This window comes from Acinonyx jubatus, chromosome D1 (genome assembly GCF_027475565.1).
Source record: "Acinonyx jubatus isolate Ajub_Pintada_27869175 chromosome D1, VMU_Ajub_asm_v1.0, whole genome shotgun sequence".
Lineage (NCBI taxonomy): Eukaryota > Metazoa > Chordata > Mammalia > Carnivora > Felidae > Acinonyx > Acinonyx jubatus.
In genome coordinates this window covers 14,559,746-14,703,924 of record NC_069390.1, presented here as the reverse complement: position 1 = coordinate 14,703,924, position 144,179 = coordinate 14,559,746, and the positions used below count along the sequence as shown (strand labels likewise).

The 144,179-nt window shown below is 39.1% G+C and overlaps 9 protein-coding genes, 1 non-coding gene and 1 pseudogene across 13 annotated transcripts; 9 read left to right on the top strand and 2 right to left on the bottom strand.

Moving 5' to 3' along the window:
* The window catches only part of LOC106986218 (solute carrier family 25 member 43-like), a 6,756-nt pseudogene extending 1,870 nt beyond the window's left edge, over nt 1-4,886 (bottom strand).
* A 3,639-nt stretch (nt 4,887-8,525) lies between these two features.
* Nucleotides 8,526-13,779, top strand: LOC106986247 (olfactory receptor 4C11-like). The gene is made up of 3 exons (XM_053202528.1): nt 8,526-9,496; nt 12,689-12,703; nt 13,692-13,779. The coding sequence occupies exons 1-3, from the start codon at nt 8,604-8,606 to the stop codon at nt 13,777-13,779; spliced, it is 996 nt and encodes a 331-aa protein (XP_053058503.1). The 5' UTR covers nt 8,526-8,603.
* Nucleotides 13,780-16,500: 2,721 nt separating this feature from the next.
* On the top strand, nt 16,501-24,260 carry LOC128310987 (olfactory receptor 4C11-like). Of its 2 annotated transcripts, XM_053202613.1 has the most exons (2): nt 16,501-16,514; nt 23,360-24,260. In XM_053202613.1, exons 1-2 carry the CDS (start codon nt 16,501-16,503, stop codon nt 24,258-24,260), a joined length of 915 nt encoding a protein of 304 aa, XP_053058588.1. The 2 variants fall into 2 exon arrangements, with proteins under 2 accessions (XP_053058588.1, XP_014939898.2); XM_015084412.2 differs by lacking the exon at nt 16,501-16,514 and having other exon boundaries at nt 23,352-24,260.
* A 16,976-nt stretch (nt 24,261-41,236) lies between these two features.
* Nucleotides 41,237-42,148, top strand: LOC128311672 (olfactory receptor 4C11-like). Its single transcript, XM_053202612.1, has one exon. It carries the CDS (start codon nt 41,237-41,239, stop codon nt 42,146-42,148), a length of 912 nt encoding a protein of 303 aa, XP_053058587.1.
* Nucleotides 42,149-52,547: 10,399 nt separating this feature from the next.
* On the top strand, nt 52,548-53,534 carry LOC128311671 (olfactory receptor 4C11-like). Its single transcript, XM_053202611.1, has one exon. The coding sequence runs from the start codon at nt 52,626-52,628 to the stop codon at nt 53,532-53,534; it is 909 nt and encodes a 302-aa protein (XP_053058586.1). The 5' UTR covers nt 52,548-52,625.
* Nucleotides 53,535-69,800: 16,266 nt separating this feature from the next.
* LOC128311670 (olfactory receptor 4C11-like) lies at nt 69,801-77,826 on the top strand. Of its 2 annotated transcripts, XM_053202609.1 has the most exons (2): nt 69,801-70,684; nt 77,679-77,826. In XM_053202609.1, the coding sequence occupies exons 1-2, from the start codon at nt 69,804-69,806 to the stop codon at nt 77,704-77,706; spliced, it is 909 nt and encodes a 302-aa protein (XP_053058584.1). In that variant the 5' UTR covers nt 69,801-69,803; the 3' UTR covers nt 77,707-77,826. The 2 variants fall into 2 exon arrangements, with proteins under 2 accessions (XP_053058584.1, XP_053058585.1); XM_053202610.1 differs by lacking the exon at nt 77,679-77,826 and having other exon boundaries at nt 69,801-70,700.
* Nucleotides 77,827-77,852: 26 nt separating this feature from the next.
* On the bottom strand, nt 77,853-78,794 carry LOC106986216 (olfactory receptor 4C6-like). The gene has a single exon (XM_015084388.3). The coding sequence runs from the start codon at nt 78,792-78,794 to the stop codon at nt 77,853-77,855; it is 942 nt and encodes a 313-aa protein (XP_014939874.3).
* Nucleotides 78,795-103,327: 24,533 nt separating this feature from the next.
* On the top strand, nt 103,328-104,260 carry LOC106986239 (olfactory receptor 4C11-like). The gene has a single exon (XM_053202608.1). It carries the CDS (start codon nt 103,352-103,354, stop codon nt 104,258-104,260), a length of 909 nt encoding a protein of 302 aa, XP_053058583.1. The 5' UTR covers nt 103,328-103,351.
* Nucleotides 104,261-127,226: 22,966 nt separating this feature from the next.
* LOC106986230 (olfactory receptor 4C16-like) lies at nt 127,227-130,867 on the top strand. Of its 2 annotated transcripts, XM_027073266.2 has the most exons (2): nt 127,227-128,125; nt 130,846-130,867. In XM_027073266.2, the coding sequence occupies exons 1-2, from the start codon at nt 127,227-127,229 to the stop codon at nt 130,865-130,867; spliced, it is 921 nt and encodes a 306-aa protein (XP_026929067.2). The 2 variants fall into 2 exon arrangements, with proteins under 2 accessions (XP_026929067.2, XP_014939889.2); XM_015084403.3 differs by lacking the exon at nt 130,846-130,867 and having other exon boundaries at nt 127,227-128,159.
* Nucleotides 130,480-130,620, top strand: LOC113603535 (small nucleolar RNA SNORA18). The gene has a single exon (XR_003425130.2). It is a non-coding gene; the product is annotated as a small nucleolar RNA SNORA18 (small nucleolar RNA).
* A 12,187-nt stretch (nt 130,868-143,054) lies between the features above and the next one.
* LOC106986215 (olfactory receptor 4P4-like) lies at nt 143,055-143,981 on the top strand. Its single transcript, XM_015084387.2, has one exon. The coding sequence runs from the start codon at nt 143,055-143,057 to the stop codon at nt 143,979-143,981; it is 927 nt and encodes a 308-aa protein (XP_014939873.1).
* The last annotated feature ends 198 nt before the right edge of the window (nt 143,982-144,179 follow it).

Genomic DNA, 144,179 nt, shown 5'->3' with positions numbered 1-144,179 from the left:
TGTAGAATCCTTTGAATGTAATAGAAACAGTATGGAGGTTCCTCAAAAATTTAACAATAGAACTACCCTATGAGCCAGCAATTGCACTACTAGGGATTTATCCAAGGGATACAGGTGTGTTTCGAATGGACACATGCACCCCCATGTTTATAGCAGCACTATCAACAACAGCCAAAGTATGGAAAGAGCCCAAGTGTCCATCGATGGATGAATGGATAAAGAGGATGTGGTATATATATCAACACACACACACACACACACACACACACTCTGGAGTATTACTTGGCAATCAAAAAAATGAAATCTTGCCATTTGCATTAATGTGGATGGAACTATAGCATTCTGCTGAGGTAAATTAGTCAGTCAGAGAAGACAAATATCTTATGACTTCACTCATAAGTGGAATTTAAGAAACAATGCAAATGAACAAAGGAAAAAGAAAAAAAACCCAGACTCTAAAATAAAGAGAATAAAATGCTGGTTGCCGAAGGGAGGTGGGCAGCTGGGTGAAATAGTAAAGGAGATCAAGAGGAGAGAAGATACTCCAGAGGTAGCCAGTCTGTGACACTTGTGATGAGCACTGAGTAATGTGTAGAATTGCTCAATAACAAAAGTGCATTCATTAAGTATAACTTGAGTTGATTGAAAAATAAAAAAAAATTTTAAAAATGTCTTCATTTCCATATTCTTTCTCTTCTCTCTTTACCTACTGAGTCAACTGACTTCAAAATATTTAGAAATTGTAGAAATTTTAATGAGTAGTTTTCATTGTAATTTTATATTTTATGAGTCTCATTAAGATTTATTGTATTATATCTAAGAGTGACTTTTTCTAGAATAAGAAAGAGGGAGAAGTTTAGAAACTTGCTTAAAGTGACAGAGACACAAATAGTGAAGCTAGAATTCAATTATATCACATGTGGTTCAAACTCTACATGGGTTCCGAGTTTTGCGTGGTGTTAGAAAACATTTGGCTTAAAGAGCAGAGCATTTGGGAACTTTCAGTGATCTCTACCTGCTTACTTTTTCCTTAGGGCAGAGACAGGTGTGGAGCACTTGGTAACTGAAGTGAGACATGTCCCTTAGGACAGACTGGAGGGGGAGAAGGGCTCTGAGGACAGAATCTGCCCACTGACAGTCTTGTTCATGAAACCTTGGCACCATGGTTTGCTGTGATTGGGATTAATTGTGCTTATCCTTTGAGGTGGGAAGGGCAGAGTCTTTGTCCCTCCAAAGGCTCAGCATTTGTGAACGTCTATGAAATCTCTATAAATACCTGATGGAGGAGGAAGAAATGTTAACTCATGTGCTCTTCCAGGGGTTTTTTTGGGGGTTGCAGAGCTGCTTTTAGAGATGTTTCTATCATAGAATAATGGGGATGTTTCCTTTTTATTCTCGAAAGTTCTAAGAATAGAAGTGAGAAATTTTCTGCTGATATTACAGCTCTAACTCAGTCCTTTTAATGAAGACTGGCTGTCTGTGGAGTATCTCCTCTCCCCACAGACCCTGCACTGGAAAGCTGAGTAAATCTATTGGATGTACAGTTTACATGTTGCACACTTACTGCACATGATTCATCTTCAAAGTAAATCCGAATTGCAAGAGCAAATCTAGGAGCTCTCTATTGGATCTCATCTCCTTTACGAGCAATAAGGTAAGTTTTCAAACCCAAGTAAACTATGTTCTTTTCCTTGCCTCCCATGCAGGACTGGGTTTTAGGGCAGTTGCCATGATTTAGTTCTGTCTCCTGAGAAGCTTGAAGCTCCGGGAACATATTTGTCTTAGTGATGAGAGGATCTGAATGTGTCAGGGCTCCCAGCTTTCACTGGCCTCTGCTTGAGGCAGCACTGTCTCCGGAAAAATTCTTATCGAAAGGGTGGGGGGAATATTTGAGGGGGCAGAAGTATAGTGTCCTCTACATATGGGTTTCTTTTTCTTTTAATGGATTAAATAAGCAGCTGATCCTCAATTTTCTTTTATTCAGTTTAAATGGTTATTGATTTCACAAGAGAAAGAGAGAGGAGAGATAGAGAAAGAGAATGAGTGAGGGAGGGAGAGAGAGAGAGAATCCCAGGCAGGCTGTCAGCCCAGAACCCAATGTGGGCCTTGTCCCATGAACCGTGAGATCATGGCCTGAGCTGAAATGAAGAGTCTGACACATAACTGACTGAGTCACTCAGGGGCCCCTATACAGGTGAATTTCTTTTTTTGTTGTTTAAATTTTTTAAAATGTTTAATCTATTTTTGAGAGAGTGTGACAGAGTGTGAGCAGGGGAAGGGCAGAGAGAGAGGGAGACACAGAATCTGAAGCAGGCTCCAGGCTCTGAGCTGTCAGCACAGAGTCCGACGCGGGGCTTGAACTCACAAACTGCGAGATCATGACCTGAGCCAAAGTCCATGCTTAACCAACTGAGCCACCCAGGAGCCACCAGGTGGGTTTCTTATTTACAAGGTTTAAGATCAGGAAAAGGACCAGGTTGTACACTGACCATATGCAGTCTGTATGCATTGTTACAGTCGATACCACGATTCTATGATGCACTGAATGTTCTGCCAGTCGTGATACTAAAGTGGTCTGTCCAGACCCACTGTCACCCCTGCTCACAGCTAAGAATTATATTCTCTTTCTGCTGTTGGGGTAAGGGGTATATATGGAGTGGAGGAATGAGAAGCAAACTCTCTCGTGAAATCCGGGACAAGTACTCTTTATCCCTAACAAGATTCTTTGCTCAAACTTACACTGTGGGCTTAAATGATAAATGTGAACATATAAATATAAATAAACAGAAACATAAATATAAATATAAATTCTGCTCTCTTTTTTAATCCCTCTACAATTTGCATCCATTTGAGAGTCAGGGTACGTACTGGGCATAGCAGTGATTTTCTTCTCTACTGATTCACGGTTTCTGGCTTTATGCCGGCTCCACCCAAATGAATGGAATCTGATGCTTTGCAGGGCAGTTGTGGGTGAGGTGTGGAGTGTTCGAGAGGGAGAGATTACCATGGAGCACAAAGGTTTGAGTTCTGGTACTGGTTGCTTTTTGACTGCTCTCTGCTAAGCTGCTTCCCAGCCTAGTCGGACATGCACAAAATAGAACAATGTGAATTTGCCTAATGAGATATAAATTCCAATGAACAAAGATTTTAAAGAGAGAAGGAAAGAGGGGTATAATCAAGGGTTGCATGATTCAAAACACACACACACAGACACACACACACACACACACACACACACACACATTTTAACAGTTGAAGGCCATTAGCAAGAAAGTCGTTTGGGAAAACCTGGAAGGCTGTGCCGAGGAGATGGACAGGGTACTCTGGATCCAGGAAGAAATGGAAGGTGGAAGTCGTATCAGCGGAAGTCACGTAACCACTAAGAAGTACTTAAAATTTAGGAAATGAGACAGTCGGGACATATTCATGAGGGACAGCAAGTGTCAGGCATGGCTGGAACACACACGAGCAGAGAAGCCCTGGGAGGAAAGGTGGTAAGCCAGACTATGGCACAGCGTTTGAGGACTTTGAAAGTCATGGTGAGTATTTCAGCCTTTGCACTTGAAAACCACAGTAACCCTTTAATCTTAAGATTCATCATGTTTTAGAATGTCCACTTTTCCTTTTGAAGTTGTAGCTACGAGGTAAAAGAAGGGAGAGGATAGAGAGCAAGGAGAAGAGGGAACTTCTGAAATTGTGTCCTTTCTTTCTGTATAGAAACAGAGGGTCCACTTAAAGAACTGTAGGATTGGCCATTTGTAATACTTCTGTTTATGAGTAACCAGCCTGATTTTGTACTATGTTTGAGCTAATAATGCTCACAGTGAAAACTCACATAGTTATCTCCCGCGGTGTGTTATTTTCTCCAACAAAATGGTGTGAGACATTTTATTTAGATTTTAATGAGTATTAGACACTGTGTGAAAGGAATATTTATGTCCCATGTTTTGAGAATCTAAACTGATCCTGTTTTTAGATCAGTGAAAATACTCTGCATGATATTACGATGATGGATGTCTGTTACTAATATGTACCGAAACCATAGAATGTACCACACCCAAGAGTGACCCTTGGGGTAAACTTTGGACTCTGGGTGATGAGGATGTGTCACAGTAGGCTCATCAGTTCTGGGAAATGTACCGTTCCGGCGGGCGATGTTGGTAATGGCAGGGGTGATATTTGGGTGGGGGCTAGGGACCTTATGGGGAATCTCTGTACCTGTGTCTTGGTGTTCCTGTGAATGTAGCACTGCTCTAAAACAGTTAAGTCTTAGCAACTCGAACAAACTAAAAAGCAGCAACGACCAAAAGATCTTATCAAAGCTGAGAGGAGGTGTGTGATTTTGCTGCCTCCTCCCCGCCCCCCACAGAGACAGCTGAGAGGGAGCCATCTGCTCCTCCTCTGAGAGGGGAAGGGACAGGTCTGGAGTCACCATTGTATCATACTCGGGATGCCTGCTGGGTCAATCTTTGTTCTGTTGGGGCCACAGTGGATCCACCTGTATGTTCTCCATTGAGTTTCTAATGCAGGGGATTCAAAGATGGATGTCTTCAGTGCAATCCTGACATCTTGAAGGGAGAAGGCACCTCATTCCAGATAAGCCCAAATCCAACTGGACTATGTTTAGAAAACTAGATAACTAAATTTTGATAAACAGCTGAATGATTCTGTTGTTCTTCTGTGCTGAATAAATCTTAATAAAATCAGCTCTCATATCTTGTATATCTCCAAATCTTATACTTGACTGCAAAAATATGTTCAGATTTCATAACGTGGCTTCCATGGCCTTTGGTAGAGATGAAACCTTCTTTTCCAAGTTTTTCTACTATGACACTAGAATCTGTGTAAACCAGCAGTTTCATATTGACCTTCTCTATTTGTCCCATTATCCCCATTAAAACTTTGGTTCGTTTCTTTCATGTCAAATGCTCTCACCCCTCTGATTTTTGTATCTTTGGATCACAAACTCTTTACAACCAAGGGTGTGTTTTATTTCTACTCTCATTTCATCATGAGTCACATTTAGGGAAGCTGTTTGCACTTTGTATTTGTTTTTTAGTATTTATTAAGGATATTTGGAGTTGCCATTCCCAGCTTCTGATCACCATGAGCAAATTAGCAGAAACCACAGTGCCGAGGTGATTTCAGTCATTCGAGGAAGGAAATTGTCATAGGCGCTGGCTGTAAAATTCTCTTTTGTCTGGCAAGAGAGTGGGACACAGGATGAAAAATGAGAGATGGCTAATGTCTGGGAAAGACAAGAGCCCTGAATAAGTGTCCTTGCCCTGTTTTTATTAGGATCAGAAGGTGATGGATGTGCACAAAGAGAGAACGAATTTGTCAACATTAACTTGTGGTTGTGAGGGAAAGGGGGTCCTGAAGGTATTTGGGGTTAGGGATTTGGGTTAATACAAAACAAAAGCTGGGTGCAGGGCAATTGGGAGGAAGGTTGTTTACAGTGGATATGAGGCAGAAACTTTGTTTACCTTAGCTAGCCTAGGGGATGAGGCAGGTAGGGGAAATAACCTCAGAGTTAACAAGGCACCTTTTCTTTTGTTAACCCTCTCTGCTCTGGGCTGCTTTGCCTGCAGGGCAGCAGTCCACAGTCCAATTCACCAATTTACCTAACTGGGCCCTATCCTCCTGCAAAAGCAGCTTTTCTGATGTAGTACTAAATTGGGAATGGTTTCAACCTGAACATCTATTCTTGTTTATTTCATATACCTATGTGTTGGGCACCTTTGCGCCTGTTCCTATTTTAGGGCTTTGCCAATCCCTCTCTATTCTGGGGGTTCTGCACCGGTGTCTATTTTGGGGTGCCTTTACACCTCCCTATTCCTTCTTGGCGCCTTTTTGCCTCCTTATACTCGGGGTGCCTTTGCAACCCCCTATTCTTGGGGTGTCAATCTGGCTAACTCCAACTCGGGTGTGACTCTTTTATGACTGTAATTCTCTATGCCTTGTTAACCCATTGGTGTAAGCCCAGAGGATTCCTAAGCTTATCCTCCACAGGCAATTAGTGTGAAAACAGTTGTGCAGCTCTATTAGGGGTAAATGAACAGGTAGATTAATATCTTGATAATATTAATAATCGTAATACAACATTGATGCTAATAACCTTAATGAAAGGACCATTCCAAAAGCATGTACTGCCTATCTGCATCTCTTATGCATTGTACATACTTAATTATTTAGCTTTCATAGAAACTCTAAAAAGTAGATTATTTTACTCTTCACATTTACAGGTGAAGAAAATGAAGCCCAGAGATATAGCGGGACTTGTGAAATATGGCACCATACTGTGCAGGAGTTGGGGTATGAATCCAGGCGGTTCAGCTTCAGCTTTGATGCTCTGTCACTGTGCTAACCTACCTCTCTGCTCTGCTTTAGGATGTTTGCATCTCAGGGAACCTGATTCAGAATCTGACTTTCTTCAGTTAAAGCTGTAGTTCATCCCTTAACGTAATCTGGAGTTTTTCATTGATCCGTCTGTCTCTTAGGAATTTTTACACTTCTCTCTGCAGATGGTTTCTATTCTTCTAATACCAATCACATAGTCCCTTACATAATGAATGATTACGTCTACATGTATCTTAAAACTTAAAAGTCATTAAGAAGAAGTGAGTATTTTATGTTATGTTAAAGTAGCTTTCCCCAGCTAGTAAAAAGTGGAGCTGGGATTTGAACCCAAGACATCTGACTGGAGTCACTGTGTTCTTGACCAAGAAATGTAGTTATTTTCTTGATGAATAGCCATCCCAGATAAAATATCAACATTGCAAAATATGAACTGAACAAACATAAAAAAATTCTCGTAAGAGCAATACTTTCATTAAAAAATGTAGTAAACATGTAAAAAAACGTAGTAAAAATGTAACATGTGGCTGGTGATAAAAATGTGTATGTATATAACAAAATGCATTTTTTTTACTAACTAAATAAGAGAATAAGATCATGTCATAAAATAACCTTTTTTGTTTGTTTGCATCTTCTGTAAAATAATGAACCTTGAAATATTGACCATATGTGTATGGTGAGCTCTTCTGAAAAATCATGAACCTTGAAATATTGACCATATGTGTATATAGTAAAAAGATGTGGAGATAAACACAAATGTAAATATACTTAGAGAATATTTCTTAAAATACATATAAGAAAACCAATAGTTATTTCCGAAGAGTAGGATTATAGATACAATAATTTGGAGACAGCTTTTAAATTTTCTTTCATTCTTCTGTGTACTTGGGATAATTAATGACAATCATGCATTATTTCATAATAAAATATAGTTAATAAATGTACACAAAATATTGAAAAACGTTTTAATAATTGTCAACAGCAATGATAATCCCTAGCATTTGGGACAGCGGCGTCATACTTGGGAAACTAAGTTGTTATCTGTGTGAGTCAAAATTGGAAGCGATATAAATATCTCAAAAGACAAATGATCAAAGAGATGCCACTTAAAAAGCTTTATACAATGTCACATAATTAAATTAACAGGTAAACTAATGATAAGTATAATAACATGGGAAGAAGGGTTATAATAATCCCAAGTCAAAATCAGGGCACAAAATGATATTATATGATGATTTCAGTGACAAACTCAACATGTTATGAACAAATACTTGAAATAGAACAATCATAACATAGTATGTTGGAATTATGGGATACTTTTCAGATGAAATTTTTAGAAGCATGCGGGTGACTTCAGGGTAAAATGAACATCTCTGAGTAACATCTCTGATGCCTATTGAGATTATAGGCATCATTAGGAATTTTATAGCATGTTGAATTCATAGCCAGAGATGCTCAATATTCTGAGCTTAGTCCCACAGTACAGTCAAGAGGGTAAACAGTTTCCTCAATTATTCCAACCACAAAGTTGTCCTGACATTTGTTTTCAATGACATCAGAGAAGCTGACATTGAACATGAGAGGTGTAAGTAAAAGATTGTCAAAACAGACTTTTGTAAACCATATTACATCCAAGATACAGATGGGATCAGAGATGAAGGGGTCAGGGACCTAAATGAGTGAACTGAACAGAGAATATTTTCTTCCAGAGGGATTCTCCAATGATATGAGTGCTTAATCATAGTGGAATAGAATTTTTTTTTTATTTCAAAGCACATAGATAACACCTATATGTGTATCTGTGTGCATATACAATCTTTTAATTCTTAAGGAAACTCAGGATCAGGTAAGGCAACTATTTGCACTCCCTTTTTCACATGAAAGCTAAATTATGAGACAGTTAAGTCACTTGCCCAAGGACAGTTCAAGTTCTGCAGTTTTCAGTCTTGGTGGGAATCAGAATTTTTTAAGGACATTTAATTTTACCTCCCCAGATGCAAAGGCTATGTTGATCCAAGGCAGTTAGCTTCTGAATCGACAGATAGATCTGGGAGAGGCTTGGGCATCTGCAGATTTACCAAGAGTCATAGAGGATTGAAGGCAGTCAGAGGTAACATAACATGGAGCAAAAGCAAGGCATTCAGAGTTCAGCCCACTGATCTTCCAAAGCTGTCACTTCTTTTCTTCTCTTTGCAGATTCAGCCCTTGTCCTCAACTGCACCTTACTTTCAGCCAGTAGTATTGCGATGAATAGCAGTGTGACTGAATTCATTCTCCTTGGGCTGACACAGGATCCAGTAAAGCAGAAGGCAGTATTCGGGGTCTTCTTGATCTTTTACCTTGCGACACTGTCGGGGAACTTTCTCATTGTAGTGACTATCAAAACAAGCAGGACCCTTGGGACTCCCATGTACTTCTTCCTATTCTATCTGTCTTTTGCTGACACCTGCTTCTCTACAACCACAGCCCCCAGATTGATTGTGGATGCCCTTTCTCACAAGAAGACCATTTCCTACAATGAGTGCATGATTCAGGTCTTTACATTCCATTTCTTTGGGTGCATGGAAATCTTGGTGCTCATCCTCATGGCTTTAGATCGCTATGTAGCCATTTGTAAGCCCTTGCGATACACAACCATCATGAACCGGCACGTCTGCAGCATTTTGGTGATTCTAGTCTGGGTGGCATCTTGTATCCACTCTTTGGCACAAATTTTCCTGACTTTGAGATTGCCTTTCTGTGGCCCCAACGTGATTGACCATTATTTCTGTGACTTGCAGCCCTTGTTGAAACTTGCCTGCATGGACACTTATGTGACAAATTTGCTACTTGTTTCTAACAGTGGAACCATATGCACGGTGAGTTTCATAATCCTGCTTACCTCCTATGTTGTCATCTTGTACTCTCTGCGTAACCACAGTGCTGAAGGAAGGCGAAAAGCCCTTTCCACTTGCACCTCCCACTTTATTGTGGTTGTCTTATTTTTTGGTCCATGCATATTCATATACACACGCCCCCCAGCTACATTTCCAATTGACAAAATGGTGGCTGTGTTTTATACAATTGGGACGCCCCTGCTCAACCCTCTGATCTATACTCTGAGGAATATGGAAGTGAAAAAAGCCATGAAGAAATTATGGTGTAGCAAAGAATGACTTCTTTGGATATAGGATATTCAGGGATTCTAAAGTATTTTTCCTTGACAGCTTGGTTTACCTTCATGGACAGGCAAGATGAATTATTCTCATTGTTGGAAAAATCCATTGGGAAATTTTAATTTCACTAATATTTTATATATTTAATTGAATTATTATGAATAAGTACGAATAAATACACATCCCTTATTCAGAGAGGATGGCATTAAAATAGGATTACTTAACACCCATAACCATTGTGAACATCCTGGGCTGGCTCTCAGTTGAATTCTTTTGACAGGTGGCCATATTTACATGATGATTTCTCTTCTTGTACAATTTGTCTTCAGAAAAAAATATACTGACTATTGACAGAATGATTGTGTGTGTGTGTATGTGTGTGCACACACCAATTCTTTACAGATTTCATTCTAGTCCTTAAGAACTTGGATATAGAGCTAATCCCTATGGAACCAGAACTTAGAAATGAATGTTGTGGTCTGACAACCTGGGAGTTGGAGAAGATGTTCTGAGAAGATTCTGCGGTGGAATGTGTGCCTGAGGCTGACTCACTGGGACATGGATGGACCCTCAAACTCCACAAAAAGCTGGAAATCTCAGTGAAAACCTGGACTGTCACTGGAAAACACTCTCAGTGTTCAGTGAATGGTGGGAGAAGGAGAGTTTTACATTTGGCAGTGATGGGCGGTATCATCCAGGAACTGCTTTTGGCAGGGTCCTTCGCTTTCATGGTCACAGATCAAGGGTAGCGCAATGAGGGGGTCACAATGAGGGGATTTGGCAGCAGGAATATGCAGAAGGTTAAGGGGTAGAAGGGCTGCTAGAAAGCAATGTACAGTGTACAGAAAGCAAAGGTGAAAGGAAAGTAGTAACTGTATCCAGGTGGGATAGAAGAAGCTTTGCTTTTTTATATTAACAATCACTTTTTGGATATCTGAACGTTTGCAGGGAAACAAATGCACTTTCTGGGTATCTCTATAAAATTGACGTAGATTGGCTTTGACGTCCTTGGCTGTTACATTTATTTGCATATCGGGAAAACACTTTATTTATTTATTTATTTATTTATTTATTTAGGGTTCCCAATGGTGTCTGAAAATTCAAATTTCACATTCCTCGGGAGAAGCCAGGATTGAAGGTCAACATTAGTGCTTTTCAATTCTGGTCTTCTGGTTTTGTAGGAGAATGTTTGAATACATAGTTTGATTTTTGAAGTTAACGAATTGAGATGTGTAATGAACACCCTACCACCATAACCACCACTGCCTCCGCCACCACCACATCATAATCTCATAATTAAGTACCATCATGTGATGCTGTTTCAGTATCTGAACTTATAATTCCCACCAAATTGGCACCAAGAAGAATTAATTTAAGTGATATAGGCTAATGAGAAAAGAATCCAATGACCTACATAAGTATGTGCAATACCAACTGAAGACCAACTGTTATCATGTCCCATCAAAGATGCCCAAGACTCCTACATAGAAAGAGGTGGCAGAATAAATAGTTAAGTCTCAATGAAAACATTCGTCAGAGCTCTCAGTGCCATAGTTACAAGAGGCAATTATGTTTTATGTTCTAAGTGAAGACTCAAGATATTCCTCATTTTGTGTCTTGCAGTTTCATTTCTGAAGCATTTGAATCTGGTCACGTGAAGGTTATATTTAGAACAATAGCAGAAATTTTCTTGTCATGCTTAGTTCATTTAGATGCCAGATTCTCTTAGATGTTAAATAAAGTCTCAGTTGGCAGGGGTGGGAGAACTTGCAGGGAACTGAAAGATCTTACTTGACCTGGTACCTTAACAAACTGCCTCACTGTCTCTTCTTCTGGTAAATGGTGAAAGCTGTTTATTTGCCTTCCTTCTGGGGGCTTTTTGTAGGCTCTCTAATTTTAGCGTCCTTAATGTGGAAAGATTTCTATTTCTTGTCATCACTGATGACCCCTTCTTAGCCCTTAGAAACCCAGTGGTTAACTTCCAAATTCTGTACTCTTCCCAGTGAACTCTTTTGGGCTGGTCCCTAAAAGATCACTTTCTGGCTTCTCTGTGGCAGTTTGTGGGAAATATCCAGGCGTCTCTGCTCCCAAAGTGTTCTATCAAAGAAGAAACATTTCTAACATAGACTGATGTCAACCAGTCACCCTCATCTGATACCAACCAGTCTCTCTTCCTTCCTTGACTTTACTTACCTCAGTCTGCTCAGTGCACCCATATGGAAGGTCCCATGCTAGGTTCTCAGATTAGGGCTCCATCACACACGCACATGCACACACACACACACACACACACCCCTGGGGTGAGGGACAGACATACCTCTACAGTGAATTCTCTAAAGCTGTTGTCACAAATTACTCAGCCACTTTATAACCCGACCATGTTTATATCCTTTATCTAGTTGTAGCATACTTCTGTTGATCATTTCCTTGGTTTGGAAGTAGGCATAAGATGATTTAGGCACAAGTTCACATCCATTGTGTCTATTCAACATTTCAGTTTTAACACCTTGCTACATAAGAAAGATTACATTGTAAACAATTTGTATGACCACTGGACCTGAAGAGAATTTATTTTCATTTGGAAAGTGATGGTAGACAGCACTGGAGGGGCAAAGATGGTGGAGCAGCAGGGTAGTTTTTTTTCTTTTCTCTCTCTCTTCCCTGAAATACAGTTAGGTCATCACCAAACCATCTTGCACAACTAGAAAACAGATTTGAGGATTAACACAACAATCTGCAACATGAGGCACAGAACTCAGCAGGTCCATGGTGCAGAGAGGTGAACTGGGTGAGAGAGAAGCTGTGGATAGTGTGGAGCTGTTTTTGCTTGTGGACAGAGGACAGAGACAGGGCGAGAGTACAGGAAATGCACTCCCCCTAAAAGCAACTGATGAGGAAGAGATAGCGTAGAAAACCCACAAGGACTGAACAAGAAAGAGAGATAGAAAACTTAGAAAGTTTACATTTACAAACTGGGGTTTTATCAAGAAAGGATGCTGAATTTGGTCAAATGGTTTCTCCATATCTATTGACAGGTTCACGTGGTTCTTCTCCTTTCTCTTACTAATGTGATGTATCACATTGATTAATTTGTGGAAATTGAGTCATCCTTGCATCCCAGGTAGAAATCCCACTTGATGGTGGTGAATAGTTCTTTTAGTGTATTGTTGGATCAGGGTGGGTAGGATCTTGTTGAGAGGTTTTGCATCCATGTTCATCAGGGAAATTGGCTGTAGTTCTCCTTTTTAGTGGGGTGTTTGTCTGGTTTTGGAATCAAGGTAAATGCTGGCCTCATAGAATGCGTTTGGAACTTTTCCATCCATTTCTACTTTTTGGAAGAGCGTCAAAAGAATAGGCGTTAACTCTACTTTCAGTGTTTGGTAGAATTCCCCTGGAAAGCCATCCAGCCCTAGACTCTGGTTTTGGGGAGTTTTTTGATTACAGATTCAGTTTCTTTACTGGTTATGGGGCTGTTCACATTTTCTATTTCCTCCTATTTCAGCTTTTGTAGTTTATATGTCTCTAGGAATTTGTCCATTTCTTCCAGATTGCCCAATTTATTGGCATATAATTGCTCATAATACTATATTAATATTGTTTGTATTTCTGCAGTGTTGGTTGTGATCTCTCCTCTTTCATTCTCGATTTGATTTATTCGGGTCCTTCCTTTTCTTCTGGATCAAACTTGTTAGACGTTTATCAATTTTGTTAATTCTTTCAAAGAGCCAACTCCTGGTTTCATTGATCTCTTCTACTTTTTTCTTTTCAATTTTAATACAATTGATTTCCACTCTAATATTTATTATTTGCTGTCTAATGCTGATTTGGGGTTTTATTTGCTGTTCTTTTTCCGACTCTTTTAAGTAGAATGCTCGGTTGTGCATCTGAGATCTTTCTTCCTTCTTTAGGAAGGCATGCATTGCTACATACTTCCCTCTTATGACTGCCTTGGTTGTGCCCAGATTTTGTGCTGTGGTGTTATCATTTTCTTTGGCGCATATACTTTTTATGTACCTCTTTAACTTCTTGGTTAACCTATTCATTCTCTAGTAGGATGCTCTTTAGCATCCAAGTATTTGTTGACTTTCCAATTTTTTTCTTGTGGTTGATTTCGAGTTTCACAGTGTTATGGTCTGAAAATATACAAGGTATGATCTCAATCTTTTTGTACTTATTCAGGGCTGATCTGTGTCCCAGTACGCGATATTTTCTGGAGGATGTTCCACGTGCACTGGAAAAGAATATGTATTGTGCTGCCTTAGAATAGATTGTTCTGAATATATCTGTTAAATACATCCAGTCCAGTATGTCATTAAAAGCCTTTGTTTCTTTGTTGATGTTCCACTCAGATGATCTGTCCATTGTTGTCATTTGGGTGTTGAAGTCCCCTACTATTTTCGTATTATTGTGAATGAGTTCCTTTATATTTGTGATTAATCGATTTATAAATTTATGGTATCAAACCTTGGGGACAGAAATGTTTACAATTGTTAAATCTCCTTGGCAGATAGAAACCTTAATTTTGATCTGATACCCTTCTTCATCTCTTGTTACACTCTTTATTTTAAAATCTGGATTTTCTGATATAAGACTGGCTACTCCAGCTTTCCTTTGGCAACCATTAGCATGATAGATGGTTCTCTATCTTCTTACTTTCAATCTGAAGGTGTCTTAAGTCTAAAATGAGTCTCTTCTAAACAGCATATAGATGGATCTTGTTTTTTTATCCATTCTGTTACCCTATGTCTTTGATTGCAGCATTTAGTCCATTGACATTTAGAGTGAGTACTGATAGATATGAACTTATTGCCATTGTGTTGTCTGTGGAGTTGGAGTTTCTGGTGGTATTGTCTGGTCCTTTCTAGTCTTTGTTGATTTTGATCTTTTTTGTTTTGTTTCGTCTTTTTTCCTCTCAGAGAGTTCCCCTTAAAATTTCTTGCAGGCCTTGTTTAGTGTTCACCAACCCATCAGTTTTGTTTGGGAAACTTTTTATCTCTCCTATTTTCAATGACAACCTTGCTGGGTAACGAATTCTTGGCTGCATTCTGATTCAACACGTTGAACATATCTTGCCAATCTTTTCTTGCCGGCCAAGTTTCTGCAGATAGGTCTGCTGTGAACCTGCTCTGTTATCCCTTGTAGGTTAAGGACTTTTTTTTTCTTTTCCCTTGCTGCTTTCATGATTCTTTCCTTGCCTGAGTATTTTGTGAACTTGACTATGATTTGCCTTTTTCATGCTTGGTTTTTGTTGAATCTAATGGGAGTTTTCTGGGCTTCGTGGATTTTGAGGTCTACTTTTCCACTATTATTTGCTCCCATGACCCTTCTACCCCTTTTCCCTCTCTTCATCTTCTGGGACCCCTATGATTAGGATATTATTCCTTTTTAATGAGTCACTGAGTTCTCTCATTCTTATATTCTGCTCCTTTGCCTTAGTTTTCCTCTTTTTTTCTTCTTCACTATTCTCTATAATTTGTCCTCTGTATCATGAATTTGCTGCTCTGCTTCATCCATCCTTGCCACCATAGCACCCTTCGAGATTGAATGTCAGTAATAGCATTTTTAATTTCACCTTACTGGAGTTTACTTCCTTTTTGCCACAGAAAGGAATTCTTCGTGTTGTTCTTTTTTATTTTACCCTGGGTATTATTCTTACTATCGTGATTGTAAATTTGTGTTCTGTCATCTTGCTTGTAACAGTGTTGATTAAGTCCCTGGTTGCCATTTCTTCCTTTTCTTTCTTTTGGGGTGAATTCCTTCATTTAATCATTTTGAAGGAAGAAAAAGAATTAACAAAATAAAGTAAATAAATAAAAATTAAAAAATTAAAATCAACACAAAAAAATCAAATGTAGGATGTTGGTCACAGGTGTGTTCTGGATGTTTGTTGAAAGAAGTTTGATAGAATAGAGAAAAAAAGGAAATAAAAGAAGTGAAAAAAAGGCAAACAGTTGAAAATTTAAAATAATGAATACAATAACAAAATAAAAAGAAATGAGGAAAGTGAAATAGATTTAAAAGTTTACAAAAACGTGAAAAATACGGTAGAAAAAACTGAAGAAAAATCTTTTCATAAAAATGGGAATAAGTATCAATTTTTTCTCTTTCTCTCTTCACGAACAAGAAAAGAAACTAACATTAAATATAGAGAACATACAGATGGGTGCTGGGTGGGTTGTGTGTGAGTGGATGGGCAAAGGACCTTGAGGAAGACACTTGTTAGGATGAACACTGGGTGTCAGATGTAGGGCATGAATCACTGGATTCTACTCCTGAAATTATTAGTGAGCTATATGCTCACTACCTTGGATGTAAATTAGAAAATATAATGTGGTATGTACAATGGAGTCATAGCATTAAAATGAATGGAATCTTACCATTTTCAACAACATGGATGGACTTAGAGTGTCCATAAGCTAAATAACTCAGACAGAGGATGTCAAATAGCACATAATTTCACTCATATGTGGAATTTAAGAAATAAGGCAAATGAACGAAGAAAGGAAAAAGAAAACAAAACACCCAGACTCTAAAATACCGAACAGAAAATGCTGATTGCTGAAGGGAGGTGGGTGGCTGTGTGAAATAGTAAAGGAGATCAAGGGAGAGAAGATACTCCACAGGTAGCCAGTCTGTGACACTTGTGATGAGCACTGAGTAATGTGTAGAATTGCTCAATAACAAAAGTGCATTTCATTGTTAAGGATAACTTGAATTGATTTAAAAATAAAAACTACTTGAAAACATCTTCATTTCCATATATTTTCCCTTCTCTCTTTACCTGACAACTTACTGACTTCAAAATATTTAGAAAGTGTAGAAATTTTAATGAGTAGTTTTCATTGTAATTTTATAATTTATGAGTATTTTTAAGATTTATATTATATCTAAGAGTGACATTTTCTAAAATAAGAAACAGGGAGAAGTTTAGAAACATGTTTAAAGTGACAGAGACACAAATAGTGAAGCTAGAATTCAATCATATCACATGTGGTTAAACTTGTACATAGGCTCCGAGTTTTGTGTGGTGTTACAAAGATTTGGCTTAAAGAGCAGAGCATTTGGGAACTTTCAGGAATCTACACCTGCTTGCTTTTTCTGTAGGGCAGGGACAGGAGTGGAGCACTTGGTAACTGAAATGAGAGGTGTCCCTTAGGACAGACTGGAGGGGGAGAAGGGCTCTGAGGACAGAATCTGCCCATTTATGGCATTGTTCAGGAATGCTTGGCACTGAGGTTTGCTGTCGTCAAGGATTGTTTGAGATTATCCCTTGCGGTGGGTGGAAGGCTAGAATCCTTGTCCCCCCAAAGGCTCAGCATTTGTGAACATCTATGAAATCTCTATAAATATAAGATGGAGGATGAAGAAATGTTTAATTCGCGTGCTCTTCCAGGGAGTTGTTTTGGGGTTACAGAGTTGCTTTAAGGGACTTTTCTATCATCAAATATTGGGGATATTTCCTTTTTATTCTCATAAGTTTTAAGAATAGAAGTGAGAAATATTCTGCTGATATTACAGCTCTAACTCAGGCCTTTTAATAAAGACTGGCTGTCTGTGGAGTATCTCCTCTTCCCACAGACCCTGCACTGGAAAGCTGAGTAAATCTATTGGATGTACGATTCACATGTTGTACACTTACTGCACATGATTCATCTTCAAAGTAAATCCGAATTGAGAGAGCAAATCTAGGAGCTGTCTATTGGATCTCATCTCCTTTATGAGCAATAAGGTAAGTTTTCAAACCCAAGTAAACTATGTTCTTTTCCTTGCCTCCCATGCAGGGCTGGGTTTTAGGGCAGTTGCCATGATTTAATTCTGTCTCCTGAGAAGCTTGAAGCTCCGGGAACATATTTGTCTTAGTGATGAGAGGATCTGAATGTGTCAGGGCTCCCAGCTTTCACTGGCCTCTGCTTGAGGCAGCGCAGTCTCAGGAAAATTCTTATCGAAAGGGTGGGGGGTATATTTGAGGGGGCATAAGTATAGTGTCCTCTACATATGGGTTCTTTTTCTTTTAATGGATTAAATAAGCAGCTGACCCTCAATTTATTTCATTGAATTTTTTTTAACTTATTTTGAGAGTGAGAGAGAGAGGAGAGAGAGAGAAATGAATAATGAGTGACTGAGAGGCAGGAAGAGAGAGACAGAGAGAGAGAGAGAGAAAGAGAGAATCCCAGGCAGGCTGTCAGCGCAGAACCCTATGTGGGGCTTGATCCCACGAACCATGAGATCATGACCTGAGCTGAAATGAAGAGTCTGACACATAACTGACTGACCCACCGAAGCACCCCTATTCATGTGGATTTCTTATTTACAAGGCTTAAGTTCTGGAAAAGGAACAGGTTGTATACTGACCATATGCAGTCTCTATGCATTAATACTGTTGATACCTTGATCTGTGCTTTACTGATTATTCTGCCAGTAATGATACTAAAGTTGGCTGTCCATACCTCCTGAAAAACCTGCTTACAGCTAAGAATTATATTCTCTTTCTGCTGTTGGGGTAAGGGGTATATATGGAGTGGAGGAATGAGAAGCAAACTCTCCCGTGAAATCCGAGAAAAGTACTCTTTATCCCTGACAAGATTCTTTGCTCAACCTTACACTGTGGGCTTAAATGATAAATGTGAACATATAAATATAAATAAACAGAAACATAAATATAAATATAAATTCTGCTCTCTTTTTTAATCCCTCTACAATTTGCATCCATTTGAGAGTCAGGGTACGTACTGGGCATAGCAGTGATTTTCTTCTCTACTGATTCACGGTTTCTGGCTTTATGCCGGCTCCACCCAAATGAATGGAATCTGATGCTTTGCAGGGCAGTGGTGGGTGAGGTGTGGAGTGTTCGAGAGGGAGAGATTACCATGGAGCACAAAGGTTTGAGTTCTGGTACTGGTTGCTTTTTGACTGCTCTCTGCTAAGCTGCTTCCCAGCCTAGTCGGACATGCACAAAATAGAACAATGTGAATTTGCCTAATGAGATATAAATTCCAATGAACAAAGATTTTAAAGAGAGAAGGAAAGAGGGGTATAATCAAGGGTTGCATGATTCAACACACACACACACACACACACAGACACACACACACACACATACACACACACACATTTTAACAGTTGAAGGCCATTAGCAAGAAAGTCGTTTGGGAAAACCTGGAAGGCTGTGCCGAGGAGATGGACAGGGTACTCTGGATCCAGGAAGAAATGGAAGGTGGAAGTTGTATCAGAGGAAGGTCACGTAACCACTAAGAAGTACTTAAAATTTAGGAAATGAGATGGTCGGGACATATTCATGAGGGACAGCAAGTGTCAGGCATGGCTGGAACACACACAAGCAGAAGCCCTGGGAGGAATGGTGGTAAGCAAGACTATGGCACAGCATTTGAGGACTTTGAAAGTCATGGTGAGTATTTCAGCCTTTGCACTTGAAAACCATAGTAACCCTTTTATCATAAGTTATGATTTATCATATTTTTAGAACTCCCACTTTTCCTTTTGAAGTTGTAGCTAGGAGGTAAAAAGAGGGAGAGGATAGAGTGAGGAGAAGATGGAATTTCTGAAATTGTGTCCTTTCTTTCTGTATAGAAACATAGAGGGTCCACTTAAAGAATTGTAGGATTGACCATTTGTAATACTTCTGTTTATGAGTAACCAGCCTGATTTTGTACTATGAGCTAATAATGCTCACAGTGAAAACTCACATCATTATCTTCCACTATGTATTATTTTCTCCACAAAATGGTGTGAGACATTTATTTAGAATTTAATGAGTATTAGACACTGTGTGATAGGAATATTTATGTCCCATGTTTTGAGACTCTAAACTGATCCTATTTTAGGTCAGTGAAAATACTCTGTATGATATTATGATGATGGATGTATGTTACTAATATTCACTGAAACCATCATGTACCACACCAAAGAGTGACCCTTGGGGTAAACTTTGGACTCTGGGTGATGAGGATGTGTCACGGTAGGCTCATCAGTTCTGGGAAATGTACCGTTCTGGCGGCCAATGTTGGTAATGACACGGGTGATATTTGGGTGGTGGCTAGGGACCATATGGGGAATCTCTGTACTTGTGTCTTGGTGTTGCTGTGAATGTAGCACTGCTCTAAAAAAATTAAGTCTTAGCAACTCGAACAAACTAAAAAGCAACAACGACCAAAAAATCTTATTAAAGTTGAGAGGAGGGGTGTGATTTTGCTGCCTTCTCCCCGCCCCGCACAGAGACAGCTGAGAGGGAGCCATCTGCTCCTCCTCTGAGAGGGGAAGGGACAGGTCTGGAGTCACCATTGAATCATACTTGGGATGCCTGCTGGGCCAGTCTTCATTCTGTTGGGGCCACAGTGGATCCACCTGTATGCTGCCCATTGAGTTTCTAATGCAGGGGATTCAAAGATGGATGTCTTCAGGGCAACCCTGACATCTTGAAGGGAGAAGGCACCTTATTCCAGATAAGCCCAAATCCAACTGGACTATGTTTAGAAAACTAGATGACTTAATTTTGATAAACAGCTGAATGATTTTGTTCTTCTGTGCTGAATAAATCTTAATAAAATCAGCTCTCATATCTTGTATATCTCCAAATCTCATACTTGACTGCAAAAATATGTTCAGATTTCATAACGTGGCTTCCATGGCCTTTGGCAGAGAGGAAACCTTGCTTTTCCAAGTTTTCTACTATGATACTAGAATCAGTCTAAACCAGGAGTTTCATATTGACCTTCTCTATTTGTCCCATCATAATTAAACTTTGGTTGGTTTCTTTCATGTCAAATGCTCTCACCCCTCTGATTTTTGTATCTTTGGATCACAAACTCTTTACAACCAAGGTTATATTTTATTTCTAGTCTCATGTCATCATGGTTCACATATAGGGAAGCTGTTTGCATTTTGTATTTGTTTTTTAGTATGTATTAACGATATTTGGAGTTGCCATTACCAGCTTCTGATCACCATGAGCAAATTAGTGCCAAGATGATTTCAGTCACTTGGGGGAAGGAAATTAGTGTGCAAAAGCGTTGTGCAGATGTAGTATGGGTAAATTAACAGGTAGATTAATATCTTGGTAATATTAATAATCATAGTGGAATGTTGATACTAGTAATCATAATGAAAGAACCATTCCAATCACACTTACTAAATACCTGCATCTCTTCTGCGTCGTACATACTGAATTATTTAGCCTTCATAGAAACACTAAAAAGTAGATTATTTTACTCTTCACTTTTATAGGTGAAGAAAATAAAACACAGAGATATGTATGGACTTTGCAATATGCAACGATACTGGGCAGTGTTGGGGTATGAATCCAGTGGTTCCACTTCAGCCTCGATGCTCTCACTGTGCTAACTTACGTCTCTAGTGTGCTTTAGGATGTTTGCATCTCAGAGAACCTGGTTCAGATCCTGACTTTCTTCAGTTAAAGCTATAGTTCATCCCTTAACAGAATCCTCAGTTTTTCACTGACCCATCTGTCCTTTAGTAATTTTAACTCTTCTCTCTGCAGATGGTTTCTATACTTGTAATACCAACCACATAGACCATTACATAATTAATGATATCATCTACGTGTATTTTAAAATTCAAAAATCATTAAGAAAAAGTGAGTATTTTGCCCATTTTTGCCATAAGTCCAGGTAATTGTGATTTGATATTTAAAATCAAAGATGATTATGGAAGTATGAGAGAAGGGAATAGCAGTACCATTATAAAATGTTTTGCAAAAAGACTAAATTAGAATGGGAAAATGGACAGCTTGTAATATAAGAAAAGGAAAAAAAGTCATAGAAAAAGAGAAAAAGTAAAATCATAATAGGGAAAGTAGCAGAGGCGGGACTTACATAGCTCTCGCTTATTATAAGCTGGATCTTTTTCTCATTTTATCTGCAGTGTAACCATGTTATGTGTAAAGTAGTTTTCCCCAGCTAGTAAAGAGTGGAGCTGGGATTGGAACCCAAGACATCTGACTGCAGCAACTGTGCTCTTGACCAAGAAATGTAGTTATTTTCTTGATGAATAGCCATCCCAGATAAAATACCAAGGTTGCAAATTATGAACTGAACAAAGATAAAAATTTCTCATTAGAGCAATATTTTCATTAAAAATGTAGTAAGATGTAAAATGTGGTTGGTGATAAAGATGCGTATGTATGTATAAAACAAAATATGATTTTTTCTACTAACCAAATGAGGGAATAAGATCATGTCATAAAATAACCTTTTTGTTTGTTTGCATGTTCATCAGCTTTTCTGCAAAATCATGAACTTTGAAATATTGACCATATGTGTATATAGCAAAAGGATATAGGCATACACACATATGTTAATATACTTAGGGTATGTTTCTTAAAAGACATTCTAAAAGAAACCAAAAGTAGTTATTTCTGGAGAGTAGGATTATATATTCAATTGCTTGGAGACAGCTTTAAATTTTCTTTCATATTTCTGTGTACTTTGAATAATTAATGAAAAACATGAATTATTTCATCAGAAAATATAGTTAATAAATGTAAACAAAATATTGAAAAATATTTTTAGTAATTATCCACAGCAATGATAATCTCTAGTATTTGGGACGGCAACACCATGCTTGGGAAATTACTCTAAGTTGCTATTTATGTGAGTCAAAATTGGAAGCAATATAACTATCTCAAAGAAAAACGGTCAGAGAGATTCCATAGAAGAAATGTTATACAAAGTCACATAATTAAATTAACAGTTAAACTAATGATAAGTTTGATAACATGGGAGGAAGGGTTATAATAATCCCAAGTCAAAATCAGGACACAAAATGATATTATATGATGATTTCAATGACAAACTCAATATGTTATGAACAAATACTTGAAATAGAACAATCATAACATAGTATGTTGGAATTATGGGATACTTTTCAGATGAAATTTTTAGAAGCATGCGGGTGACTTCAGGGTAAAATGAACATCTCTGAGTAACATCTCTGATGCCTATTTAGATTATAGGCATCATTAGGAATTTTATAGCATATTGAATTCATAGGCAGAGATGCTCAATATTCTAGTTTAGTCCCACAGTACAGTCAAGAGGGTAAACAGTTTTCCTCAACTATTCCAACCTCATAGTTTTCTTGACATTGGTTATATAATGACATCAGGGAAGCTGACGTTGAACACGAAGGCATTAAGTAAAAGATTGTCAAAATAGAGTTTTATAAAGCATATTATATCCAAGAAACTGATGGGTTCAGAGATGAAGGGGTAGGAGACCCAAAAACAAGTGAACCGAACTGAGAGTATTTTCTTCCAGAGGGATTCTCCAACAATATGAGTGCTTAATCTTAGTGGAATAGTCTCTTTTAGATTTCAAAGCACATAGATAAAACGTATAACACATGAGATATATGTGTGTATCTGTGTGCATAAACAATCTTTTAATTCTTAAGGAAACCCAGGGACAGGTAAGGCAAATACTTTCACTCCATTTTTCAAATGAAAGCTAAATTTTAACACAGTTAAGTTACTTGCTGAAGGAGAATTGAAGTTCTGCAGTTTTCAATCTTGCTAGGAATCAGAATTTTTAAAGGACATTTCATTTTACCTCCCCAAATGGAAAGGCTTTGATCCAAGGTAGTTCATTTCTGAATCAACAGATAGCTCTGGGAGAGGCTTGGGCATCTGCGGATTTACCAAGAGTCAAAGAGGATTGAAGGCAGTCAGAGGTAACATAACATGGAGCAAAGCAAGGCATTCAGAGTTCAGCCCACCGATCTTCCCAAGCTGTCACTTCTTTTCTTCTCTTTGCAGATTCAGCCCTTATCCTCAACTGCACCTTACTTTCAGCCAGTAGTACTGCGATGAATAGGAGTGTGACTGAATTCATTCTCCTTGGGTTGACACGGGATGCAGGAAAGCAGAAGGCAGTATTCGGGGTCTTCTTGATCTTTTACCTTGCAACACTGTTGGGGAACTTTCTCATTGTAGTGACTATCAAAACAAGCAGGACCCTTGGGACTCCCATGTACTTCTTCCTATTCTATCTGTCTTTTGCTGACACCTGCTTCTCTACAACCACAGCCCCCAGATTGATTGTGGATGCCCTTGCTCAGAACAGGACCATTTCCTACAATGAGTGCATGATTCAGGTCTTTACATTCCATTTCTTTGGGTGCATGGAAATCTTGGTGCTCATCCTCATGGCTTTTGATCGCTATGTAGCTATTTGTAAGCCCTTGCGATACACAACCATCATGAGCCGGCACGTCTGTAGGGTTTTGGTGATTCTAGCCTGGGTGGGATCATGTATCCACTCTTCGGCACAAATTTTCCTGGCTTTGAGATTGCCTTTCTGTGGCCCCAACGTGATTGACAACTATTTCTGTGACTTGCAGCCCTTGTTGAAACTTGCCTGCATGGACACTTACGTGACAAATTTGCTACTTGTTTCTAACAGTGGGGCCATATGCACGGTGAGTTTCATAATCCTGCTTACCTCCTATGTTGTCATCTTGTACTCTCTGCGTAACCACAGTGCTGAAGGAAGGCGAAAAGCCCTTTCCACCTGCACCTCCCACTTTATTGTGGTTGTCTTATTTTTTGGTCCATGCATATTCATATACACACGCCCACCCACCACATTTCCAATAGACAAGATGGTGGCTGTGTTTTATACAATTGGGACGCCCCTGCTCAACCCTCTGATCTATACTCTGAGGAATATGGAAGTGAAAAAAGCCATGAAGAAATTATGGTGTAGCAAAGTATGACTTCTTTGGATACAGGATATTCAGGGTTTCTAATGTATTTTTCCTTAACAGCCTGGTCTTCCTTCATGGACAGGCAAAATGAATTATTCTCATTGTTGGAAAAATCCATTAGAAAATTTTAATTTCACTAAAATTTATATATTTAATTGAATTATTATGAATAAGTACGAATAATACACATCCCTTTTTCAGAGAGGATGGCATTAGAATAAGATTATTTAAATTCTGTAACCATTATGAACAAGCTGGCTGCTTCTCAGTTGCATTCTTTTGACAGCTGGCCATATTCACATGATAATTTCTCTTCCTGTACAATCTGTCTTCAGAAAAAAATATACTGACTATTGGCAGAGTGTGTGTGTGTGTGTGTGTGTGTGTGTGTGTATGTGTTTGCACACACCAATTCTTTACAGATTTTATTTTAGTCCTTAAAAACTTGGACATAGAGCTAATCCGTATAGAATCAGAACATAGAAAGGAAGGTTGTGGTCTTGACAACCTGGGAGTTGGAGAAGATGTTCTGAGAAAATTCTGTGGTGGAATCCTTGCCTGAGGCTGACTCACTGGGACATGGATGGACCCTCAAACTCCATGAAGAGCTGGAAACCTCAGTGAAAACCTGGACTGTCTCTGGAAAACACTGTCAATGTTCAGTGAATGGTGGGAGAAGGAGAGTTTTACACTTGGCAGTGATGGGCGGTATCAGCCAGGAACTGCTTTTTGGCAGGGTCCTTCTCTTTCATCATCACAGATCAGGGTCAGTGAGGGGCTTTGGCAGCAGGAATATGCAGAAGGTTAAGGGGTAGAAGGGTGCTAGAAAACAATGTACAGTGTAGAGAAAGCAAAGGTGAAAGGAAAGTGGTAACTGTATCCAGGTGGGATAGAAGAAACTTTGCCTTTTTTATTGGAGAATCACTCATTGTGTATCTGAACATTTGCAAGGAGAAGAATGGAGTTCCTGGGTATCTCTATAAAATTGACCTAGATTAGCTTGACTTCCTTATCTCTTGCATTTATTTGCATATTGAGAAAACACATTTATTTATTTATTTATTTATTTCATTTAGGGTTCCCAATGGTGTCTGAACATTCAAATTTCATATTCCTCGGGAGAACCCAGGATTGAAGGCCCACATTAGTGCTCTTCAATTTTGGGCTTCTGGTTTTGTAGGAGAATATTTAAATACATAGTTTGATTTTTGAAGTTAACATAATTGATATGTGTAATAAACACCCTACCACCATAACCACCACCACGTCCACCACCACCACATCATAATCTCATAATTAAGTACCATCATGTGATGCTGTTTCAGTGTCTGAACTTATAATTCCCACCAAATTGGCACCAAGAAGAATTACTTTAAGTGATATAGGCTAATGGGAAAAGAATCCAATGACCTTCCCAAGTATGAGATCATTTCTACCAACTGAAGACCAAATGTTATCATGTCCCATCTAAGATGCCCAAGACTCCTACATAGAAAGAGGTGGCAGAATAAATAGTTAAGTCCCAAGGAAGACATTTGTCAGAGCTCTAAGTGCCATATTTACAAGAGGCAATTATGTTTTATGTTCTAAGTGAAGACTCAAGATATTCCTAATTTTGTGTCTTGCAGTTTCATTTCTAAAGCATTTGAATCTGGTCATGTGAAGGTTATATTTAGAATACTTGATTCTTAAGTGACCAAGACATAATAAAATAAACGTTTAATTCTTATCACTTGTTGATTCTTAAAATTTAATATAGTGGGAGAAAGAAAATATTCATTAGTGTTCAGAAAGCTGTGGGAATTTTCTTTTCATGCTTAGGTTATTTAGATCCCAGCTTCCCTTAGATGTTAGGTAAAGTTAGTTCATAGGGGTGGAAGAAGTGGTCAGGGGACCAAAAAGTCTTATGTGACCTGGTACCTTAACAAACTCACTCACTGTGTCTGCTTCTGGCAAATAGTGAAAGATTTTTCTTTGCCTTCCTTTTGGGGGATTTTTGTAGGCTCTCTAATTATAGTATCCTGGGTGTGGGAAGAAGATTTCTGTTTCTTATGATGACTGATGACCCCTTGTTAGCCCCCAGAAAGCCAGTGGTTTCCTTCCAAATTTTGTACCCTTCCTAGTGAACTCTTTTGAGCTAGTCCCTAGAAGTTCTACTTATAGCTTCTCTGTGGGAGTGTGTGGGGAAACATCCAGGCATATCTGCTCCCAAAGAGTTATATTTATATGGAAAACTTCTAACATAGGCTAATGTCAACCAGTCACCCTCACCTGATACCAACCAGTCTGTCTTCCTTCCTTGACTTTTCTTATCTCATTCTGCTGTGAGTACCCATATGGCGTGCCCCATTCTAGGTTCTCCGAGTAGTGCTCCAGCACGCAAACACACACACGCACACACACACACACACAGACACATGTGAAGTCTGGGGTGAGGGACAGACATATCTCTACAGTGATTTACTTAAAGCTTTTTTTCACAAGTCTCTTGGCCACTTTATAACCTGACCACGTCTATATCCTTTTTCTAGTAGGATACTTTCTTTCATCTTTTTCTTTGGTTTGGAAATAGGCATAAGATGATTTAGAACATAGTTCACATCCATTGTGTCTAGACAACATTTCAGTTTTAACACCTTGCTACATAAGAAAGGTTACATTATAATTTGTATGAACACTGGGCCTCAACAGAATTTATTTTCATTTAGAAAGTGATGGTAGACAGCACTGGAGGGGCCAAGATGGAGGACCAGCAGGGATTTTTTTTTTCTTTCTCGTCCCTGAAATGCAGCTGGATCAACACTAAACCACCTTGCACACCTAGAGAAGAGATTTGAGAATTAACACAGTAATCTGCAGCTTGAGGCGCAGAACTCATCAGGTACATGAGTGCAGAGAGGTGAACTGGGGGAAAGAGAAGCTGTGGATACTAGGAGCTGTTTTGCTTGAGGAAAGAGACACGGTGAGAGTATAGGAAATGCACTCCCTCTAAAAGCAGCTGGTGAAGAAGAAAAAGAGCAGAAACACCCACAAGAAAGGGAGAAAGAGAACTTATAAAAGGGAGGGTTTAATTAAGTCTCCATAAACAGGGGTGGGCAGAATTAAAACTCCACAGCTCAATACCCAGCAAAGCTCTGTTTGGAGGGGTGAATTCCCCAGCAGCAGTGAGGTCCGAGGGGGTCCTAGGGCCACACCAGGAGAGGCAGTTTCCTTCCGGGATAACATTTGGTAGACACTGTGTGGCCTCCCCACAGGCATAGGTCCCAGCGGACACTGGATAACAGCCATGTTCACTGGGGTTGCGGTGAGGATGTTAAGAGTGCAGCCTGGTGCCACATCTGTGTTGTGATTTACCATAATTCATAATCCCTGAATCACTGCTGCTACACGATTACATGAACTTTTTCTAGCACAGGCTGGAACCAGGCTTCACTCTCTGGGCATCTGCAATATCACAGTCATGTGAACCTTCCTGGGGGCAGGGAGGCACCGGCCATTGCTCTTGAGACCCTCCCCCAGAGCATCTCAGTGGGTCATAGCTGCAAGGCCCTCAGAAGTGAGGGGTTGGATACACAGTCCCATCTGAGATAAAATGTGGGGGGAAGGTGCTGCCTGGTGGACTGATGTCTTGGTCACAGGCAGTGTAGTTGCGGGGAGTGGACAGAAGCCTGAGACAAAGGAGGAGTGCATGATTGCTGGTGGGGGAGTTCACAGAGTTCTGATACTAGAGACTGGGTAGCTTGGTGTTTCCATTTTCAGCCCTCCTGAGCATGTGAATACACACCCATGCTTGCCACAACCTTCAACTCTAGTACACTAAACAGCGCCATCTTGTGGAGGATCGAGCCATTACACCAAGGTCCTTCCAAGTGGGCCAATGGTGCTCTAGAGGAATGCCACAAGTGTCTGCCTGCTTAGTTTACAACCATAAAGTGCTTGATAGTTTGACTCCTGGGGGAAACTGGATTTCTTTCAACCATATTTCATTCTGTTCACTGGTCCGTCTATTCAATTTTTCTTTTTCTTCTCTTTTCTCATTCTTGAAAAGACAAAGAGAAAAACATATTTATTTTCCATTTTTATAAAAAGATTTCTCTTTACGGCTTCTACTTTACTTTTTACTTTATTGTAAATTTTTAAATCTTATTTCACTTTCATCATTTCATTTTATTCTACCTTATTGTATTTGTTATTTTAAATTTTCAAATGTTTTTCTTTTTGTCCCCTTTTATTCACTTGTTTTAATTCCTTTGTTCTCTATTCTATCAAGCTTCTTTCAACAACCAGACCAAAACACACCTACAATCCAGCATTCTTTACTTGATATTTTTTGTGTTGTTTTAAATTTTTGAATTTTTACTTATTTTATTTTACTTTATTAATTCTTTTTCATCCTACAAAATGATGAAATGAAGGAATTCAGCCGAAAAGAAAGAAGAGGAAGAAGTGACAACCAGAGACTTAATCAATTTAGTTATAAGCAAGATGTCAGAAACAGAATTTAGAATCCCAATATTAAGAATACTACTCAGCTTAAAACATACACACACACAAACAAACACACAAACACACACACAATCGCTTTCTGTGGCAATAAAAGAAGTAAACTCTTGCCAGAGTGAAATTTAAAAAGTTATAACTGACATTCAATCTCAAATGGTGCCATAGTGGCAAGGATGGATGAAGCAGAGCAGCAAGTCAATGATGTAGAGGACAAAATTATGGAGAACAATAAAGTTGAGAAAAACAGGAAAACTAAGGCAAAAGAGCATGATATAAGAATGAGAGAACTCAGTGACTCATTAAAAGGGAATAATATCCAAATCATAGGGGTCCCAGAAGATGAAGAGAGAGAAAAAGGCGTAGAAGGGTCATGTGAGCAAATAAGAGTGGAAAAGTAGACCTCAAGATCCAGAAAGCCCAGAAAACTGCCATTAGGGTCAACAAAAACCAAGCATCAAAAAGGCATATCATGTACAAATTCACAAAACACTCAGGCAAGGAAAGAGTCATGAAAGCAGCAAAGGAAAAAAAAAAACCCTTAATCTACAAAGGAAGACAGATCATGTTCACAGCACACCTATCCGCAGAAACTTGGCTGGCCAGAAAGAAGTGGCAATATATGTTCACGTGTTGGATCAGAAAAGTATGCATCAAGAATTCGTTATCCAGCAAGGTTGTCATTGAAAATAGAAGGAGAGATAAAAAGTTTCCCAAACAAACCTGATGAAGCTGGTGAACACTAACCCAGCCCTGCAAGAAATTTTAAGGGGAACTCCCTGGGAGGAAAAAAGATGAAACAAACAAAAAAGATCAAAAGCAACAAAGACTAGAAAGGACCAGAGAATACCACCTGAAACTCCAACTCCACAGACATTTTGAATAGCCCCAGTAAAGAAATTGAATCCGTAATCATAAATCTCCCCAAAACCCGAGTCCAGGGCTGGATGGCTTTCCCAGGGAATTCTACCAAACACTGAAACAAGAATTAACACCTATTTTTTGAAGCTGTTCGAAAATAGAAAAGGAAGGAAAAGTTCCAAACACATTCTATGAGGCCAGCATTACCTTGATTCCAAAACCAGACAAACACCCCACTGAAAACAACTACAGACCAATTTCCCTGTTGCACATGGACGTAAAAGCTCTCAACAAGACCCTAGGCAACACTAAAAAATTATTCACCATGATCAAGTGGTTTATAGCTGGGATGCAAGACTGACTCAATTTCCATAAACCAATCAATGTCATACATCTTGCTTAGAAAAGAGGGGGGAAGAACCACATGAACCTGTCAATAGATGTGGACAAAGCATTTGACAAAATTCAGCATCCTTTCTTGATAAAACGCCTCAAAGAGTAGTGATAAAAGGATTATACCTCAAGATCATAAAAGCTATATATGAGAGATCCACCACTAATATCATCCTTGGTGGGGAAAAAACTGAGAGCTTTCCCACAAGGTCACGAAAACGACTGGGATGTCCACTCTCTCCACTGTTATTCAACATAGTATTGAAAGTCCTAGCCTCAGTATTCACACAACACAACGGAATAAAATGCATCCAATTGGCAAATAGGAAGTCAAACTTTCACTCTTTGCAGATGACATGATACACTATATGGAAAACCCAAAGGTTCCGCCAAAAAGCTGCCAGAACTGATCCGTGAATTCAGCAATGTTGCAGGATATAAATTCAATGCACAAAATCGGATGCATTTCTATATACCAATAATGAAGCAACAGAAAGATACATCGAGGAATCGATCCCATTGGCAATTGCACCAAGAACCATAAGACACCTAGGAATAAACCTAAACAAAGAGGTGAGAAATGTATACACTGAAAACAATAGGAAGCTACTGAAAGAAATGGAAGAAGACACACAACAAGATGGAAAAATATTCCCTGGTCATGGATTAGAAGAACAAATATTGCTAAAATGTCAATACTACCCAAGGAAATCTATGTATGTAATGCAATCCCTATGAAAATAAGACCAGCATGCTTCACAGAGCTAGAACAAACAATCCTAAAGTTTGGGTTGAACCAGAAAATACCCTGAAGAGCCAAAGAAATCCTAAAAAAGAAAACCAAAGCTAGAGCATCACATTCTGGACTTCAAGGTGGATTCCAAGGCTGTAATCATCAGGACAGTATGGTACTGCCACAAAAGCAGACACTTAGATCAAGGGAACAGAATATAGAGCCCAGAAATGGACCCACAAACATATGGGCAACTAATCTTTCACAAGGCAGGAAAGAAAATCGAATGGAATAGACACTCTTCAGCAAATGGTATTGGGAAAACTGGACAGCGACATGCCGAAGAATGAACCTAGAACACTTTTTTACACCAGACACACAAATAAACTCAAAATGGATGAAAGACCTAAGTGTAAGGCAGGAAGCTCTCAAAATCCTGGAGGAGAAAACAGGCAAAAACCTCTTTGACCTCGGCTGCAGTAACTTCTTGCTCAACATGTCTCTGGATGCAAGGGAAGAAAGCAAAAATGAACTAATGGGACCTCATCAAGATAAAAAGCTTTTGTGTGGCGAAAGAAACAATCAGCAAAAACAAAAGGCAAATGATGGAATGGGAGAAGATGTGTTCAAATTACATATCAGATAAAGGGTTCGTATCCAAAGCCTATAAAGAATTTGTGAAACTCAACACCTGAGAAAGAAATAATCCAGTGAGGAAATGGACAGAAGACGTGAACAGACACTTTTCAAAAGAAGACATCCAGATGGCTGACAGACACATGGAAACATGCTCAACTCACTCATCACCAGGGAAATACAAATCTAAGCCACAGGGAGATACCACCTCACAGCTGTCAGAATGGCACACATTAGCAACTCAGGCAACCATAGATGTTGGCGAGGATGCGGAAGAAGGGGAACACTTTTGCACTCCTGGTGGCAATGCAAGCTGGTGCAGCCACTCTGGAAGACAGTATGGAGGTTCCTCAAAAAATTAACAATACAATTACCCTATGAGCCAGCAATTGCACAACTACATATTTATCCAAAGGATACAGGTATGCTGTTTTGAAGGGACACGTGCACTCCATTGTTTATAGCAGCACTATTGACAAAAGCCAAAGTATGGAAAGAGACCAAACGTCCATTGACAGATGAATGGATAAAGAGGATGTGGTATACACACACACACACACACACACACACACACACACACTGGAGAATTACTCGGCAATCAAAAAGAATGAAATCTTGCCATTTGCATCAATGTGGATGGAACTAGAGTATTCTGCTGAGGGAAATTAGTCAGTCAGAGAAGACAAATATCATATGACTTCACTCATATGTGGAATTTAAGATACAAAACAGATGACCATAGGGCAAAGGAAGCAAAAATAGTGTAAAAAAAAGGGAAGGGGACAATGCATGAAACTCTTAAATGTAAAGAACAAACTGATGGGTGCTGGAGGGGTTGTGAGTGGGTGGGTGGATAAATGGGCAACAGGCATTGAGGAAGACACTTGTTGGGATAAGCCCTGGATGTCAGATGTAGGGGATGAGTCACTGGATTCTACTCCTGAAATCATTAGTGAACTATATGCTCACTAACTTGCATGTAAATTAAAAAAAATGATGTGGTACATACATGCAGTAACACTTAGCCTTATTATGAATGAAATCTGGCCATTTGCAACAACGCGGATGGACTTAGAGTGCCCATAAGCTAAATAAATCAGACAGAGGAAGTCAAATAGTGTATGATTTCACTCATATATGGATTTAAGAAATAAGGCAAATGAGCAAAGAAAGAAGGAAGAGAAAAAACACCCAGACTCTAAAATACAGAGAATAATATGCTGGTTGCCGAAGGGAGGTGGGCGGCTGGGTGAAATAGTAAAGGAGATCAAGAGGAGAGAAGATACTCCAGAGGTAGCCAGTCTGTGACACTTGTGATGAACGCTGAGTAATGTGTAGAATTGCTCAATAACAAAAGTGCCTTTCATTGTTAAGTATAACTTGAGTTGATTTAAAAATAAAAACTACTTAAAAACATCTTAATTTCCATATTTTTTCTCTTCTCTTTACCTGCCGACTTACTGACTTCAAAATATATAGAAATTGTAGGAATTTTAATGAGTCGTTTCATTGTAATTTTATATTTTATGAGTATCATTAAGATTTATAATATTATATCTGAGAGTTACATTTTCTAGAATAAGAAAGAGGGAGAAGTTTAGAAACTTGCTTAAAGTGACAGATATATAAATAGTGAAGCTAGGGGCGCCTGGGTGGCGCAGTCTGTTAAGCGTCCGACTTCAGCCAGGTCACGATCTCGCGGTCCATGGGTTCAAGCCCCGCGTCAGGCTCTGGGCTGATGGCTCGAAGCCTGGAGCCTGTTTCCGATTCTGTGTCTCCCTTTCTCTCTGCCCCTCCCCCGTTCATGCTCTGTCTCTCTCTGTCCCAAAAATAAATAAACGTTGAAAAAACAATTAAAAAAAACGTTTAAAAAAAATAGTGAAGCTAGAATTCAATTTCATCACGTGTGGTTCAACCTGTACATGGGCTCCGAGTTTTGTGTGGGGTTAGAAAAGATTTGGCTTAAAGAGCAGAGCATTTGGGAACTTTCAGTGATCTATACCTGCTTGCTCTTTCCGTAGGGCAGGGACAGGAGTGGAGCACTTGGTAACTGAAATGAGAGGTGTCCCTTAGGACAGACTGGTAGGGGAGAAGGGCTCTGAGGACAGAATCTGCCCATTGATGGCCTTGTTCAGGAATCCTTGGCACTGAGGTTGCTGTGGTCAGGGATTGACTGAGTTTATCCCTTGGGGTTGGGTGGGAAGGGCAGAGTCCTTGTCCCTCCAAAGGCTCAGCATTTGTGAACGTGTATGAAATCTCTATAAATATCTGATGGAGGAGGAAGAAATGTTAACTCATGTGTTCTTCCAGGGTTTTTTTTTTTTTTTTTTGGGTTACAGAGCTGCTTTTAGAGATGTTCCTATGATAGAATAGTGGGGATGTTTCATTTTAATTCTTGAAAGTTCTAAGAATAGAAGTGAAAAATTTTCTGCTGGTATTACAGCTCTAACTCAGGCCTTCTAGGAAAGACTGGCGATCTGTGGAGTATCTCCTCTCCCCACAGACCCTGCACTGGAAAGCTGAGTAAATCTATTGGATGTACGGTTCACATGTTGCACACTTACTGCACATGATTCATCTTCAAAGTAAATCCGAATTGCAAGAGCAAATCTAGGAGCTCTCTATTGGATCTCATCTCCTTTACAAGAAATAAGGTAAGTTTTCAAACCCAAGTAAACTATGTTCTTTTCCTTGCCTCCCATTCAGGACTGGGTTTTAGGGAATTTGCCATGGTTTAGTTCTGTATCCTGAGAAGCTTGAAGCTCCGGGAACATATTTGTCTTAGTGATGAGAGGATCTGAATGTGTCAGGGCTCCCAGCTTTCACTGGCCTCTGCTTGAGGCAGCACAGTCTCAGGAAAAATTCTTATCGAAAGGGTGGGGGGTATATTTGAGGGGGCAGAGGTATAGTGTCCTCTACATATGGGTTTCTTTTCTTTTAATGGATTAAATAAGCAGCTGATCCTCAATTTTTTTAATTTAGTTTAAATGGTTATTTATTTATTTCGAGAGAGACAGAGAGAGGAGAGATAGAGAAAGAGAGAATGGGTGAGTGAGAGAGTGAGAGAGAGAGAGAATCCAAAGCAGGCTGTCAGCCCAGAACCCAATGTGGGCCTTGTCCCATGAACCGGGAGATCATGGCCTGAGCTGAAATGAAGAGTCTGACACATAACTGACTGAGTCACCCAGGTGCCCCTATCCAGGTGAATTTTTTGTTTGTTTAAATTTTTAAAAAATGTTTTATCTATTTTTGAGAGAGTGTGACAGAGTGCGAGCAGGAGAGGGGCAGAGAGAGAGGGAGACACAGAATCTGAAGCAGGCTCCATGCTCTGAGCTGACAGCACAGAGCCCGACGTGGGGCTCAAACTCATGAACCGTGAAAACATGACCTGAGCCAAAGTCGATGCTTAACCGACTGAGCCACCCAGGCACCGCCAGGTGGATTTCTTATTTACAAGGTTTACGTTCAGGAAAAGGATCAGGTTGTATACTGACCATATGCAGTCTGTATGGATTGATACAGTCGTTACCACGATTCTATGATACACTGACTGTTCCGACAGTCATGATATTAAAGTTGGCTATCCAGACCCCATTTAAAACCTGCTTACAGCTAAGAATTATATTCTTTTTCTGCTGTTGGGGTAGGGGTATATATGGAGCGGAGGAATGAGAAGCAAACTCTCTAGTGAAATCCTAGACAAGTACTCTTTATCCCTAACAGTATCCTTTGCTCAACCTTACACTGTGGGCTTAAATGATAAATATAAACATAAAACATATATAAATATAAATCTAACCATAAATATCGATACAAATTCTGCTCTCTTTTTAATCCCTTTTCAATTTGCATCCATTTGAGAGTCAGGATACATACTGGACATGGCAGTGCTTTTCTTCTTTCCTGGTTCATGGTTTCTGGCTTTATGCCAGCTCCACCCAAATGAATGGAGTCTAATGGTGGTGGGTGTGGTGTGGAGTGTTCAAGAGGGAGAGATGACCATGGAGCACAAAGGCTTGAGTTCTGGTACTGAGAGAGCTGACTGCTCTCCGCTAAGCTGCTTCCCAGCCTAGTCTGCAGTGCACCATTAGATCAATGTGAACTTGCTAATGAGATATGAATTCTAATGAGCAGCAATTTTAAAGAGAAAAGGAAAGAAAACTATAATCAAGGGTTGCATGATTCAAAACACACATACGCACACACACATTTTAGCAGTGGAAGGTAAGTAACAAGAAAGTTGTTTGGGAAAACCTAGAAGGCTGTGCTGAGGAGATGGACAGGGTACTCTGGACACAGGAAGTAAATGCGGAAGGTGGAAGTTTATCAGACGAAGGTCATTTAGCCACTAAGAAATACTAAAAATGTAGGGAATGAAATGGTCGGGACATATTCATCAGGGACAGCAAGTGTCAGGCATGGCTGGAACACACAAGAGTAGAAGCCTTGGGAGGAAAGGTGGTAAGCAAGATTATGGCACAGCATTTGAGGACTTTGAAAGTCATGGTGGGTATTTCAACCTTTGCACTTGAAAACCACAGTAACCCTTTAATCATAAGTTAAGATTCATCATATTTTTAGAATGCCCACTTTTCCTTTTGAAGTTGTAGCGAGGAGGTAAAAAGAGGGAGAGGATGGAGAGCGAGGAGAATATGGAATTTCTGAAATTGGGTCCTTTCTTTCTGTTTAGAAACATAGAGGGTCCACTTAAAGAACTGTAGGATTGACCATTTGTAATACTGACATTCATGAGATACCAGTCCGATTTTGTACTATGTATCAGCTAATAATGCTCACGGTGAAAACTCACGTAGTTATCTCCCTTGACATGTTATTTTTCTTCAACAAAATGGTGTGAGACATTTTATTTAGAATTTGATGAGTATTAGACACTGTGTGAAAGGAATATTTATGTCCCATGTTTTGAGAATCTAAACTGATCCTGTTTTAGATCAGTGAAAATACTCTGCATGATATTACGATGATGGATGTCTGTTACTAATATGTACCGAAACCATAGAATGTACCACACCCAAGAGTCAACCTTGAGGTAAACGTTGGACTCTGGGTGATGAGGATGTGTCACGGTAGGCTCATCAGTTCTGGGAAATGTGCCGTTCTGGCGGCCGATGTTGGTAATGGCAGGGGTGATATTTGGGTGGGGGCTAGGGACCTTATGGGGAATCTCTGTACCTGTGTCTTGGTGTTGCTGTGAATGTAGCACTGCTCTAAAAAAATTAAGTCTTAGCAACGCGAACAAACTAAAAAGCAACAACGACCAAAAGATCTTATTAAAGCTGAGAGGAGGCATGTGATTTTGCTGCCTCCTCCCCACCCCCCACAGAGAGAGCTGAGAGGGAGCCCATCTGCTCCTCCTCTGAGAGGGGAAGGGACAGGTCTGGAGTCACCATTGAATCATACTCGGGATGCCTGCTGGGCCAGTCTTCATTCTGTTGGGGCCACAGTGGATCCACCTGTATGCTGCCCATTGAGTTTCTAATGCAGGGGATTCAAAGATGGATGTCTTCAGGGCAACCCTGACATCTTGAAGGGAGAAGGCACCTCATTCCAGATAAGCCCAAATCCAACTGGACTATGTTTAGAAAACTAGATAACTAAATTTTGATAAACAGCTGAATGATTCTGTTCTTCTGTGCTGAATAAATCTTAATAAAATCAGCTCTCATATCTTGTATATCTCCAAATCTAATACTTGACTGCAAAAATATGTTCAGATTTCATAACGTGGCTTCCATGATCTTTGGCAGAGACGAAACCTTGCTTTACCAAGTTTTTCTACTATGACACTAGAATCAGTCTAAACCAGAGGTTTCATATTGATCTTCTCTATTTGTCCCATGATCCCCATTAAAACTTTGGTTGGTTTCTTTCATGTCAAATGCTCTCACCCCTTTGATTTTCATGTCTTTGGACCACAAACTCTTTACAACCAAGGGCCTATTTTATTTCTACTTTCATGACATCATGGATCATATTTAGGGAGGCTGTTTGCACTTTGTATTTGGTTTTTAGTATTTATTAGCGATATTTGGAGATGCCATTCCCAGCTTCTGATCACCATGAGCAAATTAGCAGAAACCACAGTGCCGAGGTGATTTCAGTCATTCGAGGAAGGAAATTGTCATAGGCGCTGGCTGTAAAATTCTCTTTTGTCTGGCAAGAGAGTGGGACACAGGATGAAAAATGAGAGATGGCTAATGTCTGGGAAAGACAAGAGCCCTGAATAAGTGTCCTTGCCCTGTTTTTATTAGGATCAGAAGGTGATGGATGTGCACAAAGAGAGAATGAATTTGTCAACATTAACTTGTGGTTGTGAGGGAAAGGGGGTCCTGAAGGTATTTGGGGTTAGGGATTTGGGTTAATACAAAACAAAAGCTGGGTGCAGGGCAATTGGGAGGAAGGTTGTTTACAGTGGATATGAGGCAGAAACTTTGTTTACCTTAGCTAGCCTAGGGGATGAGGCAGGTAGGGGAAATAACCTCAGAGTTAACAAGGCACCTTTTCTTTTGTTAACCCTCTCTGCTCTGGGCTGCTTTGCCTGCAGGGCAGCAGTCCACAGTCCAATTCACCAATTTACCTAACTGGGCCCTATCCTCCTGCAAAAGCAGCTTTTCTGATGTAGTACTAAATTGGGAATGGTTTCAACCTGAACATCTATTCTTGTTTATTTCATATACCTATGTGTTGGGCACCTTTGCGCCTGTTCCTATTTTAGGGCTTTGCCAATCCCTCTCTATTCTGGGGGTTCTGCACCGGTGTCTATTTTGGGGTGCCTTTACACCTCCCTATTCCTTCTTGGCGCCTTTTTGCCTCCTTATACTCGGGGTGCCTTTGCAACCCCCTATTCTTGGGGTGTCAATCTGGCTAACTCCAACTCGGGTGTGACTCTTTTATGACTGTAATTCTCTATGCCTTGTTAACCCATTGGTGTAAGCCCAGAGGATTCCTAAGCTTATCCTCCACAGGCAATTAGTGTGAAAACAGTTGTGCAGCTCTATTAGGGGTAAATGAACAGGTAGATTAATATCTTGATAATATTAATAATCGTAATACAACATTGATGCTAATAACCTTAATGAAAGGACCATTCCAAAAGCATGTACTGCCTATCTGCATCTCTTATGCATTGTACATACTTAATTATTTAGCTTTCATAGAAACTCTAAAAAGTAGATTATTTTACTCTTCACATTTACAGGTGAAGAAAATGAAGCCCAGAGATATAGCGGGACTTGTGAAATATGGCACCATACTGTGCAGGAGTTGGGGTATGAATCCAGGCGGTTCAGCTTCAGCTTTGATGCTCTGTCACTGTGCTAACCTACCTCTCTGCTCTGCTTTAGGATGTTTGCATCTCAGGGAACCTGATTCAGAATCTGACTTTCTTCAGTTAAAGCTGTAGTTCATCCCTTAACGTAATCTGGAGTTTTTCATTGATCCGTCTGTCTCTTAGGAATTTTTATACTTCTCTCTGCAGATGGTTTCTATTCTTCTAATACCAACCACATAGTCCCTTACATAATGAATGATTTCATCTACATGTATCTTAAACTCAAAAATCATTAAGAAGAAGTATTTTGCCCATTCTTGACAATAAATGCAGGTAATTGTGATTCCATATTTAAAATAAAAGATTATTATGGATTTATGAGAGAAGGGAACAGGTAGTACAATTGTACTAATTTGGATGTAAATTTTAAAAAATAAAAAATAAAATCAAAAAATAAAAATAAATAAAATGTTTTGAAGAAACACTAAATTAGAATGGGGAAATGGACAGCTAGTAATATAAGAAAGGAAAAAAAAGTCATAGAAAAAGGAAAAAGTAAAATCATAATAGGGGAAATATCAGAGGCTGGGACTTACAGACTTCTCGCTTTTTATGAGCTGGATCTTTTTCTCATTTCATCTGCAGCGTAACCATGTTATGTGTAAAGTAGCTTTTCCCAGATAGTAAAGAGTGGAGCTGGGATTTGAACCCAAGACATCTGACTGGAGCCACTGTGTTCTTGACCAAGAAATGTAGTTATTTTCTTGATGAATAGCCATCCCAGATAAAATATCAACATTGCAAAATATGAACTGAACAAACATAAAAAAATTCTCGTAAGAGCAATATTTTCATTAAAAAATGTAGTAAACATGTAAAAAAAGTAGTAAAAATGTAACATGTGGCTGGTGATAAAAATGTGTATGTATATAACAAAATGCAATTTTTTTCTACTAACCAAATGAGACAATAAGATTATGTCATAAAATAACCTTTTTTGTTTGTTTGCATCTTCTGCAAAATCATGAACCTTGAAAAATTGACCATATGTGTATATAGTAAAAAGATGTGGAGATAAACACAAATATAAATATACTTAGAGAATGTTTCTTAAAGGACATATAAGAAAACCAATAGTTATTTCCGAAGAGTAGGATTATAGATACAATAATTTGGAGACAGCTTTTAAATTTTCTTTCATTCTTCTGTGTACTTGGAATAATTAATGATAATCGTGAATTATTTCATCAAAAATATAGTTAATAAATGTACACAAAATACTGAAAAACGTTTTTAATAATTGTCAACAGCAATGATAATCTCTAGCATTTGGGACAGTGGCGTCATACTTGGGAAATTAAATTGTTATCTATGTGAGTCAAAATTGGAAGCGATATAAATATCTCAAAAGACAAATGATCAAAGAGATGCCACTTAAAAAGCTTTATACAATGTCACATAATTAAATTAACAGGTAAACTAATGATAAGTATAATAACATGGGAAGAAGGGTTATAATAATCCCAAGTCAAAATCAGGACACAAAATGATATTATATGATGATTTCAGTGACAAACTCAACATGTTATGAACAAATACTTGAAATAGAACAATCATAACATAGTATGTTGGAATTATGGGATACTTTTCAGATGAAATTTTTAGAAGCATGCGGGTGACTTCAGGGTAAAATGAACATCTCTGAGTAACATCTCTGATGCCTATTGAGATTATAGGCATCATTAGGAATTTTATAGCATGTTGAATTCATAGCCAGAGATGCTCAATATTCTGAGCTTAGTCCCACAGTACAGTCAAGAGGGTAAACAGTTTCCTCAATTATTCCAACCACAAAGTTGTCCTGTCATTTGTTTTATAATGACATCAGAGAAGCTGACATTGAACATGAGAGGTGTAAGTAAAAGATTGTCAAAACAGACTTTTGTAAACCATATTACATCCAAGATACAGATGGGATCAGAGATGAAGGGGTCAGGGACCTAAATGAGTGAACTGAACAGAGAATATTTTCTTCCAGAGGGATTCTCCAATGATATGAGTGCTTAATCATAGTGGAATAGGGTTTTTTTTTATTTCAAAGCACATAGATAACACCTATATGTGTATCTGTGTGCATATACAATCTTTTAATTCTTAAGGAAACTCAGGATCAGGTAAGGCAACTATTTGCACTCCCTTTTTCACATGAAAGCTAAATTATGAGACAGTTAAGTCACTTGCCCAAGGACAGTTCAAGTTCTGCAGTTTTCAGTCTTGGTGGGAATCAGAATTTTTTAAGGACATTTAATTTTACCTCCCCAGATGCAAAGGCTATGTTGATCCAAGGCAGTTAGCTTCTGAATCGACAGATAGATCTGGGAGAGGCTTGGGCATCTGCAGATTTACCAAGAGTCATAGAGGATTGAAGGCAGTCAGAGGTAACATAACATGGAGCAAAAGCAAGGCATTCAGAGTTCAGCCCACTGATCTTCCAAAGCTGTCACTTCTTTTCTTCTCTTTGCAGATTCAGCCCTTGTCCTCAACTGCACCTTACTTTCAGCCAGTAGTATTATGATGAATAGCAGTGTGACTGAATTCATTCTTCTTGGGTTGACACAGGATCCAGGAAAGCAGAAGGCAGTATTTGGGGTCTTCTTGATTCTTTACCTTGCGACACTGTCGGGGAACTTTCTCATTGTAGTGACTATCAAAACAAGCAGGACCCTTGGGAGTCCTATGTACTTCTTCCTATTCTATCTGTCTTTTGCTGACGCCTGCTTCTCTACAACCACAGCCCCCAGATTGATTGTGGATGCCCTTTCTCACAAGAAGACCATTTCCTACAATGAGTGCATGATTCAGGTCTTTACATTCCATTTCTTTGGGTGCATGGAAATCTTGGTGCTCATCCTCATGGCTTTAGATCGCTATGTAGCCATTTGTAAGCCCTTGCGATACACTACCATCATGAGCCGGCATGTGTGCAGCGTTTTGGTGATACTAGCCTGGGTGGGATCATGTATCCACTCTTTGGCACAAATTTTCCTGGCTTTGAGATTGCCTTTCTGTGGCCCCAACGTGATTGACCACTATTTCTGTGACTTGCAGCCCTTGTTGAAACTTGCCTGCATGGACACTTATGTGACAAATTTGCTACTTGTTTCTAACAGTGGAACCATATGCACGGTGAGTTTCATAATCCTGCTTACCTCCTATGTTGTCATCTTGTACTCTCTGCGTAACCACAGTGCTGAAGGAAGGCGAAAAGCCCTTTCCACCTGCACCTCCCACTTTATTGTGGTTGTCTTATTTTTTGGTCCGTGCATATTCATATACACACGCCCCCCAGCTACATTTCCAATTGACAAAATGGTGGCTGTGTTTTATACAATTGGGACCCCCTTGCTCAACCCTCTGATGTATACACTGAGGAATATGGAAGTGAAAAAAGCCATGAAGAAATTATGGTGTAGCAAAGTATGACTTCTTTTGAAACAGGATATTCAGGGATTCTAATGTATTTTTCCTTAACAGTTTGGTTTGCCTTCATGGACAGGCAAGGTGAATTTTTCTCATTGTGAGAAAAAATCCATTGGGAAATTTTAATTTCACTATTATTTTATATATTTAATTGAATTATTATGAATAAGTACGCATAAACACACATCCCTTTTTCACAGAGGATGGCATTAGAATAGGATTACTTAAAATCCGTAAACATTGTGAACAACCTGGAGTGGCTCTCAGTTGAATTCTTTTGACAGCTGGCCATATTCACATGATAATTTCTCTTCCTGTACAATTTGTCTTCAGAAAAATATATACTGACTCTTGGCAGAATGATTGTGTGTATGTGTGTGTGTGTGTGTGCGCTAATTCTTTACAGATTTCATTCTAGTCCTTAAGAACTTGGATGTAGAGCTAATCCCTATGGAACCAGAACTTAGAAATGAAGGTCGTGGTCTTGACAACCTGGGCGTTGGAGAAGATGTTCTGAGAGAATTATGTGGTGGAATGTGTGCCTGAGGCTGACTCGCTGGGACATGAATGGACCCTCAAACTCCACGAAGAGCTGGAAACCTGAGTGAAAACCTGGACTGTCTCTGGAAAACACTCTCAGTGTTCAGTGAATGGTGGGAGAAGGAGAGTTTTACAGTTGGCAGTGATGGGCAGTATCAGCCAGGAACTGCTTTTTGGCAGGGTCCTTCTCTTTCATCGTCACAGATCAGGGTCAGTGAGGGGGGTTGGCGGCAGGAATATGCAGAAGGTTAAGGGGTAGAAGGGCGCTAGAAAACAATGTACAGTGTAGAGCAAGCAAAGGTGAAAGGAAAGTGGTAACTGTATCCAGGTGGGACAGAACAAGCTTTGCTTTTTTATATTAACAATCACTTTTTGGATATCTGAACGTTTGCAGGGAAACAAATGCAGTTCCTGGGTATCTGTATAAAATTGACCTAGATTAGCTTGACTTCCTTGGCTCTTACATTCATTTGCATATCGGGAAAACACTTTATTTATTTATTTATTTATTTATTTATTTATGGTTCCCAATGGTGTCTGAAAATTTAAATTTTCTATTTCTCGGGAGAACCCAGGATTGAAGGTCCACATAGTGTTTTCAGTTCTGGTCTTCTGGTTTTGTAGGAGAATGTTTAAATATATATTTTGATTTTTGAAGTTAACCAATTGAGATGTGTAATAAACACCCTACCACCGTAACCACCACCACGTCCGCCACCACCACATCATAATCTCATAATTAAGTACCGTCATGTGATGTGTTTCAGTATCTGAATGTATAGTTCCCATCAAATTTGCACCAAGAAGAATTACTTTAAGTGATACAGGCTAATAAGAAAGAATCCAATGACCTACATAAGTATGTGAGATACCAACTGAAGAGCAAATGTTATTGTGTCACATCAAAGATGCCCAAGACTCCTACATAGAAAGAGGTGGCAGAATAAATAGTTAAGTCCCAAGGAAGACATTCGTCAGAGCTCTCAGTGCCAGAGTTACAAGAGGCAATTATGTTTTATGTTCTAAGTGAAGACTCCCGATCTTCCTAATTTTGTGTCTTGCAGTTTCATTTCTGAAGCATTTGAATCTGGTCATGTGAAGGTTATATTTAGAACAATAGCAGAACAATAGCAGGGTAACGAATTCTTGGCTGCATATTTTCTGATTCAACATGTTGAACATATTTTGCCACTCCTTTCTTGCCTGCCAAGTTTCTGCAGATAGGTCTGCTGCAAACCTGATCTGTCTTCCCTTGTAGGTTAAGGACTTTTTTTTTTCCCTTGCTGCTTTCATGATTCTTTCCTTACCTGAGTATTTTGTGAACTTGACTATGATTTGCCTTTTTCATGCTTGGTTTTTGTTGAATCTAATGGGAGTTTTCTGGGCTTCGTGGATTTTGAGGTCTACTTTTCCACTATTATTTGCTCCCATGACCCTTCTACCCCTTTTCTCTCTCTTCATCTTCTGGGACCCCTATGATTAGGATATTATTCCTTTTTAATGAGTCACTGAGTTCTCTCATTCTTATATTCTGCTCCTTTGCCTTAGTTTTCCTCTTTTTTTCTTCTTCACTATTCTCTATAATTTTGTCCTCTGTATCATGAATTTGCTGCTCTGCTTCATCCATCCTTGCCACCATAGCACCTTTCCACATTGAATGTCAGTAATAGCATTTTTAATTTCACCTTACTGGAGTTTGCTTCCTTTTTGCCACAGAAAGGGATTCTTCGTGTTTTTTGTTTTTTATTTTACCCTGGGTATTATTCTTACTATCGTGATTCTAAATTTGTGTTCTGTCATCTTGCTTGTAACTGTGTTGATTAAGTCCCTGGTTGTCATTTCTTCCTTTTCTTTCTTTTGAGGTGAATTCCTTCATTTAATCATTTTGAAGGAAGAAAAAGAATTAACAAAATAAAGTAAATAAATAAAAATTAAAAAATTAAAATCAACACAAAGAAATCAAATGAAGGATGCTGGTCATAGGTGTGTTTTGGTCTGGTTGTGGAAAGAAGTTTGATTGAATAGAGAAAAAAGGGAAAGAAAAGAAGTGAAAAAAGGCAAACAGTTGAAAATTTAAAATAATGAATGCAATAACATAATATAAAAAGAAATGAGGAAAGTGAAATCGACTTAAAAGTTCACAAAAATGGAAAAATACAGTAGAAAAAACTGAAGAAAAATCTTTTCATAAAAATGGGAATAAGTATCAATTTTTTCTCTTTCTCTCTTCATGAACAAGAAAAGGAAATAAAATTACATATAGACAACAAAAGGATGGGTGCTGGATTGGTTGTGAGTTGGTGGATGAATAAATGGGCAAAGGACATTGAGGGAGACACTTATTGTGATGAGCACTGGGTGTGAGATGTAGGGGATGAATCACTGGATTCTACTCCTGAAATTATTAGTGAACTATATGCTCACTACGTTGGATGTAAATTAACAAATGTAATTTGGTATGTACAATGCAGTCATAGCATTAAAATGAATGAAATATTACCATTTGCAACAACATGGATAAACTTAGAGTGTCCATAAGCTAAATAAATCAGTCAGAGGACGTCAAATAGCACATGATTTCATTCATATGTGGAATTTAAGAAATAAGGCAAATGAACAAAGAAAGGAAAAAGAAAAAAAAACCACTCAGACTCTAAAATACAGAGCAGAAAATGCTGGTTGCTGAAGGGAGGTGGGTGGCTGTGTGAAATAGTAAAGGAGATCAAGAGGAGAGAAGATACTCCACAGGTAGCCAGTCTGTGACACTTGTGATTAGCACTGAGTAATGTGTAGAATTGCTCAATAACAAAAGTGCCTTTCATTGTTAAGTATAACTTGAATTGATTTAAAAATAAAAACTACTTGAAAACATCTTCATTTCCATATATTTTCCCTTCTCTCTTTACCTGACAACTTACTGACTTCAAAATATTTAGAAAGTGTAGAAATTTTAATGAGTAGTTTTCATTGTAATTTTATATTTTATGAGTATATTAAGATTTATAATATTATATCTAAGAGTGACATTTTCTAGAATAAGAAACAGGGAGAAGTTTAGAAACTTACTTAAAGTGAGAGACACAAATAGTGAGGCATGAATTCAATTACATCACATGTGGTTCAACCTGTACATGGGTTCCGAGTTTTGTGTGGTGTTGGAAAATATTTGCCTTAAATATCAGACCATTTGGCAACTTTCAGGAATCTATACCTGCTTGCTTTTTCCATAGGGCAGGGACAGGAGTGGAGCACTTGGTAACTGAAATGAAAGGTGTCCCTTAGGACAGACTGGGAGGGGAGAAGGGCTCTGAGGACAGAATCTGCCCATTGACAGCCTTGGTCAGGAATCCTTGGCACTGAGGTTGCTGTGGCCAAGGATTGACTGAGTTTATCCCTTTGGGTTGGGTGGGAAGGGGAGAGTCCTTGTCCCTCCAAAGGCTCAGCATTTGTGAACATTTATGAAATCTCTATAAATATCAGATGGAAGAGGAAGAAATGTTTAATTCGTGTGCTCTTCCAGGGAGTTGTTTTGGGGTTACAGAGTTGCTTTAAGAGATGTTTCTATAGCAGAATAGTGGCGATATTTCCTCTTTATTCTAGAAAATTCTAAGAATAGAAGTGAGAATTTTCTGCTGATATTACAGCTCTAACTCAGGCCTTCTATGAAAGACTGGCTATCTGTGGAGTATCTCCTCTCCCCACCGACGCTGCACTGGAAAGCTGAGTAAATCTATTGGATGTACGGTTCACATGTTGCACACTTACTGCACATGATTCATCTTCAACGTAAATCCGAATTGCGAGAACAAATCGAGGAGCTCTCTATTGGATCTCATCTCCTTTACGAGCAATAAGGTAAGTATTCAAACCCAAGTAAATCATGTTCTTTTCCTTGCCTCCCATTCAGGACTGGGTTTTAGGGCAGTTGCCATGATTTAATTCTGTCTCCTGAGACGCTTGAAACTCTGGGAACATATTTGTCTTAGTGATGAGAGGATCTGAATGTGTCAGGGCTCCTAGCTTTCACTGGCCTCTGCTTGAGGCAGGACATTCTCAGGACCAATGCTTATTGGAAAGGTGGGGGGTATATATGAGGGGGCAGAGGTATAGTATCCTATACATATGGGTTTCTTTTTTTTTAATTGATTAAATAAGCAGCTGACCCTCAATTTATTTATTTTATTTAAATGTTTTTTATTTATTTTGAGAGAGAGAGAGGAGAGAGAGAGAAAGAGAGAATGAGTAAGGGAGAGTCAGGGAGACAGAGAGAGAGAATCCCAAGCAGGCTGTCAGCACAGAACCCTATGTGGGGCTTGATCACATGAACCGTGAGATCATGACCTGAGCTGAAATGAAGAGTTTGACACATAACTGACTGACCCACCCAAGCACCCCTATTTTGTGGATTTCTTATTTATAAGGCTTAAGCTCTGGAAAAGGAACAGGTTGTATACTGACCATATGCAGTCTGTATGCATTAATAGTGTTGATACCTCGATCTGTGATATATTGATTGTTCTGCCAGTAATGATACTAAAGTTGGCTGTCCATACCTCCTGAAAAACCTGCTTACAGCTAAGAATTATATTCTCTTTCTGCTGTTGGGGTAAGGGGTATATATGGAGTGGAGGAATGAGAAGCAAACTCTCTATTGAAATCCAAGAGAAGTACTCTTTATCCCTAACAAGATTCTTTGCTCAACCTTACACTGTGGGTTTAAGTTATAAATATGAATATGAATGTAGATATAAATAAACATAAATATAAATATAAATGTAAATATAAATATATATAAATTCTGATCATATTTTGATCCCTCTTCAAGTTTGCATCCATTTGAGAGTGAGGGTACATACTGGGCATGGCAGTGCTTTTCTTCTTTACTGATTCATGGTTTCTGGCTTTACGCTGGCTCCACCCAAATGAATGGAGTCTGCTGCTTTGCATGGCACTGGTGGGTGAGGTGTGGAGTGTTAGAGCGGGAGAGATTACCATGGAGCACAAAAATTTGAGTTCTGGTACTGGTTTCTTTTTGACTGCTCTGTGCTAAGCTACTTCCCAGCCTAGTCGGAAGTGCACAAAATAGAACAATGTGAATTTGCCTAATGAGATAAGAATTCCAGTGAGAAAAGATTTTAAAGAGAAAAGGAAAGAAGACTATATTCAAGGGTTGCATGATTCAAACACACACACACACACACACACACACACACACACACACATTTTAGCAGTGGAAGGCAAGTAGCAAGAAAGTTGTTTGGGAAAACCTGGAAGGCTGTGCTCAGGAGATGGACAAAGTACTCTGGACACAGGAAGCAATGGAAGGTGGAAGTTTATCAGATGAAGGTCATTTAGCCACTGAGAAATAAAGAAACTGTAGGGAATGAGATGGTCGGGACATATTCATGAGGGACAGCAAGTGTCAGGCATGGCTGGTCACACATGAGCAGAAGCCCTGGGAGGAAATGTGGTAAGCAAGACTATGGCACAGCGTTTGAGGACTTTGAAAGTCATGGTGAGTATTTCAGCCTTTGCACTTGAAAACCACAGTAACCCTTTAATCATAAGTTATGATTCATCATATTTTTAGAATGCCCACTTTTCCTTTTGAAGTTGTAGCTAGGAGGTAAAAAGAGGGAGAGGATGGAGTGAAGAGAAGAGGGAATTTCTGAAACTGTGTCCTTTCTTTCTGTATAGAAACATAGAGTGTCCACCTGAAGAATTGTAGGATTGACCATTTGTAAGACTGTTCTTTATGAGTAACTGATTTTGTACTATGTGCGAGCTAATAATGCTCACAGCAAAAACTCACGTAGGTATCTCCCTCGACGTGTTATTTTCTCCAACAAGACGACGTGAGACATTTTATTTAGATTTTAATGAGTATTAGCCACTGTGTGAAAGAAGTTTTTATGCCCCATGTTTTGAGAATCTAAACTGATCCTGTTTTTAGATCAGTGAAAATACTTTGTATGATATTACGATGATGGATGTATGTTACTAATATTTACCAAAACCATAGAATGTACCACACCAAAGAGTGACCCTTGGGGTAAACTTTGGACTCTGGGTGATGAGGATGTGTCACGGTAGGCTCATCAGTTCTGGGAAATGTGCCGTTCTGGTGGGCGATGTTGGTAATGGCAGGGGTGATATTTGGGTGGGAGCTAGGGATCTTATGGGGAATCTCTGTACCTGTGTCTTGGTGTTGCTGTGAATGTAGCACTGTTGTAAAAAAATAAACTCTTGAGAACAAGAACAAACTAAAAAGCAGCAACAACCAAATGATCTTATCAAAGCTGAGAAAGGTGTGTAATTTTGCTGCCTCCTCCCTGCCCCTCACAGAGACAGCTGAGAAGAGCCCATCTGCTCCTCCTCTGAGAGGGGAAGGGACAGGTCTGGAGTCACCATTGAATCATACTCGGGATGCCTGCTGGGTCAATCTTCGTTCTGTTGGGGCCACAGTGAATTCACCTGTATGCTCTCCATTGAGTTTTCAAGTGCAGGATGTACAAAGACTGATGTCTTCAGTGCAACCCTGACATCTTGAAGGGAGCAGGCACCTCAGTCCAGATAAGCTCAAATCCAACTGGACTATGTTTAGAAAACTAGATGACTAAATTTTGATAAACAGCTGAATGAGTTTGTCCTTCTGCGCTGAATATATCTTAATAAAATCAGCTCTCATATCTTGTATATCTCCAAATCTCATACTTGACTGCAAAAATATGTTCAAATTTCATAACCAGGCTTCCATGGCTTTTGGCAGAGACAAAAACTTGCTTTTCCAAGTTTTTCTGCTGTGACACTAGAGTCTGTCTAAACCAGCGGTTTCATATTGATCTTCTCTATTTGTCCCATCACCCCCATTAAAACGTTGGTTGGTTTCTTTCATGTCAAATGCTCACCCCTCTGATTTTCATATCTTTGCATCACAAACTCTTTACAAACTAGGGTATATTTTATTTCTACTTTCATGTCATTATGGGTCATATATAGGGAAGCTGTTTGCACTTTGTATTTGTTTTTTAGTATGTATTAACGATATTTGGAGTTGCCATTACCAGCTTCTGATCACCATGAGCAAATTAGTGCCAAGATGATTTCAGTCACTTGGGGGAAGGAAATTAGTGTGCAAAAGCGTTGTGCAGATGTAGTATGGGTAAATGAACAGGTAGATTAATATCTTGGTAATATTAATAATCATAATGGAATGTTGATACTAGTAATCATAATGAAAGAACCATTCCAATCACACTTACTAAATACATGCATCTCTTCTGCGTTGTACATACTGAATTATTTAGCCTTCATAGAAACACTAAAAAGTAGATTCTTTTACAGGTGAAGAAAATGAAGCACAGAGGTATGTAAGGACTTCTGCCACATGGCACCATACTGCGCAGTGGGTGGGGTAAGAATCCAGCTGTTCCACTTCAGCCTCGATGCTCTCACTGTGCTAACTTACCTCTCTAGTGTGCTTTAGGATGTTTGCATCTCAGGGAACCTGGTTCAGATTCTGACTTTCTTCAGTCAAAGCTATAGTTCATCTCTTAACAGAATCTGGAGTTTTTCACTGATCCGTCTGTCTCTTAGGAATTTTTACTCTTCTCTCCGCAGATGGTTTCTATTCTTCTAATACCAACCACATAGTCCCTTACATAATTAATGATTTCATCTACGTGTATCTTAAAACTCAAAAATCATTAACAAGAAGTGAATATTTTGCCTATTCTTTGCAATAAGTCCAGAAATTGTGATTTGATATTTAAAATCAAAGATATATGGAATTATGAAAGAAGGGAAAGGCAGTACAATTAGAAAATGTTTTGAAAAAAGACTACATTAGAATGGGGAAATGGACAGTTTGTAATATAAGAAAAGGAGAAAATGTCACAGAAAAAGGGAAAAAATAAAATCATAATAGGGAAAGTAGCAGAGGCTGGGACTTACATAGTTCTCACTTTATCATGAGCTGGATCTTTTTCTCATTTTATCTGCAGTGTAACTATGGTTATGTGTAAAGTAGCTTTCCCCAGCTGGTAAAGAGTGAAGCTGGGATTTGAACCCAAGACATCTGACTGGAGCAACTGTGTTCTCGACCAAGAAATGTAGTTACTTTCTTGATGAATAGCCATCCCAGATAAAATATTAAGATTGCAAAATATGAACTGAACAAATACAAAAAATTCTCAAGAGAACAATATTTTCATTAAAAATGCAGCAACAATGTAAAATGTGGTTGCTGATAAAAAATGTGTATGTATATAACAAAATTCAATTGTTTTCTACTAACCAAATGAGAGAATAAGATCGTCATAAAATAACCTTTTTTGTTTGTTTGCATGTTCATCAGCTTTTCTGCAAAATCATCAACCTTGAAATATTGACCATATGTGTATATAGTAAAAGTACGTAGAGATACATTCATATGTAAATATACTTACAGAATGTTTCTTAAAAGATATTTCTAAAAGAAAACCAAAAGTAGTTATTTCTGGAGAGTGCGTTTATAAATTCAATAATTTGGAGACAGCTTTAAATTTTCTTTCATTTTTCTATGTACTTTGAAATATTAATGATAAACATGAATTATTTCATCATAAATATAGTTAATAAATGGACACACCATATTGAAAAATATTTTTAGTAATTATCCACAGCAATGATAATCTCTAGCATTTGGGACAACAGCATATTACTTGGGAAACTACTCTAAGTTGCTATTTATGTGAGTCAAATTGGAAGCAATATAAGTATCTCAAAGGACAAATAGTCAAAGAGATTCCATTTAAGACACTTAACACAATGTCACATAATTAAATTAATAGTGAAACTAACGATAAGTATGATAACATGGGAAGAAGAGCTATAATAATTCCAAGTCAAAATCAGGACACAAAATGATATTATATGAAGATTTCAATGACAAACTCAATATGTTATGAACAAAAACTTGATGTAGAATAATCATAACATAGTATGTTAGAATTATGGGATATGTTTCAGATGAAGTTTTTAGAAGTATGCTGGTGAAATCAGGGTAAAATGAATATCTCTGGGTTACAAAACTATTTAGATTATAGGCATCATTAGGAATTTTATAGCATGTTGAATTCAGAGGTAGAGACGCTCAATATTCTGAGTTTAGTCCCAGAGTACAGTCAAGAGGGTAAACAGTTTTTCTTAATTATTCCAACCTCAAAGTTGGCTTGACCTTTGTTATATAATGACATCAGGGAAGCGGACATTGAACAGGAAAGGCGTAAGTAAAAGATGGTCAAAATAGATTTACATAAAGCATATTGCACCCAAGAAACTGATGGGTTCAGAGATGAAGGGGTCAGAGACCCAAAAATAAGTGAACCGAACTGAGAGTATTTTGTTCCAGAGGGACACTCCGACAATATGAGTGCTTAATCGGAGTGGAATAGTCTTTTTTATATGTCAAAGCATATAGATAAAACGCATAACACATGAGATATATGTGTGTATCTGTGTGCATAAACAATCTTAATTCTTAAGAAAACTCAGGATCAGGTAAGGCAAATATTTGCACTCCGATTTTCACTTGAAAGCTAAATTTTGAGATAGTTAAGGCACTTGCCAAAGGAGAAGTGAAGTTCTGCAGTTTTCAATCTTGGTAGAAATCATAATTTTTAAAGGACATTTAATTTTATCTCCCCAGATGCAAAGGCTTTGTTGATCCAATTCAGTTAGCTTCTGAATCAACAGATAGATCTGGGAGAGGCTTGGGCATCTGCGGATTTACCAAGAGTCATAAAGGATTGAAGGCAGTCAGAGGTAACATAACATGGAGCAAAAGCAAAGCATTCAAAGTTCAGCCCACCGATCTTCCCAAGCTGTCACTTCTTTTCTTCTCTTTGCAGATTCAGCCCTTGTCCTCAACTGCACCTTTCTTTCAGCCAGTAGAATTGCGATGAATAGCAGTGTGACTGAATTCATTCTCCTTGGGCTGACACAGGATCCAGTAAAGCAGAGGGCAGTATTTGGGGTCTTCTTGATCTTTTACCTTGCAACACTGTTGGGGAACTTTCTCATTGTAGTGACTATCAAAACAAGCAGGACCCTTGGGAGTCCTATGTACTTCTTCCTATTCTATCTGTCTTTTGCTGACACCTGCTTCTCTACAACCACAGCCCCCAGATTGATTGTGGATGCCCTTGCTCAGAAGAAGACCATTTCCTACAATGAATGTATGACTCAGGTCTTTACACTCCATTTCTTTGGGTGCATGGAAATCTTGGTGCTCATCCTCATGGCTTTAGATCGCTATGTAGCCATTTGTAAGCCCTTGCGATACACAACCATCATGAACCGGCACGTCTGCAGCATTTTGGTGATTCTAGCCTGGGTGGGATCTTGTATCCACTCTTCGGCACAAATTTTCCTGGCTTTGAGATTGCCTTTCTGTGGCCCCAACGTGATTGACCACTATTTCTGTGACTTGCAGCCCTTGTTGAAACTTGCCTGCATGGACACTTATGTGACAAATTTGCTAGTTGTTTCCAACAGTGGGGCCATATGCACGGTGAGTTTCATAATCCTGCTTACCTCCTATGTTGTCATCTTGTACTCTCTGCGTAACCACAGTGCTGAAGGAAGGCGAAAAGCCCTTTCCACCTGCACCTCCCACTTTATTGTGGTTGTCTTATTTTTTGGTCCATGCATATTCATATACACACGCCCACCCACCACATTTCCAATAGACAAGACAGTGGCTGTGTTTTATACAATCGGGACACCCCTACTCAACCCTCTGATCTATACTCTGAGGAATATGGAAGTGAAAAAAGCCATGAAGAAATTATGGTGTAGCAAAGTATGACTTCTTTGGATACAGGATATTCAGGAATTTCAATGTATTTTTCCTTAACAGCCTGGTCTTCCTTCATGGACAGGCAAAATGAATTATTCTCATTGTGGGAAAAATCCATTGGGAAATTTTAACTTCTCTAATATTTTATATATTTAATTGAATTATTATGAATAAGTACGGATATATACACAACGCTTATTCAGAGAGGATGGCATTAGAATAGGATTACTTAAAATCCATAAACATTGTGAACAACCTGGGCTGGCTCTCAGTTGAACTCTTTTGACAGCTGGCTATATTCACATGATAATTTCTCTTCCTGTACGATTTGTCTTCAGAAAAAAATGTACTATTGACAGAATGATTGTGTGTGTGTGTGTGTGTGCACTAATTCTCTACAGATTTTATTCTAGTCTTTAAGAACTTGGATGTAGAGCTAATCCCTATGGAACCAGAACTTAGAAATGAAGGTCATGGTCTTGACAACCTGGGCGTTGGAGAAGATGTTCTGAGAGAATTATGTGGTGGAATGTGTGCCTGAGGCTGACTCGCTGGGACATGAATGGACCCTCAAACTCCACGAAGAGCTGGAAACCTGAGTGAAAACCTGGACTGTCTCTGGAAAACACTCTCAGTGTTCAGTGAATGGTGGGAGAAGGAGAGTTTTACAGTTGGCAGTGATGGGCAGTATCAGCCAGGAACTGCTTTTTGGCAGGGTCCTTCTCTTTCATCGTCACAGATCAGGGTCAGTGAGGGGGGTTGGCAGCAGGAATATGCAGAAGGTTAAGGGGTAGAAGGGCGCTAGAAAACAATGTACAGTGTAGAGCAAGCAAAGGTGAAAGGAAAGTGGTAACTGTATCCAGGTGGGATAGAAGAAGCTTTGCCTTTTTTATTGGAGAATCACTCATTGGGTATCTCAACGTTTGCAGGGAAACAAATGCAGTTCCTGGGTATCTCTATAAAATTGACCTAGATTAGCTTGACTTCCTTGGCTCTTCCATTTATTTGCATATCGGGAAAACCCTTTATTTATTTATTTATTTATTTATGGTTCCCAATGGTGTCTGAAAATTCAAATTTCCTATTCTTTGGGAGATCCCATGATTGAAGGTCCACATTACTGCTTTTTGTTTATGGTCTTCTGGTTTTGTAGAGGAATGTTTAAATATGTATTTTAATTTTTGAAGTTAAACTAATTGATATCTGTAATAAACACTCTACCACCATAACCACCACCACGTCCGCCTCCACTACATCATAATCCCGTAATTAAGTACTGTCATTTGATGCTGTTTCAATATCTGAATGTATAGTTACCATCAAATTTGCACCAAGAAGAATTACTTTAAGTGATACAGGCTAATGAGAAACGAATCCAATGACCTTCCCAAGTATGAGATCATTTCTAGCAACTGAAGACCAAATGTTATCATGTCCCATCTAAGATACCCAAGACTCCTACATAGAAAGAGGTGGCAAATAAATAGTTAAATCCCAAAGAGAACATTTGTCAGAGCTCTCAGTGCCATATTACAAGAGGCAATTATGTTTTATGTTCTAAGTGAAGACTCCTGATCTTCCTAGTTTTGTGTCTTGCAGTTTCATTTCTGAAGCATTTGAATCTGGTCATGTGAAGTTTATATTTAGAATAATTGATTCTTAAGTGACCAAGACATAATAAAAATAAACGTTTAATTCTTATCATTTTTTGATTTTTAAAATTTAATATAGTGGGAGAAAGAAAATATTCATTAATATTCAGAAAGCTGTGGGAATTTTCTTCTCATGCTTAGATCATTTAGATCCCAGCTTCCCTTAGATTTTAGATAAAGTCAGTTCATAAGGGTGGAAGAAGTGGTCAGGGGACTAAAAAGTCTTACGTGACCTGGTACCTTAACAAACTCACTCACCGTTTCTGCTTCTGGCAAATGGTGAAAGATTTTTCTTTGCCTTCCTTTTGGGGGATTTTTGTAGGGTCTCTAATTATAGTATCCTGGGTGTGGGAAGAAGATTTCTGTTTCTTATTATGACTGATGACCCCTTGTTAGCCCCCAGAAAGCCAGTGGTTTCCTTCCAAATTCTATACCCTTCCCAGTGATCTCTTTTGAGCTAGTCCCTAGAAGTTCTCTTTATGGCTTCTCTGTGGGAGTGTGTGACGAAACATCCAGGCATATCTGCTCCCAAAGAGTTATATTTATATGGAAAACTTCTAACATAGGCTAATGTCAACCAGTCACCCTCACCTGATACCAACCAGTCTCTCTTCCTTCCTTGACTTTTCTTATCTCATTCTGCTGTTAGTACCCATATGGAGGGCCCCATGCTATGTTCTCAGAGTAGTGCTCCAGCACTCAAACACACACACACACACACACACACACACACACACACACACACAGAGACATGTGAAGTCTGGGGTGAGGGACAGACATATCTCTACAGTGATTTACTTAAGGATTTTTTTCACAAGTCTCTTGGCCACTTTATAACTTGACCACATCTATATCCTTTTTCTAGTAGGATACTTTCCTTCATCTTTTACTTTGGTTTGGAAATTGGCAAAAGGTGATTTAGACACACAGTTCACATCCATTGTGTCTATACAACATTTCAGTTTTAACACCTTTTTACATAAGAAAGGTTACATTATAATTTGTATGAACACTGGGCCTCAACAAGATTTAGTTTCATTTAGAAAGTCATGGTAGACACCACTGGAGGGGCCAAGATGGTGGAGCAGCAGGGAAGTCTTTTTTTCCCTTTCTCGTCCCTGAAATGCAGCTAGATCAACACAAAACCACCTGCACACCTAGAGAAGAGATTTGAGGATTAACACAACAATCCGCAACTTCAGGCACAGAACGCATCAGGTACATGGTGCAGAGAGGTAAACTGGGGGAGAGAGAAGCTGTGGATAGTAGGGAGCTGTTTTTGCTTATGGACAGAGGACAGAGACAGGGCGAGAGTACAGGACATGCACTCCCCCTAAAAGAGGCTAGTGAAGAAGAAAAAAAGTGGAAACACCCACAAGAAAGGGAGAAAGAGAACTTAGAAAAGAGAGGGTTTAATAATGTCTCCATAAACAGGGGTGGGCAGAAGCTGAAACTCCACAGGTCAATACCCGGTGAAGCTCTGTTTGAAGGGTGAATTCCCCAGCAGCAGACAGTGAGGTCCGAGGGGGTGCTAGGGGAGAGGAAGTTTCCCTTCCAGGATAACATTTGGTAAACGCTGGGTGGCCTCCCCACAGGCAATGGTCCCAGCAGACCCTGGATAACAGCCACATTCACTGGGGTTGCGACGAGGATGTTAAGGGTGAAGCCTGGTGCCATATCTGTGTTGTGATTTACCATAATTCATAATCCCTGAATCACTGCTGCTACACAATTGCATGAACTTTTTCTAGCATAGGCTGGAACCAGGCTTCACTCTCTGGGCATCTGCAACACCACAGTCATGTGAACCTTCCTGGGGGCAGGGAGGCACTGGCTATTGCTCTTGAGACCCTCCCCCAGAGCATCTCAGTGGGTCATAGCTGCGAGGCCCTCAGAAGTGAGGGGTTGGATACACAGTCCCATCTGAGATAAAATGTGGGGGAAGGTGCTGCCTGGTGGACTGATGTCTTGGTCACAGGCAGTGTAGTTGCGGGGAGTGGACAGAAGCCTGAGACAAAGGAGGAGTGCTTGATTGCTGGTGGGGGAGTTCACAGAGTTCTGATACTAGAGACTGGGTAGCTTGGTGTTTCCATTTTCAGCCCTCCTGAGCATGTGAATACACACCCATGCTTGCCACAACCTTCCACTCTAACAAACTAAGCAGCGCCATCTCGTGGAGAATTGAGCCATTACACCAAGACCCTTCCAAGTGGGCCAATGGTGCTCTAGAGGAATGCCGTGTCTGCCTGCTTAGTTTACAACTATAAAGCGCTTGATAGTTTGACTCCTGGGGGAAACTGGATTTCTTTCAACCATATTTCATTCTGTTCACTGGTCCATCTATTCAATTTTTTTTTCTTTTCTTTTCTTTTCTCATTCTTGAAAAGACAAAAAGAAAAACTTATATTTATTTTCCAGTTTTATAAAAAGATTTCTCTTTAGGTTTTCTACTTTACTTTTCCTTTTTTGTAAATTTTTAAATCCTATTTCACTTTCATCATTTCATTTTATTCTACCTTATTGTATTTGTTATTTTAAATTTTCAAATGTTTTTCTTTTTGTCCCCCTTTTTTTCACTTGTTTTAATTCCTTTGTTCTCCATTCTATCAAGCTTCTTTCAACAACCAGACCAAAACACACCTACAATCCAGCATTCTTTATTTGATATTTTTGTGTTTTAAATTGGGTTTATTTCTTTTACTTTATTAATTCTTTCTCATCCTTCAAAATGATGAGATGAAAGAATTCACCCGAAAAGAAAGAAGAGGAAGAAATGACAACCAGAGACTTAATCAACTCAGTTATAAGCAAGATGTCAGAAACAGAATTTAGAATCACAATATTAAGAATACTACTCAGCTTAAAACATACATGCACACAGACACACCCACACACACAATCACTTTCTGTGGCAATAAAAGAAGTAAACTCTTGTCAGAGTGAAATTAAAAATGTTATAACTGACATTCAATCTCAAATGGAGCCATAGTGGCAAGGATGGATGAAGCAGAGCAGCAAGTCAATGATATAGAGGACAAAATTATGGAGAATAATAAAGTTGAGAAAAACAGGAAAACTAAGGCAAAAGAGCATGATATGAGAATGAGAGAACTCAGTGACTCATTAAAAGGGAATAATATCCAAATCATAGGGGTCCCAGAAGATGAAGAGAGAGAAAAAGGCATAGAAGGGTCATGTGAGCAAATAATAGTGGAAAAGTAGACCTCAAAATCCAGAAAGCCCAGAAAACTGTCATTAGAGCCAACAAAAACAGAGCATCAAGAGGCATATCATATTCCAATTCACAAAATACTCAGGCAAGGAAAGAGTCATGAAAGCAGCAAAGGGGAAAAAAAAAACCTTAACCTACAAGGGAAGACAGATCATGTTCACAGCACACCTATCTGCAGAAACTTGGCAGGCCAGAAAGGAGTGGCAAGATATGTTCAATATGTTGGATCAGAAAAGTATGCAGCCAAGAATTCATTATCCAACAAAGTTGTCATTGAAAATAGAAAGAGAGATAAAAAGTTTCCCAAACAAACCTGATGGAGTTGGTGAACAATAACCCAGCCCTGCAAGAAATTTTAAAGGGAACTCCCTGGGAGGAAAAAAGACGAAACAAAACAAAAAAGATCTAAAGCAACAAAGACTAGAAAGGACCAGATAATACCACTGGAAACTTCAACTCCATAACAACACAATGCCAATAAGTTCATATCTTTTAGGACTCATTCTAAATGTCAACGGACTAAATGCTGCAATCAAAGACATAAGGTAACAGAATGGAAAAGAAAACAAGATCCATCTATATGCTGTTTACAAGGGACTCATTTTAGACATCAAGACACCTTCAGTGTTTATTTATTTTTGAGAGACAGAGAGAGACAGCATGAGCAGTAGAGGGCAGAGAGAGAGAGAGGGAGACCCAGAATATGAAGCAGGCTCCAGGCTCTGAGCTGTCAGCCCAGAGCCCGATGCAAGGCTTGAACTCACAGACCACGAGATCATGACCTGAGCTGAAGTCGGACGCTCAACCGACTAGCCACCCAGGGGCCCGACATCAAGACACCTTCAGATTGAAAGTAGAGATGCAGAACCACCTAACAGGCTCCTGGTTGCCAAAAGAGAGCTGGAGTAGCCAGTCTTATAACAGACAATGTAGATTTTAAAATAAAGTCTGTCACAAGAGATTAAGAAGGGCATTAGATCATTATTAAGGGGTTTATCTACCTAGGAGATCTAACAGTTGTAAACATTTATGCCCCAATGTGAAATAACCCAGATTTATAAATCAATTAATGACAAATATAAAGGAAATCATTGACAATAATACGATAATAGTAGGGGACTTCAACACCCAAATTACAGCAATGCACAGATCATGTGAGTGGAAAATCAATGTAGAAGCAAAGGCTTTGAATGACACACTGGAGTGGATGTACTTAACAGATATATTCAGAACATTTCATCCTAAAGCAGCACAATACATATTCTTCTCCAGTGCACGTAGAACATTCTCCAGAATAGATCACATACTGGGACACAAATCAGCCCTTAATAAGTACAAAAGGACTGAGATCACACCTTGCATATTTTCAGACCACAACACAGTGAAACACGAAATCTCAAGAAAAAATTTGGACAGACAACAAATACTTGGAGACTAAAGAACATCCTACTAACAAATGAATAGGTTAACCAAGAAGTTAAAGTGGTACATAAAAAGTATATGGGCCAATGAAAATGATAATACCACAGACAAAAACCTCTGGGACACAACCAAGGCAGTCGTAAGAGGGAAGTGTGTTGTAATTCACAGCTTCCTAAAGAAGGAAGAAAGGTCATAGATACACAACCTAACTTTACACTTAAAAGAGCTGGGAAAAGAAGAGCAAACCAGCAGAGGCCAGGAAATAATAAAGATTAGAGCAGAAATCAATTCTGTTGAAATTGGAAAAAAAAGGAAACAGTAGAACAGATCAATGAAACCAGGAGCTGGTTCTTTGGAAGAATTAATAAAATTGATAAACCTTTAACAAGTTTGATCAAAAAAGAAAAAGGATAGGGCCCAAATAAATCAAATCAAGAATGAAAGAGGGGAAATCATAGCCAATGCTGCAGAAATACAAACAATATTAAGACAATATTATGAACAATTATATGCCAATAAATTGGGCGATCTGGAAGAAACGGACAAATTCCTAGAGACATATAAACTACAAAAACTGAAATAGGAAGAAATAGAAGATTTGAACAGCCCCATAACCAGTAAAGAAATTGAATCAAAAATCTCCCCAGAACCAGAGTCCAGGGCTGGATGGCTTTCCAGGGGAATTCTACCAAACACTGAAAGAAGTGTTTGGTAGAATTATTCTCTTCGAAAAAATAGAAAAGGAAGGAAAAGTTCCAAACACATTCTATGAGGCCAGCATTACCTTGATTCCAAAACCAGACAAACACCCCACTAAAAATAACTACAGACCAATTTCCCTGATGAACATGGACGTAAAAGCTCTCAACAAGACCCTAGCCAACACTAAAAAAATTATTCACCACGATCAAGTGGGATTTATACCTGGGATGCAAGACTGACTCAATTTCCATAAACCAATCAATGTCATACATCTTGCTTAGAAAAGAAAGGAGAAGAACCACATCAACCTGTCAAAGATGTGGGACAAAGCATTTGACAAAATTCAGCATCCTTTCTTGATAAAACGCCTCAAAGAGTAGTGATAAAAGGATCATACCTCGAGATCATAAAATCTATATATGAGAGATCCACCACTAATATCATCCTTGGTGGGGAAAAAACTGAGAGCTTTCCCACAAGGTCACGAAAACGACTGGGATGTCCACTCTCTCCACTGTTATTCAACATAGTATTGAAAGTCCTAGCCTCAGTATTCACACAACACAAAGGAATAAAATGCATCCAATTGGCAAATAGGAAGTCAAACTTTCACTCTTTGCAGACGACATGATACACTATATGGAAAACCCAAAGGTTCCACCAAAAAGCTGCCAGAACTGATCCGTGAATTCAGCAATGTCGCAGGATATAAATTCAATGCACAAAATCGGATGCATTTCTATATACCAATAATGAAGCAACAGAAAGATACATCGAGGAATCGATCCCATTGGCAATTGCACCAAGAACCATAAGACACCTAGGAATAAACCTAAACAAAGAGGTGAGAAATGTATACACTGAAAACAATAGGAAGCTACTGAAAGAAATGGAAGAAGACACACAACAAGATGGAAAAATATTCCCTGGTCATGGATTAGAAGAACAAATATTGCTAAAATGTCAATACTACCCAAGGAAATCTATGTATGTAATGCAATCCCTATGAAAATAAGACCAGCATGCTTCACAGAGCTAGAACAAACAATCCTAAAGTTTGGGTTGAACCAGAAAATACCCTGAAGAGCCAAAGCAATCCTGAAAAAGAAAACCAAAGCTAGAGCATCACATTCTGGACTTCAAGGTGGATTCCAAGGCTGTAATCATCAGGACAGTATGGTACTGCCACAAAAACGGACACTTAGATCAAGGGAACAGAATATAGAGCCCAGAAATGGACCCACAAACATATGGGCAACTAATCTTTCACAAGGCAGGAAAGAAAATCGAATGGAATAGACACTCTTCAGCAAATGGTATTGGGAAAACTGGACAGCGACATGCCGAAGAATGAACCTAGAACACTTTTTTACACCAGAACACAAATAAACTCAAAATGGATGAAAGACCTAAGTGTAAGGCAGGAAGCTCTCAAAATCCTGGAGGAGAAAACAGGCAAAAACCTCTTTGACCTCGGCTGCAGTAACTTCTTGCTCAACATGTCTCTGGATGCAAGGGAAGAAAGCAAAAATGAACTAATGGGACCTCATCAAGATAAAAAGCTTTTGTGTGGCGAAAGAAACAATCAGCAAAAACAAAAGGCAAATGATGGAATGGGAGAAGATGTGTTCAAATTACATATCAGATAAAGGGTTCGTATCCAAAGCCTATAAAGAATTTATGAAACTCAACACCTGAGAAAGAAATAATCCAGTGAGGAAATGGACAGAAGACGTGAACAGACACTTTTCAAAAGAAGACATCCAGATGGCTGACAGACACATGGAAACATGCTCAACATCACTCATCACCAGGGAAATACGAATCTAAACCACAGGGAGACACCACCTCACAGCTGTCAGAATGGCACACATTAGCAACTCAGGCAACCATAGATGTTGGCGAGGATGCGGAGGAAGGGGAACCCTTTTGCACTCCTGGTGGCAATGTAAGCTGGTGCAGCCACTCTGGAAGACAGTATGGAGGTTCCTCAAAAAATTAACAATAGAACTACCCTATGAGCCAGCAATTGCACAACTACATATTTATCTAAAGGATACAGGTATGCTGTTTTGAAGGGACACATGCACTCCATTGTTTATAGCAGCGCTATTGGCAAAAGCCAAAGTATGGAAAGAGACCAAATGTCCATTGACAGATGAATGGATAAAGAGGATGTGGTATACACACACACACACACACACACACACACACACACACACACACACTGGAGTATTACTCGGCAATCAAAAAGAATGAAATCTTGCCATTTGCATCAATGTGGATGGAACTAGAGTATTCTGCTGAGGGAAATTAGTCAGAGAAGACAAATATCATATGACTTCACTCATATGTGGAATTTAAGATACAAAACAGACGACCATTGGGCAAAGGAAGTGAAAATAGCGTAAAAACAGGGAAGGGGACAATGCATGAAACTCTTGAATGTAGAGAACAAACTGATGCATGCTGGAGGGGTTGTGAGTGGGTGGGTGGATAAATGGGCAACGGACATTGAGGAAGACACTTGTTGGGATGAGCCCTGGATGTCAGATGTAGGGGATGAGTCACTGGATTCTACCCCTGAAATTATTAGTGAACAATATGCTCACTAACTTGCATGTAAATTAAAAAAAATGATGTGGTACATACATGCAGTAACACTTAGCCTTATTATGAATGAAATCTGGCCATTTGCAACAACGCGGATGGACTCAGAGTGCCCATAAGCTAAATAAATCAGACAGAGGAAGTCAAATAGCGTATGATTTCACTCATATGTGGAATTTAAGAAATAAGGCAAATGAGCAAAGAAAGAAGGAAGAGAAAAAACACCCAGACTCTAAAATACAGAGAATAAAATGCTGGTTGCCGAAGGGAGGTGGGCGGCTGGGTGAAATAGTAAAGGAGATCAAGAGGAGAGAAGATACTCCAGAGGTAGCCAGTCTGTGACACTTGTGATGAACGCTGAGTAATGTGTAGAATTGCTCAATAACAAAAGTGCCTTTCATTGTTAAGTATAACTTGAGTTGATTTAAAAATAAAAACTACTTAAAAACATCTTAATTTCCATATTTTTTCTCTTCTCTTTACCTGCCGACTTACTGACTTCAAAATATATAGAAATTGTAGGAATTTTAATGAGTCGTTTCATTGTAATTTTATATTTTATGAGTATCATTAAGATTTATAATATTGTATCTAAGAGTGACATTTTCTAGAATGAGAAAGAGGGAGAAGTTTAAAACCTTGCTTAAAGCGACAGAGACAAAAATAGTGAAGCTAGAATTCAATTTCATCACGTGTGGTTCAAACTCTACATGGGCTCCGAGTTTTGTGTGGGGTTAGAAAAGATTTGGCTTAAAGAGCAGAGCATTTGGGAACTTTCAGTGATCTATACCTGCTTGCTCTTTCCGTAGGGCAGGGACAGGAGTGGAGCACTTGGTAACTGAAATGAGAGGTGTCCCTTAGGACAGACTGGTAGGGGAGAAGGGCTCTGAGGACAGAATCTGCCCATTGATGGCCTTGTTCAGGAATCCTTGGCACTGAGGTTGCTGTGGTCAGGGATTGACTGAGTTTATCCCTTGGGGTTGGGTGGGAAGGGCAGAGTCCTTGTCCCTCCAAAGGCTCAGCATTTGTGAACGTGTATGAAATCTCTATAAATATCTGATGGAGGAGGAAGAAATGTTAACTCATGTGTTCTTCCAGGGTTTTTTTTTTGGGGGGGGGGTTACAGAGCTGCTTTTAGATATGTTCCTATCATAGAATAGTGGGGATGTTTCCTTTTAATTCTCAAAAGTTCTAAGAATAGAAGTGAGAAATATTCTGCTGATATTACAGCTCTAACTCAGGCCTTCTAGGAAAGACTGGCGATCTGTGGAGTATCTCCTCTCCCCACAGACCCTGCACTGGAAAGCTGAGTAAATCTATTAGATGTACGGTTTACATGTTGCACACTTAGTGCACATGATTCATCAACGTAAATCCGAATTGCGAGAGCAAATCTAGGAGCTCTCTCTTGGATCTCATCTCCTTACGAGCAATAAGGTAAGTTTTCAAACCCAATTAAACTATGTTCTTTTCCTTGCCTCCCATACAGGACTGGGTTTTAGGGAAGTTGCCATGATATAATTCTGTCTCCTGAGACGCTTGAAGCTCTGGGAACATATTTGTCTTAGTGATGAGAGGATCTGAATGTGTCAGGGCTCCCAGTTTTCACTGATCTCTGCTTGAGGCAGCACAGTCTCAGGAAAAATTCTTGTCAAAAGGGTGGGAGGTATATTTGAGGGGACAGAGGTATAGTATCCTATACATATGGGTTTCTTTTTCTTTTAATGGATTAAATAAGCAGCTGATCCTCAGGAAGCAATGGAAAGTGGAAGTTTATCAGACCAAGGTCATTTAGCCACTAGGAAATACTGAAAATGTAGTGAATGATATGTTTGGAACATATTCATGAGGGACAGCAAGTGTCAGGCATGGCTGGTCACACATGAGCAGAAGCCCTGGGAGGAAATGTGGTAAGCAAGACTACGGCACAGCGTTTGAGGACTTTGAAAGTCATGGTGAGTATTTCAGCCTTTGCACTTGAAAACCACAGCAACCCTTTAATCATAAGTCAAGATTCATCATATTTTTAGAATGCCCACTTTTCCCTTTGAAGTTGTAGCTAGGAGGTAAAAAGAGGGAGAGGATAGAGAGGGAGGAGAAGAGGGAATTTCTGAAATTGTGTCCTTTCTTTCTGTATAGAAACATAGAGGGTCCACTTAAAGAATTGTAGGATTGACCATTTGTAAGACTGACATTTATGAGATACCAGCCTGATTTTGCAGTATCTATGAGCTAATAATACGGTGAAAACTCACATAGTTATCTCCCTCAATGTGAGTGAGATATTCACAAATTTCACAAAATGGTGTGAGACATTTATTTAGAATTAGTGAGGATTAGACATTGTGTGAAAGGAATTTTTGTCTCATGTTTTGAGAATCTAAACTGATCCTGTTTTTAGATCAGTGAAAATACTCTGTATGCTATTACGATGATGGATGTATGTTACTAATATTTACTGAAACCATAGAATGTACCACACCCAAGAGTGAGCCTTGGGGTAAACGTTGGACTCTGGGTGATGAGGATGTGTCACGGTAGGCTCATCAGTTCTGGGAAATGTACCGTTCTGGCGGGCGATGTTGATAATGGCAGGGGTGATATCTGTGTGGGGGCTAGGGACCTTATGGGGAATCTCTGTACTTGTGTCTTGGTGTTGCTGTGAATGTGGCACTGCTCTAAAAAAATTAAGTCTTAGCAACGCGAACAAACTAAAAAGCAACAACGACCAAAAGATCTTATTAAAGCTGAGAGGAGGCATGTGATTTTGCTGCCTCCTCCCTGCCCCCCACAGAGACAGCTGAGAGGGAGCCCATCTGCTCCTCCTCTGAGAGGGGAAGGGACAGGTCTGGAGTCAACATTGAATCATACTCGGGATGCCTGCTGGGTTAATCTTCGTTCTCTTGGGGCCACAGTGGATCCACTTGTATGCTGCCCATTGAGTTTCTAAGTGCAGGGAATTCAAAGGTGGATGTCTTCAGGGCAACCCTGACATCTTGAAGGGAGCAGGCACCTTATTACAGGTAAGCCCAAATCCAACTAGACTAAATTTAGAAAAAAACAGATGATTAAATTTTGATAAACAACTGAATGATTTTGTTCTTCTGTGCTGAATAAATCTTAATAAAATCAGCTCTCATATCTTGTATATCTCCAAATCTAATACTTGACTGCAAAAATATGTTCAGATTTCATAACGTGGCTTCCATGGCCTTTGGCAGAGACGAAACCTTACTTTTCCAAGTTTTTCTACTGTGACACTAGAATCTGTCTAAACCAGCGATTTCATATTGATCTTCTCTCTTTGTCCCATCATCCCCATTAAAACGTTGGTTGGTTTCTTTCATGTCAATGCTCTCACCCCTCTGATTTTCATATCTTTGCATCACAAACTCTTTACAACCAAGGGCCTATTATATTTCTACTTTCCTCTCCTCATATACAGAACCTGTTATGTACTTTGTATTTTATTATTTATTTATTTATTTATTTATTTATTTATGCATTTATTTATTTAATATTTATTCATTATTGAAAGACAGAGAGAGACATAGTGCTAATGGGAAGGGGCAGAGAGAGAGGGAGACACAGAATTTGAAGCAGGTTCTAGGCTCTAAGCTGTCAGCCCAAAGCCCCATGCAGGGCTCTAACTCACGGACTGCAAGATCATGACCTGAACCAAGCCATCTGCTTAACTGACTGAGCCACCCTGGCGCCCCTGTTTTTTAGTATTTATGAACAATATTTGGAGTTGCCATTCCCAGCTCCTGATCACCATGAGCAAATTAGCAGGAACCACAGTGCCGAGATGATTTCAGCTACTCGGGGAAGGAAATAAGTGTGAAAAACAGTTGTGCAGATGGTATGGGTAAATGAACAGGTAGATTAATATCCTGGTAATTTTAATAATCATAATGGAATGTTGATACTAGTAATCATAATGAAAGAGCCATTCCAATCGCAGTTACTAAATACTTGGATCTCTTCTGTGTCGTACATACTGTATTTAGCCTTCACAGAAACCCTAAAAAGTAGATTATTTTAATCTTCATGTCTACAGAGGAAGAATAAGTAGCACAGTTATGTAGGGACTTGTGAAATATGGCATCATACTGCGCAGTGGGTGGGGTATCAATCCTGGCGGTGTGGCTTCAGCCTGGATGCTCTGTCATTGTGCTAACCTACCTCTCTGCTCTGCTTTAGGGGATTTGCATCTTAGGGAACCTGGTTTAGAACTTGAATTTCTTCAATCAAATCTATAGTTCATCTCTTAACATAACCCTGAGTTTTTCACTGACCCATCTATCCTTTAGGAATTTTTACTCTTCTCTTTGCAGATGGTTTCTATTCTTCTAATACCAATCACATAGTCCCTTACATAATTAATGCTTTCATCTATGCATATCTTAAAACTCAAAAATCATTAAGAACAGGTGAGTATTTTGCCCAATCTTCTCAATAAGTCCAGATAATTGTGACTTGATATTTAAAATCAAAGATAATTATGGAATTCTGAGAGAAGGGAACAGGCAGTACAATTTTAAAATGTTTTGAAACAAACACTAAACTAGAATGGGGAAATGGACAGCTTGTAATAAAAGAAAAGGAAAAAAAAGTCATAGAAAAGGGAAAAAGTAAAATCATAATAGGGAAAGTAGCAGAGGCGGGGACTTACATAGTTCTCGCTTATTATAAGCTGGATCTTTTTCTCATTTTATCTGTAGTGTAACCATGTTATGTGTAAAGTAGCTTTCCCCAGCTAGGAAAGAGTGGAGCTGGGATTTGAACCCAAGACATCTGACTACAGCAACTGTGTTCTTGATCAAGAAATGTAGTTATTTTCTTGATGAATAGCCATCACAGATAAAATATCAAGATTGCAAAATATGAACTGACCAAAGATAAAAAATTGTCATAAAAGCAATATTCTCATTAAAAATGTAGTAACAATGTAAAATGTGGTTGGTGATAAAAATGTATGTGCATATAACAAAATACAATTGTTTTCTACTAACCAAATGAGAGAATAAGATCGTGTCATAAAATAACCTTTCTTGTTTGTTTGCATGTTCATCAGCTTTTTTGCAAAATCATCAACCTTGAAATATTGACCATATATGTATATAGTAAAAGGATGTAGAGATACACACATATGTAAATATACTTAGAGAATGTTTCCTAAAAGACATTTCTAAAAGAAAACCAACAGTAGTTATTTCTGGAGAGTAGGAGTATAAATTCAATAGTTTGGAGACAGCTTTAAATTTTCTTTTATTCTTCTGTGTCTTTTGAATAACGAATGATAAACATGAATTATTTCATCATAAAATATAGTTAATAAATGGACACAAAATGTTGAGAAACATTTTTAATAATTATCAACAGCATGATGATCTCTAGCATTTGGGACAACAACATCATATTGGGAAATTACTTTAAGTTGTTATCTATGTGACTCAAAATTGGAAACTATATAAATAACTCAAAGGACAAATGGTCAAAGAGATGCCACTTACAAAACTTTATACAATGTCACATAATTAAATTAACAGTTAAACTAATGATAAGTATAATGACATGGGAGGAAGTGTTATAATAATTCAAGTCAAAATCAGGACACAAAATGATATTATATGGTGATTTCAGTGACAAAATTAACATGTTATGAACAAAAACTTGAAATAGAACAATCATAACATAGTATGTTGGAATTATGGGATACTTTTCAGATGAAATTTTTAGAAGTATCCTGGTGACTTCAGGGTAAAATGAACATCTCTGAGTAACAACAGGAATCATTTAGATTATAGGCATCATTAGGAATTTTATAGCATGTTGAAATCACAGGCAGAGATGCTCAACATTCTGAGTTTAGTCCCACAGTACAGTCAAGAGGGTAAACAGTTTCCCTCAATTATGTCAACTTCAAAGGTGTCCCGACATTTGTTATATAATGGTGTCAGTAAGACTGACATTGAACAAGGGAGGTTAAGTAAAAGATTGTCAAAACAGATTTTTATAAAGCATATTTCATCCAACATACTGATGGAGTCAGAGATAAAGGGGTCAGGGGCCCAAAAATGAGTGAACTGAACAGAGAATACTTTCTTCCAGAGGGATTTTCCAACAAGTTAATTATAGTGGAATAGTGTTTTCCAGATTTCAAAGCACATAGATAAAAAAATCCATAACACATGAGATACATGTGTGTATCTGTGTGCATATACAATCTTTTAATTCTTAAGGAAACTCAGGATCAGGTAAGGCAACTATTTCCACTCCATTTTTCATATGAAAGCTAAATTATGAGACAGTTAAGTCACTTGCCCAAGGAAAGTTCAAGTTCTGCAGTTTTCAGTCTTGGTAGGAATCAGAATTTTTTAAGGACATTTAATTTTTACTCCCCAAATGCAAAGGCTTTGTTGACCCAAGGCAGTTAGCTTCTGAATCAACAGATAGCTCTGGGAGAGGCTTGGGCATCTGCGGATTTACCAAGAGTCAAAGAGGATTGAAGGCAGTCAGAGGTAACATAACATGGAGCAAAAGCAAGGCATTCAGAGTTCAGCCCACCGATCTTCCAAAGCTGTCACTTCTTTTCTTCTCTTTGCAGATTCAGCCCTTGTCCTCAACTGCACCTTACTTTCAGCCAGTAGTATTACGATGAATAGCAGTGTGACTGAATTCATTCTCCTTGGGTTGACTCGGGATGCAGGAAAGCAGAAGGCAGTATTTGGGGTCTTCTTGATTCTTTACCTTGCGACACTGTCGGGGAACTTTCTCATTGTAGTGACTATTAAAACAAGCAGGACCCTTGGGAGTCCTATGTACTTCTTCCTGTTCTATCTGTCTTTTGCTGACGCCTGCTTCTCTACAACCACAGCCCCCAGATTGATTGTGGATGCCCTTGCTCACAAGAAGACCATTTCCTACAATGAGTGCATGACTCAGGTCTTTGCAGCCCATTTCTTTGGGTGCATGGAAATCTTGGTGCTCATCCTCATGGCTTTTGATCGCTATGTAGCCATTTGTAAGCCCTTGCGATACACTACCATCATGAGCCGGCACGTGTGCAGTGTTTTGGTGATTCTAGCCTGGGTGGGATCTTGTATCCACTCTTCGGCACAAATTTTCCTGGCTTTGAGATTGCCTTTCTGTGGCCCCAACGTGATTGACCACTATTTCTGTGACTTGCAGCCCTTGTTGAAACTTGCCTGCATGGACACTTGTGTGACAAATTTGCTAGTTGTTTCCAACAGTGGGGCCATATGCACGGTGAGTTTCATAATCCTGCTTACCTCCTATGTTGTCATCTTGTACTCTCTGCGTAACCACAGTGCTGAAGGAAGGCGAAAAGCCCTTTCCACCTGCACCTCCCACTTTATTGTGGTTGTCTTATTTTTTGGTCCATGCATATTCATATACACACGCCCACCCACCACATTTCCAATAGACAAGACAGTGGCTGTGTTTTATACAATTGGGACACCCTTGCTCAACCCTCTGAGGAATATGGAAGTGAAAAAAGCCATGAAGAAATTATGGTGTAGCAAAGTATGACTTCTCTTGATACAGGATATTTAGGGATTCTAATGTATATTTCCTTTTTTTTTCTAATGTATATTTCCTTAAGAGATTGGTTTTCCTTCATGGACAGGAAAGATGAAATATTCTCATTGGGGGAAAATCCATTAAGGAATTTAATATCACTAATATTTTATATATTTAATTGAATTATCATAAATAAGTACGAGTGAATATACATCCTTAATTCTGAAAGGATTGCATTAGAATAGGATAACTTAAAGTCTGTAACCATTTTGAACCACCTTGCTGGCCCTTAGTTGAATTCTATTCACCTATGGCCATATTTACATGATAATTTCACCTCCTGTGCAATTGTCTTCAGAAAGAAATGCACTGACTAGTGAGTGACAATGATTTTGTAGTGTGTGTATGTGTGTGCACACACTAATTCTTTACAGATTTTATTCTCATCGTTAAGAACTTGGACATAGAGCTAATCCATATGGAACTGGAACTTAGAAATGAAGGTAGTGGTCTTGACTACCTGGGACTTAGCGATGATGTTCTGAGAAATTCTGTGGTGGAATCTGTGCCTGAGCCTGACTCACTGGGGCATCTACATGGATGGACCCTCAAACTCCCAGAAAAGCTGGAAACCTCAGTGAAAACCTGGACTGTCACTGGAAAAAACTCTCAACGTTTGGTGAATGGTGGGAGAAGGAGAGTTTTACACTTGGCAGTGATGGGCGGTATCTGCCAGTCAGCTGCTTTATTGGCAGGGTCCTTCCCCTTCATGTTCACAGGGAAGGGGCAATGTGGGTGTTTGGCAGCAGGAATATGCAGAAGGATGAGGGGTAGAAAGAGGGCTGGAGAACTATGTACACTGTAGAGACAGAAAAGGTGAATGGAAAGTGGTAAGGTTAAGAAAATATGTTTATTAGTGCTCAAAAAGCTCTGGGAATTCTCTTCTCATGCTTAGATCATAGAGATCCCAGATTCCCTTAGATTTTAGATAAGGTCTCAGGTGGGAGGGGGGGGAGAAGTGGTCAGGGGACAGAAAGGTCTTACTTGACCTGGTAACTTAACAAATTGGCTGACTCTGCTTCTGGCAAATGTTGAAAGCTTTTTATTTGCCTTCCTTTTGGGGACTTTTTGTAGGCTGTCTAATTTTAGTATCCTTGATGTGGGAAGAAGGTTTCTATTTCTTATGATAACTGATGACTCCTTGTTAGCCCTCAGAAAGCCAGTGGTTACCTTCCAAATTCTGTACCCTTCCCAATGAACTCTTTTTGGCTGGTCCCTAGAAGATCTCCTTACAGCTTCTCTGTGGCATCTATCTAGTTGTAGGATACTTCTGTTGACCATTTCCTTTGGTTTGGAAATAGGCATAAGGTGATTAAGACACACAGTTCACATCCATTGTGTCTACTCAACATTTCAATATTAATTCCTTGCTACATGAGAAAGGTTACATTATAAATAATTTCTGTGAACACTGGACCCCAAGATAATTTATTTTCATTTAGAAAGTGATTGTACATTACTCTGAAATGAGAAATATTTACTTCTTTTCACATAAAAGCTAAAATCTTAAGAATAAAAATTTGTATAATATAACCTTATCTGTAAATGAGAAAGACTTCAAGTGAACTGGGTGGAGATTGACCTTGGGAAGGAGTAATGAGGAAAGGCGAAAGGGAGTCACTCCAAGTATAGGAACAAGAGAAAGGAAAGGAAGACAGAAAATAAGTCTTTTCATTGGTCAGAAGGAAAAATGACTTCATCAAAGTTTCAAGATGCCTCTTATAAAATCCTTGTGTGATTTCAGTGACGAGGAGAGATGTGTCTGTTCTCTCCTCTCTACATTTAGGTTGGAATCCTTCTGTGCAAACAAAAAGACCTCAGCATCCGGGACAGAATCATCACTAGGGTTCAACAGACAATGGACATAGTTAGTATTGAGGTAATTATAGCATCAGCCACTTTAAATAGCTGGACAACTGAGGAGGGTCTGTAGGAATCTAACAAGTGATAGGTAGTTACAGAGTTCTGTAGGGTATCATAGAGATCTGTCACCCTCGTCCTTTCTTCACCACATGAATCAGAAGGAGTGGATCAGGTTAGAAGCTAGAATGATAGGGTTTGAACAGTAAAACACAGTTAAGTAATAATGGCAGTGTCTTAGGTCCCCTGAGCTTCTAAGCTGACCTCCAGTACCTAAAAAATTAAAATAAAAATTTCCAGAAGAAAGACAGGATTTTTTAGCTGGGAATTCCAGCAAAAGTGCTGAGATTGCATATTCTACGGGTCAGACACCTCTCCCTGAAACAATCACTGTGGTAAAACAACAAAAAGTTCTCTGTGTTCAGATCCAGGTGAATGGGTGACTCTATGATCTTCTCTGGGACCTCTCAGGTGTTTGGGTTCGATTAGCTATAGTCTGATCCGATATGATCTTGAATGGGACGGTGGTGCTCTTTCCCTGGTGGCCTGTCGTCCAGCATGCTAATCCGGGGTTGTTCTCATGGCAGAAGTGTCTCAGAGAGCAAATGAAAGTGCACAAACCTCTTGAGGCAGAGGCTCAGAACTGGCGTTCTGTTGGGGTGTCTACCACGTTCTATCGGTCAAAGTGAGTCACAAGGACTTCCCAGACTCAGAAAGGGTAGGTCTGCAAAGTTACAAGGAAACCAGTGTAGATACAGGGAGGCTAATAACTGTGGGCACAGTGTAATAAATCTGGCCCAAATGCTTACCACATGCCAGGGAGTTTTCAACGTGTTTTGTAGAATTTAATTGATTTCATCCTCAGCAGTGCCTATACTATACTCTAGGTCTTTGTTCATTCTGGTCCCATTACCTGGAATGTCCTTTACTTTGGCTAACTTGGAAACATCTTACTCATGTTTTCAGACTCAACTTCAACGTCATCTCTTCTAGGAAGCTTTTCGTTGGCCCAGATGGCTCAGCCAAAGTCTCTTTATTTACACTCCCTTAGTACTTGTAAATTACATCTCAACATATTCATCACATTTTGTTGAATTTAATTAATTTGTGTACCTTTCCATGGCTTTTACATTTCCTATCTCCAGGGAATTGGCATAGAGGAATTTAGAAGCGTGAGGTTAAACTGGGCTTTAAACTAGGCTTAGAAATTTATCTGGAACAATTCACCTGATCTCTTTGTATCTCAGGTAGCTCATCTGCCAAACGGGAGCACAACAGTAGTGAATGTATAGATTTGTGGCAAAGATGAGATGAGTTAACATTGATAAAGTGCTTAGGGAAGTGCCCGCGATATGATAAATGCACAATACCCTTCATTATTATTGCTTATATTTGCATGATCACAATACACATAATCAGTAATGTTTCAATAAACTGAAATATTTTTAAAACTCTTCAAGGAACTTAAAAAGCAGATGTCTTCTTTCCGAAACAATAAAGATGATGTTCTGAAAAATATTGCTTAGAGAAATTAGTTGAAAGGGTTCAAACATGGGACTGAGCAGGATATATATTTAGTGCTTCACTGACAAGTTACACCAGGGAGAGTTAAGTCACTCACAGGAAAAGTTTCCTTTCTTCTCTCATTTCCCAGCTTCCTTTCAGTTGGGTGCAAGTGATTTTATCTGCCTGGCCCCTGTGGATTACTACAGCTTTGTGATATATTTGCTCTTGGTTCTTCCCCCCCTTCCCCCCTCCCCGTCCCCCCAAATCTTTGACTATTCTCACATATATATTCAACCACATGGAGTTTAGAATCAGTTTGTCAGTTTCCATGAATATCATCTCCAGAGATTTTGATTAGGAGCTCACTCAATGTGTCAATTAATTGGGAAAAGTTAACAACTTTCAAATGTGAGTTTCTCCTATCATGAATCGTAGAACTCACCTTACTCAGTTGTCATATGTCTTTTTGTGAAGACGTTTAGTCTGCTTTTTGTAATTTTTGTTACATCTCTTAGTTTGATGATGAAGACCATTTATTTTATTTTTTAAACTTGTTTATTGTGCTTACATTTGGAAGTAATATTGTGCTTATTTTTGACCAAGATTTTTAATAAACACTATAATATGTCTGTTGATTGTGTTGGTTTTGCTAAGTAGATGAACACATCACCCAGCAATGAATTCTGTTGCTTCATTTTCGGTTCTGATTTTGCCTTATTTCCTTTTTACTGTTACTTCATTGGCTGACACAGAATTTCCAAAGTGACAGCCAATGGACTGGAATTCACCTGAAAGTTTGTAAATTTGTTTGATCCCAAATTGTTGTTTAGAATAAGACTTTACCAACCTTTAAAAAATTCAGCCATCAACATATTCAAATCATTAAAAGTTATTTGAAATATGGATGCCTGGGGCGCCTGGGTGGCTCAGTGGGTTAAGCGTCTGACTTCGGCTCAGGTCATGATCTCGCGGTCCGTGAGTTCAAGCCCCGCGTCGGGCTCTGGGCTGACAGCTCGGAGCCTGGAGCCTGTTTCAGATTCTGTGTCTCCCTCTCTCTCTGACCCTCCCCCGTTCATGCTCTGTCTCTCCCTGTCTCAAAAATAAATAAACATTAAAAAAAAAAAAAGAAATATGGATGTCTGATTTGTCTTAAAAATCTGAGTGTGGGGCAAATTTGGATATATGCTCCCCATAGGGTGACAACAGAGCCGAGCTTAGTCTGGGCAGACTCTAATAGGGGACAGGATTTGCTCCCTTTCGGTAGGGAACAAATGTTTTACATTTCTTCTTAAACATCTTTGAACAATTTGACTTTACTCAATTTTTAAAATCTTCCTGGTATCTGTAGGTATATGAGGTTGAGAACTTGGCACTAAGACTCTTAGTAAAATATATAATAATAGCAGTTATAGAAGATGGCCTTATTTCTGAATTTAATGGATTACTCTTCTAATTAACCGGGACATTTTCTTTAGGCTTCTGGAACACACCCTTTCATCAAGTTAAAGAGATTCATTTTCCTTTTAGTTGGTTGTGCTTTAATTATAATTCAGTTTAAAAATTGACATCTCAGAAATAGCCCCTTTTTCTTTTAACTTTATTATTAGAGTTATATAAATATAACTTTATTATTAGAATATCCTGGTACCAGAAATCAGTAAACTAAAGATTGTATTGGAAAGCAGAATAGGTAAAAAATTTCCAGACCTTATGTGCTAAAATGTATTTAATGAGAAATAGAGGCATGCTGTGACCTGAGAACTTATTTAATCATCTATAAAAAACATGTGAACAAACTGGCAGGTAACCCTAAATTATAAGTTGGCACAGTCACAAAAAGCTCTCAACAATAGAATAAGAAACATGAAACTAAAGCTAGCATCGCACTGTTTCTTTGATTGACGTTTATCAAGGTATCAAATCTCACACATCACAAAATATGAAGTCTTGGACCTCATTCCGAGGACGTTCCTAGTGTTTATATTATGCGACTCTAATAAAATAAAGATTATCCTAAGCTTTTTCAAAGACCTAAGCCATCACATTGTTGTGGATTTTTCTTCTGTATTGATACATGGAAAAAAATGAAAAACTATAAAACTAGGAGGAGTACTTTACTGTGAAATAAAGATATTTCTAAATGTTTATTTTGAGAGAGAGAGAGACAGAGAGACAGCAAGTAGGGGAGGGGCAGAGGGAGAGAGAGAGAGAGAGAGAGAGAGAGAGAGAGAGAGAGAATTCCAAGCAGGCTCCACACTGCCATCATGGAGCTGGAGGTGGGACTCAAACCCACGAACCATGAGATCATGAGCTGAGCTGAAATCAAGAGTCAGATGCTTAACCGATTGAGCTACCCAGCACCCCTACTATGAAGTATTTTTAAATGGTACTGTAAAATTCCTTCTACAATCAAAACTGAAAGAACAAATAGAAACTAGCTGCAAAAGCTTTTTACACTTTGCCTCCAACTCCCCTATAGCACAAAAGTTAAAGTCATTCAGCCTTCCTGGAGAATTTCTGGCTCGAGGTTATTTCTAAGAAACCAAAACAACATTTGTGCTCTTTGCGGTTATAGGGAGCGTTAGCTGTCTCCACACGACATAATCTGACCCCTGTGTACATTTCTCACCTTGCTTCTTGCCACTCTACGTGGACCACTATGTTCCTTGAAAATACCATGGTAGTCCTGTTTTAGAGTCTCCCTTTCTAGAATCTCATCGCACTCATCCTCACGTGCCGTTTCCTTCTGATCATTGCTGTCATTTATTGGTGTTCTCATCATTAAAAGTATTAAAGTTATTAAAAGTATTAATATATTTCATCACTTTTCCTCAACAATCAGCTGAAATGCTATGGGCTAATAGAATCCTTCTCTTCCTACCCAATATGAAGGACCCTCCACAAAATAACCAGAGCCTTCCATTTCCACAGACTCTGTTCTAATGATCACTCCCTGCCTTTTGTTTGTTTGTTTTTAATTACTTATTGATTATCTCCTTGTTCCCCCCAACTATCTGAACTTGGCTGTTTGGGCAGGGGAGTGGGGAAAGCTCTTCCATTCTATAATCATTCAACAGACATTTATTGAAAACCTAACAGATGCCAGGCATAAATAAAACAAAAGTCCTTCCCACAAGATGTCCAGTACCGAGAAAGCTGGCAAGTAGCCAAAGTCAAATGACGTTTATGTAAAAGCAATTATACTGTTGATCATTTTTACTAAGAAAATAAGGAAGATGTCGGCGTAGGGCTTACGGTAGGAGTGGAGGAATCTTTAACAGAGGTGTGAGGGGGGAGGCTCTATGAGGTGATAGTGCTTCATCTCTTAGTTTGAAGCTGTAAATTAGGGGGAAACAGCCACCTGAAGAGGAGGAGGGCTTGCTCTCAGAGAGAAGCAAAAACTTGAAGAGCTGTGGGGGCAGGTGAAAAAGTCCCACAACTGCTGACGGACAGTGAAGGAGGAGGTGAGGCGCTCCAGATGTGGACTTAGAGGCAGTAGAAAGATTAAGTGGAGAATTTTACCACAAGGCAGGATGCTTCTAAAGGCAATGGGAAGCCAAGGAGGGTCGAAATCAGTAGCAGATCATAATCCTTTAACAAATCCATGGTCCTTAAATCCTAAATCATAAAGAACTTTATATTGTTAAGAAATCCCTCTGGCCGCTAGTGGAGAATGGGCAGTTTATTTCTCACACGTGTCTGAAAGAATTCCTCTTTATGGGAGTCATGATGCTCTTAGCATGACACGCACCTGCCAACAAAAGCCCCCCCTTTCCCCCACAGTTTCCCCATGGCATTTTTCACCTCTGCGTTCCTCAGGGTGTAGATCAGGGGGTTTAACATGGGCGTGATGATGGAATCAGACACGGCCATTGCCTTGTCTATGGGGTAAGTGGCCACAGGCCGCACGTACAGGAAAATGCAGGGCACGAAGAACAAGACGACCACAGTGAGGTGGGAGCCACAGGTCGACAGGGCTTTGCGCCGCCCGGCAGAGCTGCAAGACTTCAGGGAGCAGAGGATGACCACGTAGGAGGCCACGAGGATAAGGAAGATGATCACACACATCACCCCACTGTTGAGGATGACTAAGAGACCCAGGGTGTGGGTGTCCATGCAGGCGAGTTTCAGCAATGGGAACAAATCACATATGAAGTGATCGATGACATTGGGACCACAGAAGGGTATTTGATACATGAAGAGAAGCTGTATTGCTGCGTGGATAAACCCCCCCACGCAGGCGCCTCCCAGCAGCAGGCGGCACACCCGAGGGTTCATGATGCTCGGGTAGTGCAGGGGCTTACAGATGGCCACGTAGCGGTCATAGGACATCACGACGAGAAGGATGACCCCCACACCACCAAAGAAATGCTCCGCAAAGAGCTGGGCCATGCAGCCTTCAAAGGAGATGGTAGTTCTCTCGGAGAAGGAGTCCACGATCGTCTTGGGGGCAATGACAGAGCAGTAGGTGGCGTCCATGAGGGACAAGGAAGTGAGAAAAAAATACATAGGTGATCTCAGGCTCTGACTTGTGATCACGGTTACCACCATGAGTAGGTTCCCCAAAACCGTGGACACGTACAGGATTAGAAACACAGCAGAGAGCATTTTCCGCAGCTCTGGGTTCTCTGTGATGCCCAAAAGAACGAATTCAGTCGCATTGTTTGGATTCTCCATTTATTGGGTGCTTATATGAGCTCCAGCTGGGAGCTGGAAAACCTAAAAATGCAACATATGATTTATAATTAGTGATTGTTGGCCTCATGTCTTTCCAGGACCTCAGGGACCTTATTATTTGTTTGTATTCATTTATTCACTATCCAAGCATTTGGATCTTAACAACATGCTAAATGAAGAGTTGAAAAGATAGATACTTCATTCATGCCAGCCTCTCCCATGACATTTCTCCTCTTTCTTTATTTAAATGGTTCTTCCATGTGATATAGTTTTCCTCTTCCTTTTCCTCCCTTTCTTCTTATTAATAGCCACATTTTTTGAGTGCTTATCTTACTCCAGGTACTAGAATAACCCTATGATGTTTTTTTGTTTGTTTGTTTTGTTTTTTGTTTTTTGTTTTTTTGTTTTTTGTTTTTTGTGTTTTTTTTTTTTACAGATGATGGAGCAGACCCTCAGAGTTTAGGAGACTTAGCCAAGGTTGCACAGCTCGTAAGTGGTGAAGCCAGAACATGGGCCATACTTTCTGACTCCAATATCAGTGCCCTCAAATATCAATATTGCTTCCTTAGTAATTATTCTGTGAGTTTATCATTTGCTAATCAGTGTGCTAATTACAGTGCGATATATTATCCTGTTTTATCTTCAAAACAATCTGAAGTGGGTTATGCTTCCAATGCTCTTTTCCAGATGTTGTGACAGTTCCATTGTAATTCTGTAATTTACCCATCAGTATTAAATGCTCAAAATATACCTAAAAGTTGTGGTTGTATAATACCTGGGTAATATACCTAAATTGAGTAAGATTATACACAGTGATAGTTGATGGGGGGTGGGAGGCAGAGGGGGGTGGGTGATGGGTATTGAGGAGGGCACCTTTTGGGATGAGCACTGGGTGTTGTATGGAAGCCAATTTGACAATAAATTTCATATTAAAAAAAAATAAACAGTGATGGTCCAGCAGATCCAGGTCACAACAGACTGACTCAATCCTGAACCAGCCCTAAGTCATTCCTTTTGGTTTCCTCTGTTCCCAAAATGGAGCAAAGTTTCCCGGGAACATAAATGGCAAAAATTAGGCAATTCTGCTCTCCTTTTAAAGAAATGTAACACATCTTGGGAAGTTAAATCTCTTACAAGAGGTAAATCTCTTACTGGAATTTTGATTGCACAGCTCAAGTTGCTAACTTCTATGTTTCACTACTTCTTAAGAGAACAGATGATACGGTGTTTCAAGAAAGTTACTGTTGCAACCCAGAAGAAAAGCTGCAGTGAAGACGTGCCTTGTATACTACTGGGAACTACTTTTTAAAAAAATTCCTTTACTTTGAGAAAGAAAGAAAGAGAGAGAGAATGGGCATGAGAGGAGGAGAGGCAGAGAGAGAGAGAGAGAGAGATGGAGAGAGAGAGAGAGAGAGAGAGATGGAGAGAGAGAGAGAGAGAGAGAGAGAGAGAGAGAGAGAAGAGAGAGAGAATCCCAAGCAGGCTCCACATGGGGCTAGATCTCACAACGGTGAGATAATGACCTGAAGCAAAATTCAGAGTTGGACGTTTAACCCACTGAGCCATCCAGGCGCCCCACTCCTGGGAATTTTTAAACAGAGGATGGCTGCTATACCTTAGGAATTTTCGAGAGTATAGCTTCAACTGATGCGTGGAGTATACCACTGTGTGAACGCTGAGAAGCTCCTCACACAGTTCGGCAACCCCACCCCACCCCACCCCACCCCATGCACAAAATGCAGAGCGCCCACAGGTGACCGTGGCAGTGCCATTTATTCACATTGCTTAACTTCCTCCTCTCCCTCCTGACCCAGGAACTGAGATCTTTCTTGTAAGGATGCTTGTGAATTACAAGGAACACTGACTCCAGAGTCAGGGAATGAGATGTGAGTTTTACTCCATGTTGTGTCACTAATGTGGTCTGCCATTTGGGCATGTTGCTGGCATCTCCCAGCCTCAGTGTCCTCACTTGCAATATAAGGATGGCTCACTAGATGAGTAACAACAAAGGACTCTGTTGCCTTCTCACAAAAGCGCTCATCTCTTAATTGATTGTATTGATTGTTTAAGCCCCTGGGTACGTTTTCTTAGAGAGGCGATTCATTTCATGTTAAAAAAAAATTGAGGGGCACCTGGGTGGTTCAGTTGATTGTCAGCCTCTTGATTTCAGCTCAGGTCATGGTCTCGGGGTTCGTGAGTTCGAGTCCCATGTCTGGCTCTGTGCTGGTAGCAGAACCTGCCTGAGGTTCTGAGAGAGAATCTGCCTCTCTCTCTCTCTCTCTCTTTCTCTCCCCGTCTCTCTCTCTCTCTCTATATATATATATCTCCCTCTCTCAAAATAAATAAATAAACTCTAAAAAATTGGAAAGCCACCACTGTAAGTAATATCTAATGTTCCATTTGTCTTATGGCTTGGGGCTTGAGTGACTTCATATCCATACAGTACAGAATTGAATTTTTCTTTTAACATTCAGCCCAACACCAGCACCTTCCCCCTTAACTTATTCAGCTTCATTTCTCCGTTCTCCTCATTTTGTTTATTCCACTGTCATCCCATCCACTTCCTGCCAGACTCCTAGCATTTCTTTCCACAGCTGCCTTTCTGTTTGCAGGGAATGTCACTGGATCCAGACCCAGCAGACCGGCCACAAAGTCGCAGCCAGGCCACTTACTGGCTTAGTGATCTCAGCCTCTGTAAGCCTCAGTTTCTGCAGTAGCACAATCACTAAAACAGAAAGACATACATAACTCACAGAATAATGGACATAAACTCACAGGATGAGAGAGGGGCCAGAGAGAAAGACCTCAGAGGGAAGGAGAAAGGGAAAGAGAGGGAGGGAGAGAGAGGAGAGAGGAGGAAGCTGAATTGGAAAAAAGCCATCAGAGAATCTCTTAGTAATTCTTTCCAGAATGCCTATGAGCAGTTTTTAGAAAACTACACATTTTATTTTCCAGTTTTCATTTCTAAATAAACATTCATTCATTTAATGTTGAAAAATTTTCTCAAAAGGAAACCAAAGTAGATCAAGCAAAATAACTTAATCTGATTCAGGTGTGCACTCAAGTTCATAATCAGGGTTCCTTATTCAGAGAATAAGTATTGCTTACAGATAAAGCAAACAAACAGGTATCGAGTGCGAATTACTGACATACTTTAAGAGTAATAGACATGTATGTACGTATTTGATGTGATTAATTCAATTAATGTTATATTCGAAAATAATTTCTAAGCTATAATTCTATGCAATAACTGAAACCTACATATGAAATGCTTACACCAAATAATGGAGATGATTCTTAGAGCTTAGATTTTACAGTTGGTCAACAATGGAGAGTGGCATAACTAAAGATTCTAAGGTCACTTAACCTAAGATCTTACCCAACTCAGGATTGTGTCACATGAAGTAAGTTCAGAGAGTCCAAGAACCAGGTGCAATTTTTCTCACTTGGTTTTTCTAACCGTGGAGGCAAAGTCTCTAGGACATAAACAAGGGAAAAGCCATCCACTTATTACTTCTTGGCCAAATTTGTAGAACTGGGATTTGTATTGCTTTCAAAGAGAGAGTTAAACAGGAGACTTAAGTGGTTATGATCTTAAGGAGGAAATAACCTTTCTCCAAGGGATTACCAAGGGATTTACATTCTCTCCAATTAAGGACAACTGCTGAAAGATATCCAAGTACAGTGCTTACCAAATCATTCAGGTTTCTTTTTGAACCCTAGTTGATTGTATTCTTAGGTCAACGTAGACACGGCTCTTGTTCAACTTCTTAGAAGATACATTATGAAATTAATGTTCTCCTTTTGGCAAAGAGGATCTGTTTGGGCAGCTGTGACATACCACAGACTACATCATTCTAGTTTCATCCCCTGAGGCCGATTTTCCACTGATAAAGGTGCTAACCCCCGAGCCAGTGAATTCTCATCCATCTGCAATAACAATGTGGTATTCCCAGGGGACAGGATCATTGCTGGGGTCAGACCGAGCCGCTTCACAGCAGAAGTCGAGGTCAGTCTCAACAATTGAGTCATTTGTTCCTGCACTGTGACCTGTAGGGTAGTTATAGGGGAGCCACATGTGTTAGCATCCAACAGAGCCATGGGTTTCATAACAGGCATTTTTTCCCTCCCTTTGGAATAATCTTTGTAAATCTTAAGAAGTTATTCAATGGCAGTTGTTACTCTTGAGCAGTTCCACAACATAAGTGGAAGGCCGAACTTTGGTTCTATAAAAGAATTCCTAACCTATCAAGGTTCTCTACTCTGAGACAGTCAAACTGACTTACATTATCTCCTAGGGTCCTACTTTTTCCTGATTTTCTGTTGACAATTTTTAATTTTTGTGTCTCATTCATAATTATTTTGGCACCCTTCCCCCACTGAGTTCGTGGTGACTCCCATTCATTGGTTTCGATAAAACATAAATACTATACCCTGCGTTAAATGGTATTTTTTTAGTACTTTTCGAGTGCTGAATGTTGAACTGTTCTTACTTGTATTCCAGCCTCCCAGGCAGGATATGACTATCAAATGGCAGAAAGAGGCCAGGAATTTTATTATTATTATTATTATTATTATTATTAATTATTTTAAGTAGACTTCATGTTCAACACAGAACTTAGCATGGGGCTTGAATTCATGACCCTGAGATCAAGACCTGAGCTGATATCCAGAGTCAGATGCTTAAATAACTGAGTCACCCAGGTGCCCAGGAATATTTTATTCTTTTTTTTAATGATTATTTACTTACTTTGAGAGAAAGCACATGCAAGCTGGGGAGGGGCAGAGAGAGAGAGAGAGAGAGAGGAGAAGGAAAGGGAGAGAGAGAATCCCAAGCTGGTTCCAAGTTGTCAGAACAGAGCCTGATGTGGGGCTTGATCTCACAAACCCTGAGACCATGACCTGAGCTGAAATCAAGTGTCAGATGCTAACAACTGAGCCACCCAGGTGCCCATGTATTAGTTTATTCTTACTCCAGTTTCTGCTGCCTCTAATTTGCAGCAACAATTGCAACTTTTGTCTTTTTTTAGTAGTTATGTATTGCATGTAATATATTACAGGAATAAGACTTTTTTGAGGCAAATATAATTGCCCAAAATGGAATAAACAAAGTGATCCTTAATACCCAGATTCCCAGCAGTGGGGATGTCACTTTCTAGCAATAACAGATCTTCAGCAGATTCAAAGGGTAAGAGGGGGTTGAGAGACGCATGATGCTTTTGAGAAAGGTATTTTGAGAATTGAACATAAAAGATAACATTCAGAGAATCTTTACACGTTACTCTGTCACGTATGTATTTTACATTTTCATGGAGGGATATTACTGCTGAAAGTTACAGGTAATGAAGTGTGACAATTTTGTCACGATTTTCCAAACAGTAAGTCAAATTATTTTTTAATGACCAAAGGTATAATTGAAGTTGAATTAACAAAAATTATCTACGGGAACTTATGCCGCAAATAATGCTATAGTATAGTACACGGAATATTAGATTGAAGTTTAAACATATGAATTGCAATACTTCATGTGCTACTGATCAGCCGTAGGTCCTTGGGCGTAAAGCAATTATTAATCTTCTCTAAGTCTTATTTGCTCATCTGTTGCTAAGAGCTGAAAGGGATGGTCTCTGAAGTCTCACCTTCCAAATCCCTCAGGAGTATAAGCGATGTGAAGAACCCAGTTTCCATGGAAACACCAAGATGTAGGGAGTATGCAAAACGTGGCTTTTAGCATTCCACCGTATCTTCTAAAGTGTAGGTGGGTGGAAGAGAGGTCAAGGGAGCCCATGCAAGGTGCTGAATATAAGCTTAAAATATGCTCTATAGCTGGTCACAAGAAAAAAAAAATCACTTTGTTTTCCAGGTAGGAAGATCTTTAAAGGCTTTATTAATGTGGTAAAGGAAAGAAGAGGCAAAATGGGAATTCCTTGGTAACTGGAATGACGTCCATCCAGGAATAGAGTGACCATTTTATCTGATACTCAATTTTCCAAATTTATTAAGTAACAGAAATTTTAATATGTTTTAAAATGTTCACATGGTTTATAGTAATTTATACATAATGAGATGTTTTGAAGAGATGTCTGAAGTTCTGTGTCTTAGTGACATGTTGACATCTAGTCTAGATCTGTTCAATTTTAGTTCAATTTGTTTTCACTACATGTGACCAAAGATCTGAATCTACCGAGGTTTTTTTATATTTTATTTCTAGGGGCGCCCGAGTGGCTCAGTTGGTTAAGCGACCCACTGCGGCTCAGGTCATGATCTCGCGGTTTGTGAGTTCGAGCCCCGCGTCGGGGTCCGTGCTGACAGCTCAGAGCCTGGAGCCTGCTTCAGATTCTGTGTCTCCCTCTCTGCCCCTCCCCTGCTCACATTCTGTCTCTGTCTCTCAATAACAAATAAACGTTAAAAAAAAGTCATATTTTGGTTCTACACATGTTAGAAATCTATTCTTTCCAAAAATATTTATGGAGTAACTACTATGTGCCAGATCTATTTTAGGTGCTCGAGATAAAACAGTGAACAGAACAAAGATTCCTGACCTCACGCGCTTAGATTCTAGTGAGGGAAAGAGAAAAATTAACAATAAACACACGAGCAGATGGTTTGTTTCGTTACAAGTTTACACGTACTGTGGAAAAATACAAAGGGGAGGATGGTAAGGATCATCAGGGCTGGGGGGGCGGGCAGCCTGCAATGGTGCTGTGTTGTGTAGTATTGTATTTTATAGTGTTTATTTTTACTGAAGTATAATTGGCATACAATATCCTAGTGGTTTCAGGTGCATGTTATAGTGATTTGATATTTTTATACATTATGAAAATGATCCTCATGGTAAGCGTAGTTTCATTCTATCACCATACAAAGTTATTACAACATTACCGACTCTATTTCCTGTGCTGTACATTATATCTCCATGGCTTACAGTCTGCAACTTTAATTGGTGGTCAGAGTAATCTTCAAGGAGGACATCCTGTTTGAATAAATACTGAAAGAGAGTGAGGGTATACACTGAAGAAATAGGTTGGAACATTTGAGACCAGTGAGATTGGAGCCCAGAGAGTACCAGATGAGGTCAGACGGGGAGTGGTGGGTTCGGATCATGTAGGTCACATTAAGTGACTTTAGTTTTTTTTTTTTAACGTTTATTTATGTATTTCGAGAGGGGACGGGGACACAGAGAAAGAGGGAGACAGAGAATCCCAAGCAGGTTCCGCACTGTCAGCACAGAGCCCAATGTGGGCTTGATCCCAGGAACCGTGGGCTCATGACCTGAGCAGAAATCAAGTCATACCCTCCACCAACCAAGCCAGCCAGGTGTCCCAAATGATTTTGTTTTTTTACGAGAGTGACGAAGAGCACTGCTGGAGAGGTTTAATCAGAGGAGAGACAAGACCTGACTCTCGGGTGACACGGTCACTTTAGCTGCTTAGATAGGATGTGACTGGGGTTACATGAAGGTAAGGCAGTAACTACAGAAGCAGGGGTATCCCTGTGGATTTTGGTGACCTCGGTTGGGAATCCACATGACTATAACTCATTCTTAATAGTGAAGATGGTGAGAAACATCAGGTCCTGCATATGTTTTGAAGGTAGAACTAACAGAATTCTGTGTCAGATTGGAATGCGCAGTGTGAAGAGAGAAGCAAAGAGTGACTTAAAGATCTTGACCTGAGAAATTGCTAGGATGGACTTGCCAACCGCTGAGAAGACAAAGCGCTGAGAGAGGAGCGTGGTGGTTGGGGGGTGGGGGGGTGCGATGTGTGGCAGTGGAGCCAGGGGTTCATCCTTGCGACATTCTGAATTTGAGATTTTATTAGACAAGGGAGGGGAGATTTGGCCAGGCGGTTAGACATACAAGTGTGGCATTAGGGAGCACTGTCTGGGACGCAGATATAAACTTGTGACTGTCAGGCAGTTAGATAATGTTTGAAGCTAAGGGATTGGATGCATTTACTGAAGCTGTGTATTGACGGAGGAAAAGGGGACCTGGGACCCGCAACCTTAGGAGTCAGAGAGAAAAGGCAGAATCAACGGGAGAAGGAAGAGAAGGACCAGTAAAGTAGAAGGAAAATCGAGAAGCCAAGGTAAATAGGAAGCCAGTGGACAAAGTATATCAAGGAAATAAAAATGGTAACCATCTCTAATACTGCAGGTAGATCTAGTAAATCGATCGCTGAGAGTTGGCCATTGGATGTAGCACTGTGGAGGTCATTTGCAACATCGACAGGAAGTGGGGTAAGGTGGAGTGCTGGGGCACCTGCCCGGTATTGGACTGAGAGGGACCAGACACAGAAGGTACCAAACTCTCCCAACATATGTTATGAGGAAGGCGGAGAAGTTAATGCAGAAAGCAGCTGGTGAGGAATAAGCTTGAGAGAAGGGGCTTTTTAAGATAGAGGAAAGGATGGGATGGTTCCATGATGATGGGAATGATCCAGCAGAGATCAAAAGGTTCTAAGGAAAGATGGGGAATTATCAGACCACTGCTCTCGTGTAGACAGGAGCAACACAAGTGGAGGCACTGGCTTTAGATGGTACAACAGATGCTTAATAGGGAGCAGAATTCCAATGTAACAGGCAGGGGGGCTGGTTACGTGGGTACAGATGCTGAGGTGAGGAGATGGGGTGATGTGTTCGTACAAATTCTTTTCTGATTGTTTCATAGTTTCTGAATGAATTAGAAAATAAAATCATCAGCTGAGACTGGGAAAAAAAGAAGTTATCAGGGGTTTACAAATAGAAAGGAATTGCGGCACCTGGGTGGCTCAGTCAGTTAAGTGACCAGCTCTTGATTTAGCCTCAGGTCACGATCTCAGGGTCTTGGGATCAAGCCCTGCTTCATGCTCTGTGCTGAGAAACAAACCCGCTTGAGATTCTCTATTTCCCTCTCTCCCTTTTCCCCTGCTTGCTCTCTCTCTGTGTCTCTCTAAAATATATTTAAACAATGTAAAGTACAAGTGAAGATAAACAATCCTTTAGGACACACCGTTATCCACCAATAGTGCTACCAGTGAAAGGACAGTCCCTTTAGGACAACAGAGAATAAATGGACTGTGGACCTGTGGTGTGCTACCCCAGCAACATCAATGGCTCACTTGAGATCCAAGTGGTGAATGTAGGGTGAAATCGGCTAGCGTGGTCCCTCCATACCACTCACAGGATGAAGTACAACGTGGTTAAAACTTCACACAATCCACGAACATTTTCTGGACCCGCAAAGATACAAAATCCTCTAGTCCTAGGTGAAACCTGGAGCTGGAACTTGCCCTACCACCTCACTCGATCGCCACCTTGTGGCAAGATCGCAGAAGAGCCAAATCAACCCAAGGGTTGTAGAAGCTGTTAGAGAAATCACCATTGACCAGGTTGCCCTCATCGGAACAGGAGGAGGATGGGCGGCTTTGTCCTTTACCTGTCTAGGAAATCATCCTGGAAATTGGTGTTTAACCAAGCTATATCATAACTTTGGCTTAGCTCGTCTGTTCACAGCTGTGACAAATCCCCCAATTAAAAATGTATCGTTAATTCTTTTCAGTGTAAGCGTTTCCTTCTTCCTCAAGGTTTAGAATCTTGTCTCTTTATTTTTCTGGAAAGGTCTGAAAGGTGCTGTGCTTTAGTTAAGAGTTCTGTAAATGGTCTATTTGGCACCTGAAGTCTGGCAGCAAGGCAGACTTAACCCTGTTGTTCCCACCCAGCAGCAGCCTGGGCAGCATCATCTATTGTTGATTGGAACCTAAACAGGTGTTGCTAACTCTTCCTGTAATTAGCAAGATCCTTCCACTTCGTCATACCTATCTGTGTAAATGTTTTTCAAATCAGTTTTCATGGGATCGATTGTTAAAATCACTTTACTTACATGGTGTCATTTCCCATCTGGAGCATGTTACAATGCCAGGACCCTAGGGCTGGTCCATGTAGCTTCTGCTCTTTGGTTGACTGTTTCCAATCTCAGGGGGCAGGAGGTTATCTCAGTTGAGAGATATCTGTCAAAGCAGAATTATTATAGAGTCAATCCTTAAAATCTACTGATTCTTTCTTTAAGATGAGAACATTTTTCATACATTTTTGGTATTTTGAACATAAGTCAACAAGGCTTTAAAAATTACAACACACTTCAAGATCATAAAAGCCATATATGAAAGACCCACAACTAATATCATCCTTAATGGGGAAAAACTGAGAGCTTTTCCCCTAAGGCCAGGAACATGACAGAGATGTCCACTCACCAATGCTGTTCAACATTGTAGTGGAAGTCCTAGACTCAGCAGTCAGAGATCAAAATGAAATTAAAGGCATCCAAATTGGCAAAGAGGAAGTCAAACTTTCACTTTTTGCAGATGACATGATACTCGACATGGAAAACCCAAAAGACTCCACCAAAAAGCTGCTAGGACTGACACATGAATTCAGCAAAGTTGCTGGATATAAAATCAATGTCCGGAAATCAGTTGCATTTATATGCACCAATAATGAAGCAACAGAAAGAGAAATCAAGAAATCAATCTGATTTACAATAGCACCAAGAACCATAAAATACCTAGGAATAAACCTCACCACAGAGATAAAAGATCCATATGCTGAAAACTATAGAAAGCTTATGAAAGAAATGGAAAAACACTCCATGCTCATTGACTGGAAGGACAAATATTGTTAAAATGTCAATCCTACACAAAGTCATCTACACATTCAATGCAATCGCTACGAAAATAACACCAGCATTCTTCACAGAGCTATAACAAACAATCCTAAAATTTGTATGGAACCAGAAAAAAAAACCCAAATAGTCAAAGTAATGTTGAAAAAGAAAACCAAGCTGGAGGCATCACAATTCCGGACTTGAAGCTGTATTACAAAGCTGTAATCATCAATACAGTATGGTACTGGCACAAGAACAGACACCTAGATCAATGGAACAGAATACAGAACCCAGAAATGGACCCACAAATGTATGGCCAACTAATCTTTGACAAAGCAGGAAAGAATACTCCAGGCCAAAAAGACAGTCTTTTCACCAAATGGTGTTGGGAAAACTACATAGCAACATGCAGAAGAATGAACCTACATGACTATCTAACACCATACATAAAAATAAACTCAAAGTGGATGAAACACCTAAATGTGAGACAGGAAACCATATGATCCTAGAGGAGAAAACAGACAACAACCTCTCTGACCTTGGCCACAGCAACTTCTTACTAGACATGTCTCCAGAGGCAAGGGAAACAAAGCAAAAATGAACTATTGGGACCTCATCAAAAGAAAAAGCCTCTGCACAGCGCAGGAAACAATCAACAAATCTAAAGGGCAACTGATGGAATGGGAGAGGATATTTGCAAACGACATGTTGGATAAAGGGTTAGTATCGAAAATTTATAAAGAACTTATCAAATTCAATACCCCAAAACCAAATAATCGAGTGAAGAAATGGGCAGATGACATGAACAGACACTTTTCAAAGAAGACATCCAGATGGTTAACAGACACATGAAAAGATGCTCAACATCACTCACTATCAGGGAAATACAAGGCAAAACCACAATGAGATAACACCTCACACCTGTTAGAATAGCTACAATTAACAACTCAGGAAACAACAGGTGTTGGTGAGAATGCAGAGAAAGGGGAAGCCTCTTGCACTGTTGTTGGGAACGCAAACTGGTTTGGCCACTCCTACAAAAAGCATGGCGGTTCCTCAAGAAATTAAAATAGAGCTACCCTGCCACCCAGCAATTGCACTACTAGGTATTTATTTAAAGGATACAGAAATGCTGATTTGAAGGGGCATATGCACCCCAATGTTTATAGCAGTGCTGTCAACAGTATTATGGAAGTATGATTTCCAAATTATGGAAAGAACACAAACATCCATGGACTAATGAAAAGATAAAAAAGATGTAGTACACACACAAACATTCAAACAGACACACACACACTCACACACACACATACTGGAGTACTACTAGGCAATCAAAAAGAATGAAATCTTGCCATTTGCAACAACATGGATGGAACTAGGGTGTATTATGCTAAGTGAAATAAGTCAGTCACAGAAACTCATTGATTTCACTCATATGTGGAATTTAAAAAAGAAAACGGTTGAACATAGGTGAAAAGAAGAAATAATAAGACAAAAACAGTGAGGAGACAAACCATAAAAGACTCTTCAATACAGGTACCAAACTGAGGGTTGCTGGAGGAGAGATGGAGGGAGGGATGGACTAAACGGATGATGGGCATTAAGGAGGACACTTGTGGGGATGAGCACGGAGTGTTATATGGAAGTGACGAATCACTAAATTCTATTCTTGAAATTATCATTACACATATGTTAACTGACTTGGATTTAAATTTTTAAAAATGTGTTCAAAATATGTCTCGATTTCCCAGAATTTGATTGGAATTCTCCTTAGCCCCCTTGCTTGCATATATGCATAGTCAACTTAAAGTCTGAGCAATGAGAGGAACACGTTCTTGCCTCTGCAAAAGGTCATCTCTTTCAAGAAAAAAAAATGAGACTTTTATGCCAACTCTACACTTTCCGTTGTACTAAAAAATAATCATCCTCTTCATAAAAATGTTAAAAGCACAAGGGGAACCTCAACACGAATCCAGTAGAAGAGCTGACAAAGGAAAAGCAGCAGCACCTGGCTGGTGCTCTGCCCGCTGGCCCAGGGTGGGCATGAGCAGGGAGCATGAGGCATCCATCCATGGATAAACTTAAGACCAGAGAGGATAGAGATCTGTAATCAGCAGCAAAGAGCAGGCAGCCTCGGGCTTCGGCCTCCTAAGTGCTTTGATTGCTTCAAAATAGAGTCTAAACATTTGGAAAAGAGAATTTCCGGATTATTAACACCACTGTTCGAAAAGATCTGGGTGCTCGTCACAGATCTACACCCTCCCAGGGGTGATGCTGGCCTTTCTCTATGGAGGGGCGCTGTGCACTGGAAGGAAGCGAGGCTTGCTTTGAAGGCCTGGGTTTTTGTCTGTTTGTTCGACATACATACGACGCCCATTGTGGAATCTTTGAAGGTAACAGGTAGTTTGTACTGAGTACTTAGAATTTGAGGACTATGAACCAGAGATCCTATTATTAGGACCTGGTGGCTTCTATGAGAACGCCTTACTTTCTGTTTTTGTTTGAATGGCAATTTCAAAATACACGTGAGTATACCAGAGGTCATCTGATGACCAACTTATATGCCGTTATACCACAAAATTTCAGTGCTGGAATGTGATTACTGTTATAGTGGCTTCAAACACCGCCACGGTGTGACTGAAGGTAAATGTTGATGCCCCCCCCCCCATCATTGCCAAGTACTAATCTGGGTAGCTGAGACTCTTTACAGCTCTTTTTGCAGCTCATATTCTGGTAGATTATGCTGTTTCGAAATCCCAATGGCAAGTCCAAGAGTTTTAACGCCCAGGAAGAGAAGAGACTGCATGACTGTTTCTCAAACTAACGACTGCCAATTTTTTTATGATAATTTTGAAAATTTGCACTTAAATGCCCGACAGCATTACAAACCCCCTCTTTTCCTGATAACTCACCTCTTCCTAAACCACCTTTCATTAGATCTTTGCGGTTTCAGAAATAACAAGTAACAAGCAGATCCGTTTTCAAATACATTTTCAATCTCTTCTGGGAACACTGTCTTTATTTTCTAGCTGTCCTCATTCTCCCTTCTGTGTGCTGTTTCCACTTAAGTAGGGGCTGTCTTCTCTTCCACGGCAACTATGCCAAATGCCTGGAGATGAGATTGTTATGATTTCTTCTCATTGCTTCTTTCAACTCATGCCTCGTCTTTCAGCCATGTTTACCCTTAGCTTTTAGCTTCAATCAGACTGTGCCACACTCCACGTTTATTTATAAAAGCTATTCCTTGAAGATGCTGGTACCTTTCTTGCCATCGTTCCAACATGATTATGCCATAAGTTTTGGTAATTTTATTATGCACACAGATGATCCTTCCCATATGCTGGCTTCTAAAAAAACCGATTGACCAGTTTTCTTCTAGGAATCTTGCCCTTTAATCCATCCCAGCTGCTCCCTCCCATGGCCATACCCGACACTGTGTCATTACCAGTAATTCAAACCCGCTCATTTTCATCCGTACTTCCATTATTTTTTTTTTCTACGAGAGCTAACTCCGGCAATCCTTTGACCTCACTGTAACAAACAGACCATTGTGCCTGCCAACTTTTTGCCTGACATCAGGCATGCTTCTGCCTGAGAATCTTTTTAAGAAAAAAAATTTTTTAATGTTTATTTATTTGAGACAGAGCGCAAGTGGGGGAGGGGCAGAGAGAGAGGGAGACACAGAATCTGAAACAGGCTCCAGGCTCTGAGCTGTCAGCACAGAGCCCGATGCGGGGCTCGAACTCTGGAATCATGACCTGAGCTGAAGTTGGACACTCAACCGACTGAGCCTCCCAGGTGCCCCATGGCTCATCTTTTTATTTACTTTATGGTGTCAGTTGATGAAAAGAAGTTCTCAGTTTTAATGTAGTTGGATTTATCAGTCGTCTTTTATGGTTAGTGCTTTTTATGTCTTATTTTTTTTATTAAAAAATTTTGTTAATGTTTATTTTTGAGAGAGAAAGAGGCAGACCATGAGCAGGGAAGGGGCAGAGAGAGTGGGAGACACAGAATCCGAAGCAGGCCCCAGGCTCTGAGCTGTCAGCACAGAGCCTGATGCGGGGCTTGAACCCACAAACTGTGAGATCATGACCTGAGTCGAAGTCGGATGCTTAACCAACTGAGCCACCCAGGTGCCCCTGCCTGACGATCTTTACACAGGTTGTTTTCTATGCCTTCGTTATTCTTCCTCCTGATATATACGTGATTTACCCCCTCAATTGCTTTGGCTTATTATCAAAACGTGTTTTCACAATAACGACTTTTCTGATGCGACAGACTTGCAACTCACACCCACTGACATTCTGTATCTCCTACTCCTCCACCTCTGCTGAATTTGTCTCCGTAGCACATCCTTCTCTGACTCCTTAGCACGTCCTTCTCTGACATGTCACACCGCTATTTATTTACTTGTTTGTTTTTCTTTGTTTAGCATACACACTAGACTGCAATTTATATGAGGGAAGGGATTTGTGTCTTTAAGAAACGTGCTGTTAAATGACCAGTGTCCAGAAGAGCACTGGGCACTTAGTAAGTGGTCAATAAATATTTGCTGAGTTAATTTAAAAATGATAATAAAATCCATAAATGGTCTTTCGCTTCTGGGTGTGATTCAATAACTTGTGGCCAAAAGTGCTCTTGTCGTGAGCAAGTAGAAAAGGCAGATACAGCAGGGGAACCACCTTGTGAGGAACTGGAAGGGATAAACTGCAGAGACAAGAGCTTCGATAAATAAATTCTGTGGCTGCCTTTTTAAATTTAAATTCAAGTTTTTTTTACAGTGTAGGATTGGTTTCAGGAGTAGAACCCAGTGGTTCACCTCTTACCTATGACGCCCAGTGCTCATCCCAACAAATGTCCTTCTTAACGCCCATCACCCATTTAGCCCATCCCTCTACCCACCTCCCTTCTCACAACCCCTAGCTTGTCCTCTGTATTTAAGAGCCTCTTATGGTTTGCCTCCCTTGAGCGTAAAGAATGAAATCTTGCCATTTGCAACAACATGGAGAGAACTAGAGGGCATGATGCTAAGTGAAATAAGTCAGGCAGAGAAAGACAAATATCGTATGATTTCACTCATACGTGGAATTTAAGAACACAGCAGATGAACGTAGGGGAAGGAAAGGAAAAATAAGATCTGTGGTGGCTTCTGTCCCAAGAACATTTGGTGATTCTGGGCACAGACAGGAGGCTGAGAACTGGTGGAGGGTCACTTGCAGGGCTGGGGTGAGGACAGAGACAGCAGCAGCGCTTTGGGAGGAAATTTTGGAGAGCCTCAATCATGCTGTGATTTCCCCCTCAGGATGTTTCCCCAATTCTAGAGGCTGTATAGGGTTTGTTATGGGTTGAATTGTAAATCTTCAAAAGATGTTGAAGTCCTGCCTCCCAGTGGTTGTGAATATGAATTTATTTGGAAATAGGGTCTTTGCAGATGATCAAGTTAAGATGAGGCCATCATAGTGGACTTTATAAGGATCACTGTCCTTATAAAGAGGGGGAGATTTGGACATGGAGACAGACATGCACACAAGCAGGGAGAACACCAGGGAAGATGAAGGCAGAGATGGGGTGATGCATCTATAAGCCATGAAACTCCAAAGATTGCCAGCAAACCACCAGAAGCTAGGGGGGGATGCATGAAACAGATTGTCTTTCATAGCCTCAGAAGGCACCATAGGACACAACCAAATAATAAAGAGCAGAAGGCAAAGAAGTAGAACATAAATATGAGGAGAACACACACAAAGCCAAAATCTGTTTCTTTGAATAGAAGAATAAAGTTGATAAACTCCTACCATGGGGTGGTAGTTACAGGAATGTATACATTTATCAAAAGTCATCTACTGCATGTTTAAAAATGGTGCGTTTTGTCATTATGTAGTGTCCTTCTTTGCATCTTGTTACAGTCTTTGTTTGAAGGTATATTTTGTCTGATATAAGTATTGCTATCCCAGCTTTCTTTCTGCTTCTATTTTCATGGTAAATGCTTTTCCATCCCTTCATTTTCAATTTGCATGTGTCTTTAGGTCTGGATAAGTCCAACAATCTGACAAGAGGATGTAACAAGTCTAAATACCTATGCACTGAACATGGGTGCACCTAAATACATAAAGCAACTATTAACAGACATAAAGGAAGAAATTGACAGTAATACAGTAATCATAGGGAACCTTAACACCCAACTTACATAATGAGCGGATCATCCAGACAGAAAAGTCAATGATGAAATAGTGGCTTTGAATGACACATTCGACCAAATGGACCTAACAGACATATTCAGAATATTATATAAACAGCAGCATACACATTCTTTTCAGGTACACATGAAAAGTTCTCCAGAATGGATCACATGTTAGGCTACAAAACAAGTGTTAAAAAATTCGAAAAGATTGCAATCGTATTATACATATTTTTTTGGCCATAATGGTATGAAAGTAGCATTACTCATGAGAAGAAATCTAGAAAGAACACAAATACATGGAGGCTAAAGAAGTTCCTAGTAAACAATGAATGGGTCAACCAAAAAATCAAACAGGAAATCAAAACTTACATGGAGACAGCTGAAAATGATTAAGGGTTAATATCCAGACGATACAAAGAACTCATACAATGCACCACCACAATGAGAAGAGATCTGATTACAAAATGGGCAGAGGACCTGAATAGACATTTTTCCAAAGAAGACACACGGATGACCAGTAAACACATTAAAAGATGTTCAACGCCGCTAATAATCAGGGAAATGCAAATCAAAACTACGGTGAGGGGTGCCTGGGTGGCTCAGATGGTGAAGCATCTGACTGCGGCTCAGGTCATGGTCCCGTGGTTCGTGAGTTCGAGCCCCGTGTTGGAATCTCTGCTGTCAGCACAGAGCCTAGTTCAGATCCTCTGTTCCTCTCTTGCTCTGTTCCTCATCCGTGCACACCTTCTCTCTTTTCCTTCCTCAAAAATAAATAAATGTTACCAAAAAAACTGCAGTGAAATATCACCTCCTACCTATCAGAATGGCTAAAATAATAAAGACAAGAAACCACAAGTGCTGACGAGGATGCTGGAGATGTGGAGAAAAAAGAACCCCTGAGCTCTGTTGGTGGGGATGCAACTTGGTGCAGCCACTGTGAGAAACAGCATGTTGTTTCCTCAAAAAATTAAAAATAGAACTACCATCTGATCCAGTAACTCCACTACTGGGTATTTATCCAAAGAAAAAAAACACTAATGGGAAAAGACATATGCACCCCTTTGTTTACTGCAGCATTACATACAATAGCCAAAGTATGGAAGCCACCCAGTGTCCACTGATAGGTGAATGGATAAAGAAGATACGGTACATACAGTGGACTGTTACTCAGGTTTAACAAGAAGGAAACCTTTCCATTTGCAACAACATGGATGGACTTAGAGTGTATAATGCTAAGCTAAATAAGTCAGACAGAGGAAGACAAATACCATATGATTTCACCCATACGTGGAATTCAAGAAACGAGACAAATGATCACACAAAGGAAAATACAAAACCCAGACTCTTAAATCCAGAAAATACACTGGTGGTTGCCAGAGGGGAGGTGGGCAGATGGGTGAATCAGATTAGGGGGTTAAGGGTACACTTGTGGTGAGCACTGAGTAATGTATAGAATTGTTCAATATAAAAAGTGCATTTCATTGCTTAACTATAACTTGACTTAAAGATTTAAAAAAACGTGTAAAACATCTTCATTTCCATTTTCTTTCTCTTCTCTCTTTACCTGCTGACTTACTGATTTCAAAATATTTAGAAATTGTAGAGATTGCAAACAGTAGTTTTCATTGTAATTTAATACTTTAAGAGTATCATTAAGATTTATAATATTATACGTAACAGTAACATTTTCTAAAATAAACTGGGAGATGTTAAGAAACTTGCCTAAAGTCACAGAGACGTAAATCGTGAAGCTAGAATTCAATTATATCACCTGGGTTTGAACCTGTACATGGGCTCAGAGCTTTATGTGCTGTTAGAAAGATTTGACTGAAAGAGCAGAGCATTTGGGAACTTTCAATGATTTACACCTGCTTGTTTTTTCCGTAGAGCAGGGACATGAGTGGAGCACTTGGTAACTGAGATGAGAGGTGTCCCTTAGGACAGACTCTGGACAGGGAGAAGGGCTCTGAGGACAGAATCTGCCTGTTGACAGCCTAGTTTGGGATTACTTGGCACCATGGTTTGCTGTGATCCAGGATTGACTGAGCTTTGCCTTTGGGGCTGGGTGGGAAGGGCAGAGTCCTTGTCCCTCCAAAAGCTTGGCATTTGTGGACTTCTATGAAATCTCTATAAATATCGGAGGGAGGAGGAAGAAATGTACAATTCGTCTGCTCTGCCAGGGAGTTGTTTTGGGCTTACAGAGCTGTCTTTAGAGATGTTTGTATCACAGAATAGTGAGGATATTTCCTCTTTATTCTCAAAAGTTCTAAGAATAGAAGTGAGAAATTTTCTGCTGATATTACAGCCCTAACTCAGGCCTTCTAGAAAGACTGGCTACCTGTGGAGTATCTCCTCTCCCCGTAGACCCTGCAGTGGGAAAGCTGAGTAGATCAGTTGGATGTACGGTTCACATGTTGCACACTTACTGCACATGATTCATCTTCAAAGTAAATCCGAATTGCGGGAGCAAATCTAGGAGCTCTCTATTGGATCCCATCTCCTTCTTTATAAGAAATAAGGTAAGTTTTCAAACCCAAGTAAACTATGTTCTTTTCCTTGCCTCCCATGCAGGACTAGGTTTTAGGGCAGTTGCCATGATTTAATTCTGTCTCCTGAGAAGCTTGAAGCTCCAGGAACATATTTATCTCTGTGATGAGAGGATCTGAATGTGTCAGGGCTCCCAGCTTTCACTGGCCTCTGCTTGAGGCAGCACATTCTCACGACCAATTTTTATTGAAAGGGAGGTACATTCAAGGGGGCAAAGGTATAGAACCCTATACTTGTGGGTTTCTTTAGTTTTTAAATTAATTAAATAAGCAGTTGACCCTTTATTTATTTATTTATTTATTTATTTATTTATTTATTTATATTTACTAATTTATTTTGAGAAAGAGAGAGCACGAGCAATCATGAACAGGGAGGGGCAGAGAGAGGGAGAGAGAGAATCCCAAGCAGGCTGTCAGCACAGGGCCCGATGTGGGGCTTGATCCCATGCACCGTGAGATCATGACATGAACTGAAACCAAGATTCTGATGCTTAATCACGTGAACCACCCAGGCACCCCAAATTAGGTGTTTTAAAAGAAAAGCTGATAAGACGAAGGCTACCTCTAGCTGCAGAGGGAGAGATTGCCATGAGAAAAAAAGGCTTGCAATCCTGGTACTGGTTTCTTTCTGACTGCTCTCTCCTAACCTGCCTCCCAGACTGGCCAGAAGTGCACAAAATAGACAATGTGAACCTGCCTCATGAGATATAAAATCCAATGAACAAAAATATTAAAGGGAAAAGGAAGGATGGCTCTAATCAAGGGTTGCACGATCACAGATTTTAACACTGGAAGTTTGGGAAAACCTGGAAAGCTTTGCTGAGAGGGTGAATTGGGTACTCTAGACACAGGTAGCAACGGAGAGTGGAAGTTGTTTCAGAGGAAGGTCATTTAGCCACTAAGAAACATTGAAAATGTAGGGAATGAGATGGTCAGGACATATTCATGAGGGACAGCAAGTGTCAGGCATGGCTGGAACACACATGAGCAGAAGCACCGGAGGAAAGGTGGTAAGCAAGACTATGGCACAGAGTTTGAGCCTTTGCACTTGAAAACCACAGTAACCATTGAATTAGAATTTATGATTCACCATATTTTTCGAATGCCCGCTTTTCCTTTTCAAGTTGGAGCAAGGAGGTAAAAAGAGGGAGAGGACGGAGAGTGAGGGTAAGAGGGAAGATCTGAAATTGTGTCCTTTCTTTCCATTCAGAAACATAGTGGGCCCACTTAATGAATGCCAGGACAGGCCATTTGTAATACTGACTGGTTTATGAGATACCAGTCCAATTTCATGCTGTGTATGAGCTAATAATACTCACAATGAAAAGTCACATAGATATCGCCCTCAACGTGTTAGTTTTCTCCAACAAAATGGTGTGAGCCATTTTATTTAGAACTTAATGAGTATTAGACACTGTGTGAAAGGAATTTTTATATCTCATGTTTTGAGAATCTAAACTGATCCTGTTTTTAGATCAGTGAAAATATTCTGTATGATATTACGATGATGGATGTCTGTGATTAATGTTTATCCAAACCATAGAATGTACCACACCAAGAGTGAACCTTGGGGTAAACTGTGGACTCTGGGTGATAAGGATGTGTCACAGTAGGCTCCTCAGTTCCGAGAAATGTGCCATTCTGGAGGGAGATGTTGATAATGGCAGGAGTGATATTTGTGTGGGGGGCTAGGGACCACATGGAGAATCTCTGTACCTGTGTGTTGGTGTTGCTGTGAATCTAACACTGCTCTACAAAACTAAAGTCTTAACACCAAGAACAAAGTCAAAGGCAACAACAACAAAATGATCCTATTAAAGCTGAGAGGAGTTGTGTGATTTTGCTACCTCCTCCCCGCCCCCCACAGAGACAGCTGAGAGGGAGCCCATCTGCTCCTTCTCTGAGAGGGGAAGGGACAGGTCTGGAGGCACCATTGAATCATACTTGGGATGCCTGGTGGGCCAATCTTCTTTCTGTTGGGGCCACAGTGGATCCACCTGTATGCTGCCCATTGAGTTTCTAAGTGCAGGGAATTCAAAGATGGATGTCTTCAGCACAACCCTGACATCTTGAAGGGAGAAGGCACTTCATTCCAGATAAGCCCAAATCCAACTAGACTAAACTTAGAAAAACCAGATGATTAAATTTTGATAAACAGCTGAATGATTCTGTTCTTAGGTGCTGAATAAATCTTAATAAAATCAGCTCTCATATCTTGTATATCCTCAAATCTCATACTTGACTGCAAAACCATGTTCAAAGTTCATAATGTGGCTTCCATGGCCTTTGGCAGAGAGGAAACCTTACTTTTCCGAGTTTTTCTGCTGTGACACTAGAATCAGTCTAAACCATCGGTTTCATATGGATCTTCTCTATTTGTTCCATGATCTCCATTAAAACTTTGGTTGGTTTCTTTCATGTCAAATGCTCTCACCCCTCTGATTTTCATATCTTTGGATCACGAACTCTTTACAACCAAGGGTATATTTTATTTCTACTCTCATGTCATCATGGGTCACATATAGGGAAACTGTTTGCACTTTGTATTTGGTTTTAGCATTTATTTATTTATTTTAACACTTATTCATTTTTGAAAGACAGAGAGGGACAGAGCGCTAATGGGAGGGGCAGAGAGAGAGGGAGACACAGAATTTGAAGCAGGCTCTAGGCTCTAAGCTGTCAGCACAGAGCCCAATGCGGGGCTTGAACTCACGAACCGTGAGATCATGACCTGAGCCAAAGTCGGGCGCTCAACCAACTGAGCCACCCAGGCGCCCCTGTTTTTTAGTATTTATGAACGATGTTTGGAGTTGCCATTCCCAGCTTCTGATCACCGCGAGCAAATTAGCAGGAACCACAGTGCCGAGATGGTTTCAGCCACTGGGGGAAGGAAACTAGTGTGCAAAACAGTGGTACAGATGTAGTATTGCATCTACATGTGTCTTAAAACTCAAAAGTCAATAAGAGCAAGTATTCTGCCCATTCTTTACAATAAAAGAATCCAGATAATTGGGATTCAATATTTCAAATGAAAGATAACTATGGAATTATGAGAGAAGTGCATAGATAGTGTAATTTTAAAATGTTGGGAAAAAGGCTAAAGGAGAATGGGGAAATTGGTAGCTTGTAATAAGAAAAGGGAAAAAAAAGTCACAGAAAAGGGAAAAAATAAAATCAGAATAGGGAAAGTAGCAGAGGCTGGGACTTACACAATTCTCACTTATTATATGCTGGGTCTTTTTCTCAGTTCATCTGCAGAGTAACCCTGGTTATGTTTAAAGTGGCTTTCCCAAGGTAGTAAATAGTGGAGCTGGGATTTGAACCCAAGACATCTGACTGCAGCAACCGTGTCATTGAATAAAAAAACGTAGTTATTTTTCTAGATGAATAGCCATCCCAGATAAAATATCATGATTGCAAAATATGAACTGAACAAAGATAAAGCATTCTCAAAAGAACACTATTTTCATGAAAATTGTGGCAACAATGTAAAATGTGGTTGGGGTCAAAAATGTATATGCATATTTTAATACAATTTTTTCTGTTAACCAAAGGAGAGAATCAGATCCTGTCAAAACAAAACCTTTTTGTTTGTCGTCATGTTCATCAGCTTTTCTGCAAAATCATCAACCTTGAAATATTGACCATATTTGTACATAGTAAAAAGATGTAGAAATACACACATATGTAAATATACTGATAGGATCTTTCTTAAATGGCATAGAAGAAACCAAAAGTAGTTATTTCTGGAGAGTAGGATTATAGATTCAATAAACTGGAGACAAATTTTAATTTTCTTCTCTCATTTTCCTGTGTAATTTGGATAATTAATGTTAATCATGAATTATTCTATAATAAAATATAGCTAACAAATAGACACAAAATATTGAAAAACGTTTTTAATGATTATAAATAGCAATGATAATCTCTAGCTTTGGGATGGCAATATCATACTTGGGATATTACTCTGAGTTGTTATCTATGTGAGTGACAATTGGAAGCAATATAAATATCTCAAAGGACAAATGGTCAAAAAGATGCCACTTATAAAAATTTATACAGTGTTACATAATTAAATTAACAATGAAACTAATGAAAACTATAATAACATGGGAAGAAGTGTTATAATAATTCCAAGTCAAAATCAGGACACAAAATGTTATTATATGATGATTTCAATGACAAACTATACGTGCTAGGAACCAGAACTTGAAATAGAACAATCATAACATAGTATGTTGGAATTATGGAATAATATTCAGATGATATTTTTAGAAGTATCCTAATGAATTCAGAGTAAAAAGGAACAACTCGGAGTAAAAACACAATTTAGATTATAGGCATCATTAGGAATTTTATAGCATGTTGAATTCATAGGCCGAGATGCTCAATAATGTAATGAGTTAAGTTCAACAGTACAGCCAAGAAGGTAAACGATTTTCCTCAATTATGCCAACCTCAAAGTTGTCCTGACATTTGTCATATAATGCATCAGGGAAGTTGACATTGAACACGAGAGGTGTAAGTAAAAGACTGTGAAAATAGATTTTTGTAAATCATATTTCATCCAAGATATTGACGGGGTCAGATGAAGGGGTCAGAGACCCAAAAATGAGTGAACTGAACTGAGAATATTTTCATCAAGAGGGACTCCTCAACAGTATGAGTGCTTAATTATAGTGGAATAGTGTTTTTCAGAATTCAAAGCATGTAGATCAAATGCATAACACGTGAAATATATGTGTCTATATGTGTGCATAAAAATATGTTTAATTCTTATGGAAACTCAGGATCAGGTAAGGCAAATATTTGCACTGTATTTTTCATATGAAGGCTAAATTTCCAGCGAGATAAGTCACTTGCCCAAGGAAAGTTCAAGTGCTGCAGTTTTCTATCTTGGTAGGAATTGAATTTTTAAAGGACATTTAATTTTACCTCCCCAAATGCAAAGGCTTTGATCCAAGGAAGTTAGCTTCTGAATCGACAGATAGATCTGGGAGAGGCTTGGGCATCTGCGGATTTACCAAGAGTCATAGAGGATTGAAGGCAGTCAGAGGTAACATAACATGGAGCAAAGCAAGGCATTCAGAGTTCAACCCACCGATCTTCCAAAGCTGTCACTTCTTTTCTTCTCTTTGCAGATTCAGCCCTTGTCCTCAACTGCACCTTACTTTCAGCCAGTAGAATTACGATGAATAGCAGTGTGACTGAATTCATTCTCTTTGGGTTGACACAGGATGCAGGAAAGCAGAAGGCAGTATTTGGGGTCTTCTTGATTCTTTACCTTGCGACACTGTTGGGGAACTTTCTCATTTTGGTGACTATTAAAATAAGCAAGACCCTTGGGAGTCCCATGTACTTCTTCCTATTCTATCTGTCGTTTTCTGATGCTTGCCTCTCTACAACCATAGCTCCCAGATTGATTGTGGGTGCCATTACTCAGAAGAATACCATTTCGTACAATGAGTGCATGACTCAGGTCTTTGCAGCTCATTTCTTTGGGTGCCTGGAAATCTTCGTGCTCATCCTCATGGCTTTTGATCGCTACATAGCTATTTGTAAGCCCTTGAGATACACAACCATCATGAGCCAGCATGTCTGCAGTGTACTGATGATTTTGAGCTGGGTGGGATCCTGTATCCACTCTTCGGCACAAATTTTCCTGGCCTTGAGATTGCCTTTCTGTGGCCCCAACGTGATTGACCACTATTTCTGTGACTTGCAGCCCTTGTTGAAACTTGCCTGTATGGACACTTACGTGATAAATTTGCTAGTTGTTTCCAACAGTGGGGCCATATGCACGGTGAGTTTCATAATCCTGCTTATGTCCTATGTTGTTATCTTGTACTCTCTGCGAAACCACAGTGCTGAAGGAAGGCGAAAAGCCCTTTCCACCTGCACCTCCCACTTTATTGTGGTTGTCCTATTTTTTGGTCCATGTATATTCATATACACACGCCCCCCAACCACATTTCCAATAGACAAGATGGTGGCTGTGTTTTATACAATTGGGACGCCCTTGCTCAACCCTCTGATCTATACCCTGAGGAATGTTGAAGTGAAAAATGCCATGAAAAAGTTATGGTGTAGCAAAGTATGACTTCTGTTGATACAGGATATTCAGGGATTCTAATGTATATTTCCTTAAAAGCTTGATTTTCCTTCATGGACAGGAAAAGTAAAATTTTCTCATTGGGGGAAAAACAATTGAGAAATTTTAATTGTACTCATATTGCATATATTTATTTGTATTAATAGTGATAAATACAAAAAAGTACATATCCCTTTTTCTGAAAGGAGTGCATTAGAATAGGATTACTTGAAGTTTGTAACCATTTTGAACAACTTAAGCTGGTCCTTAGTTGACATCTGGCCATGTTTTCATGATAATCTCACTTCCTGTACAAATTTGTATTTGTATTTAGAAAGAAATGTACTGTCTAGTGGCAGCATGATTGTGTAGTGTGTGTATGTGTGTGCACACACCAATTCTTTTTCCAGATTTTATTCTGGTCCTCAAGAACTTGGACATGGAGCTAATCCATATGGAACTGGAACCTAGAAATGGAGGTAGCGGTCTTGACAACCTGGGACTTGCAGAAGATGTTCTGAGAAAATTCTATGGTGGAATCTGTTCCTGAGCCTGACTCACTGGGGCACCTACATGGATGGACCCTCAAACTCCACGAAAAGCTGGAAACCTCACTGAAAACCTGGACTGTCCCTGGAAAACACTCTCAAAGTTCTGTGAATGGTGGGAGAAGGAGAGTTTTACACTTGGCAGTGATGGGCGGTATCTGCTTTTTGTCAGGCTGTCTGTCCCCATGATCTTCAGAGAGAAGAGGCAGTGAGGTGGTTGGCAGCAGGAATATGTGGAGGGATATAGGATAGAAGAGGGGTTAGAGAACAATGCACAATGAACAATGAAGAGAAATAAAAGGTGAGGAGAGAAGAAGCTTTGCTCTTTTTATATTTGGAGAACCACTTTTTGGGTATCTGAACGTTTGGAGGAAAAAAAATGCAATTTCAGGGTATCTCTATAACATTGACCTAGCTTGGCTTAGCTTTCCTGGCTGTCATGTGTATTTGGGCATCATGAAAACAGTTTCTTTTTTGCCTCTGAATAGTGTCTGAAAAATCCAGTTTCAGATTCCCTGGAAGAATCCAGGATGGGAAAGGCTGCCTCAGTGCTTGTCAATTTTGGTCTTTTGGTTTTGTAGGAGGATGTTTTAAAATACGTATTTGCATTTTTGAAGATGACGTAATTGAGGCGTGTGATGCATACAGCACCACACCGCATCACGATCTCATATTTAAGTACCGTCATGTGATTCTATTTCAGTATCTGAGTTTATAATTCCCATCAAGTTGGCACCAAGAAGTACTTTAAGTGATTACTTTAAGTGATACAGGCTAATGAGAAAAGAATCCAATGAACGTCATGAGTATGTGAAACATTTCTACCAACTGAAGACCAACTGTTATCATGTCCCATCAAAGATGCCCAAGACTCTTACATAGAAAGAGGTGGCAGAATAAATAGTTAAGTCCCAAGGAAGACATTCGTCAGAGCTCTCAGTGCCATATTTACAAGAGGCAATTATGTTTTATGTTCTAAGTGAAGACTCAAGATATTCCTCATTTTGTGTCTTGCAGTTTCATTTCTGAAACCTTTGAATCCGGTCATTTGATTATTATATTTAGTATTATTGGTTCTTAAGTAACCAAGATATAATAAAACTTTTTTTTTAATTCTTATCTCTTGTTGCTCCTTAAAATTTTATATAGCGAGAGAAAAGATATGTTTGTGTGTGCTTGGAAAGCTTCATGAATTTTCTTCTCATTCTTAGATCATATAGAGTCTAGATTCCCCCAGATTTTAGATAAGGACTCAGTTGGGAGGGGTGGGAGAAGTGGTCAGGGGACAGAAAGGTCTTACTTGACCTGGTAACTTAACAAATTGGCTGACTCTGCTTCTGGCAAATGTTGAAAGCTTTTTATTTGCCTTCCCTTTGGAGGATTTTTGTAAGCTTTCTAATTTTAGTATCCTTGATGTGGGAAGAATAATTCTCTTTCTTATGATCACTGATGACCCCTTGTTAGCACTTAGAAAGCCAGTAGTAACCTTCAAAAGTCTCCCTCTTTTCCTCCCTCCCTTCTGTCTTTCCTTCCCCCCAATGCTCCCTCCTCCTCTCTTCCTCCCTCCTTCTCATCCATTCTTCCTTCCTTTTTTCTCTTCTTTCAACACATTGTGTACTAAATGCATACTAGGTTCCATGACTGATGGATACAAAGTTGAATGAGAGAGTTACAACCCCAATCCTCATGGAACCTAAGTCTAAAGACATTCCTTAAAATGTTTCAAATTTAGGTGTTTTTTTCCTTAGGTCCAGCCATAGTTTTGTTATTTTAAATTGTTCTTATAGTTTAAAATTGGAAAGGAAGGCATGGGATTTAAAGATTTTTTTTTTCTCAAGTCATCTTTTCCCAGAAAAATCCCACTTTCTTTCCATGGTAATTCTATTCCTTGACTTCCATCATGTCATGGTATCATGATTATTTTGGTACTTCTCTAATCTTAACTTCCTGGTCCACTTTTTGCTGCTATAATTTCCTGTCTTCTAAAAGCCCTTTTAAACCTAGGATCTACCCTTGGCTCATTCTTCTCATCACATGCATTACTTGGGTACTGTTATCTACTCTCCTAGTTTCAACTAACACTGATACATCAATGTTCACCATATTCGATCTCCAACCTGACTTTCTTCTGATTTGAATTTTGTTTCTCTGTCTTATTTGATATCTTTCATTACATCTTCTGGGGTTTTCAGCAGATTGCTTATGGTATTCAGTCTGAGCTCCTTAACTTAACACACCGTAGTTGCCAGTATGTACCTCTCCAACACTATTTTCTGTATCTTTCTGACTAAAACTATATGTCCTGTACATCCTGAATTTCTTCAGACCAAAAATAATGATAGCTATTATTATTCAATCCCATATCTGTTAGCTCTTGCTGTGAAACAACCATGCAATCTCAGTAACATAAAACTATATATATATATATATATATGTATATATATATATATACACACACACATATATATATATATGTGTGTGTGTGTGTGTGTGTGTTTTAATTGTTAGTTTATGGATCAGCTGGGGTGTACTTCTACTTTTAGTTGAGCTCATTTAAACATCTGCAGTCAGCTTCAGGTGGATGGGTGGCTCTATGATCTTCTCTGGGACATCTCAGGTGTTTGGGTTCGATTAGCTATAGTCTGATCCGATATGATCTTGAATAGGACGGTGGTGCTCTTTCCCTGGTGGCCTGTCGTCCAGCATGCTAATCCAGGGTTGTTCTCATGGCAGAAGTGTCTCAGAGAGCAAATGAAAGTGCACAAACCTCTTGAGGCAGAGGCTCAGAACGGGCGTTCTGTCGGGGTGTCTACCACGTTCTATCGGCCAAAGTGAGTCACAAGGACTTCCCAGACTCAGAAAGGGAAGGTCTGCAAAGTTACAAGGAAACTAGTGTAGATACAGGGAGGCTAATAACTGTGGGCACAGTGTAATAAATCTGGCCCAAATGCTTACCACATGCCAGGGAGTTTTCAACATGTTTTGTAGAATTTAATTGATTTCATCCTTAGCAGTGCCTATAGTATACTCTGTCTTTGTTCATGCTGGTCCCATTACCTGGAATGTCCTTTACTTTGGCTAACTTGGAAACATCTTACTCATGTTTTCAGACTCAACTTCAATGTCATCTCTTCTAGGAAGCTTTTCGTTGGCCCAAATGGCTCAGCCAAAGGCTCTTTATTTACACTCCCTTAGTACTTGTAAATTACATCTCAACATATTCATCACATTTTGTTGAATTTAATTAATTTGTGTACCTTTCCATGGCTTTTACATTTCCTATCTCCAGGGAATTGGCATAGAGGAATTTAGAAGCGTGAGGTTAAACTGGGCTTTAAACTAGGCTTAGAAATTTATCTGGAACAATTCACTTAATCTCTTTGTATCTCAGGTAGCTCATCTGCCAAACGGGAGCACAACAATAGTGAATGTATAGATTTGTGGCAAAGATGAGATGAGTTAACATTGATAAAGTGCTTAGGGAAGTGCCTGTGATATGATAAATGCACAATAGATACCCTTCATTATTATTGCTTATATTTGCACGATCACAATACACATAATCAATAATGTTTAAATAAACTGAAATATTTTTAAACTCTTCGAAGAACTTAAAAAGCAAGTGTCATCTCTCTGAAACAACCAAGATGATGTTCTGAAAAATACTGCTTAGAGAAATTAGTTGAAAGGGTTCAAACATGGGACTGAGCAGGATATATATTTAGTGCCTCACTGACAAGTTACAGCAGGGAGAGTTAAGTCACTCACAGGAAAAGTTTCCTTTCTTCTCTCATTTCCCAGCTGCCTTTCAGTTACGTGCAAGTGTCTTAGAATTTATCTACCTGGCCCCTGTGGATGTTGAAGGTATAGCTTACATTTTGAGGAATGTGAGTGGAGGCTTTGTGCACCAGTCTGAGGCTAAAGCGTTAAGAAAACCAGCTCACATTGCCAGTGTCTGGGGTCTTCTGCCGAGTATGGCCACTGAAGGGACCACCCTTTCAGTTACAAGCTGATGGAATTAGTCTGCCTGTTCTCGACCTACTATGTGAAGCAGAGACCCCTGTTGCAAGGAATGTGTAGGGTGACTGAGAAAATGTCTTTTTCTGTTCATTACTCTGTCTTGTGTGGTTTCATCCCACATACATAATTTAATATTCTCAGTATTGAACAAAACGTCGATGGCAAAGGACCTTTCAGAAACTTCTGGAACCTCCCCCCCGGTTGCAGCCTCTTCAGGTGCCTTGAGCCCTGTGCTCTGAATCCTTGTCTCAGGGACAACTTTAGCATCAGACTGCCTTCCTGCACTGTGGTCTGATGTGTTCCTGCAAATCCTGGGTCTGACCCAGTGCTCGCCTGATCTGTTTCCTTTCTCTAAAGGATCCCTTCCCTGTGTTGCCAGTTGTCCAATAATGAAAACAGTGTTTCATATATTTTGTCCAGCTCCACAACATAAGTGGAAGGCAGAACTTTGCTTCCATAAAAGAATTCCTAACCCATCAAGATTCTCTACTCTGAGATAGACAAACTGACTTATATTATCTCCTAGGATCCTATTTTTTTTTCCTGATTTGCTGTTGCCAATTTTTAATTTTTGTGTCTCATTCATAATTATTTTAGCACCTGCACAATTGATCTCTTGGTGACTCCCATTCGTTACTTAAATATTATATCCTGCATTAAATGGTATTTCTTTAGTGTTTTTCCAGTGCTGACCCTCAACTTGTCCTTGTTTGTATTCCAGCCTCCCAGGAATGATACGACGATCAGAAGACAGAAAGAAGACAAGAATGTTTTATTTTCTCTCTCTCTCTTTTTTTTTAAGTAGGCTTTATGACCAGTGCAGAACCCAATGGAGGGCTTGAACTCATGACACTGTGATCAAGCCCTGAACTGAGATCAAGAATTGGATGCTTAATTGACTGAGGAGCCCAGGTGCCCCAGGAAACTTTTATTATTTTTGTTAAAGTTTATTTAATTTGATAGAGGGTTAGAGAGTGATAGAGAGAGTGTGTGCAAGCTCAGGAGGGGCAGAGAGAAGGAGGAGGAGGACGAGGAGGAGGAGGAGGAGGAGAGAATCCTAAGCAAACTCCACGCTGTCAGCTTGTTGCAGGGCTGACAGAAATAAAGAATCAGATGCTCAACCAACTGAGTCATTCAGGTACCCTTAAAGCTGCTAACAAGAAAAAAAAGACTCATATTGGAAGATCTTTAAAGTCTTTATTAACGTGGGAAAGGAAAGAAGAAGCAGAATGGGAATTCCTTGGTAACTGGAATAATGTCCATCCAGGAATAAACTGATCATTTTGTCTGATATCAATTTTCAAAATTTATTAAGTAGCTAACATGTTAATATGTGTTAAAATATGCATATAGTAGTAATTTATACATGATGAGATGTTTTGAAGAGACGTTTGAAGTTCTGTGTTTTGGTGACACATTGACACCTTGTAGGTCAGATTAAGTGACGGATGGTTTTTTATGTTTATTTATTTATTTTGAAAAGGTGGGAGACACAGAGAGAGAAAAAGAGAGAGAATCCCAAGCAGGTTCCACACTGGCACCGTCAGCATGGCATCCGATGCGGGGCTTGATCCCATGAACCATGAGATCATGACCTGAGCAGAAATCAATGCAGAAAGTAGCTGGCAAGGAATGAGGTTGAGAGAAGGGCCTTTTTCAGATAGAGGAAACAACTGGATGGTTCCACGATGATGGGAGTGATCCTGAAGGGATGAAAAGGCGCTGAGGAAAGAGGGATGATTATCAGACCACTGGTCTCACATGGACAGAAGGAAATAGGATCCAGTACATAGTGGAACATTGGCTTCAGATGGTAGAACAGATGGTTTCTAAGGAGCCAAATTCCATGATAACAGGCAGGGGGCTGCTTATGTGGGTACAGATGCTGAGGTGGGGCAGATGGGGTGATGTGCTTATACGAATTCTTTTCAGATTGCTTCAAGTTTCTCAATGAATTAGAAAGTAAAATCATTGGTTGAGACTGAGAAAAGAGAATTATCTGGGGTTTAAAGACAGAAGGGAATCGGAGTGTCTGGGTGGCTCAGTTGGTTAAGTGACCGACTCTTGATTTCGGCTCCGGTCAAGGTCTCAGGGTCTTGGGATCAAGCCCTGTGTCGAACTCTGTGCTGAAAAAGGAACCTGCTTAAGATCCTCTCTCTCCTTCTGCTCCTCTCCTCTGCTTGGTCTCTCTCTCTCTCTCTAAAATAATTTTTAAAAATTTAACGATACAGGAGAAGATAAATAATTCTTTAGGATACACTGTTGTCACCAATACTGCTGACGCTGACAAGTGCTACCAGTGAAATGACAGTCCCTTTAGGACAACAGAGAGTAAATGGACTGTGGACAGTATAATACCCCAGCAGCATCAATGGCTCACTTGAGATCCAAGTGATGAATGTAGGGTGAAATCGGCTAGCGTGGTCCCTCCATACCACTCACAGGATGAAGTACAACGTGGTTAAAACTTCACACAATCCACGAACATTTTCTGGACCCGCAAAAATACAAAATCCTCTAGTCCTAGGTGAAACCTGGAGCTGGAACTTGCCCTACCACCTCACTCGATCGCCACCTTGTGGCAAGATCGCAGAAGAGCCAAATCAACCCAAGGGTTGTAGAAGCTGTTAGAGAAATCACCATTGACCAGGTTGCCTTCATCTGAACACGAGGAGGATGGGCGGCTTTGTCCTTTACCTGTCTAGGAAATCATCCTGGAAATTGGTGTTTAACCAAGCTATATCATAACTTTGGCTTAGCGCGTCTGTCCACAGCTGTGACAAATCCCCCAATTAAAAAATGTATTGTTCATTCTTTTCAGTGTAAGCGTTTCCTTCTTCCTCAAGGTTTAGAATCTTGTCTCTTTATTTTTCTGGAAAGGTCTGAAAGGTGCTGTGCTTTAGTTAAGAGTTCTGTAAATGGTCTATTTGGCACCTGAAGTCTGGCAGCAAGGCAGACTTAACCCTGTTGTTCCCACCCAGCAGACCTGGGCAGCATCATCTATTGTTGATTGGAACCTAAATAGGTGTTGCTAACTCTTCCTGTAATTAGCAAGATCCTTCCACTTCATCATACCTATCTGTGTAAATGTTTTTCAAATCAGTTTTCATGGGATCGATTGTTAAAATCACTTTACTTACATGGTCTCATTTCCCACCTAGAGCATGTTACAATGCCAGGACCCTAGGGCTGGCCCTTGTAGCTTCTGCTCTTTGGTTGACTGTTTCCAATCTCAGGGGGCAGGAGGTTATCTCAGTTGAGAGATATCTGTCAAAGGAGAATTATTATAGAGTCAATCCTTAAAATCTACTGATTCTTTCTTTAAGATGAGAACATTTTTTCATACATTTTTGGTATTTTGAACATAAATCAACAAGGCTTTAAAAATTACAACACATTTTGGGGACGTATTAAGACAGCAGAGACGTAGGGGGACCCTGGGCTTTTCTTGTCCCTTGAGCACATTTGGATCGAGGGCAGATCACTTGGAACACCCAGGAAATTGATCTGCAGGGTGGCAGAAGGACCACCACAGTTGGAGGGGGATAGCCTGGTAGGTGTGAGGGTTGCTTCAACAAACAAATGGAACCACACCCACTTAAGGGTGCAAACACTCCCCACTGCAAGCAAGGAGTAGCTCTGCAGGGGACTGACGGGTGGGAAAGAGCAGCCAAAAAACTCAACAACTGAGCGTACACAGCATACACGAGAAACACTTTCTGAAGTGCCAGGCCCTGGACAGTGTATGACCCCTTTGTAATATGGCAGTACTCTCAGGTGCAGGAAACATCCCAAGATTTAAAAGTACCCCAAAGACAGAAACTTAGCCAAAAATGAGACGATGCTGGGATTCTCCCCAATAGAAAGGTCAAGAAGAAATCACAGCCAAAGGTTTGCTCAAAACAGATATAAGTAATATATCCAAATAAGAATTTAGGGCAACAGTCATAAGACTACAAGCTGGGCTTGAAAAAAAGCATAGAAGACACCAGAGAAATCCTTGCTGCAGAGATCAAAGACCTAAGAACTAGTCAGGATGAATGAAAAAGGCTATAGCTGAGACGCAAAACAAACTGGATACAGTGAGAGTGAAGATTGAAGTAACAGGGGAGAATAGAGGAGATCAAAGGTGAAATTATGGAAAATAATGAAGCTGGATATAAGAGGGAAAGGAAATTACTAAGTCATGAGGGGAGACTTAGAGAACTAAGTGATTCCATGAAATGAAACAACAGCCATATTGTAGGATTTCAAAAAGAAGAACAGTGGGAAAAAGAAGCAGAAGGTTTATTCAAACAAAATATAGCTGAGAACGTCCCTAATCCAGGGAAGGAAATTAGCAATCAGGTCCAAAAGGTAGAGAGAACTCCCCTCAAAATCAACAAAACAGGTCAACACCAAGACATATTATAGTGAAACTTGCAAAATACAAAGATAAAGAGAGAATTCTGAAAGCAACCAGAGACAAAAGGTCCTTGACCTAAGAGGGTAGACACATAAGGTTAGTAACAGACTTGTCCATTGAAGCTTGGCTGGCCAGAAGGGAGTGGCAGAAAATGTTCAATGTACTAAATGGGAAAATAAATAGAAGGAGAAATAAGGAGTTTACCAGATGAGCAGGAATTAAAGGAGGTCATGACCACTAAACCAGCCCTGTAAGAAATGTTATTTATTTTTATTTTCTTTTAAAAGTTTTCATTCATTTATTTTGAGAGAGAGAGAGAGAGAGAGAGAGAGAGAGAGAGAAGGAAGAGAGAGAGAGAAAGAGACACACACAGAGAGAGACACACACACAGAGGCAGAGAGAGAGAGAATTCCAAGCAGGCTCTGCACTGTCAGCGTGGAGCCCAACGTGGGGCTTGAAAACATGAACCTTGAGATCATGACCTGAGCTGAAATCAAGAGTCAGTTGCTTAACCAACTGAGCAACCCAGGTGCCTCGCCCTGTAAGAAATTTTAAGGGGGGCTCTCTGAGTGGAGATAAAAGAAAAGAAAAGAGAAGCAATAAAGACTACAAGGGACAAGAGAATATCCCCAGAAATATCAACTCTATAGGTAACACAATGGCACTAAATTCATGTCTTTCAGTAATCACTCTGAATGTAAATGGGCTAAATTCTCCAACCAAAAGACATAGGGTATCAGAATGGATGAGAAAACAAGATCCATCTATACGCTGCCTAAAAGAGGCTCATTTTAGACCTAAAGACACCTGCAGATTGAAAGTGAGGGGATGGAGGTCAAAAGAAAGCCAGAGTGGCCATACTTATATCAGACAAACTAGATTTAAATTTTTTTAATGTTTATTTATTTTTGATAGGGATACAGAGACAGAGACAAAGACAGAGTGTGAGCAGGGGAGGAGCAGAGAAAGAGAGAGAGAGAGACACACACAGAATCCAAAGCAGGCTCTAGGCTCCAAGTTGCCAGCACAGAGCCCGACGCGGTGCTCAAACCCACCTACCGCGAAATCATGACCTGAGCTGAAGTCGGATGCTTAACTGACTGAGCCGCCCAGGCACCCCATCAGACAGGCTAGATTTAAAAACAAAGGCTGTAACAAGAGATGAAGAAGTGCATTACATCATAACTAAGGGACCTATCCACCAAGAAGATCTAACAATTATAAATATTTATGCTTACAACTTGGAAGCAAATATGTAAATCAGTTAATGACAAACATAAAGAAACTCATTGATAATAATGACATAATAGTAGGAGACTTTAATACCCCACTTAGGGCAATGAACAGATAATCTAAACAGAAAATCAAAAAGGAAACAACGGCTTTGAATGGCACACTGGCCCATATGGACTTATTAGATGAATTCAGGACATTTCATCTTAAAGCAGCAGAATACACATTTTTCTCAAAGACACATGGGACATTCCCCAGAATAGATCACATACTGGGTCACAAATCAGCCCTGAACAGATACAAAAAGATTGAGATCATACCATGCATATTTTCAGATCGTAGCACTATGAAACTTGAAATCAAACAAGAAAAAAATTTGAAAAGCCCTCAAATAGGTGGAGGCTAAAGAACATCCTACTAAACAATGAATGGGTTAACCAGGAAATTAAAGAAGAAATAAAAAATACATGGGAGAAAATGAAAATGAAAACATGACAAACCAAACCCTTTGGTATGCAGCAGAGGCAGTCCTAAGAGGGAAGTATATTGCAATTCAGGTCTACTTCAAGAAGCAAGAAAGTTCCCAAGTCCACAACCTAAACTTCCGCCTCAAGGTGCCAGAAAAAGGGCAACCAATAAAGTCTAAGCCAGCAGAAGAAGGAAAATAGCGAAGATTAGAACAGAAATGAACAATATAGAAACAAAAAAATCCAGTAGAACAGATCAATAAAGCTAAAGCTGGTGTTTTGAAAGAATAAGAAAAAATTGATAAATTGCCAGCCAGACTTACCAAAAAGAAAAGAGAAAGGACCCAAATTGATAAAATTTAGAACTGAAAGAGGAAGGAGCACAACTAACGCCACAGAAACACAAACAATTAGAAGAGAATACTGTGAAAAATCATATGCCAAAAAACTGGACAATCTGGAAGAAATTGACAGATTCCTAGAAAATCACACACTACCAAACTTAAGCAGGAATAAATCGAAAATTTGAACAGGCCCATAACCAGTAAAGAAATGAAATCTTGTGGCACCTTGGTGGCTCAGTCGGTTAAACATTTGACTCTTGGCTTCGACTCAGGTCATGATCTCACAGTTTGTGAGATCAAGCACCGTGTCTGGCTCTGCAGTGACAGTGAAGAGCCTGCTTGGGATTCTCTGTGTCCCTGTCTCTCTGCCTCTCCTCCATGCCTGCTGTCTCTCTTAAAATAAATAAGCATTTTTTTAAAAGAATGAAATCTTGCCATTTGCAAGATGTGGATGGAACTCGAGTATATTATGCTAAGTGAAATAAGTCCGGGAAAGACAAGCATCATATAATTTCAATCATATGTGAAATTTAAGAAACACCACAGATGTACATAAGGGAAAGGAAGGAAAAATAAGATAAAAATGGAGAGGGAGGCGAACCATAAGAGACTCTTAAAAACAGAGAACAACCTGGAGTGTTGCTGGATGGGAGGTGTGTGGGAGAACGGGCTAAATGAACGAGGGGCATTAAGGAGGACACTTGTTGGGATGAGCAGTGGGTGTTACATGGAAGTGATGCATCACTGGGTTCGACTCCTGAAACCGATACTCTGCTGTGTGTTAACTAACTTGAATTTAAATAAACAAATTAGAAAAAATACAACACATTCAGCTTTTAGCCTGGTTCGTGGCTGTAGTCTGGGGGCCAGCACACAACTCTCAGGGGATTTAGGAGGCAGGTAGCAGCTGTATCAAGAGGACATTTAAGTTTAGGTCTTTAATATTTGGTACCTGGATGGGAAAGTATTAAAATAAAATTCTCCTATTTATGACAAAGTCCACCATCTACAGTAAAAACGAACAAACAAAAAAAAAACAAAACAAAACAGAAAAAAGTTAATGTGGGTTTTTGCTGCTATAGAAATCATATTATTTGTTTTGCACATATATTTACCCCTTATTTATTTATTTATTTATTTATTTATTTATTTGAGAGAGAGAGAGAGAGAGAATGAGTAGGGGAGGTGCAGAAAGAGAGGTAGAGAGAGAATCTTAAGCAGGCTCTGTGACATCAGCTTGGAGCCTCTCACAAGGATAAGATCAGAAGTCAAGAGCAGACTTGAGTTGGAATCAAAGTTGGAAGTGAAAGGCTTTCATAACAAGATTAAGCAGATGGGAAAGTTAAGGATTGAGGGGAAGTGAGAAGGAAAAAAAGGACAGTAAAAGTGTTAATTTTCTAGAAATTACAGGAAGTAGAAGGTTTTGTGGTTTATATTTTGGGAACTTCTCCTAGTCTTATGAGTATTTGTGGAAAAACTTGAATGATTAAGAAAGGCCAGCCTCATGTTCTCAGAAGGGATCAGCTTACCATGATCCAAGGTGTTTGAGATTTATCTGTTCATTATACCTTGTATGCTTCAAGTTTATCAAAACATGCAAGAATAGAACTCATGGCAATTGTTAATTACTTAGTCTTATGTTAGTAGTTGGGAGCCACAGTTCTGTTTTTGTTGTAGCATGCCCTTCTGGGAAGCAATCTAGACAGAAATCTTTGTGGGTACCAGAAGTGGTACATAGAACATTTAGAATCCCCATGTGGTTTTGTATTTTCCTTCCCTTCAAAGACAGTGTTTCTAACTTGATCCAGTATCTTACATCTTAACTTTTCTTTCTTCTCTTTCTCCTCTCTACCCTACCTTGGAAATTTTCTTCTTTGTCCCATTGGAGGGAAATTTTCTTCTTTGTCCCATCAAGACTCTTCATTGTTCATCATTCTCTACAAATGTCCAAACCAAACAAAAAGAAAAAATGATTTTAAAAGATAACTTTTATACTTTAATAGATTTAAACATTTCAGAATTAAATATTAAAATTTAAATATTATAGGACTGTGCTCGTCCTATTAGATAATTTTACTAATGAGTTTGAGGCAAGAAGAAAAAAATGGAATTCCTTTCTCTATCCATGACGGATTAAGTCAAGAAAACAGAACAAAAAAATAGTGCAATTTTGTTTGCATTGTGATCACAGGAAGATGTTCTGTGTAAAGGCAGGGAGTTGGCATCAGCTCATGGATGGGAAGAAAGGAAGGAGGCCTCAGCTGCAGTTCATGACTGGGCAGGGCACTGGAGACAGAGATACCATTCAAGGTGGCTGATGTAATGTCTTCAGAGAATCTTTTATTATGTTGGGGGAATTGGCGCCTGTTAGAAGGAGCCCTTTCCAGTAGCTCCATAGTAGTATTCAGCTCCAAAGCTTCTTGCCAAGAATCCATTGGCTGCTAGAAGAAGTTGTCACTGGGGAGCTGATAAACAAAAGTGCGTGCCTGTTAGTGTGGCAGTGGTTTTGGCACCAAGAATTCTGAATAATTAAAGCATTGCATCAGCCTTGGAGACCAAGAGACCATGTTGGAAGGAGATATTGACCACAGTTGGCTGCGTGCCTCAGGGAATGCCCTTTTTCCTTCCCTGTGTCATAAGACAAAGGCAGGGCTAGCCACGGCATCTGTAAGTAAGGCTGACCTAAAGAATACATTGTTGTCATAGCCTTAGTATAGCACTTGACCCCCCAGATTATACCTTGGTTAAAATCATGGCATATATGTGTCTATATATCAGCTAGTAAATCATTTTAGTAAAGACTTTATTTTTTTAGAGTACTTTTAAGTTCATGGCAAAACTTAAAGGAAGGCACAGAAATTTCCCCTATATTAGCTGCCCCCCACCCCATGCATAGCGTCCTCATTATCAACATCCCTTACAACAGTTGTATGTTTGTTGCACTTGAACTGACACTGACACATCATAATCACCCCAAATTTCTAGTTTGCCTTAAGGTTCACTTTTAGTGTTGCACATTCTGTGGGTTTGGACAGATGTATAATGACATACATCCATCATTAGAGTGTCATGCAGACTTTTTTTAATGCCCTAAGGATCCTCTGTGCTTTACCTATTCGTCTATCCCCATTACCTGTTCAGATTGGGTTTTTAAATTATGAAATAGGATGAAGATAAATCTATTTTAATTAGGCTGTCTGAGTTTTTCACTTTTACAAAATTTTGTGTATAGTCTAAAGTATCCACAGGCAGTCTAGTAGAAGGTATCAGTTCCACGTTGGACTCAACGTTCTGGAAGTTCATCTATTTAAAGAGCTCTGTAACCTATCAATAAGAGAGTAAAGATGATGCATCTCATTTTAATTTTCCAAACAGAAGATCTTATTCTACTCGACTAGACCTTAGAACCCAGGCTGTATTCTAGGGGACAAAGAACTTTATGGTATCATGTAGTTCTCAAATTCATTACCATGCTTCTCCTAACCCCTGCAAGTGATCTTTAATTAATATAGCTATGTAGGAGTAGATGGAAATATTTTTATACTTATGTTTCTTGTTAATGAAGTGCAATCATATACCTCAAATCTAACTTTCTAGATCACATCTTTTAATAGTGTTTAATGAATAAACATTCTGCCTCATAGAAAGTCTCTTCTCTTCACAGGACATCAGTCTATTTTAGTGCTCACAAATTTTATCCTAAATATGAAAGGATAATGTGTCTAATAATTGACATTTTTTTATTTGAGCGTAGTTGACACACAATGTGGCATTAATATCAGTTGTACAACTTTTATTTGAGAAGTTTATACTTTTTACTACTTTCACCATGAGTATAGCTACCATCTGTCCCATTATATTGCTAACAATTGACATTTAAAACTTTTTTTAGTGTTTATTTATTTTTGAGACAGAGAGACAGAGCACGAGTGGGGGAAGGGAAGAGAGAGAGGGAAACACAGAATCCGAGGAAGGCTCCAGGCTCTGAGTTGTCAGCACAGATCCGGATGTGGGGCTCGAACTCATGAACCGTGAGATCATGACCTGAGCCGTAGTTGGATGCTCAACTGAATGAGCCACCCAGGCACTCCCACCAGCTGACATTTCAAAACTGACAGTGAAATATATAGACCCGGATTTTTACGGATGACAAATGTATCCATGTTTTTAATTAAAACAAAAACAGCAAAATAGAACTTTTTTTTTCTTAATTCTTCGCTTATCAAGTGGAGGTATTAGATCTGTTCACAAATATTCCAATCTCTCTCTCTCTCTCTCTCTCTCTCTCTCTCTTTGGTACATAGTTCGATTGCATTTCCTGGACCCCTTGTGGAGATGTATGACATTATCTTGTAAAGCTGAATATTGCCATATCTTACAAGCTACCAATTACACTCATAAGACACATGTTTGTAAATGTTCGTAGTTATTGTTCATAGTAGTCAAATATTCATTGACAGGTTAATGGGTAAGCACGTTGGAAATAACCACAGAATAGAGTATGTTATGACAATAAAAATGAATCGACAACTGCATTCAAAAGCCAACACAAAACTTGGTAGCATACATCATGTTGAATAAAAAATAAAACAATTTCTAGAAGTCTGCATATAGTCTAAAATTCAAAACCAGGAAAAACTGACAAACATATATATATATATATATACATATGATAAAGATATTTTCTTTTTAAGAAGCAAGATCATTTATATTAAGTAAAGCAGACTCCTGGTTAACTTAGGGTGACGCAGGGGACAAGATAAGGAATGAGCCAAAAATGGATTTAATTATTGGTAATAGTTTTGATCTTGGGGTAGATTTAAATTTGTAAATATTCATTATATCATTTAAATAAATGTAAATAGGCAATAATATAAAATGAATAAAATAAAAGATGGTAAAATAGTTTGGAAATGGGTAAATTCTAGTTGAAATTTTATGATAGGGATGGGTTTCTTCTGCTTATCTGTTGACTTGGCTTGCTTATGTGTTGGCTCCATTTTCCATCAGGCTCTTTCCACTTATGACAAGATCATAGGCAAGAACTCTGGGTCTCTACTCCAGAAACTATTAGGAAAAAAAATGACTTTTCTCAATAGTCTGAACAAAATTTTTGAGTCCTCTCATTTGCTAATAGATCCCTGTCCCAGTTATTACAACAGGGAGAAATGCTTTCTCATTGACTACATAGGAGCCATATTCCTTACCTTGGGGAATAACACTACTCGTAACTCTTATACTGTGGGTCCTCAGAGGAAAATCAAGGTTCATTCAAAGAAGGAAAATGGAGTCTTGTCAGGAAGTATCCATCAGGACCCACTAAGACAGTTTTTATAGCACATCTTTATGAGGCAGGCAAGGTGTATCTGCAGACGTGTTGCATATATTTCAGCAAAACAGCAGATGTCCACCAAAGGTCTATCTTATTGATGCTACATTCCATAGCCCATCATGAAAAGTATCACACTCCATTATGAGGACAACCTGATGCTTTCAAAGTCCCATTCATGCTTAGTGGGGTTCAATGTCTCAGTGCTCTTGATTCTAAGTGCTACTGAGGCACATCAGTGGAGGGATTCCTAGGGAAGTATTTGTTGTGTCTCAAGACCTGACCTCACTTCTATCTGCTGTCCTTCAACATTAGGAGTTTTATGGTAGTCCAGAAAGAATCTCTTCAACTTATTTCACCTACCACCATGTAGGTAATTTTTCAGAAGAAGTAATTATAACACTCATTTATTTTTGACAGACAGAGAGAGACAGAGCATGAGCGGGGGAGAGGCAGAGAGAGAGGGAGACACAGAATCTGAGGCAGGCTCCAGGCTCTGAGCTGTCAGCACAGACCCTGATGCGGGGCTCGAACTCACGAACCATGAGATCATGCCCTGAACTGAAGTTGGATGCTTAACCAAGTAAGCCATCCAGGAACCCCCAGATAATTATAAATTATCACCCAAATTCTTTTTCCAGTTTGGTTTATTTGTTTTATTCATTCATTCATTCATTCACTCATTCATTTATTAGTATTTAAAGCCTACTATGAACTTCTCTTTATAAATGTTTATTAGTACATTTGGTGAACAAGATAGTTGTAATCCCCACCCTCAATGAGTATATACTTTATGGAATTTGGGTGCTTGGCTGGCACAGTTGGTAGAACATCCAACTCATGATCTCAGGGTCATGAGTTCAAGCCCCATGTTGGGTGTAGAGCCTATTTTAAGAAAACAATTACAAAAATAAAGTTTATGGAACTTGTGAAGAATTTGAGGAATAAAATAGGAATTCTTTCTTGGTTTCTAGTTCTCATGCAAAATTTTCCTATTTTTAATTTCTCAGTAACTGATCATTTCAATCAGAATTTTCAGGTATTCTTTTAAGTGTTGATATAACCCTTCATTTTGTAGCTGGCTCACTTCTCCAAAGCATCTACCTGGTTTTTTTGTTTGTTTGTTTTTGTTTTTGCAGGGTGGGGTGGGGGGAGGGTGTGACCTCACCCAATCTCTTGATTTAAATTATCATTTAATGGTAATAACACCAAAATCTACTTCTACAGTCCTAACTTGAAATTCATACTTAAAAAAAAAAAAAACTATCCAAGTGCCTACTGAGCATTTTCATTTGTATATCGTATGGCCACCTGTATTTCAAGCTATTCTGGTTATTTTATTATTAATTCTAAATGCCTCAACCTGAGATATCATTGTTAGCCACTAGAAATTTCCCTTATCATCACTTTATAATACTTCCTGGTTTTCAATTTGGCTGGTGTCAGGAAAATGTGTGGAATGAGGAAAACTATGAAAAAAGAGAGTCATTAAAAGAGATCTCTACCTTGAATTACTAAATTTGTAACCTGACAAACTGCTTAACTTCCGTGAGTTTTAGTTTTGTTTTGTTTTTCCATACAAAATGTCATTGTTAACACCTACTTAGTTGGGTAAATGAAAAGATACAACTTATGTAAAGTCACAAAAAGATAGTGTATAAAAGACATTCAATATATATTTGGTGAGGTAAAATTATTCGAATAAAATGAACTAACTTTATAAGTGTCTTTTTACTAACAATTGGTTAGCAAAACCAATGGAAATGAATTTGAAAAACATGAGATATCTATTCAGTATACATACTAATCTTCAGATCATTTGCTACAAATCTGTGGTTCTTTGTTGGGGGATGGCTATAACACACAGAACAGAACCTTTGGTTTCAGGACACCATATTTCCTTCCTTGGATTGTACTTGCAAATAAATTGCAAGGGCTAGAAAAGCTTGTCTCCTAAAGCACAGAAAGGTAAGTAAGAGCACTGAGTGGGATTAGAGTAGTTTCTTGGAGACCCACATTCTCTTTTGCTAAGGACACTGTTTTCTCTTCTTCCTATTGTTTAGCACCATTAATTTGTATTTTCCTATTTTTTCTCTATATCTTTGGTTAGCCCGAGGCATCTAATACCACCAAATCCTTGTTGTATTTGGTTCCTGAGTCTGGGGAGGGTTAACTTATTCTTCTATGGACTAAATGGATGAACCAAAAGTTAAATGTATTACAACATCTGGGATGTTTCTGATTAACAAAGAAAGGAAAACTTTAGGGAATAGTATTCTCTAGGGTGCTAATATTTTATATCTTTATGTCTTAAAATATTCCTTCTGGGATGCAGAAAGGGCATCTTTTTTTCAATGTTCTATGGGAAGGCTGTTTTCAAATAGGGATGGAAATATTTGACACTAATAATTTTCAGTGTTCTGACAGATAAGGGACAGATTACTTATATATTTATACTCAAAGAAGCATAGTTATAGAATAATCCAACATATTTAAAAAATAGATTTCCATACATCTTGTGGCTATTGCTCCCACTTCCTCCAAAAAAGGAACATGAAAAAAAAAGATTTTTTTTCAAAATTTACTCTTAATATAGCAAATAAATAAAAATAAAAAGAAGCTTTGGAATAAAACCATCTTTGACACTCAACAAATATTTTATGAGTACCAGGTATGTGAAAACCTATGTGTGGCTTTTCATTTCTGTGTAGGGATAGAAGGATTAATTTCATGTCTTAAGAGTTTCTTGAGATGGCAGAATGTAGAAAAGTTCACCAGTGCTTTTCACATAAGGTAGCTGAGTAGGATAAGTCCTCGGGATGGATTTTAAAGGGTGAAGGGCTTATGTATGCCTGGTGAGAAATTAGAGAAAAGGTCAGTAGCAACAGTGACCCTGACAGCTTCTGGAGAATGCTGCTTTCCCATCTCCAGGTGACGGTTTTAAATAGACACTCGTACATCACAGTATAGAATGATTACTCTGTGTGTGTTTCCAAAATAAGATGGTAAGAGTTTAACTTGCTACACGCAAAATGGTATGATGAAAGGTGCACCATATATGTGGGAGGGTTTCATTTTATCCTTCTTCAGTCTGGGAACTTAAAGGATAAAGAATATGGGGACAACCTGTTAACCTTCCCACAGAAAATGGTGGATTTTGCATAGAAAGGAGTGTAAAGATTCTCCCAAAGATAGAAGTCTAGTGTAATCCAATCAGGGAGGGTTGGGTAGTTGAAGAAAGACCTCAAGGAAAGCAATGGTTCTCACCATGGATGCTGCAGTAAAACAGATTTTTAGTGTAGAATGATCCACCTGACAGTCCATATTCCACTCTCATCTCTTCTCCATTTTTTTTTTCTGTGTGCCTTTCAGCTCTTCCCTGTCATCTCCAAATCCAAGATGTAGTTTGTTCGTTACTGTTCTGACAAATGTAGCCATTCTAAAGTTGGCTAAACTTGTTTGAAAAATTGAGGTAAGTACAGTAGTTATTAGAAGATGTGCTATTTTACTAGTGCCATTTTGTCTCCACATCATTGCAACCCCGTTTTTGTGTCAGATTCCTTGGAGAAATGGATGAAGGGTGTTAATATGGCTTGGGAAAAAATGGAGATATGGTCGTCCACAAAAACATGGACAAAAACATGCATCAATTGCAGGAAGATATGAAAAATGTACGGCTCTCCTTGAATGCTTCGTGGGATAAGGGTTCATGTGAAAAGGTGAATGTTTAAGATCCATAATCATTTTTATGGATGTCAGGGTCTCGAAATCTTATGTGGGTGTGTGGTGCTCTTCAGAGTATATCTCCTAATTCACACTTACTAATTTTTTAAAAAATTGATCTCAGCTTTCTTCATGGATGTATAAATTGAGAACATATCTGTCTGTCTACAACACATAACAGATACAAGACCACAGCAGATTAATGGTGTGAATATGTTTTGTGATCAGAATAGTGCAAAATAATCAGATAAATATTATAATTTAAGAGTTAATTGAGAAATTTTAATTTAAAAATACTAACTATGGACACGGTACAAATCACTGGTTTGGAACTGTGCAGAATAAAATCCTGAGAATAGTTTTCAGAGAGTCTTATTCCAAGAAAGAAGCTAAAGAGAGCACTCATGTAACAGAATTTAAGCATGGTATGTAACATTATAAGAAAAGCTATAAAGGATGTCCTTAGAGAAAAGGAGTAATAATTTCTCTTATCACAAAATAATTACTAAAGGCCTTCAGAGGATATTACTTAGCATTTGGGTCCTGAAGTTCTGAGACAATTGAAGTAGCTAGAAACGAAATGACATTCCAGGAAGGAAGGAGATTATTGATTAAACTCTTGATTAAATATTTGATTAGAACTCACAGTTATTAACAAGTTAATGAAAACATTTGTATTTATAATTCTTTTTAATTTTTTTTATTGAGAGAGAGAGAGCGAGAGTGAGAGAGAGAGAGAGAGAGAATGAGAGCATGCAAGTGGAGGAGGGGCAGAGGAGAGAGAGAGAATCTTCATACTCATTGAGGAGTTTGTCACAGGGATCGATCCCTGGACTCTAGGATCATGACTTGAGCAGAAATCAAGAGTCAGATGCTTAACCAACTGAGCCATCCAGGTGCCCCTCTGATTCTTAATTTATCTTAAAAATACATGTCCACGTGTGTAAATAATCTTGTTTTAGTGGTCACAATCATGGGCTATATTTTTAAGTACAAATATTTTACGATGGACGTCTTTTAAATAACTAAGGAAAGAATGAGCTTATTGTACTGACTATGACACCAAGACTCATTTCCCTTGTGGTTTAAGATCTTTGCCAAAGACTACACAGTCCAAAGAGAATTAAAAAAAAATCTGGAATTCTAAAGGAAATAACTTCATCAGACACTTTCCTGAGAGTAGTATTTTTTTTTTAAGTTCATTCATTTATTTTTGAGAGAGAGAATCCCATGCAGTCTCCACACTGTCAGCACACAGCCTGATGTGGGTCTTGAACTCACGAACCATAGATCATGACCTGAGTTGAAACCAAGAGTCAGATACCCAACCAACTGAGCCACCTAGGTGCCCCATCCTGAAAGTTGATTTGGAAGAAGATAAGTTACATTTCAAGTATGTTGGGGAGAAGTAACCTTACCAAGGCAGAGAAACAAATATATAAAGGAAATTTTCTATTTAGTCCATCTGTGCTTTGGAAGCTCACAACTTTCAAGACAGAGTATTGAAGGTATGGATGAGTTTGAGGAGGAACACAATGGGATAAATAAGTCTTCCAAATTATATTTAAATACATCACATTTAAGTTTATATTTTTACTTGCATGTAGTGTCCCTTTCAAAAGTATCTTGACAGGAAAGAGCTAAAGAAAAGATTTTGTTCTTGGAAGTGAAGCCAATGGTAATCTTTTTTTTCCCAGATTTGAAAAAAGAAATCTTCATTTCAACGGAATGAAATTTCAAAGCTGAATGATCATTGACTTTTCCAGGACAGAAAACAAATTGAATGAAGTCAGTTATTATTTATTTACTATTTCTCTTGTCTATATCTCTCTCCCTCTTCAGAGTCTGCACTCTGTTAAAAAGACATCAGATTTTCAGTACCTGGATAGTACAGACTCTACTGGGGTTTACAGTCATGATCTGGTCCTACATGAACTGCCTGGTGACATCTTTCCAAAAGATCTCAGAATCCAAAGTGCTTAAGCTAAATTTGGATTATTGTAAACATGAACTATTGAGGAATAATACCCCCTTTCATTTATATGTAACCTTGGGGACTTGGGGTCCTCTAACAGATGCTTTTCAGAAGTGGGAGGGAGGGGAGGAAATAGAAATGCAGATATTTAAGTGATTATTTACTATCAGAGACCATTTTATCACTTGTCTGCATTAGTGTGTGCAAAATACTAAATATTGTATGGGTGTTTTATGGTAATAGCATATTATTTAGAGGCTATAAGTATTTCCTTATATTCCTCTTTTCAAGTTGTAATATCTGGGAGAAATTCAGTGAAGGATAATATATTACATATTTATAAAATTATACATTTATATAAATATGTATAACAAATATATGGTGATAAATAGTTGCATAAAGATGTTCTTTATGGTATGAAAGTGGGTTGTGATTTTATATTTATATTATGATTTTATATTTATAACCTCCAGCAGCAGTCAAATATATCCAAAATGCCAGGTAATACACCATCAAAACGTGTGCCTGAAGATTTATTAAATATGACAAAATAATGAAGTTAATAAAATTGACCCATGTCTTTTCACGTTGTATTCATTGAATGGTCCAAATTACACAGAATCATTTAAATGCTACAAAGGATTGTATCTAAAGGATTGTATCCTTAGTTAGATTCAAGCTTGTATACAAGCTTGTGTACCTTTAACAAGCTTGTTTGAGACTTAAAATGACCCTATGAAGTTCTCATTATAAATTGAAGAACAAAGTGTTGAAGTGACTTATAAGAAGCGACCCCTAAAATATTCATGATGAAGAATATTTATTTTTCTTAAAATAGTCCATAAAATCACACGTCACACCATGAATTAATTCTTTTATTTTTTTGTAGATCAACCACTTCCCACTCAGCCTTCTCCTCTTTCGCGAAATCATGCGGCTGAATAATAATGTGACAGAGTTCATTCTCCTTGGGTTGACCCAGGATCCTGTTAGGAAGAAAATAGTGTTTGTCACTTTCTTGCTTTTCTATTTGGGGACATTGCTGGGTAACTTTCTGATCATTACTACTATCAAGACCAGCCGGGCCCTTGGGAGTCCAATGTACTTTTTCCTTTTCCACTTGTCCTTATCTGACACCTGTTTCTGTAGTTCTGTAGCCCCTAGAATGATTGTGGATGCCTTTTTGAAGAAGAGCACTATCTCTTTCAGTGAGTGCATGATACAGGTCTTCTCATTCCATTTCTTTGGCTGCCTGGAGATCTTCATTCTTATCCTCATGGCCACTGACCGCTATGTGGCCATCTGTAAGCCCCTGCACTACACAACCATCATGAGTCAACGGGTCTGTGCTGTGCTGGTGGCTATGGCCTGGGTGGGGTCCTGTGTACATTCTTTAGCTCAGATTTTTCTGGCCTTGAGTTTACCCTTCTGTGGTCCCAATGTGATCGATCACTATTTTTGTGACTTGCAGCCATTGTTGAGACTCGCCTGTACAGACACTTACATGATCAATCTACTCTTGGTGTCCAATAGCGGGGCCATTTGTACCCTGAGTTTTGTCATGCTGATGTGCTCCTATGTTAATATCTTGTATTCTCTGAGAAACCACAGTGCTGAAGGGAGGAGAAAAGCCCTCTCCACCTGTGTCTCCCACATCATTGTGGTCATCTTGTTCTTCGGTCCTTGCATATTTATATACACACGCCCTGCAACCACCTTCCCCATGGATAAGATGATAGCTGTATTTTATACACTTGGAACACCTTTGATCAATCCTCTGATTTACACGCTGAGGAATGCAGAAGTGAAAAACGCCATGAGGAAGTTATGGAAGAAGAAGTTAATCTTAGATGACAAAAGATGAATGGGATCTTCAAAATTTTCTTCATAGTCTGGATTTGCCTAGAAGTCTACAGAGAATGTTATCTTTTTATTGTGATGTTACCATAATCAGGAGGTATGAGAATTAATTCCTTCAGGAATGAAAATACACACTGGTTAGTGTTGAGTCAGTTTCATGGAGAGGAAGAGACAGCACCAGGTACAAACAACCGTGGAAAGACTCGTGCCTTAGATGTTCAGCTGTGCCTCTGCCTTCTTGACTGCCTAGTATCACTGTAATCTTGATATGGTGCTTTCCATGCCCTTCTTCATGTTGACTTCTGTTTATAGTTACACTTTTATATGCTTATAACCACAGCCTGGAAGGTTTTTTCTGTTTCAATTGGCTCTCTTAATTAAACTGTTGAATCGCATAATTTCTGATCATAGACCTTAAACTTGTTTGTTCTTCATGACTAAGCAGAAAGCACCAGATTCAAATAATAATAAAATCTTTGTGTTTTAAGGGATAATCTATAATCTAGGGTAATCTCCTTTCTATTTTGGGGGGGTTATACTTTGAATTCTTCTCCTATTTATCTAGATCCTTCTAGAACAGTGACAGAACACAGTGTGAATATTTACCCTTCTGAAGGAATCTTTTCACCTTAGGAAGGTTCTGACTGTTGGGGTTGTACTCAGATTATTATTCTTTTTGTAAAAACTTTTTGCTTCTAAAATTGTGCCTCCTGATTTATAGAAGCATTAAGTTTTTCTTGAGTCATACAAATTATAATAATTTTTTATACTGCTAAGGTATTATGGTTGTAGCATAGGTGTCCCAAATTAAGTAGATATATTCATGTGTGCTAGAAGTAAAGTGTACGAGCAGTTGATGGTTGAAATAGGGAATCTGAATATAATAACTGATAAAGAAAGAATGTCATAACTCAGATGAGTCTCTTTAGGCTTTGAGACAGATATAGCTACATCACAGATATGAATTATTTTAGTGAGTTTTAATATAATCCAAAAATGATGGTAATTTAGAGGGACTGAGATTTTTGGGTGAAAACTGTATGCAGTAGAGAGGGATATTACCATCCGTCACTTTTGTCACCATCTGACAACATTGCACTATCGAAGTATATGATCACTAAGAATCTTTCCAATTTCAACCTGTTTTCTTATTTGTATTTTTATCCATATAGAAAATTTAACATGAGTATTCTTGTTTATTTCAAACATATTTTTATTTATAAACTACTAAATTATGTTAAGATTACTGAATTTGTATTCAATTTGTTGCACCAGGAATGTTAGAACTACTTAGCTTGAGGGGTACCTGGCTGACTCAGTCAGTAGAACATGTGACTCTTGATATCTGACTTGTAAGTTTAAGCCCCATCCTGGGTGTGGAACCTAATTAAAATGAAAAAAAAAATAATAAAAAAAAGAACTTCTTGGCTTGAAAAAAATTTATTTCTCTGTGTGGGAATGGAATTCCCTCTGTGAATTCCACAATGAACACTAGTGGCGTATATACATCACTTTTATTTTTCAGATCCAGAGTTTATCCATCTCAAGCAGTTTATCATTGATTGCAGCTGCTGATTTTGCTCTTGGAAGGTTTACACATGAGTAGATTCTAGTTGGCAGAGTTTTAGTTAAAGTCCTGTTCTATTTCAAGGCAAGGAAAATATGAAAAGGGGTGTATGTTGGATCCAATTTAGGTGCCTCCCCAGAGACACTCTATCCAACATGTTTTCTGGACATGCTTCTAATATGGAGCTCCCGTGGCTACCATCACCACATCTCTTGCCAACAGAGTGTATGATCTAATTCCAATTCCGAATTTTGTAATAAAGATGGTGGAATTGCAAAGCTGACGGAGTGTGCAACCTCACCAGGATATTTTTTTAAGTCAGTGTTCTTATGGGGAAAGAGTGGGACTCTGACATCGAAAGTAGACACATTTGTGTGGGGAAAGAGTGAGAACTATGAAGGCATAGATTATCTTTCATCCTCTTGGCTGTCACAAGTAGCCCTGTCTCCCTCAAAAGAGGAGAAACGACACTCTTCTCTAGCCTAGACACCTTGTGATGATCTCATCTGTACAAGTTGTCAAAAAATGATATTTGGTTTCCTCTTGAGCTTCCTTTTATAGTCCTCATTGCTTCCAAACATCTAACCAGCTGCAAGTCACAGGGAAGTCCAAGCAGGAAAATCCAGTCTTGCTCTAGAAGGACATGTCATACATGAGGGCATTATAAGCTTCTATGGTCTCTATGTACACGTGTGACCTACGGGAGCACTTCATGATGGGGAAATGTTATCTAAGAGTGGTGAAGCAGAAGTCTGGAGTTGAGGTCTATCCTGATGGTTTTTTTTTTTTTTTTCCTGCAGACCCACATCATTGGAGATGCCTCGTCAAATAACTATGTTGTTTGTTTTACTCACGGAATTTATTTGTTTGGTCTGTGGAAAAGAACTATAAGATGTAGCTTCTAAAAGCATAAAAGGCTTACCTTTTATCTATTTATGTTTTAAATCTTAGGTATTGGCATATCCTCAAAGTTTGTATTAGTCTTGGGTGTGCTAGTTGAGGGGTGAATATGAAGGAAACTCAGTTCTTATTCAGGGGGCCCTAATGTAAATTACGTGAAGAAATTAGATCCCAAAGTTTCTGGGTGGAAAAGTATACCATCGGGAAGTCATCAGTGCGTCCATATTCAACTGGAGATAAACTAAGTCCAACTAAAAGGATTGCAGCTGAACATGGCAACTGAGGGTTGAGCATAGGGTATGTGTGTATGTATGTGTGTGTGATTTTTATGCTTGTGCTTTTAGCATTCTTAGAAACATCTTTATTACAAGTGTTCTTAAGCACCTCTCCACGTGCGTTGCAGAATGGTATAACTTCCCTTCAGTGATAATACACTGTTCTCGATGCAGCTTGCCACCTAATATTGCACTGTACGTTAACTAAAATTTTGCATACAATCTATCCACTGTACTTCGGGGCATTTCTCTCAGAGAAATGAAAACCTATGTTGACACAAAAACTTGTACACAGCTGTTCATAGCGACTCAAAACTGTGGTTTGTGATAACCGAACGGCAAAACAACCATAATGTGTCCCACAAGAAGAAGTTATGTTGGAGGCTTCATCCCCAGTACCTCAGAGTGTTACCTTAGTTCGAAGTAGTGTAAGTGCCTGACAATTGGCTTTTTTGATTACGATGATATTAAGCTTTGATTTCTGAGACATCCATTTCAAAGACATCCCATCTGAAATGAACACAATGCCCACCAACTACACAACGAGGTGGAGAGCCAGGCTGCCTGGCCTATGAACTCCTCCTTTGGAAAGCCCTGTGTGGCTTATAACTGACCATTTGAGTGGCCCTGTGTTTTCCTTCCCATACTTTAATCCCACTCTTATGTTTTATTTATTTTCTATTTATTTTCAGAGAGAGAAAGAGCTTGCACAAATGGAGGAGGGGGCAAAGGCAGAGGGAAAGAGAGGCTCTCAAGCAGGTTCCGTGCTCAGTGCAGAGCCTATAACACTGGGCTCTACCCACAATCCTGGGATCGTGACCTGAGCAGAAATCGAGAGTTGGACGCTCAATTGACTGAGCCAACCAGGCAACCTTTTTAAATTTAATTAATTAATTAAAAAAAATTTTCCACTCATGTTTTAAATTCACCAGTAGTGCACCTCCAAACCCTGGGTACTCCACTCTTGACCCCAGTAAAGGCAGAACCTCAGACTAGCAAGCTCTTTCTGCCTCTCTCTCTGTCTCTGTACCTGTAACCAAACTGTGTGGCCCCAGGTGTTGCAGGATTTTTTACCTCGGTACCCAGGATTCGTTGTCTTGCTGCTTCGAAGAATGAAAATGAGCAGCAGGCAAAAGTTTATTAGAGTATAAGATGAGAAAGGAAGAATAGTATGAACACTCTCTTTGCAGAGAGGGACATCTGAAAGTGAATGCTTGCGACTATAGGCAAGGGTCTTTGTTTTACACATTTTTGGTCCCCCTCTCCCCCGCCCAGACCCCTGCTTCATTCTCCTTTGTTTCCTCTCAGGTCCTGCCCCTATTGTCTAGGTAACTCTAAATGTCTCGTTATCCCATTTTGATTGGCTCGTTTCCATTGTACAAGGGGTGGTCTAGGGCCATATCATTCCTTGTGGGTCTTACATTTTATTGTCTACTACTCATTTTTAGTTAGGTCTTTTGTCAAATTTCTGAGGGAAACCTGAGTGGGAGTTGGTGGTGTCTTACATTTTAAAGAGGAACCTTGTGCTTGAGGGAATTGGCTGTGGTCAGAGGCTCCCAGCATTGTTCCCAAATATGTATTTTTCCCCACCCAGGGACCTCAAGTCCTATCCTTTCCCTCTCTGCCTATTTTATCCTCTCTTTTCACCATCATGCAGGTATGTGATGTACCCTCTGTGACTTATGAGCAATAGACCTTGTCTTGTCAAGGTCCCCTCATTATTGTTGCAAGTGAGAAGAGGAGGACACCTGAAAAAATACACAAGCCTTTATTTGAGGTCTCAGAATTGCAATTTGGGTAGTACAGATTTTGGTGGAACCAGGAAAAGTGGGGGAGGGGGGAAGCAAGAGGTTTTTATGAGAAAGAAGGAGGGACTAAAATCACATGATTTAGATAAAAAAACAGGAGGGAAAAAAATGATGCTGAGGTGGAACAGCTTTTGATTACTATCTAATTGATGATTCTACTGATGGTGGTAAACAAAACTATTCCCACCATGCTGTAGTTAATTTTCCTGTTCTCATAAACTTCTTGCCAACAGTTTTATAATCTGAGTGACAGTTGTTTTGTTGGATTTTACCAGCAACTACATGTAAAACAATGACTGCGATGGCCCAGTTTAAGAGTTAATTAGTTAGAAAGGAAAATGGAACTTCAAAATGGAGTCTCTGGTGTCCAGAAATTTCCTAGCTTGTAGTCAGGGCGGGGGTGGGGGTGGGGGGGGGTGACTCTCAGTTTCCAGAGGTCTCTGCATGTGCTCCCTCTGTCTTCAAAGACAGGAATGGTGCATTTTTTTCTGATTGTACTTTGAATCTTTTTAACTTACTCTTCCGTTGCCAGTCAGGAAAAGTTCTCTGTTTGTAAAGAACTTTAGGGATTAGATCAGATCCAAACATATAACTAAAAGTCAACTTACCAATAACCTTAATTACATTTTTGAAATCCCTTTTGACATGTAATTCAACATTTAACATTTAATCTGTGCCGTATCACCACATTTATAATCCCAGGGGATAGGGCAGGAGATCCTGAGGGGCATTTTGGAATTATGTCTGTCACAGTGGTGAAGGAGTTTTGAAAAAATTACAACTTTAACCCAAGAGTCAGAGAATGTATAACTCAATATCTCCAAGCTGGGGATGGTGTTCCCATATCTATTAAATATGCCACCTTTACACCCTCCTCCAAATGTTATCCCTGAGAAAAATATGACATTTTCTTAGGTGTGGAATAGTCTTGGAGAAAATATAAGTAACATTTTATATCAACTTAATCATTGAATCCCACTAAGTATATGATCTTCATCAAATATCTAACACAGTCAATTCAGCTATAGCAAGCTGGCTACATGCGTGAACATGTCAATACCATGGACAAGTGCTGGAAGCAGGAACTGAAATTTCATTATCACAGAGTTTTGTTCATTGAGCTATTTGTCTTGTTTCATCCTTAAATGTCAATGCCTTCACTCTAAAGATTGTGATCTGAATGCTTTGTCCCATAGATATTTCCAAGTTTCTTCAGAAATTGCATCAGAAAGTTTCTAATAATAATAATAATGAATAAATAAATGATTATAATAATAACTGTGAATACATGTTACTTAGGTATGGTAAAATAATTGTACTTATAGGTGAAGAACCTAAATTCCAGCGAGATAAGTGTCTTACCCAAAATCATAGCCGGTCAAAGACACACCTGGGATTCAAATTCAGACCCTCAGACTTCAATGTCTGAAATGGTAAACATGAAATCATCCCGGACATCTGATAAATGCATCTCACATTAAGTGGGCTCTTCTTCTAAATACTTAAGATGCATATCTGACTAGGGACACCTGGGTGGCTCAGTTGGTTGAGCATCCGACTTCGGCTCAGGTCATGATCTCGTGGAGTTCAAGCCCTACATTCGGCTCTGTGCTGATGGCTCAGAACCTATAGCCTACTTCGGATCCTGTGTCTCCCTCTATCTCTGCCCCTCCCCCACTCATGCATTGTCTCTCTCTCTCTCTCTCTCAAAAATAAAAATTAAAACAAAATTTGCAAAAAATATGCATATATGATTGGGTTTTGACATTGTTACTACGGTGCATCCTTCAGCCATCTTCCTGTTACCATTTCCATGCACAAATGCATGTGCACACGCATGTGGACACATAAGGATAACTATTCCTCCTTGCAATGTTTCTATCAAAAGCACAACAATTAAATTGTTTAGGTAGTGAAACACAATTATAAGTGTAGTTCAATAAATTAACAACAAATCCTTGAAATTTTGTTACTTTGCCATCATCAAATAATCAAACATTATATAGATATAAACATTATCTTATTTATTTTGTTGGTGAAATTGAGGCTCCACGATGACTGGACTGTACTAGTTGGGGAAACAAAGTATGACTCCTAACTACACAATTGAAAATGTAAGTGTAATTTTGAACTTTGCAGGATATTATTTTATTATGTTAATAAAAATTGAGAAATATTAAATAAGTACTTGGTCTGTGTAAAGTGTGGTAGTACTGTTCACGGCCATTGTAGGGTTAGTAAAACATCTTAGCCAAGGTCAAATTCTACTATGCTAGTTACTAGCTGCCTAGCCTTTTCAATGATCTCTTGTGGCTTTGTGGAAACATTAATAATATCATCCCATAGGGTCATTACGTGCATTAAATTTTAAAAATCCCTTTTAAGCCCTTAGCACAATTACTAGCATATTGTAATGACTGTTATCAATTATTGCTATTACACTTCATCATTAAAATTTAAATTATTAAGTACAATATGGGAAAGAATAGACTCTATTTTCATTGAGTTAATAGTCTGTTAAAAAGATGAGAGAAGAACACCAATATTTAAAGGATAGGCACAAAACCCCAAAACAAAATAAAAAAACCTCAGACTACCCATGAAAAGGGAATCAAATGATCTCGTGAAATGAGGTATTGGGAGTCTTATGGGATGACTTGGGGGATGGAATTAGATGGAGGAAAGGTGATACAATGAGGATAAGTTTTGTGGGAATGGGGACATTTATGCTTGACTGTAATCATTTTAAGGGAACGCTGACTATCTTCAGTATTGATTTTTATTTATTTTTAATTTTTTTTAATGAAATTTATTGTCAAATTGGTTTCCATACAACACCCAGTGCTCATCCCAACAGGTGCCCTCCTCAATGTCCATCACCCACTTTCCCCTCCCTCCCACCCCCCATCAACCCTCAGTTTATTCTCAGGTTTTAAGAGTCTCTCATGGTTTGCCTCCTTCCCTCTCTGTAACTGTTTTTTTCCCCTTCCCTTCCCCCATGGTCTTCTGTTAAGTTTCTCAGGATCCACATAAGAGTGAAAACATATGGTATCTGTCTTTCTCTGTATGACTTATTTCACTTAGCATCACACTCTCCAGTTCCATCCACGTTGCTACAAAAGGCCATATTTCATTCTTTCTCATTGTCAAGTAGTATTCCATTGTGTACATAAACCACAATTTCTTTATCCCTTCAGTATTAATAAATAATTGGCCTTCATAAAAGAAACAGTGGAAGACCCTCAATAAATATAATGAATGCATTAGGGTTTATTCCTTGCATAAAAATAATAAGGCTACTCTAAAAACTTTTAGGTCACCCACCATAAAAGCTACATTTGATGTTTAGCGTCATATATTTGAGGAAATCTAGAAGACATCTATTATAGAAAGCACCTTGGAAAAGCCAAAGCAATAGCAGATTAAAATCACCAGAGTTTATTTTTAGCAGTCTTGTCCAAGAATTCCCATAAGGATTGCCATCAACAATGCACCGACGTCCCTCCAGTGCCTTTAAATACTCTTCCTGATTCTTCCCCTGCAACTTCTCCAAGAGTCTCCAAGCCCAGTGCATCTAGGGAAGTAGACCTTGCTGCTCATTACCACATGGAAGGGCCAAACGACAAGACAGAAAGGCCCAGATGCATTTGGAATTTTCCTTCCAGTTTTGGGATATAATTCTCATTCTTGTTCTGACATACAGTTAGTTTTTAAGATGTATATTCATTTTATTTTTAATTTTTTTAACATTTATTTATTACTGAGAGAAAGAGAGAGAGAGACAGAGCACAAGCAGGGGAGGTACAGAGACAGGGGGACACACAGAATCTGAAACAAGCTCCAGGCTCTGAGTTGTCAGCACAGAGTCCGTCGCGGGGCTCGAACTCACGAATCCTGAGATCACGACCTGAGCCGAAGTCTGGCGCTTAACTGATAGAGCCACCCAGCCATCCCTAAGATGTATTTTTATTTTAAATGTAATTTGAAAACTACCTACAAAGCATGAGACTTTTTTCTCATTGCTTTTTTTGTTCCTGAGATCTACTTATTCTCTGGATTTAGAAGAGATTTTTTTTTTTCATCTGCTGTCATGAGTTCAAGAAGACAAGGATATATCCCTTTAAATATTAATTGGAATTGGCTGATACTAAATATGTGAGTTCTCTTTTTGTCTGTTTCCATTTTTTCTTTTTTCTTCCCTTTTCTATTTTTGCATGCCTGAGCCTCTGTCATTTCTCTGAACAGCTCTAGGATCATCTATACTAATCTGCTTGTTTTCTAGAGTAGTTATAATTTTTTTTTGCATGAATAGTATTCTAAAATATCTTCCTGGTAAGGATTTATTTTATCACCTTTTAGGCTCCTACTTTATGTAACAATTTTTCATTTTAATAGTTTACAAAACAATTTTAAAAGGTCTGTTCTAACAGAAAATGAAAACTAGGAAGGCTATTTTGAAATCTTGGTTTCAAACTTGAAACTGTTAAGCTGCCAGGTCAGGGGGATAAGAGAAATGGTGGAACGCTGTGTGCTCTACTTTGGATAGAAAAGCAATGATAAAAAACAAAAAACAAAAAACATACAAGTTTGGAAAAAATCAAATAATTGGATCAGTTAAAAAAAGAGAATAAAGATAGTAAGAAAATGATGGAAAATTAATGGATAATTTTGATAAACTGGTAAATGAGCTAGTAAAGCACTAAAGAATTAGTTCTTTGCAGCTGGAAGAATCCATGAAAATTACTATTCCTTATTTTCATAAGAGGAAATACATACCCAAAGAATTTGAGGAACTGGTTCCTAAATCACATAAGCAGGGAGTGGCAGATCAGGACAAGAACCTCCAGTTTTTGCCCTACTGTGCCACACGTCTGTAATACTAAATAATCCCTGATATTTGAAATGAATGGGGTGGTATGGAAGAAAATTTCAGTGATCACACTTAGGGAAGTTCCAATTATTAAACTGATGAATGTTTCTGTAACAAAGATAGATCATACATATATCATTAAAATTAAAAAAAATTAACATTTATTCATTTTTGAGAGTGAGAGAGACAGAGCATGAGCAGGGGAGGTTAAGAGAGAGAAGGAGACACAGAATCTGAAGCAGTCTCCAGGCTCTGAGCTGTCAGCGCAGCGCTGGAGGCGGGGCTCGAACCCACAAACCAGCGAGATCATGACCTGAGCCGAAGTCAGATGCTCAACTGACTGAGCCACCCAGGTGCCCCTAGTATTAAAATTAAAAAAAAAAAACAACATGCAGAAAAGTACTAAATGACCTAAGTAAAATAGACGGATAAAAGAATTATTTTCTTGAAGTGCTTGATTCACTTATTTTAAATAATAAGAGATTATCTTTTGTAGGATATTGTAGGATATTGGACGTCTTCATGAATAAATTTTTACTTTGATATTGTAGGATATTGGACGTCTTCATGAATAAATTTTTACTTTGATATTGTAGGATATTGGACGTCTTCATGAATAAATTTTTACTTTGATTTCCGTTCTCCTATCTGTGAAATGGGAAATCTTATTAAGCTACTCCAAGTCTTGGTCATTCGTTTGGGATTTTCAGTAACGGTTAGCTGTCAAAACTTCTGTAGAAATCTATATTCAGTGGCATGTTAAACTCATTGAGGAAAAATTATTCCCAGAGCTCCCCTTGTCTTACGAATGGTGAAGCATTTATAGAATATTAGTCCTTTTAAAATTAATAATAAGTTAATATGTAGTTAATTCTTACAATATTAGATGCACATATCTGTACCTAAAGGTTTTATATGACTTTAGTATTTCGATTCTCCCCAAAATCTAATGTGGTGGGTACTATTATTATCATTGTTTTACAGATGAAGAAAACAAGGCTCAGTGGGTGTGTAACTTGCCTAAGACCATTCAGGTTTAGTGGACCGTATGCCGGAACGCATTCAGCCTAATTCAAACACTTTCTCCCTCTATAAGCTGTCTCTCTTGCAAATACAATTGCCAATTTTATTTTAGGAACTAGCCAGTCAGTCTTGTATCCTAAGAAATATTTTCTGTGAGACTAAGGACACCAAGATGATCCTGGCAGTCAAGGGTTGAGTGTTTTTTTATTCCCCTTTTTAGAGGTTGGGGTAAGGTGGAGTGAACATCAGTGTCCTGACTGTCCTTTTTAGGATGTTGTCTGGTGTAGATTTTTTTAATGAACTTGTTGCACCAGAGGCGAAGATTTCAGGTAAGCAGAAATTTTAAATATTGTGGCATTTCTATTGAGTACACACATATCGAAGGCTGTTAACCTTTTGTGCAGAAAATCCTGATTATTTGGCAATCTCTGTTGCAGACTTATTGTCTCCTTTTGTTAAAACCAAAATAAAAGCTGGTGTTCGTGCAACAAAACAAGGAGCCATGAGAAAAGAGCAAACTATGAACTTGAATCTTCAACGGTAACAGCGATAGTTAGCAAATGGTCTTGAAATGTCTTTAAATTTTATCAGGATTGTAACAGTATAAGTAGATGTTCTAATGCTGAGATAAAGACAAAATCCAGATATAGGTGTAAAGGAGATGCAGATATTAGTATGAAAGTAGGTGCAGTTGTAGATGTGTTTCCTGTTTCCTTATATCAAATATCTCCTCATGGAGGAGTATGGAAGTTGTGTACCTATGTATCCATCTAGTTATATTTACATTTTTTTAATGACAATTAATGCGTAAAATGCTTGAGGAGGAGTGTTTATGTCTACACTTGCTACAGTCATTGAGGAAACAATGCAGTAATAAGTGATGAGTCATAAATTTACTGAATTCTGGTAAAGGTTTCATTTTTGTTTAATTTCATTCATTATGTATTGTGTTCTTCTTAAACCATATTATACAATGATGAGTTTTTAAAAATATTTATTTATTTTTTTAGGGATTGTGCAAGTTGGGGAGGGGCAGACAGAGGGGGGCAGAGGTTCTGAAGCAGGCTCTGCACTGCCCGGATGACATCAGGGAGCCTGATGAACCGGGAGATCATGACCTGAGCTGAAGTCAGACGCTCAACCAACTGAGCCACCAAGGTGCCCATAAAATGATGAGTTTTAAAATTAACTTAAATTACAGAAGTAATAATGAAATATCATCTCATTAATAAAGAAATTAAAACATTGTATAATACTGAAATCCCCTTTGGCCATCACCCCCTTATTTCTGAAAAGTAAATCTTTCCTTCCACACTTTTTCCTATTAATTTATAAGCACTCCCCCTCCTCCCCCCCCTCCTCCTCCCCCCTCCTCCTCCTCCCCCCTCCTCCTCCTTCCCCCCTTCTTCCCCCTCCTCCTCCTCCTCCTTCTTCTTAACATGCATGTTATCATACTGTGATTATTTTTGTGCACCTGATTATGTTTTCCACTCAAAAATATATCTTAGTGATTTGTATCATGGTAGATGTCTCCTAGGGATCAAAATTTAAGCTTGTCTAGTTCTCCATAACAAGAAGATACCACCCCTTATTTCCATTCTATTACCAGGTTTTAGATCACATCTATTTTCCAAATTTAAATGTCTGCAAAGAATGCCCTTTTCTATGCTTTCTGAGGTAGTTATGCTGGGTCCTTCATCAAAATTTTACATGGACAGCCTTTTGAATTTTATCTTTTATGAAGTTGATGAGTGGGAATATAGTATCTCATTCTTGCTTAATCTGTATTTTCCTGATTCTAATGAGGTTGAATATTTTTATACACACTTTTGGCCAGCAGTAATTTCCTTTCTGTGTATTGCCTTGTCAAACATTTTGCTCTTTTAGAGAAAAATAGAGAAAATTGGCCTACTTATCTTTATATGATTGATTCGCAAAATTTATAAATATTTACTCCCATTGGCCACTTTTAAAAATATTTGGTTTATAGGAAGTTTTGTCATATAGAAATTTTAAATAGATTTTATTTTTTAAATAAGTTTTCTTTTTGTGCTTTGCTTAAAAACTGTTCCTACTTAAGCTATAAACCCATTCTAATTATTTCTCAAATATTTTTCCTAGTTTTGTTTGATACATTTGTATCTTTCAACCACATGAATTATAGTTTTTTTGTGCCTTGTGAGATATATATTTTTTTTTCAGAGGGAGAGTCAACGTCCTAACATCAGTTACTAAAATTCACATCATTTTGAATTCTCTGGAGCTCATATCAATTTGAAATTTCAACTTAAATATAGATTAAATTCCAGTATATATGTGTTTATTTATTGACTGTCTTCAAGTCCAGGAATATGTCTCTACCCACAACTTTTTAATTGCCATAGTTTTATCATATACTTCAATTCTGAAAAGTATGTCTATTCTTTTTGCTCTTTTTAAAAAAAATTAACGTACTTACTCTGGATGTTAACTCTTTCTGAATTTTGAAATCAGTTTTTCATGAAAAATTTTGTCAGAATTTTTGTTCCCCTTATTGAGTGTATTGATTAATTTGGGAAGAATTGACATCTTTCCTATATTGATCTTCCCTAACCATAAACATGGTATAATCTTTTAACTTGTTTCAATCCTTTTATATCTTTTAATACCATTATGTACTCAATAAGGAAATTCTCTGCTTAAAAATCTTTTTTCATGCTTATTATTTACTTTTGAGAGACAGAGTGTGAGCAGAGGAGGGGCAGAGAGAGAGAGGGAGACACAGAATCCGAAGCAGAGGCTCCAGGCTCTGAGCTGTCAGCACAGAGCCACACGTGGGGCTCGAACCCACTAACAGCGAGATCATGACCTGAGCCAAAATCGGAAGCTTAACCTACTGAGTCACTCAGGCACCCCAGAAATTCTTTTTTTCAAGAAAGAATAGATAGCTTACAGATAAAATAATTGTTCACCGCTTATTTTAAACTAATCACACCATAACCCAGAAACACACGGTTTTGCTTGTGTGGTGGTGATATTACCAGATATTTTTGCAAGAAATTGGACCATAGGGTGTTAATTTGGGGTTCATGAGTGGAATTCAATCCAAAAGTCCACAAACTCCCTAAAATCCTATTACAAATCTCTTTGTGGGGTGTTTGTGTGGCTCAGTCAATTAAAAATCTGACTCTTTCTTTCAGTTCAGGTCATGACCTCCTCGTTGTGAGATCGAGCTTTGCATCAAGCTCCATGCTCGGCATGGAACCTGCCTTGGATTTTTTGTCTCCTTTTCCCTCTTCTCCCCCTCCTCAAAAAAAAAAATCTCTTTTTATGCCAAATGTACATTTTTCTAAAGTAATCTCATAAGAACTCACAGAAAGTAAAAGGCATTGCTCCATGACCATTATAACCCTTCATAGGCTGACACCTTTTATCAGTGTGGAGGTGTAGGTTTTGTAAAAGTGAGCACTGAGTGTAGCAGTTTTGTGATACATTTTAGATAAAGTTGCCAAAAGGAAGTAAGAGTTAGCATAACACTTTGCACCAGAGCAACATGTCCTTTTTAACTAACATATTTCAGGACTGGGGCCTGTGAGCCTGTGAAGGAAAGAAAGCGGTTCAATTCAAAGAGATACAAAATAGTAGAACAGATCTAGTGAAAAAGGATCTCTGGATGCAATTTGCCCCTCCAAGGCAACTGTCCTACTGGGAAGCCCCAGAAAGCTGAAACAGTGAAACAAAAACAGTGAGAACTCCTGGGTTAGACTGGAGAGTAAACTGGGAAATGAGGTCAATTTCAGGAAGCCAGAAATATACCAGAACCCCATGCAATGGAGCAATCCTTTTCCCCAAAGATCTCATCGCGGCTTTTTCCCTCCCTCCGTTTTTACAAAAGTTCATGGAAAGGTTCTAAAGGCACTTTCTGAAATTGTCACCTAGAGGTCTGATATTTAAAATTATGAGCTCATCGATGTCTAATGATGTTACTGAACTTTAAGGATTTAGCACACAGTTAGTCACCGGGAAGGGCTGAGAATGATAGGGCCACCCTTGAAGAACAGATAACCTCAGTGCCGTTTTTATACACACCAGAGATTCAAAAATCACTCTTGAAAATATAATGCAGAGATTGCATCTCAAAATTTGACCTAAAAAAGAATATTCATCTTGTCCTCATTCATCATGTTGCTCATAGTAAGTGTGAAACTTTGGGAATTATTATAATTTCAATTAGTTATCTGTGCTATTATTGTTAGTATATGTCTACTCTAATGAACTGTATCCACTTGTGGATAGAGATTGCATGTACTTTATACACTGCTCGACCCTTAGCACTAATTAGAGTGTATCATCATAAATAATCTGTACATATTTATTGAATAAATGGATGGCTTTTAAAATAAACCAGTAATTTTAAAAAGTTGGATGTTTCAAGTATGTTAACTTTCCCCTCTAAATGATAAAACCCACAGGAGCAATGGGACATGAAAACATCACAGAATTTATCCTCCTGGGACTTTTCAGTGATGAGGATGCAAAGATTGCCTGCTTTGTGCTGTTCTCGCTTTGCTATATTGCAATTCTCTCCGGAAACCTGCTCGTTCTTCTCACCATCAGGGGCAGCCGCCTCAGTGAAGAGCCCATGTACTTTTTCCTGAGCCACCTGTCTTTCATGGATGTCTGCTTCACCTCCACAGTGGCCCCCAAACTGATCACAGATCTGCTGGCCCAGCGGAAGACTATCTCTTACAACAGCTGCATGGCCCAGATGTTTTATGCCCACTTCTTTGGTGCCACTGAGATCTTCATCTTGGTGGCCATGGCCTATGACCGTTATGCAGCCATCTGCAGACCCCTTCACTATATGGTCATCATGAGCAGACCGGTGTGCTATATCATTGTGATGGCCTCGATTATCGGAGCATTCATCCATTCAATCCTCCATGTATTGATTATTGTCGAACTTCCCTTCTGTGGCCCCAATCGGATAGACCACTATTTCTGTGATGTTTTCCCCTTGCTGAAGCTGGCTTGCATGGACACTAGCCTGTTGGTTATTGCGATCATTACCACCACAGGAGTGATGTCCATTTTGACCTTTGTTGCCTTGGTAATTTCTTACCTCATCATCCTGTCCACCCTGAGGACCCGCTCATCCCAGGGCCGCCGCAAAGCCCTCTCTACCTGCAGCTCTCACGTCACTGTTGTGTTCCTGTTCTTCCTGCCCCTCATCTTCACGTATGTCCCCGTGGCTGATTCTGTCAGTAACGACAAGGTTTTTGCCCTGTTTTACACCATGATTGCTCCCATGTTCAACCCTCTCATCTACACGCTGAGAAACACAGACATGAAGAACGCCATGAGGAAAGTGTGGTGTTGGCGCAAACGGTCTGAAGGGAAATGAAGTCTCTGGTGTTCAAACCCTTTCCTGGATCTTTCTATCTACAGAATCTTCATGTCAACAAATGCAATAGGTACAATGAGGTGCTGTGTTGTCCTCCAATGTTGCAAGACTTGGGGCACCTGGGTGCCTCAGTCAGTGGAGTATCCGACTCCAGCTCAGGTCATGATCTCACGCTTTGTGAGTTTCAGCCCCGGAGCC

Excerpts from the sequence above, each read along its gene's own strand:
- LOC106986247 (XM_053202528.1), top strand. The coding sequence starts at position 8,604 with ATGAATAGCAGTGTGACTGAATTCATTCTCCTTGGGCTGACACAGGAT.
- LOC128311672 (XM_053202612.1), top strand. The coding sequence starts at position 41,237 with ATGATGAATAGCAGTGTGACTGAATTCATTCTTCTTGGGTTGACACAG.
- LOC128311671 (XM_053202611.1), top strand. The coding sequence starts at position 52,626 with ATGAATAGCAGTGTGACTGAATTCATTCTCCTTGGGCTGACACAGGAT.
- LOC128311670 (XM_053202609.1), top strand. The coding sequence starts at position 69,804 with ATGAATAGCAGTGTGACTGAATTCATTCTCCTTGGGTTGACTCGGGAT. Across the intron at positions 70,685-77,678 it reads AAAGCCATGAAGAAATTATG|GAGGGTCGAAATCAGTAGCA; the intron begins GTGTAGCAAAGT and ends TGGGAAGCCAAG.
- LOC106986216 (XM_015084388.3), bottom strand. The coding sequence starts at position 78,794 with ATGGAGAATCCAAACAATGCGACTGAATTCGTTCTTTTGGGCATCACA.
- LOC106986239 (XM_053202608.1), top strand. The coding sequence starts at position 103,352 with ATGAATAGCAGTGTGACTGAATTCATTCTCTTTGGGTTGACACAGGAT.
- LOC106986230 (XM_015084403.3), top strand. The coding sequence starts at position 127,227 with ATGCGGCTGAATAATAATGTGACAGAGTTCATTCTCCTTGGGTTGACC.
- LOC106986215 (XM_015084387.2), top strand. The coding sequence starts at position 143,055 with ATGGGACATGAAAACATCACAGAATTTATCCTCCTGGGACTTTTCAGT.